The following is a 137027-nucleotide window of genomic DNA, read 5'->3' on the forward strand; positions in this document are numbered from 1 at the left end:
TGGGAGTCTTGAAAAACTGTGATTCAAGACGATGGTAAAACTAATATCCAGTAGATACTAATCCTATTTACAGTGAGTTTCCAGTTGATAACCCTTGAAGACCCATAAAGCAGAGGAGAAGATGAGATTAGCAGCTTTATGATTTGCACAAGTTTGTTTTTGCTGGCTATTGAAACCGGCCTCAGAACAGAAGTGCACGGTCCCACACGAGGAGGGAGAACATCTGCAGAAGGTTTATTCTTCACTTATTTCAAGTTGCTTAGTTTCAGTTTTTCTCCTCATATTTTTCATGTTGTTAAAACAAATGATAAAACAAATCTGAACGTCAAACGTAGTTTAAAAAGTTCCCTCAGCCGCGCACTGAGCAGTTATGACATTTAAATCGAGTTAAGCGTCCGGATATGAACACTGTGTGACTTTGAAATCTCTGCTCGTGGTCTGATCTCAACATGACGCGTACATTTTCAGACACTAAAACAAAACAAGGTGACAGAACCACGAGTCACATTAAAGAGAAAACAGCCTCGCTCAGCGACAGACAGCGACTTTAGATGTGGCTGTAAATCTGATGCTAGAGGAGGCACTTTGTTGTGGCACCGTTCACATGTGTGCCCAACACAGAAACACACTCACGGAACTTACCACATGTTGTACAGATCCATGAACAAGCAATTTCTGAATGTAAAATAATAAAACATTTAAAAATGTGTCAAACTTTAAAGTGAGAAACAAGCAACGTCAATTAGCATCTTCTGTAAATTGTTATCTAATGAACGCATTCACGAAAACCTTAAAAAATAAAATAGATGTAACAACGAGCGAGCAAATGAGATTAACATTTGGTCAGATGCTGATTTGACGACACTAATCTTCAAAGCTTTTGATGCTTCCCTTTAAAGTCTTCATTACATAAATCCTACAGTTTGAATTTGGACGTTAAGTGTAACTCAACTTGTTTTTGTAGTATTCTTTTTCTCTCACGTATCCTGTCACAGTTTTCACGAAGCAAACCATTCTCAGTTTTTGTCATCAACACCCACCGGTCTGATTCTGTGCAGGTATGAGTGTAAACCAGAACCTATTATTACTCAACTGTCATACAGATCCAGTTCGTAACCTTTCTTGCTCTTCAATCATCTGAAACCCACCCTCGTAGATTCATCACAGCTGCTGTGGCTCTGTGACCTCTTCCTGTTTCTGGGGGGGGGGGGGGGGGATGAAACTCGTCATCTCTGGATGTGACTGAGAAATCAAAGCTTTTCTGCTACTTGGTCATTTGTTCCGTCCTTTAAGTCGACTTCCAGCTCATACCGAGCAAAGCCGCTAACTGAATCCCCTCCTCTCTCTCCTCTCTCTCCTCTTCTACCTTCTCCTCACCTCCTGAGCGGGAAATCCAAAATGGCTTAAGGAGCGAGTGTGTCATTTTCAAACTGCCCGCTAACTCTGAACATCTGGCGCTACGGGGAGGAGGGCGACCCCGTCAATGGGAGCCCTTGTCTGCCCTGTCAGCACCACGAGAACACCCTGCCACAAGGTGAACAAGGAGGCGGGTGTGTGTGTGTGTGTGTGTGTGTGTGTGTGTGTGTGTGTGTGTGTATACTGATGCTGGAGAGATGTTTAACAGGCCTCGTTCAGACTCATGAATACTGTGTGTTTGTGGAGGAGCTACTGTAGTTAGATATTTGTCTTCATAGTAGCTGGAAAATAAACAGAGAATCATTCAGAAGAAATAAACAGCTCCTCAACCCTGAAGCCAACGTCTCTGGAAAGTGTCTTAAGTCCCTCCTGCTCCATGTTAGTAGATGGGATACAGATTGATTTTCAAAATGTGCTTCAACTTCTAGAGGAAACTTTCCTGAACCCTGAACAGTCAATGTAAAATCAGGCAAGAAAATCTGATCTGATCTGAGATGGGCTGAATGAAGAAACATTTATTTATTTAATTATTTATTGGTTTAATTGAAATTCCAAATGTTGATGCACGACAGAATCAGATCCAGGCCACTGGGAAACAGCATCATGCCATTTGTTCACCGTGTTTGTCCATTAACTTTGCACATGCCTTCCAAAGATAGAAGACATTGCAGGAAGTGACTGTGAACAATCCCACACTGAGCTGTCGCTGGTAGAGGAAGTGTTGTCTTGTCTCCGTCCTTCTGTCTGTCTGTCTGTCTGTCCGTCTGTCTGTCTGTCTGTCTGTCTGTCTGTCTGTCTGTCTTTCTGTCTGTCTTTCCACCTCTCCACCACCTCCTCTCTCACACATGCAGATACACTTCCCTGCATCTGCTTTTAAACCAAATGACGACTATTTTGGGGAAATAAAGTTTCAGTTTGACTGAAAGAATTTGCCTCCGTCCCTCCACAGTCTGGCAGCTCATCCTTGGAGGATCAGGAGGGCTGAAGCCGATCCCGGCCGACAGAGAAGAGAGAAATAATTTACCACCGAGCATTAAATCCATTGGAAGACATTCAAAACCAGCATTATCCTCTATCTTATTTTCGCCTCCCTGCTGATAAGTTTCTGTTCATGGTTTATCCACATGATAGAATAAATCGTTAAATGTATCATGTCAGGAGCTTTTCTCACAAGACGCATCTCTGAGGGGCGACATCCTGCCAACAGCGAAAGCCTGCGTCTGCCTCCGGGTTTGTAATCTGACTTCAATCCACAGCTTTCAGCACCTTCAGGGTGTACACTGTAAAAAACGAAAACTTGAAATTGCTCTGCTTGTTAAGATTGAACAAAGTGAACAAAGAGTATTTAAAAGCTTTGTAAACTTCAACTTCGAATGACTTGAGAAAGATCTATCTGTAAAGTTGCCCTAAAAACGGGGTCTCCAGTGTAATTCTGCAGGGGTTTTCTGGAAGACCGATCATTTCTTCAACAAAACATGGCGTCCGAAAGGTGAGCGTTTTGGCTGAATGAATTCTGATTCTGCACTGATCTAAGATCTGGGCACTTGTGGCTCAGGTGGAAGAGTGGGTCGTCCCCTAACCAGAGGGTTGGTGGTTCGATAACAGACTCCTCCAGTGCCGATGAGTCCTCGAAAAGAAAAAGTGATAGAAAAAGAGAATATAAAATAGCAAATAGAAAAGAGTGTGTGTGTGTTAATTTGCCAACTAACCCAAGCCCGCTGGGTTCTGACTGGTCACGTTTGCACAAATTTTTTTGAAATGATCTAAAGGCTCAGTTCGGGTTCGGTTACATTGGCTGGGCTATTTACTTGATTTTGACACTGCCTGTTCCTGCAACCAGGGCAAACATCTGGTTCAAGTTGGGTTTGTAAACACAGAATGTCGGGTTTGAGTTGAGCTCGGTTGGTTTGGACAAAGTGTGAATGGGTGAATGCAACTTGTACTGTGATCTAGAAAAGTGTCAAAAACACAACTGCTAATGGTGAGTTACAGATTTCACAGATTTTAAATCCACCGGTTAAATATTGCTTCAATCACCTGGATCCTGGGGAGCTGTGACATAGTAATTCTATGTATTTAAAATACAAAATATAACGTTTTTATAAGTATGAAAGACAAATGTTCAGTACTAAGAATAATTGTAGGTGAGTTGTTTTTCTTGGCCTCAAAATGTGAAAATGTTTTGCAGTGTAGCAGTTCATTCCCCCCCGCTCACATTGAAGCCTGCAGAGATTCAGATCTCTGAAACACCCGGGGCCTCGTCCTGTGACTGCACTTCACACCAAACTATAGATAATTATAGCGTGACAGCACATAAAACAATGAGTCTTGGCATCAGACGTGTGGGCGTTGAGCAGCTGAATCATTTAATTTCACTTGACATATGAGACGGTGGAGGAACGTTAGGCCCACCGGCGCTGTGGAAAGTCTCTGTGCTCATCACTGTGCCAGTAAAGACACCAGATTTACAAAAATCCTGATTAAATTCTGACTCTCACATCCTCCTCCTCCTCCTCCTCCTCCTCCTCCTCCTCCTCCTCCTCCTCTTCTTGGCGACTTCCTCCCACCTCTTTGTCGTGCATCTGCTGGTGGTGAACAGCCCTTGGATTTCCTCTCACTGCCCCTTCAAAAGCGACCTCTGATGTGTGGGTGGAGGAGACACAACTCTGTAAATATTTCCTCCAATCAAGGAGTCAAACTTCAGAGTTCGGCTTTAATCTCAGCGCATCAGTCACTAAGACACACTTCAAAGCACAGGATGAGGAAGATGAGTAGAGCGAGCGGGAGAGAGAGATTCTTCCACTCAGTGTTTATGGGAGGAGGGTTTCATGATTTCACTTCAGCCTTTCACAAATAAACAAATTACACCTTATATATAAAACACCAAATATTAAACATTTTAGTTTTCCCCCATGTCTGTACCTGTGAATTTAAATAAATGTATTGGTTTCTTACACACTCTTCAGATACAGTCTATTGTAGCACACCTTTTTCATAATCATGCTTTGGCTCCCATCATGCTTTAAGGGATGTAAACAGGAAGTGGCTTGTACAGGAAGTAGTTTACATAGGGTCATGTAGTAAACTGTGGGCTGCAGCTCAAGCCACCTTTTTTATCATTTTACAATGTTCTACAACAAGCTAAATAAAAAACAGAACAGACAACTGTCCCGGAGTCCCTGCGACGCTGAAGAAAAGTCTTTCTGTTTGTCAGGTTCCTATGAAGAGTCTCGGACACGCGTTCATCTGGGACGTTGACGTTAATGACGTCTCCTGATCGTGTCAGTGAATCCAAAATTCATTTCTGTGTGTTGAGGTTTGTGTGAGTTGAGACTTTGATGCCAATCGGAGCCATTCAAAGTTTTTAAAAGAGTTTGATCAACCTTCTCCCTTCGACAGACCCACATGTTTATTTTCTGTTTTAATTCATGAGGTTTGTTTACAATAAAATCGAATTATATCGTACAAATCTCCTTTGTGATCCCGAATTCAAGCCTTTGCCAATGTGTGATTTAGGACTGTGTGATTATTTCATCCTTTGTATTCATGTACTTTTATTTTATTCCACTGGAACATCTGCTCCACACATTCTTTGACCTCGCTGATTCAGAAAAAGAAACCAAGAGACATTCAACAACAGGAAGCAGCGACCCAGCTGCAGCAGTAACATCAGACTTCAGTTTCATACAGTTTCTGGTTCTCTCTGAGCCGTCACTCTTCCCACAGAAAGCCAAATGGAGCCGGGGGCCAGTCATTACCGTCCTCTCGGGGTAACGCTCCACTGGCTGCTCAGGTCTATTCTAGCTCGCTCGCTGAGCGGTGGGCGAGCGGCGGCTCTTAAAGTAGACCCCGGGTGACAAACACTCATATGGGATGTAATTCTTGCGGTGGTCTTCAAACCCCAATGAGGTGTGGGTGGAGCGCCGCTGACTACAAAAACCAAACCAGGATTTCCCGAGTGGTGCCAGGCCCCCACGGGGGAAGAGACGAGTCTGGACCAAAGCCGGGCTACATGCTGGCCCAGATGTGAATTCCTCAGGGGTTTGGTTTTGGGATTCGTCCCACATCCCGAGCTGCTGCTTTGCTTTGCAGGTCCAACTTTTCTGTGTGAAGCAGCAGGATGTAGGAAACAGGAGCCGAGTCTCCAGAGGTCCGTCCTCAGTGCAGATCATGTCCATGTTTGGAGGTGCACGGCTACCTGCACGCTCCTGTGGCTGCTGTCAGTCATTGTGGAGGTTCAGTCTGGACTCCATCACAGAGATACAGGCGAGGTTATTTATGTTCTGTTCGTGAAGCAGCTGAAGAATGCGAAGCTGTAGTAAAATCCACTGTTTTCCGTCCAGATTTCCCAACAGCCGTTTATCTTCATGTTATAATTACTACAGTGTTATCTCAGTTGTGCTAATACTTCCCTTACACGCATCAGGCTGCGTATTATTCATCAGAATCTCAGTGTCTCTGAGGTCTGTTACCATTCTGCGAGAAACAGCAGAGGCAGCATGAGTTACAGCTCACAGGGTGTGTACTCTGGCTGTGTTTAGATTCAGAAAATTAGGACCTGCTCTTTTCAAACCTTTTCTTTTTTTTGCACTCTCTCTCTTTACAGCCAGCGGTGGCTGAGATTCCTGACAGGCTATCATTTCCCCCCCGAGAAAATGAACCTATTTAAAAAATGCGGCAGCGCGGCCGTATCATTTTATTTTCTCTGGAAGTGACGCAGAGGCCTCTGTGTGCAGTGCGCTGAAATAACATGGATAAAGGAACGGTCTCAGAAGCCAGAGTATTACACAGATAGCATCTCTTCCTGTGTTAATTGAGCTCAAAGTACAATAAGAGGCGTTCGAGCTCCGGGAACTTTAAAACTCTCAGTGGCACTTTTTTGTGAGTTTGACGCTAAATATAATCGCGTCAAACTCACAAAAAAGTGCTAAGGGCACTGAACAAATCACTTATTGAATGTGCCAAAAAGTTAGAGTAAGAAAACGAAATTGAGCCAGAGAAAAACCACAGAGATATAATGGACGAAGCTTTAACACCAAGAGACAGTTACGATTTAAGACAAGAACAGAATCTGTGTACAATCAGCTCCTGAAAACTGAGATAAGTATACAAATACTGTAATGGTGTCTTTATAGATCTTTAAAATGTCGATCAGACAGCGGCTGGCGATCAAGATACTGTAGGAACTTTCCACTGGTTTCCTGCGTTTTACAGAATGTATTTTAAATAGTCACTTTGGCTCTAATATCTGATCTGCTCCACTATGAGCCCTCCAGACCCCTCAAATGATCAGACACAGGTTTAGTTTCTATTCCCGGAGTCAAAACTAAACCTGATGGAGCAGATTTCTGCTTCTTTTCACCACATGGAACAAACTATCTGTTCCAGCTCAGCTCTTTGAGATAAACATGTTCTTCTGTCTGCACTGTTATTTCAGCTTTTTTATGCTCTTTTTTTATTTTTTGTTTTTCAATCCAACGCATTGCATTTCTTTTATACTTAACCCTCATGTGTTTATGGTTTCATCTGCATTTGTTTGTTCGTTTGATAATTAGCAGGATTACGTTAAAACTACTGGACGGATCATAACGAAACTTGGTGGAAGGAAGTGGTAAATGTCGGTTGCAGATCAGGGGGCTCATCCAGGAGTTCACTTTCACTTTCTTTAACATTGTGAGAATTTGGGTTTTTCCACATTTTCCTTGATTTTTCAAAGAATAATTCATGCATCTTGATATAAAAAAAATCTGGTGTGTTCAGGGGCCTGATATTTATGAGTGTGTGAAATCTGGCGCAGATCCAGATCCTGCTGGGTCTTGGCGAAAGGTGCAGGCGCTCGACTGTGTGCCATCCTAGTTAGTGAGGAATGAGAAGGCAGAAGTGAAACTCTGAGACACAGAAATGTGTCTCTGCACGAAGGTATAATGAAACCTCGACTCCCGTTTCCACCACAACAGTAAACTTCAGTTTCATCTGTGGAAACACTTTGCACCAAAGCCCAGATTGCATTTTTTTTGCTGTAAATGAATCCCTGTGCTGTAACATGGGGCTCTGAGAGGTGGAGAGCTCCTGAGTTATTCATCAGGCTCCTGCTCCTCCATCCTCAACACACTCTCCACCTCAGCAGCAGGTTAAGAAACTTTTTCCAAACTCCAGGAGCAGGAGCAGCAGGAGGGCTTCAGACTGTGGAAAATCCAGGGGCAGAGTTTGAGGTTCAGTTACAGAGTGAAGAGAAAAGTTATAACTCAGAGTGTGCGAGGAACCAACTAAACCTCAAAGCTCCTGAGTGGTCTGTTGCTGAGTGTGTAGCTTTTTCCGTTTAGTGCTAATACCGTATTTGATCGGCTTAATTCCCTCGTTCCACGTGTTTATGTTCACAGAGAGAAATGAAATGCTGACGAGCCACTCGACTTTTTTTTACAACTTTGACAAGGTGTCAGCCATGTTTATGCTCTGATATGTATTAACGGGGGCATAACAACCTGTGGTCTGGAGTTCTGGGCGTCAAGCTGTGTTTATTGTTCCCGCTACACACTTGCATGCATCATTTCTCTCACGCACACATGCACACACACAAACTGCCCCTTTGCTTCCCGTGAATACTTGGAGAGTTTGTTGTAGTTTATTTTCTCCTCTGGCCGATGTCCTGGGCTGAACTCTCAGCAGTGGAGCTGTAATGCTCGTCAGGCCTCGCTGACCCTCCAGGCCCAACGTTACCCCCTGAACTGAACTTTACAACCAAACAGCTCCTTCGGTTCTATTTCTGGAAAATGAGGCAATGGTGATTCACCGTGTGCAACGAATGCTGCAAATACACATTTGGTGTTGACCAGGAACAGCAGGTCGATTCTAAGTGTGTGTACGTGAGAGTCAGCACCTCCAAGGTCACGGTTCTCCCCTGGAACACAGTGGATTGCTTTGTCCAGGTTGTGGGTGAGTTACTTCTCCAAGTATCCCAACATGACTGTGGGGAACATGGGCGGGTTGATGCGGCATCAGCATTAATGTAGGTATATCGCACCAGACTGGTGTGGTATGGAAGGTGCTGAGCCATGAGGGCAAGGCTTTAAATCCACAGTCTGACTCTCACCTGCGGGTCACCAGATCTGGAGAGTGGCTGAAAGAACGAGAATAATTATTTTTCTCTGCTGGGTGGCCGGACTCAGCCTCAGAGATAGGCAATGGAGTTCGGACATTCTGCGCTAGCATGGAGTACAACCACTGATCAGAACTAATCGTCAAAAGGGGACATTTGAGGTAGTTTGTCCATTTAATGTGGATGTTTACTGGACATATCCAACCAGGAGAAGACCTTTGGGTAGACCCAGAGCTCGCTATAGAGACTGCAAATCTGACCTGGGGGCGCCATTGGATCCGCCAGGAAGAAGGATGTCAGGAATGTTATATTTTTATCTAGCAACCTCTGTGACCCGATCTCGGACAAGTTGAAGACACTGGGTGGATCATCACATACTCTATTAAGTAGATCTTTATATCTAATTGACATCATAGAAATCAGAGGTCGAAATGTTTGCTTTGGAATCCATGAAGAGGAATGTTCAATGAGCATTCAATAGACTTACACACTGGAGGCATTTCCTGTTAATACCCGACCACCTCCTCTTGTTACAGTTTAATGCCGCCACTCGCTCAGATTGACTCCAGCAGACGTTTTCTCTCCGAGCGATGGCAGGGGAGTGCGTGATGTGAGAGAGGTTAACTGTCTGGGGGGGGGGGATCACTCAGTCTCGTCTTGGCTGCACTGTGGTCGGACGCTGCAGCTGCAGCCCTGGAATTTCATTCTCTCGGCGGAGGCGTTTATTATGTTTCACCCAGTGGAGCAGAAAATGAGATATACTTGTGAGTGAGCCTCAGCAAAGCAAGGCGAAAACCTTGTGAAGGCCAATCAGTTCTCTTCACAGATCTATCACACATGCAGTCCAGTTAAAAGGCTGAAAGTTAAACATCTGTACTATCTTGAAATAATTTTCTAACTCCAACATCTGGAGGGATCAACAGCTCTGAGAATATCTATTAATCGTGCAGCAGAGCATTAAGGCTTCTCCCCCCAGACAGCAGGTTGCTCATTTCACCAGTGATAAGCATCACACTATCCAGTGGCTGCGTAAACTCCGGGGACTTGAACAGGAAACTGATTTATGAAGTCTTGCCCGTTTTCTTTTTCTCTTCCAAGCGTGCAGCCTCAATGTAAACACCCTGACACGGCAAACGCTGATTACAAGTGAGGCAGATGGATTCCACTTGGAGGGAGTCATGTTTTTGCATTCCCCTGTCATGGGGGAGCTGACAAATGCAACGCAGGGCACACGCACGAATGCATGTGCACATCATAAACACAAATGCACACGCTCTCTGTGCAGCTTCACTCCTCCACATTCCGTGAATTTTCGATTTTGTCTGTGTCCTCGAGGGGGGGAGTTTCTGTCAAGCAGCAGTGTCTGTGGAAAGCATTGAGCGGAGATGGTCATGGTGGGTTTGTGTTTGTGCTGCATCAGCATAGATTTGAACCCCTGCAGCAATTTGGACGTTTCATGAACCACCCAGTTTCAAACCTGAGCCTTGATGGTAGGTCTCCACATTTGATATCCTCATAAATATATCATCTTTCTCTGCTGCCACCGTGCTGAGAACAAATGGTTCATGAACTCAGCAGTCGTACAACTTTGACTGACGGTTATCGGCTGCGCCTGAAGGAAGAGATAGCTTACAGTAGGAAGGGGCTTTGATATGAGTTGACTGTGCACAAAAAGATGAGATTTGTCTTGAACGTGTCAGCTCTTGTTCCTGCTCCTGACGTGAGGAGTAAATCATTAAGCTCTTTAGCTGCGGACTTGAAAGGTGTGAATGTCTGCACCGAGATTCAAGACAAGACAACAGATGGAGATTTTGAGAACTCCTGTGCATATGCAGCCAGGGGCCTGCATGCAAACAAATTTCCTGCAGTTCTTTTATTTCCGTCCAAAGACATGAAGGTCACACGGATCTGCAGGCCAAAGAAAGTTTTCTGAGAAGCAAGCAGGGAAGGACATCTGCCTCCCCCCCAAACCCTCGGGTCTGGAAGGCAGAACTTGTGACAAACCCGTTCTGGCACAAGCACAATCTGTTCATTCGCTTTTCACACCAGTTCTTGCGCCACCGAATGTGCAGCGGTGTCAAAGTGCTTGTTTTCCAGTGACAAGCAGCTCAGCTTGTTATCTCATGTGTCAGAGTGCGTTGACTGTCATGGCAGGGGTTTGTTCCGGCAGAGAGGTAAATGACCGGCAGGCCTCTGTGGGGACCACGGTCCAGATGGATGCCTCTAACCTGAAACTGTTGATTTAGTCAACCATGAGTCAACAGTTCCCAGCAGAGGGGGGACGGCAGGGTGGGGGGACAGAGGGGAGGAAGTGAAGTGGTGTCGAACGATTACATGGGGCTTAAGCTTCTGGGGTGGGGGCAAACAGGAAGCGGATGCCTGAGTGATTCAGTGAGGGATGTTTACTGACTTATGTGGATGTGAGCTGCTGTGGTGATTAGGTTGTTGGTGGGTGTTTGAGAGAATGAGAGAGATGAGATGTTGATGTGTGTGAGAGCATGAGAGCATGAGAGCATGAGAGCATGAGAGCTACTCTCTCTGCACTGATGATATTTGACAAATATGAAATTTGCAAGCTTCGGGGATGTCTCTAAAAGTTTATTGATTAATCTTTTGTCATTTACTTTTTGAGCTTACGCACAACGTCAGTTTCAAACAAGCTAGTTCAGTTAAATATTCAATTGATCACATCCAGAAATTCTAAAAATCAAATCAATACTTCAAATGAGTCAAAGGGTTTTCATATTATTACCACTTATGAACATATTGAACAAACTAATCAGGTACAGTACCTTGAAATCTTGCAGCAGTCGGATTGATCTGAACTACCCTGCATGCCAACTATTATTTTCAGATCTGTGTGCATGTGCATGTGCATGTGTGTGTATGTGTAACACACCTAAGTCAAAATTGCATTGATCATTTTCATCAAACATGGGGCACATTACTTTGGGAGTGTTTCTCCAGATGCTTCAGCTTTAGAGCTCATCTGTCAAAGGTCAATGGTCAAGGTCAACAAAATATGGTAATAAAAACATTTTCTAAGATGTGAGCAAAATATTAAATAAAAGAGGCCATGAAGCTTACATTGATTAGAAAGATATTCCCAATCATGCGATGTCCATGATTCCATGGTAGGAATTACATCATCATTACATGACAAAATTAAAAAGTTAACATTGAATAGATTTTTTTTATGGTGAATATTCCTTAAAGCAAGAACATGAATGGACTTCTGCAGACGCACCAGTCCGGCACGTTAACATTCTGCTCTGCGTCTCCTCTCCGGTGTCTCCCGGCCTGTCGGGTCCTGTCCTCAGAAAGTAAACCTGCTCTCTGACTTTCAGCTGCGTCGACTTCCAACCTGGCTCAGATCTACCGTCCCCATCAGCAGCTGTGTGCGCAACCGTGTTATTATCTCAATTACCCTCCACCAGCAGGCTCCTCCGGGCTCCACCTAAATGAGAGGGAGAAAAAAAAAATTGACAGCATCTAATGGCTCTAGTCTGCATCATTCAGACGCAAATCCAATGCTCATGTTGGACTTTGTTTGCAGTTTTTCTACCCATTTTTTTTATTTCCACTGAGCATGTGAGCCCTTTAAGCTGTGTGTGGCATCTTCATATTCAGAGCAGCTCAGCCAGTGTGTGACCCTTCGCTGTGGGAAAGGCATGAATGGAAACAGATTGTTTGTTGACATCTTATTGATCTCAGTTTCTATGTCATTATGTGCGGGCTTTTCAGAGCGCCGTGCACCAAGTGCTTGTGGTCTGCAGCATGGAGTTGGCCTGTCCTCAAAACTTCAGTCTGTTGTTTCATTTCAATGGACTCTCAGCCGTCGTGGATACAAGTGAGGGCTTGTATTTTTAGTCCAAGTCTGTGGGATAGTTCAAGCTGAATTCTGAAAAGGCTGTCCGTCATTGCTTGTGTGTTCATAGTGCATAGAAGGAGAGGAGGGGCTGTAGTTCTAAAGGGGATGACTGTGAGGCTGGGCATCCTCTGGGAACATTCTGGTTCCAGGATGTATATCATGGCCAGTAGGGGAACGGGCTGCTTCGATTTATTTGGCACATAATAGGCAGGATGAGCCCCTGGAGGGTGACTACCAGCTCGAGGGAGAGACTGGCAGGATGAATGAGGCTGGAAATATTGTCTGTATTCACAGCACCGCTTTCAAAAAACCCTCTGCCCGTCGCTTCCTCTCGTGATGAACTGATTGACCTTGTGTACATCAAATGAGGAAAAAAAAAGAACTCCTCCTCTCTTTCCGCAAAGAAAAAAGAATCAGTCATTAGGAGTCTGTTAGTTCTGCATCATCATGAGACCCACAGACGCTCACCAGAATAAAATCATGACACACTTTGAGGTCAGAGCCTTGAGGACATCGTTGCACTCAAACAAGGGACTTCTGAACAAAGCCAAACTATTATTTATTTTGTCAGCTTGTTAACTCAGAAATACTGTTCTGAGAAATGGCCTGAGGTTAGTAGCAAATACAAATAAGATGAATGGTCCCTGAAACCAACTTTATAACCATCCCTCAATCATAGAAGTTAGAGAAGCTGCAATAACAGAAGCTTCATACTTTGTAAAGATATTGTGATAAAATATAATATGATGGTATAGTGTATTGTGGCTGGGACTAGCGTCATTTTTGATGATTTTATTATTTTTAGGAGTATATTATATATTATATTGCAAAGAAGCTGTGTTTTTTATTGGTATATCCCCCCAATCCATTATATATACTGATTATCTTTATAGGGTTCCCTGGTCACTGGGTGTTTTGCAGGGTTGACCTATAGATTATATAGAACAACCATTCACAAGTATTATTCCTATTGCGTTTTATTACCTACCAAATAAGTAGATATGATGAAAACTGGCAGCATTTCAGTTATACTCAATCAAAAAGTAGAAGATGCCGAAAGTATGTATTTGATAATGATACACTGATATATGAGATTTAAATTTGCAAAATGCACGAATAAAAAATCCATTGTAACAAAGATCAAAGTCAGAAATATATCATAAAATCCCTCTTGACGCACGTTACAACCTTTTGATTTTTTGCTTAATTTGTGCTAATTTTAAGCAGATGTCTGACAAATGTGTCAACACTTCATCTATGATAAACTGGGGCTGCGTGTTGCACAGTCCAATCCAATGGTTTCACATTCAGAAACCATCTTAAGACCATTTAAGTGTCACTTTTCTACATCAAAAAATAATCATCAGATTATCCTTAAAAACATTGATTAAAACTCTTTTGAAACTCTTGTTTTTCTACATTTTCGATCCTCGTCTGCTGCCGACCAGAAACAGTTTATTATTCTAAACAGGCTGCAGTTGCAGGCGCGTAAGTCGGTCCAAATTGTTCATGTGTAAACCAAATTCATACCTCGGACAAGACCTGAGGCATCGACTCTGCCCTTTGGATTCTCCTCTCGAAAACACGTGTGGTGCTCAGCAGTGATCTTGTTCCTGGGCATCAGTGGGGATGGGAGGATGAGGACAGGAAGAAGGTGAAGATGAATTCAGTTTATTTGTTAATCGTTTATTCATGAATGCTACATACTGCGGAGATCACTTCATTATCTTGACAACAAACAGACACGAACATCGGCTTTTATCTCCACAATCTCTCTTGACATCTTCTTTGCGTTTTTAGCTTTTTAGACGTTTGTTTTCTTTTTGTTCTCTTTCTTTCGTAAAAGCTCCTTGCATGACGTGATGTCACATGAAGTTAATTAAAACTTGAAACCCTGAAGACCACCAAGAATCTGAGCTCTTGTCAATATCATTTCTTCGTCCCTGTTTTTCTTGCGTGATCAGTTGTTACACAGTTACGTTTGTCATCGTCAGTTTTGGGATTCAGGAGCTAGCAACAGGTCAAGGGAGAGGAGGCCGTGTTGAGGGTGGTGGTGGTGGTGGTGGTGGTATGTGGTTACACAAGGTTGGCTGAGACAAAAGAAGCCCAATACTCTGAATATGGCAGCCAAAAACACGACATTGTCCTTTGACAGTCAAACAGCTGCTCCCTGTTTCCCTCTTCTTGTCTCTCAATCTGTCTGTCTGGGTCTGTGTGTTCAGTGTGTCTGTGTGTGTGTATGTGTGTGTGTGTGTGTGTGTGTGTGTGTGTGTGTGTGTGTGTGTGTGTGCGTATGACAGACGAGCAGAACTAGCTCCAGCTTGCCCTGGGACAGATGCCTCTGTCAAACCATAATCACCGCTCTTGCTGTTTTTAGTGTCAGCCTCACATTTGATACTGTGTAAGTGTCGGTGGTCACGGTTGTGTGCCACATCATATTCTCTGCAGTTCTGTAGCAACAGCTGTAATCTTCAAAAATGTGCCGGCTGTAATTTTCCCGACTTGGCAGCTCAGCCTTTCATAGTAACGTCTAATTGAGCTACTAAGGGGTGTTGTGTAAGAAATGTACAGAAAACATGTAGTGTTGCAAAGGAAGTTCGAGTTTGACATCACTGCTCGTTCTTTTCATGGAGGATGTTCATCAGCCTTAAAAGCTGCTTTCAGACATGTCCTTCACTGGGGTTAATCTCCTGAAATCATCCAGAGGGTCCGTATGTGTCAAGTCAAAGGCTCCACACTTTCTCTAGAGTTTCTTCTGCCAGCCCCTGTGTACAAACCCTGGATATGTGAGTGGGTTGATGATGTTTCTAACAGGCAACTGAGGCAAAACCGGAAAAACAAAAAGATTACAAACATCTCTCTGCGGATTGTCGACCGTGGTGGTGGATCATGGTGGTGGTGGAACATGATGGTGGTGGATGTGGAACTTGATGGTGGATCGTGGTGGTGGTTCGCGGCTGAGTTTGGACTATGATTACAAGACTGCTTGATATACAATATGTCTAGTGGTAGTTTTTTGTTGTTGAAGTTCAGGGACAAATTGTGCTTTGTGAATATGGACTATACAAATAAAATTTGATCAGGATGAATAAGAGTAAACAAAGTGCGGACAGACAACAAGAGTCAATATATTTTACAAGATGACTCTGGAAACAAAAACACGTGGTCTCCACTGGACCACCCTGTTCTGCACACTACAGAGATACCTGGTTGAACACGTTTGAACAGAGAATCTCCTGCTGCTTTGTTCAAATGTGTGCAGACATTCTCCGGAGTTCAGGTCTAAAAACTGCTATAAAACCCAACTTGTATCTTACTGTCATACCTTTTCTTTGTTATTCACTGTGTAACATTTTTGGGGGATTTGATCTGCGAATGAAACCAAATCCTGAAGCTAACAGAGCCTGAACAGCTCCAGTGTTTCACTCTACCGTCTCCAAATACCGTAGAAAACCAGTGTTTTAGGATCCGAGCTTCACCAATCATGTGTCAGCAACTTTGCGAAGAAAAGCCATAAACACAGTGCAACATTGTTCCTGCTTATTTTGGGGGTGTATACTTAGAATCTTTAAAAGTTCCCTGTAAAACAAAGCCCATCATTATACCTCGTGTGTAAACACATGGGGATTTTTGGTTGTTGCTGGTAGCTGGGCTGCCGGCAGAAGAAGTACAGAAGTGGAAATGATTATGCATGATCTGGGCCTGCAGCTGACCAGATTTTCTTCTCCTCACTGGATGTGTCTGAGCTGCAGGCCAGCTGACAGTGAATCAATGTGGCTGGCTGTTAATAAACCTGTTGTTCGGGCACTGATCCGAGGTCCTGGAGGAATTCGCTGCGAGGCTTCACCACTGCATCCTCCACATCCAGCACTTCAAGGCTGTCGGAGGAAGCTGGCCAGTCACATAGTTTCCACGTCGTGCCGACTTGCATGTGCACAAAGAGCTATTCTTAAATATGCAAAGTACGACGGGTTCATGAAAGAGCTGCTTCAGTTGTGGCCTCGTGCACGGCCTTTGTAAAGTCTTACAGATGTGCACAGCTGTAGCAATAGCAGCATTGTTTGAATGGAATGACAATGCTCTTTTCCTCTTTCAAATCTTTAACTGCAAGGAGGTTAATTTTTCACCTCTTTTCTTTAGATTTTTTTTTAGCAGGATTACGTAAAAGCTTCTTCAAGGATTCCAATAACTAAGTGTAAGGGTGGAAAATGGGCCAAGAAATAACCCATGGAATTTTGTCATTGATCCGGAAACATTTAATAAGACTCTACAACCCCCCCTGTTATAATACTAAACATACAGCAAACAACACAGTTACACCACAGACGTAATTAAAGATGGACGACGGGTCTCAACCTCCTCCTTCTGTCCAGAAATGAAGCCTAAATATCCCGGACATCAATGCTGCCATCGTGTGCATTATGGATCGGGGAGCTTTGATGGCAAGCTCCCGCTGATGCTCGCCCAATTGTGCACCAGACAGCCTCCCCCAGTTTTAAACTTATATCTTACATGAAAGTTGTTTTCATGCAACTAACCTGCAACGTACATGCAATAGCAAAATGAGGAGACAGACATTTTCATCCCAAAAAGCCCTGCAACAATTATTTTAAAACAATGAAACCCACACACAGTTTCCTATTTCATGAGGAATGCACTCACCTCTTTAAATAAATGAAACTACTCTTTTGATACGAGTTAACAGCAGCTGCCTTGACTCCGGGATCATCGGTGCCATGAGCTGAGTGGGAGGATTGTGAGAACTGAAGCTGACTTGCTTGGATCCTCATGACATTTGGCAACTGAAACGCCATCTGAAGTTTGTGAGGAGAAAGACAGAGGCGCGGAGGAAGGGAAACTATGTGACTGAGGAGGCAGGGAGGACCACGCTGAGCTGCCAAGGTGTTGAGATGTTTATGTAATCTCCCTCCCCTCAAGTTCTCCTCAGCTTTAGCAATTCCTCCTGTTCCTCCTCCGCTCATTCCATCCCTGTCGCCCGCTCTGTGTGGAGTGACAGAGCGAGGGCCAGGGGCTAGGGTGAACACTGGGGCCTTATTGTAGCCCCGGTGGTGGTGGGACCCCTGCCCGCTCTGTGGAGGGACCTCCTCTGCACAACCCCAGACCATTTCCTGTCCCGGGCTTCCCGCCTTAATACCAAACAGACCTCTCCCTCAATCTCCTTTCTATTCAGGACCGCATGGGTGTGCCGGAAGTCAGGTATTACACCGTTTACTTGGCTTAGATAAACAGTATAATGCACTGTGCAATATTTTAAAGTTCAACACAAACATGTGAGAAACCATCTTCACGCTGATGTTGATCGTCTGGAGAACACGTAGTCAACAGTCATAGGATTCATATTGTGCTTTACAGGGTTTCTTTCCTTTAGTGTGTCATATCGTTTTCTGTGTAAAGATCTACAAAGATAAAAAGCCCAAAGTTCCTCTTCAGTCGCTTGTCCGATATTCAGCATCATTGTTTTGTCACGATGCCCATCATTTGGATAATACCCGACATTTCCTACATGCACCGGAAGTACTTGACCAATCAAAACAGAGTTGGTTGAGCTGGCCAATCAGAGCAGACTGAGCTGTATCAGGAGGGGGCCCTTAAAGAGACAGGAGCTAAAAACAAGCGTTTCAGACAGAGGCTGAAAAGAGGCGCTGCAGCAATGGACTTTTCTGAATATTAAACCTTTTCAATGAATTACTCCAAATAAAATTACCAATCTGAATATAAAACATTATATGTCTTTTTTTGACAGACTGCCTTTCAAAAGCTCCAACAAAAACTATTCAAAGTGTGAATTAACCAGAGAGTGAATGTTTCTCAGAGCAGAATTTAAAATGGTGACATTTTGCAGTGGAACCAATTAATTCAAATGAAAATACCACCAACCAGGGTCGTTCACCAGCCAGAAGGTCGGTGGTTTTATCCCTGGCTCCTCTGAAGTGTTGTTGGACAAGATACTGACAATTTAAGCAGTTAGCTCGCCAGCCAGAGTAAACCACCAACGACTCTTATGAGTCCTCCCTGTGTCACCAAGCTTCAAGTATTTTGCAAGTATGCGTTGATGAATTTCACTCCGCTCTAACCCTGATTTATTATGTATGTGCATGCGGAGGGAGTGGAAAGTCACAGCAGGGAGGACTTGTGATCACAAAACAATCCCTGTGCACAGGGGTTTGTTCCCTGTGCTGCGATCCCATCTGTGCCATAAAGAACCTCCTGCTGCCAGATGCCTCCACTGCACTTTTTTTATGGGAGGCTGGGGGTTAACGTGGCCGAAGACATGTGTTTTCATGTCATGCACTGCAAGGGTGGAGGGTGTGGACGTTACCTGAAGGTGCAGACGTAGACTACATCCATCGCCACGCTTGCCAGGGACATTTTAATGAGCAGTTTGTGGAAACCACAGAGTTTCTGCCTTCAGTTTAAACTTCTCTTCCTCTCTTTTGTCTTCACATGTTCTGTCCTTGTTTCTCACAGGGTTGCCCCCCCCCCCCCCCACCCGCCAATTATTTCACTGTCACTTGACGAGGGTTCTTTCAGGCTACATGTGTTTACAGTTTTGATATCTCCTCATGGTTTTCATCTGAGGAAGAATGATGCTAATTCTCGCAGGACGCCATCCCAGGATATTCATTTCATTTCATTCTTCAGAGAACAGATGACTCATCTGTCGGTGGAGTTTCTTCTTCTCTGTTTCGCTCTCTAGTTGCACAAGGAAGCCAAAGTTTTAATTATTATGCTTCCATGTTAATTATCAGATTACAAAAGTCACGTTGCCCTGTTAAGTGTTGGGGGTTTTCTGTAGTGGAAACAACTCGAGTGTCCCTGGTCTTTATTTTTCTTTGCTTTGCGGCGTGTTTTTAAATCAGCTAAATCAAGCCTTTCATCAGAGGGCTTCATTCACACGGCATCCCGAAGGTGCACGTCTACAACAAAGGCTCTGTGAGGCAGCCTTTGGAAAATGAGTGGGTGAGGCGACTCTCTCATGAAACGCTCTGCAAATATTAATCTAGGTTAAAGATGGTGGTTTAGCTTTTGTTCCCATGAGGCCCGTCGGGAGCATATCGCTTTGTCAACAGGTGCTATCGTATTTAAATCTCCTTAACCCCCCCTTCTGTCCCACACACACACACACAGACACACACACACACACACGCACACACACACACTGCTCGTTTCATCCTCTCCCACCTGCAGACAGACACTCCCTGGTTATCAGCCACATCTCCCTCCCCCATTTCCGCCTCCTCAACAGCTTATCATAATAAACTGTGTATTTACATTGAGCACCGCGATGGCAGCCTCAGGTTTTGTACGACGTGATCCAGGGCCTCCTCGACAGCCATAGGTGCCCTGTAATTAGCCTGCCCTTGATTCTCTCTTAGCCCCGTTTAAACCTCTTCTTCGCTCACTTGCCTTTTCTCTCCTCTTGTCTTTTCTCTCTCCTGCCCCTAACTCATCCGCCCTCCTCAGACCAAACTTGTGCTGGAGTGTAAATCAGCCCCGGGGACAGGTGGACATCTGCCAGCCATGAGGAGATCCAGGCAGGAATGTGATGGAGCTCAGAGAAACATTTAAATCCTGGCACTGACGAAGGGGACTGAGCTTTTCCCCCCAAAAAACCCTGTTCCATCCCCTACACCTCCTCCAACTCCTCCACCTCGATGGAGTTGACAGTTGCTGTTGATGCCTTCTGCTTTGCTTTTTTGTTTTGTTTGAATCCATGACTGTATCCATGATAGGATGAAGTTGGAATTTGAGGAAAAAAGCATGTGGGCGGACGTTTGATTTGGATTGATGTGCCTGAAAACCCTGTGGGTGCGATATGCAATGAAATTTCAACCGGAGTGAGTCTACGTGACATGAATTTCGTGGCTGCAGCTCAGGTTGGCGGGCGGGTTAATGAGTGAAATATGTGGGAATAAGAGCAAGATGTTCTTTCGAGCCCCAGCAGGGTGTAGCACAATAACAGCTCTGCTCGGATGGTGACCCTCTGGAAGAATAAAATGAACTCCTGATTTCATCGCCCTCAGCTTTTCTTCCCTTCTTTATCCCCATGAGGAGTCGCAGCAACCTTAATGAAAAGAGTCCTCATGCCTTTCGGAGCGTCTGGCTTTAATATAAATTTGGTCAAGACGACGCTCTGTGTCCATGACCACCGGGATGGCTCGCAGCTCTTACAGTTGAGGAAATGTGTTGCCAGTAAAACGGAATATGACCAAATATGAGATCAGTGCGTGTGTTGCCTCGGTCGTGCTGGTGATCGCTGATGTTATTGCATTGGAAAAGTTGTTTCTGCATGTGGCTCACAGCTATTACTCCTTCAATGTGGGAGTTGACTACATATTTACCATGTTCTATGTGGCCACTGTCACCATAACTCCCACTGTAGTTATGGAAGGAAGTTGACTCCTGTACTGACTCCTGGAGTTTGTGTTTATTGTGAGCATCAATATATGAATGAGACATTATTAACCAGAATGGCCCTGAGTAGAGCCCATACCTCCACTAATGCCCAACATTCCCCTTAAAGCCGATCAAGCGGCAACAAATTAAACTCATCTGTCCCATAAATATGACTGATTTTTCTCATCAAGATCAATGAATTTATCTCCTGGGAAATATGTGTAAAAAGTCCCAAAACATCCTATCTCATAAGGGTTAACGAATCAGGATCTGCCCCCTGATTTCTTGACTAGTTAAGTTCCAGAAAGTCAATACATCCCAAAATAGTCCGGCACCTGAACACCTGTGATTAGCTGTTTGCCGCAGTTTCCAGTCGGTAAGCTACAGATAATCAAAAAGCTTGCTGGCACAGGTTTCGCAGGTTAGAGCGGGTCAACGTGCTTCACAGCTGACAGGTGAGCTGAAAATAAAATCATGAAATACTGATTTCAGATTTCAACGGCATGAATAACAATGAAAAAGAATAAAGAAAAAAGTAAAAACACATTTTCACCAAGTGTGTTGAACTAGATGGACACAAAGTTGCCTCTTTGTTGTTGTTTTTCTCGTGACACTGGACTGTGCATGGAAAAACTTAGCTAATTTCCCTGGAGTTGCTTTCAGTCAGTTTCCTTAACAACAGAGGGAAAGCTCCCCCCCGCCCCCCCCCCACACACACACAAAGTAGACACAGTACACACACTCAGCCCCTACTTCCCTCCCTCCTCTCTTGCCCTTTTTAGGCTGTTCCTCTTTTTTTGCCCTCCTTCATCTGAAAAAGGGGGGATAGTATGACAGCTTTTCCTGCTTCATGTGGATTGGAGCCGGGAGGGAGAAAACTCGGTTACTCACTCCGTCTCCAACTTTGAGAGGAAGTTACCACCTCTTCCCCAGACGCTGCACACACACACACACACACACACACACACACACACACACACACACACACACACACACACACACACACACACACACACACACACACACACACACACACACACACACACACACACACACACACACACACACACACACACACACACACACACACACACACACACACACACACACACACACACACACTCCCCCCCCACACACACACACACTCTGTCTTCGGGACTTGACCACAGCAGCAACCGAGAATCAACAGAAACAGTCAGGACTGCTCGTGATGCCGTGTGTTTTTGAATGTGGAGGGAAAAGAAGGCTGAGATCTGCAGTTGCCTGAGGTTTTTTTCCCCGTTTGGACTGAACGGTTGTAGAAGGACGTGTTTTGTTTTTTCCTCAGCACTGACCGGTGAGTTTGACAGTTCATTATACAGTGTGGACAGTGACATATGGAAACATCAGAGCTTTTCTGTACAGCTGCTTTAACAACATCTGGAGTTTTCTGGAGCATAGACAGTCTGAAGTTTCACTGTGTTGCATCTTATGTGAATTAAAACTTGGCAGGCTTGTCTCGAGGGGCGTGTGATTGGGAAAAAAAACATGTGCTCTAAAGTTGGATATAACTGGTTTCCATCACAGCAACTCAACATAGTTTTTATAACAACACCTTTATAAAGCTGTTTTTCACATGATGCTGACTTTATTTTTATAAATTTGTTTGTTAAAATGAGCTAAATTAAATTTGTATCCCCATTTGTATGTTTTTGTTGGAATCAGCCCAGATCAGTGTCAATGCATCGCGGTGTAAATGTGTGTTTCCAGCAAGAGGAGCTGATGCTGCACTTAGAACCGAGGCTTTCCTGTGCAGCTGCACATTATTCACTAACCTTGTGCTGATGAATTAGTTGTCACCTTTCAACAATCAAAGCAAACATCCTGTTGCTCTTTGTATTTTTTGTTTGTGAGGTCAGAAAGCGCAGACGTCATATAATCAGAGAGGTGAGAGACAGAGGAGGTTGTGCACATGCTACATATGGCTCAGTTTCTTTCTGTTAAACACGTCCACTGAAACATTCATGCAACAACCGTTAACCAAATGCTTTGGCTCTGTCAGCTCCCTCCCATGGGTTGCACCTCTTATCGGGAGAAAGCGAGGTGAGGGTGGAGGCTGGTCTGGGCTCGGTTGCTCTCAGGGGTCTCCTTTTAATTTATCTGATCTGAATTAGCAGGCAGCACTTAAGCTGTGCCTCCTCCAGTCGATCAGATAACCCTCCATAGTGTGAATGCTTACTGCAGCTAAGTAACCCCCCTTCGGGGCGTCAAGGCTGGAAAGAGTTGACTCCTGCGTGACCTCTCCAGGCCAGCAGACCTTTTTTTTTTCTTCCCCAAAACCCCACTGACTCACTTATCAGTCGACCTGTCTTATCTGTCCCGGGGATGGTTGTTAACTTATTCTAAATGTGCCCGCGGGTCAGGGGTCAGACTCTGATTTGAAGAGCCTGTCTAAACTCCCAGGGCACCAATCGGTTTTCAGGGAGATACAGAAAGTTTCAGGCCACACACAGTCAGGATGACCCCACAGCATCACAGGAAACAAAGCTGGAAATGGGTTAAGGATAATCAATAATTCTTCTTTTTCATGTGTAGCACAGAAATAATCAACAAGACATATCCTCTTAAAGATGGAAACAGGGACATGTGATGCTTCCATGTTGGATCAAACTCTCGCAGACGATGTTTCATCTCATAACAATGTTTTCTTTGTTCCTGCCAAACCTGTATTGTTATCACCAAACAGTCCCAGTGGAGGTCCTGCTCTAGTCACCTGGGCGGAGTGGTTCCTTTAATTTTCTGTTGCTCATTTAGAGCAGAGCCTGGGGAGAGAATTATTCCACTAAAAATATGTTCGAATTGTGCAAATTGCATCAATAACAATAACAACAACATCGTAATTTGCAGTTGAGGGTTCAGTGATAAGCTCATAGTGTACATAAACATAGAGTAGATAATGGGTCTCTTATGTCCCAGTATAACTTGGACATGCAGATAGTTTGTTTCCAGGTGGGCAGGTCCTGTGTTGTAGCTCTGTGCAACAGTAAATGTCAAACATATGGTGAAGCTTCAACATGCATTAACTAAAATGAGTCATGATGCAGCTCTGCTTCATTTCCACTCTCTGTTCTCTGACTCTTCAGGGATAAACCTGAACATAACTTGACTTTAGTTTAACCCGGCCACTACATTTACTTCATTATTGTACTTTAGAACATACATTTTCATGGATTTATACTATTTACTCCTCTACAATGATTTACAATGATTTGCATGACATGGTCACATAGGTTGTTATTTGTATTTTTAGAAGTAAGCAACAATAAGATAGGAATTTGCCCACTGAGCCAATCAGAACGGGCAGGTAACATTAGACCCCGCCTCTTGAAGCATCACCAGCATCACTGTTGAAAAAACACAACTGAAGGCACATACTTTGTTCGTACTTTAACTGAAGTAAAACGTTTGAATACTTCCCCCACCTCTGCACAATTGTAGGGCACCAGTTGCACTCTTTCACACTCCAGCAGTTAGTGAAGCTCTTGTGTAAACCTCATCTTAATCGCCCTGTGATTTTAACTCTACTCTGTGCTTCCACAAATGTATATATAGCCATCAGAAACACACTGAGAAGAGGACTTTAATAAGGCTTGAAATGCATAAAGGATTTCATGGCTCATGTTTAAGAAATGACATGGGGTCATAAGTGTCGGCCCGATCAGCTGATCGTCAGCTGACGTCATTGAACACCAGCTATACACCCCTCAGCACAGTGGTCCATCCAAACTGAGAATTATTGCTGCTGCTGATTTGCTGTGGCTCCTGTTAACCACTAATTTCGCAAGTAATAGGTGATTTATTAGTTAAAATTGTATCGTTTTCTGTAGTAGTCTTGGTTTTTACACACCGTAAATTTGTGTCTCATTGACACCATGGCGGAAAATTTTTTTAAAACTCATCTTTGCTCCTTGCACTACCATGTAGCTGCTGGTTTTGATCAACGCCCTTTTCAAACGTTCATAAATACACAGTGGTAAGATGATCTTATGGGGGGAAATTATACTGTGGAACATGAAAAAATGAATCACTGCACATCTAACAGTGCTTCCCTTGTGTAACTTGTGGGTCAAAGCTGTTTAACATGCTTGTCCACTGGGGTTTGACTGAGCCTACACGGTGCAACCAACCTTTACTTTCACTGCACAAACACAGTTACTGTCACAAAATTTCCAACCCCACCCCTCCAAATCTCGCAGAGCTGCATCAATTGGACGGACCCAATCATGAGAAGGGCAAGCACGTGTTTTGTGTCACAGAGAAATCCGTAGGCTCCGTGTGATTGGTACAGTGTGTGGAGCCGGCCTGCTGCTGGACGGGGGCCAGGATCGATGAAACGAGTGAGATCATCGCTCTATTTCTGGAGCTCGGAGTTTGTGTTGAGCGAACTTTAGAGGAATGTTCATGTGAATCAACTCCAACATAAAGAAACATACACAGACAAGCAGCAGCTGTCATCATGGAGTCGCATACTGTGCACACATGCACAAATAAACCCTTTCAGCAAACACACACACACACACACACACACAGCGTGGGTTGCATGATGCTTCCTGCTTCCACGGACTTCGCCTGATTTGCTTGATTGCCACTGAGATAATCTCAGTAAGAAGATAGTACGTGGGATATCTACTCTTCATTTACATAGTAAAGCATTCGGGCTCTGACTCACATCAGGAACACATCTGGGTGCGTTTAACCACTTGGCCTAACCCCCCAGCTCACTCCCATACCTCCATTACCCTCCCATTACCTGCCATAGCCCCGCAAATATGTTCTTCACGGGACAAGCAGCGCACTGTGGTTCCCTTTTGATGACACAAGGATACTTTGGGATTTTTTCGGGCCAGGGCTGCAGTGACTCTGAAGGGACCTGGTGCCATGTTGGCTCTGCATCGATCTGATACTGATATCGGGTATTGACTCAAATTGCTGGATCTGTGACAAAGGGTCTATCTATGTGGCTGATCTATTCAATTCAAATCTATGTTGTTGTATTTTTGCATCAGCGTGCACATGCTATGTCATGTGTCAGTACATTTTGCCTGAAGGAGAGTTAGCGGCGCAGAGGGAGCTGAACACAAAGAGTCAGCAGGTTGGAGGTATTTATTGCAGCTTGCAGCTATACGGCTCCACACATGAAGCGTACAGATTATTAATTGAACACCGGTGCAGCGGTTTGCACTCCCAGCAGGAGGCTTCCCAGCATGAATCCCAGCTTGGCAAGAGTCTTTGGACTTTACGTGTTCTCCCTGTGCCTGTCTTGCGTTTTTCCTTGAAGTACTCTGACTTTCTTCCTGGGTCTTTTCGATCATGACGTAGCCTTCACTGATTTGTGGATAATCAATTACAAGAATTGATGTTCAGTTAAATTCTGCCTTTTACAATGATGCAACTGCTCACATGCGTATGAGGCAAGCTGTGGCTCATGTGGACAGAGATCATATTGGTTTGAAAATGCAGTTTTTAAACGAAAACATGGATATAGCTGTAGATGTAGATGTAGCCTTTAAATTGTCCGTAGGTAAGAATATGACTGTAAGTGGTGTCTCTGCATATTGACCATATGATCCACCTGCAGCAGTGGCAGTAGGTTTGAGTTTGTGGATCACAGTTCTTTCGTCCTGTATCATGATATTGTGTTTATTTCTCAGTTTCAGTCTTGTGTTCGGAATGCTATGACTCATGTCTGTTATAACTGGTCTCTTGTTGAAAAGTCTAATGTCTAACATCTATTAATCAGTGCCCAACACTGGCCGACTCTACGGTTTGATCCTCTTGGCAAAGGTTGTCGTCATCGAAAGAAAAGCCGCTGTTCATTGGCCCCATTTGGAATAAAGAGCACTTCAACACTTGAGAAAAACAAAGCTTTCTTTCACACAAAGCATATTCAAGAACGTTTTCACAAGATTGAATCATCTAACGGAGCAAACACCTCTCAAGTTGAATGGTGCACAAACAGCATGGGTTTATTTCCAGTAAAGTGGAAACTTGATAAAAGTTGGGCAAGTTCTGACTGAAGCTGTTTGTCCCATGCAGCTGAAATAGGTTTTCACCAGCAGGGGGTGTTAAAATCGTGTTGAGTCAATATGTAAAAGTCGGCAGTGTGTTTTCTCTGAAGTGCTTATCACTTACTTGCTCTGGAGCTTTTGAACGTAATTTGCATAGTTGTCATTTCATTGTAGAAATGTTAACTTTCAGTGAGTCAAACCCGTAGGATTTCTCATTCACTTTGGCTCAACAACTTAGGTTTAGAATTTGTTCTTGATCCTATAAACAGCCCTAACGACACTATCTGCACACAAGGACTTCTAACTTGTTTGTTCTGGAGCATCTGGCCGCATCTCACAGTCTTCATCAGCTGATGCTGTTTGAACATCTTTATTTCCACTACAAAACACGCTTCCAAGCCAAGACGCGTCTGTAGCCTTGTAATTGAGAGATATGAAGAGCGCGTCCAAACTTTGGCTCAAGCTCGGCACAAAAGCTGAGCTAAATCACACCAGAGATTTCTCACATTTACTTTACCCTCGCCTTCACACTGTGTTGTCATTTTTCTATGAATTTTGCATCCATTCGAGTGGGTACAGTAAAAACAAAAAGGCAGAAATTGAAGACTGGAAGCGAGATTTATACGACATGCAACAAAGACCTCCATCCAGAACCAAACCAGAGTCTTTGCTGCTCTACAGATTGTGTCCTAACCGCTAGTCCAACAAAATGCCATACAACACTCTTTGGTGGTATTCATTACACACAGGGAAATGTGGCTACGCTTTGTGCTAACTGTCGTGTGTTTTATTTTCTGTAGCCTGTTTATCTCTATTAAATGATTTACGATCTCCCCCTATAGAAGATGCGGAGACTTCTCCATCCTTTGATCGTAGCCTCTTTGATGTGGTGCATGAGGCACCGTCAGACCTCGCTTCTGCCATAGCTCCCAAAAACCCACATGGGGTTGTTTCTAAATATCCTAGTCCATTGTCCATTACTCTATACAGATATTATACTCACTAGAGGGCAAATCTCCACCAAGGCTTAACATTCATCTTAAATTCCATCAAGCTGCACCAAGTTTCAACCTCAGAGATAGTTCCATAAATGTGCCTGATTTCTCTCGTTAAGCTTCATAACTATTCTCTGGATATGACCCCTGATATATTGAAGCCTGCCAACAATTTTTGGGGGAAATCCATTTAGAAGTTTTTGTGTAGTCTTGCTCGTAAACAAACAAACACAAACCAACCGACAACTAGAAGTGCTCTCAGTAAAGCGCATATCTCCACCAAAGCTCAACCATCCCCTTATGAAACTACATTGAAATTAACAGAACTCTGGATTTTTATTCGGATCTGCACCAAATTGCTCATGAATCTCAGTCCCCTTGATTTCCAGATCCATGAATTCCATGAAATTAACGAAAGTGTAAAAGAAACGGGATCAACCTCAATTTCCCCGTCCTTGTAGCTTCCACATCCCTGTCCTGTCTCCAGATGCAACCAGCTTCCTCTCAATGGGAGACGCCGGCCGGCCTTGATGAGGGGGAAGCAGCACCGACAGTCGGCACAGCTTGAATCCCAAAGATGTCAAGAGGAACTGGGACGATACGCACTCTTACTTTCCCCCAGCAAACAAAATCTCCCTGTGGCTTCCACCAGAAATTACCTCCCCCCCCCGTGGAGCTTCATGAGCGCTTTCGCAGACTCACAGATCTCGGGCTGGACGGTGTTTCTGTTTACCGAGGGGAAAGTGGGGAGAGCTTGCAGATCCATTACGTCTTCGGACTTGGACACCGCTCTCGTGCTTGATTACAGGAGTGTGACAAACGGCCTGTGGAGAAATCCGGCCGATATTTTTGCGATACAGTTTCAAGATTCCTTGGCAGTTTGTAGGAAGCCGTTAACCTTCCATAGACGACCGAGGGGATTTATTCTGGATGGAGAGAATAGCCGAGCCAGGACTGAGCTCTGATTTCTGTATATTTTTTTAAGAGAACCACGCAGCGTTTCAGAATGTGCTCCACAAGCTGAAAATAAATGCATAAGTTCAATAGATTTCCCAGATTGGTTTGTGTGAAGCTGTGTATCATGAAGTCCAGACGGATACATTTGTTTCAGTAGCAGCCTCAAAGTCAAAACAGCAACTTATTTAATGAAGATAATTTAAGAGCACTATGTAAGATGCTTTCAATTATTTTGGTGGCTCATGATATCCGTTACTACAGCGAGGGCTGTGTGTGGACTCGAGGTTTAAAAACAATGAAATGGGATTGTGCTGGAGCCCGGTTATTTTCATTCTGTGGAGCTGCGTCGCAGGCGAACCACAGACAGACCCGTCCACTGTGCCAGCAATTGTGGCGGCCGCAGACAAAGTCAAGGTATTGGAAATATTTCTTCCCCCCCTGCGGATCGGCGTGTGTCGCAGACAATGAGGAAATAACACTGACTCGCTCCCCCCGTGTGATCTGACCTTTTCATCTTCCTCGTATGAATCAAATGTGGCTTGACGCTCTGAATGAACTCCTTTGATTCCGAGAGGAGTGTTGTGGTTGGACGGTTTATGAAACAAATATCTGGGGGACAAACTTTTACATGAGAGGTCTGCACATGTAAGGAGGCACCCGATAAATCTGCCAGTGGACGTCAATGTGCATCAGATTGCTCAGTCATTCTGTCGGGAACTTATCTCAAGACAATGGAGGTGATGCTGGAGGAAGGCTTCGACCTGGATGTTGTCCCCTGCGGAAAAGGGACAAACCCTGTGGGAAGGAAGAGCCATTGTGGTCATCTCCAAGTGAAGGGCTCCCAGAAATACCCCAGTGCATGACAGCTCAGAGGTTTTCTTCCACTCAGCTCCCTGCAACCAAACCAAAGCAAACAGTGCGAAGTTGGAAATAGTGTCTGACCTCCTCTCAGGCCACAACAGTGCAGCATCACTGTGTTTATGCTGGCTTCTGAGTAACAGCACATTCACTTTCTTTCAGAAATAGATCATTGCTGAGACTTTGGGGAAATTGCTGAGCTGGTTGCAACCTCTATTGTTACTGACGCCAAGCAGGTTATGTTTTTGCCTCGATCTGTTGGTTTGTTTGTTTGTGAGAAAGATTACGCAAAACGGATCTTCACGGAACTTGACTTTTTTTTGTATTGGTTTTCCCAGGGAATATATACAATTGGGATATGTGTTTGTGTGTGTGGAATTTGAAGTGACCTGATTTAAGGGGACTTTTGGGCTCTGCTGGGTGCCGTGATTATAAAGTCCAATAAGGTGATTATGTTTTCCCTCCTGTATGATTATTTATCAAGCAGCAGCATGTGAGGAGTCAAGATGGGTGAGTGTTTGACCTCATGGTTTGTGGACAGGACTGAGCTAATGATAAACTAGCGGGGACAAAAAAAAGGACTAAACATTAACATCACAGGAGCTCAGATGTGGCACAAGGACACGTGCTCACATTTCAACTGTCTGTGTTGTTAGTAGTTTGGTTTGGTTTAGGAGACCTTACACGAGAACTGCCGTTATTTTGATTCATAATATTAAGTTAGTTTTAGTTTATGATAACACTTAAGTTTGAGTAATAGATGGTAGGACAAAGTGACACCACAGATTTTTACATGATGATGAAAGTTTTCTTTTGGCTGAACACGGACATCTGCAATCCAAAAGCCAATTGGGTCAGCATGGAGAGAATGACTGAGAGTTGAGTCATGGATTGTACGGAGCTGGCGAGGAGAGGGTCTGTTAATAATTTCCTTCTCGGGGTGAAACAAAAAACACAACAAAACAACACGGCAGGATAATTAGTGTTTAGATGGGCTTTACACAGCTCTCCAGTCGACATTAAGCAGCAGTTACAGATGCCAGAGTCCTGATGAAGCTCAGGTTTGCTGCATTCCCGTGTGAGATGAGGCGGTTCACGTTCTGTACGTGGCCAATCGTTAGCTCTGACCTTGGCTCAGAGAGCGACTGTAGTCATCTGAGCCGCTCACTTTATTACCCTTGAGACAAAAACAAAACAGCTCATTGAAAGCCCATGTTCTTCAGCTCTGCTTGGATAATGATGAATAGATTCCATTAAGAGGAGAGGGGGGGGGGATTAGACTCTGTGGGAGGGAGGAGATGAACTTGCTCATAATTGAAAAGAAAAGGAAGGAAGCTCGACAGGAAGACACCGCGTAGGTCCATCCCTACGGTGGTGAGCAGAAACAAAAGGCCCATCGTCTCGCTCCCAGTGGGGACAGAGGGGGTGGCCTGGACAACGTGTTGCCATAGTGAGCGCCCTGTCACTTGGCCCCCCGAGCGCTGTCTCGGTCCGGCGCTGCACAGTGTACACAGGATCTGCCAAGAGTCAGCGAGATCAAAATCTGCCCTGAAAAAGCACAGAGGCTCTGCAAATCCAACTGCAGCTGGCGGAGGAGCTTTTTCCCTTAAACATCCCAAACCTCACAGCTTTGCATTTTTGAACAGACCTGGATGGGCCCAGCTATAGCACATAAAGCACCAACCCCCCAGCAGGTTATAGGGCTTTTATTGCCCTTTATAGAAAAGAGATTCAGGAGGCTTGGTAGATTGTTGTGGTTTGATTCGCAAGAAATGTGGAGGACTCTGCATTGCAGCCAAACATCGCACGGTTTAAAGTGAGCAGACTATTTTTCTAATATAAAATGAATTTAACGAAAAATATGCCTGCATAATGAAAAGCACCCTGTTCAGGCTGGGATGGCACAGAGCAGCTGCTCATATAACATCAGTCCAACAGCTGGCTCACTGCATGTGAGGCCTTTAAACCATTAAGATATATTATTAACTGTTTTTAGTGTCTAGCATAGACTGTAAATAAGATGGTTAAATAAATTACAACCTCCTGGAAAACACCAGAGTATGTTGCACTGTCACTGAAAGTTTTTGGTGATCACTGATTTGAGCAAGTGACTATGCCCAAGCCCGAAAGCAAGGATTCTGCTGATTACTTTTAATTCCAGGTTGATTATAAAGATTCTAGTTTGCTTTGCCTCTTTCAGACAGCTCTCACATTCCTGTGTCTCCTCAGCCTCTCTGCATTTTACAGTTGAACCTCTGCCTCTAGTCTCTTGCTGGACTGTGTATCCTGCAGCGGGCCTGTCGCTGTTTGCATTGCAGACACCTCAGTGAGTTTGGTCCTAATGAGGCCTGACGTCTGTATTTGTGTGGGTGACTCTCTCTCTTACTCTCTCTCTCTCTCTCTTTCTCTCCCTCCCTCTCTATGTGTGTGTGTGTCCCTCTTGTCTCAGGGTTGCCAAATGAACTGTTTAGCTTGAGGACCAAAGATCACGGGCCCTGATCCAACAGCGAGGACAGAGAGAGGAGCTTGATCATTTCCAACTTCTCGTTACAACATGAGCTGGGACTGAGCGTGTGCGCCAAAGTTTGATTTTTTCGGTAAGTTTGATTTTCTATCTGCGCCTCACTTTGTGTTTTACTTCTGCTTTCACAGGAGAGCATCTGCCGTGTTTAAAAGTTTGTTAGTGGAGCAACACGACATATGGTTTACACGTGTGGTTTTTTTATGCTGGAATTTTACTGAAGGCTGCATCAACAAATAAGCACAAAAGCTACATAAGTCAACGAGGTATTCCCATCAGGATGGAGCTCAGGCACAGGGATTAACAGTGGGCGTAATTTGGAGATAAATGCAAACACAAACATGTGGTTTGTGCAATTTGAGGACCTCCATATGATCCGTGTGAAGGCACAGTGACATGTGGTTCGACTTAAGAGAGCAGTGCACACAGGTTGGAATTGGACGGCTACGGAGCTCGACATCGTTTTCACATTTTTACCACAACACGAAGGGGAACATTAACAGGGAAGATTAAAGCCACCTTTATTTTTGATCTGGTCTCTCTGCTATCCCCTCACTTCTGTGCCTCGTGGTGCAACACCATGATGTCATCAAGCCGGGGAGGTGGAAATTGTTGACGAACTGGCAAAGTGGAGGAGAAAAGCCAGAGTCAGCAGGAAAGGGGTGAGCGTGGTGAAGGAGGTGAAGGTTACCAGAGGAAATACAGAGAGACCCAACAGTACAACATGAACCTGGAATTAAATACAGGCAAATCCAATAAATGTTTTGTTTCAGATGATACACAGACCCGCTTCTCCTGGAGAGAAAGGCTACCAAGTGAGGAGGTAGCATGAAGGTAACAGGATCCGGGTAATTGCGGAAAACAGACTTGAGCGGAGAATGAACATGAACTCTTGTATCTGCTGCAAAGCTTCAACGGGTTTCACTTAAATAAAGAACTTCCTCGGGAGTGTCAAGAGTCACTGCTATACACAGGAACAGCTAAAAACACACGATAGGGCTCCTCAGACTGACAGGAAGCCAGGAGGAGTGACATCTTAAATGTCAAGGACACCGTGTCCATAGACTGCAAGGAAGGCAGCAATATTGCACTGGCCGTTGTCCTCCGAGCTTTTAGAAAACTGATGGGCTGGGAAGAGTCCTTCGTGGGTACTTGGAAAAATGGCTCCTGACCTCCTTTATAGAGGGGCTTCAAGATGCTGGGAGAATGGAAGAGGCACAGCGCCATGTGCCAAATGCATTATGATGATCCCAGATGAAGCCAGTACTTAAGGAGGACACAGAGGAGCTTTTTTCGGACACTTGGAGGCCTCATCCCACCCACCCTGCTGCATATGAAGCGCTGCAGTGAGTGGGATTGACGTTTGAGCGCCGCGCTCAATGTAACACTGCAGGGTCACCTGACCTCAAGCATCTGGAAGAGCGTTAATCAGGTGTCTAGATGCATTAAAGCCAGATTTGACAGGGTGTGAAATGTGTGTCGTTTTACAGGTGTGAAGGAAACAACGTCAAGATCACCATGGATGTGAAGAAAAAAGAAATGGACCTGCTGAGCAACAGCATAGCAGCTTACGCACACATTAAAGGTAAGCTACAGCCCCAGACAAATCTGTTAGTGATGTATTACATTAAACTCTGTCTGATATTGTGTGTTTATGTCCCTTCCTTAGCAAACCCAGAGAGCTTCGGCCTTTACTTTGTGCTCGGAGTGTGTTTCGGCCTGGTGCTGACGCTCTGCCTCCTGGTCATCCGCATCTCCTGCAAGCCACGCACCAAAGTCGCCTCCTCCTCCTCCTCCACGCCGGAGAAAAAACAATTAAAAGGCATCAGCGGGGAGGATGAGGAGGAGGAGAGTGAGGATGAAGAAGACGAGGAAGGGGACGACGTCGAGGCACAAGTCCCTTTGCCCAGCACAGAAATCCCTGTGGGTAATCACAACAGCCAGTCGGACGGGACGCTGAGCGTGAACGTATTTACCTCAGCCGAAGAACTGGAGCGGGCGCAGCGGCTGGAGGAGAGGGAACGTATCATACGGGAGATCTGGAGGAACGGCCAACCTGATATCTTGGGGTCGGGGACAGGGACCATTGGACGAGTGCATTACTACTAAAAGGGCTGACAAGGGAGACGCAAGCTGCAAACTCTGTGGAGGAGTGGCACAGACCTTTGAGTTGGCCCAGTGTCCCTGAAGCCTGCACGACCGGAGAACTCATGTCAAGATACAAAAGGTCACACATCTGGAAACAGGATATACAACGATGTGCCACATTTTGATACAATTGGCTCGGACAGAGCTGAACTTTGAGATATTGCACTTCTTATTAAGCAAAGTTATTTTTAACAGACAACATGAACTTAAACCAAGAGATGTCTTTAATAACTGATTAGACCACACGGAAAAGAGGCCGAATGAATGTGGGACGCTTGAAGTATTAAACTGTTTGGCGCTTAAGCACAGTGATGCACACAACTAGGTTTATGTAGGCTAAGTGAAAAATAAGGACAATAAATGTACTGTATGTTGCAATGAAGATTATTTGTTTCGCAGTGTAAAGGAAAATAAAATATCATCGTTTGAACAAGCACATATCGATCAATTGTGGGGGTCAGATTATGAGTTAAAAACAATTAAAATTGGAGTCTTTAATTTATAAATGCATTTCATCTATGTCTTTGTTATCAGGGGTACTTCCACCACAGGAAATGACAGATTTAAAGTATTAAGCTGGGACAATTTACTGTTGTTTCTCTTCATAATGTCAGACAAATATACACCAGAGCTCTTCCTCTCCGTACCTTTGGGCCATGGATTTATAATCAAGTTTAAAAAAAAAAGGCCAAAAGTCTATTTTTTGTCAGTGTGGTTAATAAAAGGTTGTTTTTTTTGTCATTTTTTGTTTGTGCTCAATGTCTCTGTCTCTAAAGATTAAAGAAGAAAGAAGTTTTATAATAAAATTTCTAGAAACTCAACAACAGTCCTCCTGTCATATTAATGTGTGTCAGTCTCTGATGGAGTCAGAATTGTACGATGGCGTATCAGGCGCAGAATGAAGAAGAAAATAGCAGATTTCGAGATTAAAGTCAAAGTAATATAAGAATGAAGTTGTAATTTAATTAGGAAAAAAAACCTCATAATTTAATTTGAAAAGGGTCATAATAATTTGAGAAATAAAGTTTGAAATAACAAGCAAGGAGAGCTCGAGCTATCCAGAGTTCAACTCATTCTGGAGCCAAAACCTTGATTAGCAATCTCATTGTCTCTTGAGAAACCACAAAATCCCTTTGGATACAACAGATGTAAACAATGATGCACTCCACCACTACCAAATAATTCCTCCACCGCAGGAGAGGCATTTCCTCCAAGTCTGTGTCATTCTGTCTTTGGAACGGACTCATTTCTTGCTCAATCTTTTCAAAGTCCTGATACTTGTGATAATGTGGCGCTGTGTATTTGTTGAACCAATAACTTAGAATAGCCAAACATTTAGTTATCTATAGCCGATTTTCACCAGTCACAATTTGTTGACTTCATATTCATAATATTATGACATTTGGCTGTCAATATTACCATTTTATTCTTGTAATGTTGTGACTTTTTTCTTCAAATATTATGACTTTTAAGATTACCACTTTATTCACGTAACATTATGGCTTTTTTTCCTGTAAGATCACCACGTTTTTCTCGTAATATTAAGGAATCTTTCAAATTAATTTATGCTCGTTCTTCTTGTAAAGTTATGGCTTTTTGCTAGTAATTTAAGGCTTCTGATGTCTTAAAATGTCATCTCTGTACCGGATGGAACGCATGTGATTCGCCCCCTTTGAGAAAACGCGGCCAGTTGAGTCTGTCCTCACCTTCTCTCTCTCTCTCTCTCCTGCTGCTCCCATCGTTTCTCTCTTGTAGTTTAATCGAGACAAACTTCAACAATGTTGGTTTGATGAATTAAAAAAATCATCTTTGCGTCGCTTCGCTCGTCGGTGTCGCGGCTCCATTTTGGGCCGTCGTTCTCCAGGTGTCCTCAAACGCCTCCTCAAACCGGAAGTCAGAGTTTGAAGGGGCACCTGAGCAGCGGGGACCAGGACAGCATGCCACAGCTAAGTGCTAATTGTTCACCTGTGTAACATGGAGGATACGTCAACTCTACGTTATGTGCTCCACAGGGACTTATTAGCCACACTAGCAGTTGGTTGTTTCACCATTTTGGTTCAAACTCAAAGTCTGATATGTTGTTATTTCCATATCAGACTCACATGAACAACAAACTATTCATGTAAGTGGATAATGGTTGGTTTTATTAAACCTACATCTCTTTGTTCAGATAGTTGTCTACCTTCCCCATGATACAAATACATTATAATAATAATAATAATTATAATAATAATAATAATAATAATAATAATAATAGTACAAAAAGCCTAATGAATACAATAGACTGACCCTAGAACTAAGTCGGGCCCTTTTCCCATTCTGGTCTCTGGAGTTTAGCATTGTCGTAGAGAGTGAAATATCCTACGCACATTCATGGTGATTCAGATGATCCCAAACACTTCTGTGATACTTTGATTCTCCTTTTAGCACCAAGTTGCACGCTGCCATCTTATTGGATCTGAGTGAAATGTCTCGACATCTTTTGAGACATTAGACATTCATGTTCCCCGCAGGATGAATTGTAGTAACATTCGTTAAAACATTCTGGTGTCAGACCAAAAACTGGCCAAGCTAGTGTCAGTCCCGTCAGCCTCAGCTGTTGTGTTAAGTGCTAAATAACAAATGTTTGGAAATACACTAAACCAAGATGGTGACTGTTGTAAACACTGCAAAGCATCAGGATCAACATTGGCATTGTGAGCATAGAGTTGCTATTGCGGCTATAAACTATTGTTAGATTGTGTGTTTAAAGCTCTTGACCCTGCTGAGCTTTGGCATGCTGGAGTTTGCTGCTTGTACCTTTCTGCTCCAACCCCCGCTGGCTGAATCTGCTGACTGGCTTTATTTTCTTTCGGTGGTGTTCGGCTTGTGCAATGATTCTTTTAAGTAACACTTCATATGCATGTTTGAATATTATATGTGCTGGGCTCCATGGGTTTTGCGACGTCGTTTTATGTGTCTGATTCACCAATCCTCCTGATGTTGCACAGTGGCTTCAGGAATGTAAATGTGGCCGTGACCACAGCTCATTATTATGATTACTTACTTCTAATATTGGCTTCATACTAGTTATTCTCACATTTTTTTCATTTTACTTTAGTTATCTTGGAGAAATTCAGTTTGATTCCTACGTTTGTTACTATTTCTCTTTTATATCTGTCTTTCTTCCTTCAGTGGCTGCCTTGTTTTTCTTTATCCAAACGCTGATGCTGATCTCTGGCTGGTCACAACATTATTATTATTATTATTGCTGGATTATTTCTTGCTTGGAAATGCCTTGTTTAGTGGTGGCCAGACTAGTACCCGTCCCACAGAAAGAAGCTGCTCACCAAACAGCGCGTCCCCTTCGTTTGACTGCTGTGTCCTAGGATAGCCCACACATTGTAGATTCAACATAATAGTTGGTGTCAGGCGCTGCTTCTTATGTGGTTTTGGGGGGAGGCGGAAACTGCCTTTCTGACATCGGTGCATGCTCGCAGGGAGGGAAGAGGTCATTGCTTGTATGGCAAACATCAACTCTGTATTAGATTTGTTCCACTGCAATGACTGGAATATTTTTTCCCCTGCCAATAAAGACTTACAGAACATTGAGGAATGACCCGAATTGGACAAATGTTTATCCTGGACTTTATCAGAAGTCAATATTCAGCGGTTTGGTGATTTACGGAAAGTTAAGGAAGTATGAATTCTTGGCATCTCATTAAAGTGGTACTAAAGGGAGGTATCCTAAAAATACTCAACAGGATTTGGCATGTCGACATTCTTTCTGTTGGCCAACCTGGAGCTTGAATCTCTAGTCCATTCTTGTGGGCGACTGGTACGGCGTTACTTGGAGGAACGCCTCGGTTGGAGAGGAAAGCAAGCCAAGAACTTCTGGTATAGAGTCCTCCTCAAAGTTCACACTGTGCTGGAGGAGCAGACCGGGTTCAGGTTTGCCTTGGAGCCCGTTCTGTTTTCAGACAGAGCCCACACTGAAGTCTTCTCTGTTGAGGTCTTGGAAAACCCTCTCATGTGGTCGCAGGCTTCCAGAAGTCAGTGGCGCTGATGGTGTAGACTCTTTGAAGTAACTGTGTAATTATATTTGTTGAGAACCCTTGTGAACAGCATCCACCTCGAAATCACAAGACCAAAATATGTTTCACTAGAGCCCACCATCGACTATTTTCAGTAGACCTATGGTACTTATGACACAATACATCATTAAAATGAAGGGACCATCATCATGAAGGAAATCCAGTCAGGGTAAGCTATCAGTTCGGAGCCACACCACAGCGTGGGAAAGATGTCCACAAAGACAAGTATGATACAAACTGTAGGGCTGTCATTTGTGGTTCTTTGTGGCTAATTCCAGAAAACACCACTTCATAGATAATAATATAGCTACGTCCATGCTTTTTAACCTCCTTTAAATAGATAAATTATTAGTTTTTAAATGTCAAATGTAGAACATGAAGCACAGCATGTTATCCTAAAAAAAACTGTTAAAAGTGGTATACATGATTTCCTCTCGGTTAAAGGCTCCATATTAGATTTATATTTTTAACATGTGGAAGATGTATTACCGTTTTCCCTGAGGTCGTTCATATGATTTCTTTGACAGTGGTGAACTGTTCTTTCTCAGTTCAGCTCCTCCTTCACTATTTTCTAATTTTAACTCTGACCTCTGATCTCCAAAGCATTTTTCAACACTCCATTTTCAGTCGTCCCAGCAGTTCCCTCCTACTTATCTTAAATTTCTCCAATGTTAACAGTGAACTGTGTTGTCTATGACTGATAGCTCTACGTTTCTTCCAGGTTAGTCACACAAAGGGTGTATTATAATTAAGAAGAGTGTGAGTAGTGTAAGCGGCGTTCGTCATCACTGAGATTATTTAAGCTTTTTGGGGTCGTTGATTAAAAGAAATAAAATCTACACTTGTGTTTGCGTATCTTTACTGCAGGAAGATTGATTTTCATAAAAGTCAATAAGTCAGAAATTTACGACATATAATCTGACCCTTTGTCTGTTTATCTTCATGTATTTCACCCCTTGTCCAAAATGGAATGTGCCCTTGGTCGCCATTATTCAACACCATTTTTAAAAATAGTATGTTCCCATGGCAGTTTCAGGAGCATCGGGTCCCTGATGAGCTCCAGATGTTGTCCAGATGTGCTCCATAGTGGGCAACTCTACTCGGCTTAGACAGGAACACACCACCACTACTAACACCTTTCAGAGCCAAAACCAAATCTCTGTGCCAGATTCTGAAGACGGTGGGATCCAAATGTGGTTGAGTTAAATGTCTCTCTCCAAGAATGCTGCAAAGAATTCCTCTTTATTTTTAATATACACATGTTCACATTAATTGCAATGAGTCATTATTTCAGTGAGTCAGTTTTTCTGAGTTACATTGGAATTCCTTTCCACTTAACTGCAGAAAAGCATTGCACCACAAATGTCATATGAATCCTGCTGTTTTTTAAGATTGTCCGTTAACATCAGTCATGTTCCCCAAACCTAAATGTCAACATGACTATACCAAAGAATTAATTCAAATTTTAGTTTTCTAATGGGAATTTAATAGCACCAGTTTACGTCCATTAATCCAACATTCACTGAAAAGTTTTAATGGTTCTCTTTATGTAGAATAATTGACATATAGTGCCCCTCAGTGGATTTATGCAGCATTACATTCTTATATGGAAATTCACCTCCAGGTTTTTACCTTTGGTAATTCAGTTATAAACATTCAGATGACAAAGCTCCTCACTCAAAATTACTTTTTAGTTCTTTGAAAAAGACAAAACAATATTTTCTCCTATTTACAGCTGCATATATTACACATTCTAATGGGGAATCATGTAAAATGTGAAAAGTACAGTAAAACCTAGGAATGTGATAGAGGTGACAGTTGTAATAAAACAATATAAAACATTAATTTGCAACCAAGCATAACCCGCCTTACACCAATGTTTCTAATTTTCAACATTCAAATAACTTGAACAGTTCTGTATATAATTTAAAAGTCTTTTGGAGGATCAAGCTTGTCCGGTCCAGTCCAGGATCTTCCTCCTATGTCCAAATATACTTTCTAATGTAGCCCTGGTTTACAGGAAGAGCTCGCTCGTCTTCTTCCTCTCAGCTCCACGTCAGAAAACTGCTCAAATTGTTTTAATTATCAGTTCCAGGGCTTGTACGGAACAGTGTCAGACGGCCTGCCCAGTCACAGTGTGTGCAATTAATGCTTCATCTTCAAACTGTTGACTTCCTCCTGTTTAGAAAATACATTTTAAACAATTAAACATTTCAGTCATGAATTCTGTGTTCTGCCATATTTAGCAGGCAGGATGAATGCATGCAAAACTCAAGACATGCTTCACCAACCTGCAGCATCAGTTGTTTGCTTCTCTCTTTCCGCAGTTCTTCTTTCACTTCCTGCATGTCTTGCCTGATCAAAAGAGGCAGAGATGAAAACAGGAGTCTGCAGACACTCGTGTCTAAATAGGTCACCCACACTGTCAAATGAATAAATATCCATAGAAAGACTTTGGAAGTAATTAAGTTTGTAGTGGATCTTTAATACTATAAATGCCCTGCAGTTAAAAAAGACATTTGTTTAATTTTCTTAAAATGAATGCACTGTTAAGTGTCATTTCTAATATATGACTGTTTGACTTTAACAGTCCATGTCTCAGACTCAACAAACTATACACAATCTGCTATCATTCTGAGGAATGCAGTATTGTCTCAGAACTAGCTCGCCAAAATATTTGAAGCATCTTTGAGAACTGCGGCTGACATGATGAAAAAAAACATGTTCACATATAATTAATATCCAAATGTTTCCTAATGTGTGCGCTTATGGAAGTTGGGTTTTCAGAATACTTGACCCTGTCACATGTTGACTCTCCAATAAGAAGTCATGTGTCTACAGGGGCACATATGAGTCCATTTTTTCTGGAAGGTTTTGATTGGTAACTTCCTGTGTGTCCACAAACATCATAAATCCAACTGTAATGGTATAAATAATACCTTGAGGCTCGGGTTTCACATATGCCCACACTCCAGAAGAGTGTTCACTTACTCGTGTCGTGTCTGCAGCAGCTCCAGAGCCACTCTCAGCTCTCTGATCTCGGCATCCAGGCTTTCCACGGTTGGCTTTTCTATATCGGACACAGATTTTCGGTCCACGACTACTTTGGGTGGTGCTGGTCGAGCAGGAGTCGGTGTCTTAGGGCGAGGCTCAGGCTTTGCAGGTGATGGCAAGAGATTTTCCGTACCCTGCATTAAATATTTGGAAGATGTTGCACAGATCAAGGAACTTGAATAATGATCATACTTTCTGAACCAGTGTTAAAGAATAAAATAAGATACAAACACTTGTACTGCAGTGCACTCAGAAATCAGACCATCACACACCTTTTGCAGGCCGGGTAATTTCTCTGGTTGGAACTTTGTTGGCAGCAGTTCTGAATCTGTCTGGTCAGTGGCACCCTGAGTCTGTGGAAGACAATACAAAGCAACTTTAATGACATCCATTCCAAACTATGCCAGTTCAGTTTTATACCACTTTAACTATCCCTTGGGTATTAAAGTACAAACCATAAAAGGATTCTTAAATGTTCCTCCGAACGACTCTTGATAGCCTGGAAATCAGGCCCGAACTTGTTGCCATCATTATAAAATTGGAATGTAGGCAGCTCATGAGAACCTGGGGTGTGTCTATCGCCAGTGCCTTTTCTCTTGCTCAAACAAATCTCTTGGTTGTGTTGCAGGCTGATCTACAAAAAGGGCGAATGCAGAATTTCTTATCTCTTCCTTTTTTACGATAACCTTGGTCGTATGGCTGTTGAACCCTCGTGCAAAAGGGGCGAGTCAAGGAAATGAGTCTAGTCTAGAACACATTTACAACCTTTGACATAGTTTGGAAAACACATTCTGTTGTGCTAGAAATAACCTGACGAGGAAACTTTGCTCCATGTGGAAAATGAAATGTGCCAAAAAAAAAATTCTGGACCTTTTCAAAGAAATCACATGTTGTGCATTTACCAAGAAAGCTGGCAGAAGATGAAGCAGAGAGAGGCCTCATTATTGCTTTATTAATCTCAGGCTGCAAAGGTCAACAGTTTGTTTGCACATTAGCAACATGTAGTGATCGATAAATGATGTCACTAAACTGGACGTACTTGCATGTGGGTGACCTGGCCCGTCGGTGGTCTCCTCTGAGGGGGCTTGGCTCTGTTTGCCGTTGGGTGGCTAAGCTTATCGGTCTCCACATCCAGTCCTTCAAACTGGTTGGTTTCTTTCTCCTCTGCTGGTTTTGGTGAAGGAGGAGCCACATGGCCATTTGTTCTACTGAAAGGAAGAGTAAAATGTTTTTAGCTTTAAATACCAACCTTTGAGAGATGTTCTACTCCTGTATGCAGACTGTGGTTCACATTTTCAAGTAAGAAAAAACTACTTAAGTGAGCTTTGTAAACTCTGATGGGTTGAGGTGCAAAACATGGCACCTAAAGTATTGAAGTCTTTATGCCTCATTTTCTCTTTATGTTTCACATTCAGAGCACACACACACCACACACACACACACAACTAAATTTAACCTTTACATGCTGGGTTTTAACTGATGTTTGGCATGTCAATAATTAGCCCGGAAGAGTGAGTTTATATAACATTTAGAAGGATTTTTAAAGGAACTGGAAACGCTCCTAAACATATTTGCTTGGAAACAATTTTCAGTAAAGGTTGTTCTTCATTGGCAGCCCCCTCATGACAGGGCCATTTTTGTTTTCTCAGTTGTGTGTTTTTGTGTGTGTGTTTTGCTCAGGAAACAGGAAATAGGCTGCTCTCGTCTGTTTAGGCCCGAATCTGACTCATCCTAGAGTTTCCACTGAGCCATTAAAAGGTCGGGCATCCTGGCATTCTTCTTTAAGGACACCATGGCAACTGGTGGCGGCGACCAAAACCTTGAACATCTAAAGGCTCCAGTGGCCGGTGCCAGACCAAAGAGGAGAAAGTGTTCCTGACATTTTCCAAAAGGCTCTTAGCTTTGGAAAGGTTGCAGATGAATCACTATTCATGTCACTGAATTGGAGCAGGACGTAATTACCCAGGAAGCTCTAGGTGGTTATGTGTGCAGATTAGTAATGCAGGAGAACATCGGAATAGTTTGACAGCACTCACTTGGGTGAAACCTTGGCGGGTTTGTCTTTGACTGGAGGTGGACTGGGCTTGTTGAACGATGGCAACTTGACTTTGGTCGGAGGATTGCTTCTCAGGTCCTTGGTCTCTGGTTTATCATCTGTGAAGCAACGTCATCAAATGATTCCCCAACTGTATTTTCATATTGAAGATGTCCCAGTAATTTTATAATAAGAAGTCATTGGCGTTTCTACCGTTTGTCTTCACTGGACCAACTTTCTCCATCGCTGAAACCTTCCCTGGAAACAAAAACAGCAGTGAATTACCTCAAGGCAAAAACAGTTGCATTTAGTATTCACCTCACACACAATGGAGCAGTGACCGGGATTTCGTCAGACAGATATTGTCCCTTTGAGTCCATCAGCCATCTGGAAAGCGTTTCTTTAAGTCTGCACTTTCATGTTCCTCTCAGTCTGCCGGACATTTCCCTGCTGCCCTTGCTTGTCGTCAGGTTGAATACAGAGCAGGTTGTTGCTATTAAAGAACATGCGCGCTCAGCAAATTTGTCTTTGATAATTAACGTTAGCTGTCGCATCTCATGGAGGTGGGGCTTCTCCTGAGCTGAGTGGACACAGGGACACCCCCTTTTTCCATTCAGCATACGTTGACTTCGCCACCCCTTTAACTGTATTATAGGTTTCCTTGATGTTATTTGCTAATGGTCCTTTGATGAAATTGTAATCTAGTTTAAGAGCATTTGCCAAGGGAAGCCAAGATCACTGCAGCAGAGTAGGGCAGCTGTATCCAGTACATCTGTAGTAACAGTTTCCTGAGGGGCTCAACAAATTCACCAGGGACCGGCACTCACAATAACAAAGCAAATGAGACAGTTTGCTTTGGAGACTAAGAGAACAGATGCTTAAATTATGAAGCCTCGTTGAACTGAGACATCCCTGTCTGCCATGCAGGTCAAGTACTCGGTCACAGATATGGTTGAGGAACACGTCTACAGTCCTGCTAAATAAATAAAAATCTAAGAAGTGAAACTGCTCGAATGCAGCGTCCTGAAGAAAACAAGTCACAGGACTCTGGGAGCAATAACGGACCAAAGGAGAACATGAGACGCCTACCTTGACTGTTCAGAGCACGTGTAACATTCCCTCTCAACAAACAGCCCACACAGCACTAGTAGCTCAAGTGTTGCTTCTTGTGTTGGTTGTGAAAATCTCTGCGACAGAGCTCTCCTCCTCCGCTGCCCCCCCCCCCCCACTACACCTCCACCCCCTTGTTTCCTCCAAGACTCTTTAACTGTGCCACATTACCAGACTAACCATCCCCCTGTTTCACTATAGACTGAGACTTCCTGTGAGAATTAGTGAATTAGTGATACTGTGTGGAAAACAAATGCTGTAAGGAGCAATTATTATATATATAATATATAATACAGTTATTACAGGTGGCAGCTCTGGTTTGGGCCATAGCACCATTTTTTTATGCTTGTTTAACCACAAATGTTTTCATGAGTTAGCATTTTATATTTTCAGTCAAGAGACATTTTTGTTGTTGTTTTTTGTACAAAAGTTTGCTTAATTTGCAAAACTGTCGGCGCACCTCAGCTGAAGCTCGAACCGTAGCCCACATCCTGTTTTGTGCAGGCGGCACGTGTAATTTCTACCTATTCTTGTTTCATAAGCTGTTAATGTGCAGTCAGTATTTTTTAAGATTCTGAACTAAAAACAATATATTTATTCAAAGTTGGTAATAAAAGTATTTAGGCCAAATTGTTTTTCTGATGTTCTGTGGATCCTGGTGTAAAATTATGTTTTCAAATTGTGTGTTGATTCAGTAAGCACACAAGAAAATAAATAGGATAATTAACCAAATGTCTGTAACACAGACATTGATCAGGTGACCAATTTTATACCACGTGCCAAAAAGTGCTCAGCCAGTAATGCTGCCAATATCTCCAACTACTAAAATAACAGGACATCCCTGTCAGAACACTGGCAGAACTGCACCACAACCAAAAATCATGAGCCAGCACCTTTAAAACATGAGATCTCACCCAGCATATGTTCCCGAGCTGCTGTATTTCATCAATCACACCGTCCTCTTACCTGTGAGTTTCTTGCTGATGCTGCGTGCAGGAGGTTGACTTGTGGTCCCAGGCTAGAGGAGCAGAAATGGAAAAACTCAACAGGCTGGCGAGTTTGCTCCCTTGTGCATTGAAGGCATCGCTATACGCTCTCTTTCCACTGCAGGAATTTTCAGTGAGTAATTCCAAAACAGAGGATATTTAAAAGAAGCCTGAGTCACTGTGAACTGGCTGGACGGTAAAAACAAGTAGCTGAAGTCAGCTGTCTGTAAGCTGAAGATAAACACACATTAGCTACTTTGCAGTACTAAGACTTAAAAATAAAAATAATTAAAGAGAAGTGTAGCTCAAATCATTTTATAAATAGCAGCAAACTGCCTCAGTGTGACACCTCTGAACACATCGAAGGTCCAATTTCAAATGGTGCCTGATTCACTCACTTTCAGACTGTCCATTGGCGGTATCACCATGACGAAGTTATCAGGGAAGAGGCCATGGCGTCCGTTTATCTCTCCCTCCCACCAGCCTTCATCTTCTGTTTCCTTCAAATGGAGATTAAAGGGTCACATTAGAAACTCAAACAAACCACTGTCCTCTGGGACGTGAAATGTCTGCACAAGAGGTTAGCACACGGTCAGGCGAAACATGGCTGCCTTGTTATCAACTTGAGATGTTTCTTTTTCGTGACGCCTAGCTATTCCGGACACCAGATTTGTGTCACTTAAACATGTCTTGTGCACACAATTTCTCTGGAGGCGACACAACTGGTTAAGCCGGACTGAAAATGACATAACACACCGGCAGCTGCCTTTGTAAGAAAAGAAGTCGCACCTGGAGGCGGCTGTCAAGAGCATGACATCAAGAGAAAGAACATGACAGGTCAGAAAATATCAACCAAATGTGCTTGAACCTTCCTCAGCAGCACGACAATGTCTCCCTTTTTCATATCCAACTCATCCTCTGCAACGGCCTTGTAGTCAAACATGGCTTGGCAGCACTCAACCACTGAGGAGACACAGTAGAAGAGATAACACGTTAAGTAACCTCAAGAAACTTTCGGCATTGTTTTTGTGTGATGTGAAAAGACGACTTCACCGATGATGACTAATCTTATCAGCCTTACCATCACATGACTAACAAATAGATGAAGTTGCAAGAGGTCCTGATGAACTGGAGATAAAGGTTTTAAACGCCTGATCGTTGAAGGATACTTGAATCTTCTCTGCAGTGATTAATCAAGACTGGTTACGTGTACTTGAAGTATTTACTCCACCCATTACCATTCAGCTAAAAGTGTGGAAAATACCATGAGTATCATGTTGACAGTGTCAGGAAATAAATAAACCTGTTTGGTTGCCTCTAATTAGAAAATTAGAAACCATTTCTAATGTGAGAACATCTCCGGGGTGTTTGGGTTAGTATAGATCATAACTCTTCTATAAGACTGATCTAATCTGAATTTGAGTAGTTTTCACTTTAGAAAAAATCTACATTTACCTTGTTTCCCTTTCCTCCTCAGACTTGCTTTTTGAGTTATCTTAATTGGGAGAAAAACAAAATTAAGTAGAAGGGAATTGGTCTTGTGTGTCTTTCTGGACAGTTATTTCTGCGGTACGTACCTCTTTAGTGAACACTGCATCTGTGAGTTTGGGTCTTGACTTCCCCTCAATGTGCTTGGATTCTTCAAAAGGAGTAGAGATAATTATGAATTAAGCAGTTTCTTTAATGGTTAGATTAAATGTTAAAGCTTTACATACCTTTAGGGGAAACAAAGATTTCTTTGACAAAATTTGAAGGAAATGCTCCCACTTTGCCGTTCTTTAGCCCCATCCACCATCCATCTTCAATCTGTCATGTAGAACATATCAGAGGGAAATGGAAAGAAGATACATGAGAGAAAATAGTATTAAAGACAAAATAAGCATTGTTTGTTATACAGAACACTGTCATCCTGTTTACAGTCCAGAGATTACAATCAAGTTGTTAGATCTCTGATTACTTGAACAAGTAAACTTCTAGTTTGTCTGAGAAAATGTTGTGAGCTTGGTGGATAAAGACAAAGAGAGTGTTGTACTCAAACTTATTTGTAAAACGTTCGTTATTTACTCAGGGAAGCCTGGCTGTGAAAACAACAACACCCCAATTTTCATATAATAGTCAGGATTTGGCCATTGAGCAGCTTCAGGAAGCATCAAGAAAAATTCCTTTGCTCCGGGTGAATCCACAGGCTGCTGCTGTGACACTGTTTGGTTCCATGAGTTCAAATATGAAAGTATCAGCAGCGATAAGCGACTCTACCTCTTTTATGATCTCAATAGTCTCGCCAACAACCAGCTCCAGCTCATCTTCATTGACGGCGCTGTAGGCAAACACCGCCTCGCATTTCCTCGTCTGTTTTATCTTCTTTGCTGAAAACACAAAGAAACACCAGCCCCATCAATAGACACAAGTAAAGTTCATAATCCTCCGGTAATGCTGATGGAGAAAATCAAAGCACTCAGTGTTTATTGACACTTTTATCATGTCTAATTCCTCAAAGGCCCTGTGTTGGTCCTGATACCCTCTATTTTCACACATTATAATTAGGCTTTGTGTGGCGAGGATGTGGTTAACAAACAGTTACAGTCTGCTTACTTGCTATATATACTGCATGAACCACACTGGCCCCAATGTTAAACGCTTGTGATTTTAGACCAGTTAAAACAGAAAAAAACCCGACCTTGTTTGAATAACATTGTCGGATATTTTCACCGTCTATTTTTAGGTGTCGTTAAAGCTGAGATAAGGAGGCTGTGTAGCATTAAATGTAACTGTTGTTATCTCTGAATCTTATCATGTTTAAAACGATTGATAAAACATGCATTTATGTTCATTTGTTAAATTCAACTTATTTGAAATGCTTTTGTATTTGTGTCATGGTTTGATTTATTGTATTTATTATTAAACTGCAAAATATCTAGCCTTGATTACTTTTACTTGTCGGAAGAGTTAGATAAATGAGTTAGAAAAAGATTTTCTCCCCAATATCAGCCTGCAAATAAACAATATTACTCAGGCTAGAATTAACACATCTCTCAATAAAATGATGAGGTTAACAGAGAGGGTAACACCATTGTGAATCAATAGTATTTGTTTTTTGTAACAGATATCAGGCGACAAGCCCTTCACCTTTTCTGGTCAAAGTGTGTGCATAGCTACTTTCTGCTTTGTAAGCTGATAACAGTGAAGAAAAATAAAGAGTGCTTAGAATTAAGACTTAGCAATCTTACTTCTAAGGCTTCGTGGTTCCCTCTTGCTGTCACCCATCAAATAGATTGGCACCTCCTGTAACGAAAAACCAAAACAAGGCATATTGTAACATGTGGATAGACACAGACACACAAAGACACCTTGTACAGTTACAGTACAATGGTGTTTTAACCTACCTTGACAAAGTTAGCAGGGAAGATGCCCCGCTTTCCTCGCAGCTCCCCCTCCAGCCATCCCTCCTCGCCGGCCTTGGTGACGTTCTTGACCACATCCCCTGCCCTCATTGTGATCTCGTCTCCCATGGTGCCCTCGAAGTCTATCAGCACCAGCACCTCTACAGTAGAGCAGGAAATGGGGCAGAAAATTAGATACATTGCACAAAGGCTGGCTACTTGCGTCCCAAGTTGATGTGGCCTGACATTTCCAAAGCAATGGAAGCTCGCCAAGGGATACAGGCTTCGAGTGAAAGTGGATTATTGCAGATAAAACGTAAATGTATTCTTTTGTGGGTAATCATTCTTTCTATAAGTAGACGTATGTATCTTCCATTCCATTATTCTTCTGCAGTATAGTGAACTTTAAAGAACAAAAAGACCCCGACAGAGCAGTTAACAAAAAGGCTAACAAGTGCTGACATGAAAAGATCCCTGGATGGAGACAATATTTGTTTATAGTAATTAACATTTCTCAGCAAACACACATGCATGCAATCAATCTATGTCAAGCTGCTATTCAGTGGTATTCATACACTTCTACTTTATTCTTATTTATATGTCAAATCAAAGTAGTTTTAATCAATTCAACAGCATTTTCAAAACACGCAGATTAACCTCAATGTTGCTGTTTTCTGTGTTTTATCCTCTAATTCCAACAAACTGTGAAGCTAAGTCAAACGCTTAGAAAGAAATTCCACATGCACAAGAAAACACTAAATTGCAGACTCACCCATGGTATATTCCGTTTGTTCTTCCTCTAATCTGAAAACGTAATTCCTTCACAAAGCAGCTGTAAATTCTTGAAGTCGAAGGAGAGCTGAAGAGTCTAGTTGTGTTGTCTCACCCCGAGAGATACGACAGCCAAGGCCCTTCTTCCTACTTGTCAAACATTAACATTGAGCAACTTTTCCTGAGGCTAGTCATGGCAAGTCAACAGCAAGGAGTAGGAAGGGTCACACAGCCGAGAGAGAGAGAGAGACGCACAGAGAGAGAGAGAGAGAAAGAGGGAGGGAGGGAGGGAGAGACTAAGACAGATAAACAGGTAAGACAGGTTCGTAAGTGGGACTCAAATAGGAGTATGAATATATTTCCTCTGCAGTAGCAAAACAATAAAAGAACACAAACGTCAGCATTCACAAACAGAACAATGACACTTAACACAATCCAGGTCTTTTGTACTCTTTCATTTACTCTTCTCACTTTGGCTTGAGAAAGCTACAGATTCAATATAACTCTACGTTTTAGTACCTTATTTATGTTTATTGGAGGGAGTTTGTTTGAGTGTGCCTCTTCTGTTGTCTGTATGTGCTGCCCTTAAGGTGAAGTGGCTGGCAATTTATAGAAAGCAGAAACCGCCTTATGCAACACTGGATTTCACAAGCCTAAAGAGAGACATTTCCTGTCCATTAAATTTTAATTTGCTCCCTTTCTTTGGTGTGTTTTTCTTATTTTCCATTATAAATAATAAAATAAATAGAGGCTGTGGTTGTTACAGCTCACACCCTGTCCGTACTAAAGTTACAGTACAATGTGTTGGTCACCAGATATGGAGATCGACTGTGCTCACGTACTTCCTCATTTTCCTCTGATGAATATTGACATATTTGTCACGTCATTCATGCTTTCAGTAGAGTGATGAATAGACCCTTTGTCTTCTATGGATTTTGTCCTGCACTGTATTTCCAGTTTATGGTTAAACTAGTTATTATATAATCAGTAGTTTTTCTCCTTTTCCGTCCGTGGGTTTGACCTGTCAAGAGGCCAATGTAAGATATAATAAAAACGTCATTACAACATTGCAGAGTGCACTTCAATGCACTCTGCAATCGATTTAATGCTAGTAAAGGTTTGGACACTGCCCACGTGAAGCCTTTATGGACAGGAGAATATCTGATGAGTCTGTACTTTTGAATCCAGAAATGTGTAAGAGAGTGGACGTCTCTGTTCAGGGTGGACATGCATGTGACTTTTGATTTGATGACCTGGGTCTGGAGTGATCGTCAGGCATCGACAAAAACAACCTTGATTGTGGAAAACAGTCTGACTCATTATTATTATGACTCCGCATGAAGGAAGTAATCTTGGCTGCCTGTTTGATATAGCAGTAATAAATCCAGGCTGAGTCACTGTACTCATGACCTGGTTTCTCCACCAAGGAGGTTGTCGCCGATGTTATCATGTTTAGGTGACTAATGTCTGTGAGTGTCTGCGATTTGGTGCAGTTTAGTAGTTTTCTACCCATGGGCATTAATAAAGCTGCTTCCAACTTCTTATGATCTTTTCCACACAACATTAAGTCAAGAAAAATTCTCATAACATCTGTAATGTGGCTCGTAAGAGAACAACAAAAAACACACCGAGGCAAGGAATCAAAGAAATCAGTGTCTCTTTAATTTACAATCTCTGAGAAAAAAGATGACAACAATACCTAATTAAAAAGAGCATTATTTCCGAGGCAGACAAGTTTTAAACAAGTGAACAAGAATTTCTATCTGACGGCCTGTGTTGTACAAATAAGACCACAGCACCCATGGTAAGGCACAAGTTGTGCAATTCAATTTTATTGGCTAATGAGTGGACATGATTGCCATGTAAACTGCTCCGTATTTGTCTTACAAACTATTCGCTGAATTCTAGATCTGTTCTATTGTACCACTGTCATTTTTGCACACAATTTACACAACTGGGTAAAGAAGAAAAGTTTGCAATAAGCCAACAAAAATCACATAAAAATCTATTCCAATAACAACACATTCTCCTTGACATTATTAAATCACAATCCTGTGTAGCAAGTTCCAAAAACAGCAAATAATGTCTCTGGAGGAAAACTTAAATCAATATAAATATTGTGAACTGATTAGTGGTACTGATGATCAAGCGCACAGTCACTGTAAAGGGTAGAAATCTCAGATAGCAGAAATGTTTAATGATAAATGTGTAGTACAGTAGACCTGTCGGATGTAGCATGATGAAAGACTATAGAGCTAAACCTTTGACCCGGTACAGTTTGGTCCCACCGTCAAATCGGGTCGTCTGTCGAGTGCTGAGTCAGCTTAACAGTGAATTTTTTGTTGTTAACATAAACTACAGTGTATTTATTGCTGTCATTGTAATCCACACAAGATACCACTCAAAACAACATGCCTGCTTTTTTTTCAACACAAATCTTTAGTGAATTGAATTAGATAGCAATGCATTTACTGGAAGGAACTAGTCAATGTATTTCTACAATGCATTAATCTTGTAATCTACTCAAGATAACATTTCTTAATTTTCACCAATATGTGGCACAAGTTGATATGATCTACATTGCATTGATTATCAAGCTGATGCACAGAAAATATCGGTTTTATAAAAAGAAAGGTACATGTAGTACTAAGCAATTTTCATGAGAAACAGCATTTCACCCTTCAAACAGTGCTACTTCTAGTTACAAGCTGTATTTAATGTAGGGAAAGGTTGTGTCCAAGTGAAGAACATATCCTACGATAGGACCTTAAAACATTTGAATCTGTGGTAGATAAAATGACTGTCAGATCCTGCAAGAACACAGAAGACTGTTAACATTTTCAGCAGACTGCTTCAAGGCTCAATTATTATCTCCATCTATATCTCCACCATTATGGTCCTGCCCAGTTTCTTCTCCCTGAGGACCACCTTTCCCTCCATTGACCTGGAGCTTGTCATGGGCCCATCTGGGGTTATTGGTGCTGGAACCGCCGGTTGCATTGCGGATAATGAAACGTGCCCTTCCACGAGAGAAGCTTCCTCGCCCTCGCCCTTGATTGTCCATCCACTTGCAGTCCGTCTCCTCATCTCTGTCGTCGTGCTGTGACGAACAAACAAAACGGATGGAGGGGTGTCAAGCTAAGGACAAACCTGAGCTACATCTGACTAAATTACACCATGTGCTTAATAGGAGGCATGGATAGGTAGGAGATTGATCCTACCAGATAGTATTGTTTGCTTTTAGGTGTGTACTCTGGTTCCCAGCCTTCAGTTTTTTGTTGTGCTACCATGTTTATGGCATTACTATGTGAAGTGTTCCCTTGACTAGTGCCTCTGTTCCAGCCCCTTCCCCGAATTCGTACTTGCTGTAATAAGAGAAAAAAGAAAAGGAACTGAAATTAAGCAAAACCTTTGAGGGCACAAACTGTGAAAGTCTAATGTACAGTGTACAGTGACACAACTATTCCTCGAAACTATGATCTTTCAAGAGTTGATCTCTTTAAAACATCGTCTAAACTCACAAATCCATGTGGCCTTCCTCTTTCGGACCCCGGTAACTCCCCTTGGCCCAGCTGGGCTCTATTAAAGCCTTCATCTTTGGGATCAGACTCGTTAAGGGGCAAATCTCCTTTGTGTTGGGATTTTCTTGATGAGGAAGACGAGGACGAACGTGATCGAGAGCGCTTCTTCTTACTTTTCCTAAAATCAGAGAGGGTAGATGCAATGTCCTTCATGTCCAACTGTTTATTGTACAATGTATTTAACCCCGGAAAAATTGTGTTGGGCAATTGCACATACCCTGATCTCTTGGGGCATTTGGAGAACTTTTCCACAGATCTCTCTCGGCTAGAATTTGGGGAATCTCCCAAATCTCGTCCCCGATCTTGATTATTATCTCTCTCATGGGTGGAAAATATTTTACGGCGCTCAATATCCAAACGAAGGTCCATTGGGTCACCCTTTAATTTTCCCCCACCATCCTGAGCAAATCAAAACAGAACACATCGTAGTCCACAGACTTTGGATTAGCACAAGGATGCTATCAGTCTGCTCTCGGCCAAGTTGGCTTTTAAACTAAATGATGTCAATGGAAAATAGGGATAGACCCGGGATACAGCCAGTTCCCATGAATAAAACTCAGGAATGTTTGCATGTTTTAGTAAGACTAAGAAGCTATTCTCTTAAGTATTTGGAGAACAGTTTTCTTCCTTAAAGATGGCTGTTTAAATATGGTGGGATGCTGCGAAACCAATCTTATATGCTGTGGGAAATAGTTGGTGTACATGCACTTTACAGGTTTTTGGCTATACATGCAAAGCCACCAGTATTGAATGGTGAAGAACAAGAAGATACTGTTTTCTATGATCAAGTTTACTGAATGAAAATCTTAGTTATGCTTCATGTTACAAGAGGTTGACCATGCATGTCCATGTGCATCTAAACAGAAACACTCTGAAGGTCTACTCAAAAGTTTTAGCATGTAAGTACACTTTGAAGCACATAGTACTTTTTGAAGGATAATTCTGTTCCTGATGAAATACTTACGAAGATAATTGTTTAGAGTCCTCTGAACAGCTTTGGCACAGTGGCTTCCATTTTTGACCTTATTTGATTCGTAAGCCTTGGTCAGGCTTGTGCCCACAGTATAACCAATTCACCATGTGTGAAGGCGATATAACAAACAACCAAGTCAAAGTGCCTTGTTTTGCATTTTGCATTTCTTAGACTTTGAGCCTCTTCCTTCAAGCAAAGCCACAGGCTTTAAGAGAGTGCAGTCTAAAGGCATCTGGCTCGCTCACTCTTTCTTGCTGTTGTTTGTTTTTTCCAACATACTTCATACTGCAAATTGTTCAGTCACCTTGTAAGTGCCATCGTCTGAGCTTTTCATCGCCTCAAACAGTTGAGAGTGTTTCTTAAAAGCACTTGTAGAAACATCAATTCTTCTGTGAGAGAGAAACACAGTGAAAACAACCAAATTAAATGAACGTAGTATCAGGTACAGAGTACAGGTGCCACAACAACAACAAACCGTGAGTTGCATAGAGCTGTGAAGCCAACACCAAAGGAAAAGAAACACACTGGTGAGGAAATAAAACCGTCTCCACCAAGCACAAGAACAAATAAGTGAAGGTAGTTTGTGGATTTTCAGGTAGCAAAGGTGAGAGAAATACCTGAAAGCTGTTAAAAGAGGTGGTGAAGCCACAGCACACTGAAGGTGAGAGGGTCACTCAAGAGGCGACTCTACCTGTGTATCTCTGGGCTTTTTCTTGGCTTCGTCATTTCCTTTTCGGCGGCTCGTCTGTGGTACATGGTGAACCGATCGTTAAGAGTCATACCAGACGATGGAAAGTGCTGCGCTGTAAAGGTAAACGTCATAAAGAACAGCCATGATTACATTTTGATTTATTTATAAGATCGTTAATGATTAGGTTGGATATGGATTAATTGTGATGAAGTACCCTGATTTGTCATTTTAAAATTCAAAGCATTAACCAAAAGCAGACATACCTGATGGTCTCTGTCTCCATTAACAGTTTGCAAATGTTTTTACATTTACTCCACATTTCCCTCCCCTATGGTTCTTTTTTATATCTCTCTCAATACAATGCCGCTTTTTCAAAATTCAATTGTGATGTTGCTTTTCACAGATTTGAACATTCAAACTCAGTTTAGATGAATGTACATTGTGAATAATACTCATGACTAGAGACAGAGGGGCCTCACCTTTAATGTGGTGAACGATGGTGACTATGTGCTGAGCAAACAGCTCAGAGGGACTCCTGGACACCTGAGCAGCCTGAACGTGCTGAAAGATTGAGCGAAACTCCTGATCCTTCTTTGAGGCCTGCACGAGATCCTGAGACAACAGTCGCTCCTCAGCTAACATGTCTGAAGAGCTGAAAGTGACAAAAAGTGAAGTGTTTTGTCTGCGGCACAAAATAGGTGTTGGATTGGATAAAACAACCTTTTATTCTGACATAATCTTTTGATTGTTTTCAACTCACTGTTGAAAGACTGAATATAGGACAAGAAACTATAGTAAGTTGCTCACCTTAGCAGACCCTCTCCAGGAAAATCCATTTTGATATTACATTTCGCTTCCTGTTTTCTTGAGGACACGAAAGACGAGTCCTCTCCCCTGACCATGAACATCTCCCTGTCAGAGTTCCTCCTGGGCGGAAGTGTAGGAGATGTTACAGAGGGAGATTTAGCCATCTTTCTGGCTTTACAATTCATGTCTGGGGACAGTTCGTCAAGTTTCCCTGCCAAATCCCTCTTGGCGAGGGCGGCTGCAAAGGCCGAGGCCTTATCTTGCTTTCGACTAAGATATATCTCCTCTGCCATGGCGTCGAGCTCACTGTTAGCCACCTGTGAATAGGTCACGTTCTTCCATTTGCCAAAGCACTCTTCAAACAGCTCTCGGGCTGATGGACGGACCTGACTATTCAGCTTAGGGGACTCATCCCCATTGTTCCAGTCTTTTTGGAGTGGCTTTGAATGAGGCTTGATAACCATCTCCTCCTCTTCCTCCCCATCAGCAGACAGAAAGGGAGAACTTTTCAGGAAGCTGTTCAGGGACAACACTTTCCCATCCCCTTTGTACTTCCTTGACACAGAGTCAGTGTTAATGGCTGGTGCTTTGCCATTTACTGTCCCCTGATCCATATCCACATCATTCGTCTCTGCGTTCTTGCCGTTTTCCAAAGAAGATGCAGCTTTCTTATTTTGCTCCTCGAGAAACCTAAACAATGACAAAGAGATGAAGAGCTGCATCCAAAAACTATTTAGAGAGACAACTAAATAAATTAGATTAGCAGCTTAAGACAGCACTGAAAAAGTCATGTCTGATAAAGTTACATGCATAGTGAATTAAAAACTATGTTTGTGAAGACAACTAAAGTTTCTTTCAAATCTGTCCAAATCCCTGAAAATATTTTTTGACTGTTAATACAATCTAAACTTGACCACCCAAAACGAGAGATTTGTGTGATCAAAAAAGGCTTGTGAAAGCAATAAACTATAACTCCCAACATGGTATTTGTATATCTGCAAAGCTTGCATGGTTTTCTAAAACAATGTCAGAAGTGATCTTAGAGAAGAAAAGTAAAATCAGCCTTACTTTCTGAAAGCAACGGAGATTGCAGATTTATCTCCATCCAGGTATTCCTCAGTGGAGAAGAAGTCAAAGCTGGAAAGCATTGGATTCAGACCTTCATGTGAGCTTTTTTTAGCAGAGGATGAACTACACACCGTCTGCCACGAGGGGGCACCATTTCTGTTGTCATTTGTGTTCTTAGAGGTGGCAGACTGGTTTGTCGTTTGGCTGCTCTGACCAGCATTAACAGCAGAACTAGTCAGAGGACAGGCTTTCTTTGGACTGCTGCTGCAGTCTGTCAGGCCCTGCCAGCTCCCCTCAGTTCTCTCACTGCCTGCACCTTCTTTGGCATCTCCTGCCAACGCCCTGATAAGCTCCACCGGACCCCCATCCTCCCCTCCTCCCTTCTGGACATCCTTTGAGGCCGAGGTCTCCTCTTTCACATCTTTGGAGTTCTGATTAGCCAGCAGCAAGGCTGGCCTGCATTTGGGAGAGGATGAGTGCGAGGAGGAAGACGAATGCTGAGAAAGTCTGGATAAAGGCGAGGAGGATCGGTCAGAGCGGTGAGAGTGGCCATGAGTGGGGCTCTCTGGGCGTTTCTGGAAATTGTGTGATCGCCCTCGCCCTCGAGAATAGTTTTGCTGCTGTTGTTGGTTTTGAGGGTGCTGCTTGTAGTTCTTCCAGTTTGGGCGGAAGTTGTTGTTGTTGTTGTAGCCGCCGCCGCCACCCCTACCACCGCGCTGGAAGCGACCACGTGGGAAGTACCCTCGCCCTCTGCCCCTGAAATTGTACGGCCTCCGGAAGCCGCGGTGGTAGCCCCGGAACTCCCGGTTGTTCTGGTATTCTCTTGGGTATTTCTTGTCTCGGTTATAAGATGGAGAACGAGATCTTGACCTTGACCGTGACCGAGACCTTGAGCTATGAAATAAAGGAGACAAAGAAAAAACGCTTAACTAATTTCAGTAAGGATATAACAGTTGGTTCTGGACTCAAAACAGAAACCTCCACAGCACTGAATGTAATACGATACACCACTATAATACACTTTTCAAAAAAACAGCCTAAAGTAATCAGTTACATTATATATGTATTAACTAGATTCACTGCTGTTAGACAATACAGTACAACTTCAAAACAGGGATGAATATTTAAATAAGCATCAGTTTGTACATGATTGAACCTGGTCTGTATATAAAAGCTTTGGTTTTTGCTAAAGTAAACATAGAATGATCTGAGTAATAAAATAAATCATAACATGGCTGAACCAAAAAAAAAAGACAAATGTTTGTGTGGGAAAATAACGTTTATAAAGACAAACTATACTATTGCACTTTTACTACACCACTATAAACCAGGCTCTTCAGTCTTTTTGAGCGAACACTGAATATGCAACCACTGGCCACATGGCTTCACATACTTTACCAGTCCAAAGTTTTAGAGCACCCCCATTATTTCCATCCAGTCGTGTGATTAACCTTAAATGGTTCAAAGGAAAGCAGTCGCCCACACATTTCCTGTAACTATGGAAGTAAATGAAGCCTTGAAAGAAAATGTAAACAATTTCTACACGTGCCCCAGATTTTGTCGATTTCTTCAAAACCTGCTGTACAAAGACAGTGTTGGAACAAACTACTCCCTGTGGTGCATAATCTGCATAAAATGATTTTGATGGTTGCTTCAGAACACGGACGAGATGGAATTCTCTCCGGAGCTGGTTTGGCTGTGAACTGAACAGAAGTTCCTGTTACCTACAAGTGCAACACCTTTGTGTGAACTTCTGCAAAAATGTTAGAACAAACTTTTCAAACAATGGTCCATTGTAGAGGGAGCATCACACCTGATTTCAGCTGCTGAATGAGTCAAAAATGTAGATACACTTTAGGATTTAAGATTCTATAATTCAATAAAAATGTATATGCTTGAAGTACATCAAGCTGTCACGCAGTATAAACGTTACGACTGAAAAAAAAAACTGACAAGTGTATGGAAAAAGAAACATACGGTCCAAAAATCTGAAACCAATTTCCCCATTCATGAAACTTTCCCAAACCACGAAAGGAATGATGAACAGAATACATATGGCTGCTTTGTCCAGCAACCACAGACCACTTTGAATTGGTAAAACACGCTGCATGTTAGTATAGAACATGTGGGCCTCCATGCTGAGAGAAACTCCCAGAGGAGCAGTGCTGAGCGAGGCTGCAGGTTCAGACTGGTCCACATGATGTCTCTGCTGAGCTGCTCATGGAAAAGAAAGCTTTGTGTCCTATTCAAGGCGAAACGTGGTCCCCACAGTGTAACTCCGACACAGTGTAACTCCGACACAGTGGGTTCTCTACTTTACATTAGTGATATCATCAGACAAACTTCTATGTTTAAACTTAAACACATTTCAACATCTACAATTGTACACTGCCTTCACTGACATCAGCCTGTTTCATTCTCTCCATACAACTCTGTCTTCAGCAACTTTTTCAGGAACTGTCAATAAACAAAAAAGTAACTGCTCTGTCAATGACAACTCAATACAATATGAGTACTTGCTGAAGCTTAAATGCCAAAATATACGTGCAAAGCTAACAAATCATCGCACAACTACATCCTAAACACAGAGAGCAACGCAGCCACACTTCATGCAAACACACAATAAAGCCTCAAACGAAAGGTTGGATAAAGCACAGCACTCACCTAGTGCGTTTTTTCATTGGAATACAGAATGATTAAAGAAGGCAGCGCACTGAGCAGCACTGCACACTCACAGCGCGAGCTACAGACACTGCAGCTCCTCTGGCCAGCTCTGGTAAAGCGGGGAGTCACATGCACCAAATGAGAAGGGGGAAAAAAAAATCAGCTTGAATCCTTTTGACTCTATGTTTGCCAGTGAGAAGAGATGTTCGACCAGTTCAGGGAGGATTCATAAAAAAAAGAATTGGACACTTTACAAGTCTGACTAAGCCACCGTAAATACTCATTTAGAGATTTACTTTTGTTATGCCGAATATAAAACTCCTGAGTGATGTGTTTTTCTGAACTCTTATTTTAAGTGTGATAAATCAATGGGGAAAGCACACACTGAGCTGAAGCAATGAAGTGTTAATTATATAGGGATGTTGACAGGGACAAAATGTTTCTCTCTTTTTAATTGTCAGACCTGTCAACACTGGACCTTTGGCCAAGAAAAATGTTGGAAATTGAATTATTTCTCTTCTCTAATGTTTATATGTCAATCAGTATTTATATAAAATGTATGCAATTGTGTGAATCTATGCTATAACAGTTCAACAGACATGTGACAGTGTGGATTCATTAGAAGCCTTCCATGTCTCTTCTCTATATCAATTTTAATAGGAGCTGTGGAGCTGCCAGGAAATGAGCTGCCCTGCCCTTTTACTGCCATGCCACTGCCATTCTGCCTGAAGCAGCAGAAGCATCAGAGCCTACAGATCAACAGTCAGTGAGTGTTTTTTTTATGTTTTTCTTAAGCAAACCGCAAATGCTGCTGATAGGCTTGATTAAATATCCCAAGTGTCACTGAGGTCAAGTGTTTATGCAAATGTTTTCTGAGGCAGTGCAAGCAACCTTTATTATTCAATAATATTCACTCAAACATCAATTAATTCACCAATGGGAGCTGAAATCTTTCTCAAACAACAATTTCCTCTGGATACAGAAGCTGAACCCAGATTTTTGGGTCAGACCCAAATCCATTAATAAATAAACTGCAGCAGCTTTCATATGAGAACCAAACTCTTAAAGTCCAGAACAAGACCAGGTTTTAGAGATGAAAAACAATGAATATTTGACATATTCCCACTGTCCAAAAAATAAACTGCAAGGAAATATGTATTTTTTTATTCTCAAAAGCAATGTGCCATCCTTCATTTAAGACCAATTAAATGCATTAGATAGAATTTGAATGGGAAAGATGCAAGCTGCAAGAAATAAAATCAATGTTGATGTCAAGCAGCTCTTCGTCAGCTGCACTGGCTGCTACTGTCTCATTTGTTCAGAACCAACTTTGTGGAATCTTAACAGTTACACTCGGCTGCAGACGAAGGCTCAGGACTGAGCTTTTCAAAGGACAATCAAGAAAAACAAAGACATACTGACAACAGATTTTACAGAGAGGAGGGTGGTTCATCGAATGGACTCTACCTGTAACGATGCTTCCTGGACCGGGACCTGGAGCAACTTCTGGAGCGGGAGGTGGAGCGGGATCTTGATCGGGACTTTGAGCGGCTCCGAGACCTCGAGGCAGATTTTATGGATCTGGACATCGTAGCAGCCAGTCCACCTCAAACTGTCACAAAAAAGAGTTGTATGTCCGAGTTAGGATTCAGGAAAAAAGATGGATTCAAACAGTAGTCCGTAAAAAAAAGAAAAAAAAGAAGAAGGCTACTCGGTCACCTTCTCAAGACACCGGCTGCACAAAATGAGTATTAATCATCTGTGTGAACAGCTGAATCAGCAATAAGCATTGAAAGCCAAACGAGTCAAAAATGCGTGAAAGAAAATATCCAGAAGAGATTAGCCATCCGAGATGCGCTGACTTCAAAGTCTGTCAGTCAAGAAGCCGAGCAGCTGTGATAAAGGAAGAAGGAAATCTGTGACAGTGTAGGGCATCCAAACAGAACCTGTTTTATTTAGTCACTGATCATTTGCATAGAGGGCAGTCTTCCGTCAGTCATCTGACTTCTCAACTGTCGAGTCAACTGTTTCCTTGAGTCAGTGCAGGAGACACCATAGCTGATTGTCCTGCACAGTAAATTAAAATCTATACAATAAGCCTTGCAGAAAATTTTGTCCTTTTAAGTTCCAGGCTTCACATGAAGACGAGACAAATCTAGCTTTAAGTCATATTTTTTAATGGAATTCAGGTTCTTGACATTATTACCCATATATATCTATATATCTATATAAATATGTGTGTAAAGCATTTGAACAAGAGGAAGTGAAAGATATGAACAGATAAATCTGTGTTCAGCATTTTCTTGAGGAAGTAATAAAATACCAGTTGACATTATAAAAATAATACTTGTTACTGTTGAACTCAACTCAACCTCTCCCCCCCCTCCCCCCTACTGTTGATTTAGATAATAAAAAATAGTTAATTTCCTCTAAAGCTGCCTCAGCATATTACATTGGCTTGTTTTTTAAGATCTGCTGTGAATCGGCTCCCAGAGATGCTCACCTCTGACTGTTTGCTCAGTGCACACATGCCTCCACTTCGTGACTCCTCCGAGGCTTCACTAGTACACTCCAATTTATCTCAACAGTAAGAGCATCTTATTCCTTCCAACATCTTTGTTTGTGACATGTGCACCTCGGAGACCAGTAAATGCCTGGGATCAAATCATTGATCTTTCATTATTGGAGTCGTCCTCTGGGACATTGGAAGGAGGAAATTGCCGACTGCACATGACAGGGATTTCAAAACTGGTGCACGCCATCACACGGAGGTCTCAGTGTGTATCCTCGCTACTATTTTGGAGAGGATTGAAATGGATCCATCTTCCACCACCTCCTCCCCATGCTCTGTGAACTTCCCACTCTCCTCATTTCTGGCAGCTTGTTGTTTTTGGCTTTCAGTGAATCATTTCCTGAAGGTCCAACCTCAACAGACCGCCAATACAGCTTACTGTGCAAATTTGGAAGTGTGGCATTCAGATGTGCCCCCTTTCCAGCATGTGGTGGCATGTGATTTAAAAGTCAAACGTTTTGACAGCTTGCCACTCTAAAAATATTAATATACTGCAAGAAGAAGTTGACATGGGAACTTGTGAGGAAATGTTTAACTGGTGTTATTCAGAATCTGTTGTAAAAGCTGTATGAAAATGTTAAAAGCCAACACATCTGTGTTTCAGACTCTTTCATATGGCTGAAAATAGTTTTCTGTGAAACTGTATACAAAAGGGCTTCCCCAACTAATGACACCGTTGATTTATGACTTCTGTATTCACTGCACACCCTAATTCGTAGCAATGTGCAGTATATCTACATGAAGGTGGAGCATTTGCCTCAGCCTCCAGCGCTCAGTATGGAAATGAGTCGGTAGATTTGAACAGTGGGATCCGTTTCGATAGCCTCGCTCTGAACGCTTGAGTCGATAGATAACCAGCTGCAGCTGTCGCTCCTCCACTCTGTGTGGTCGGCAGCATAATCACTGAGATTTCAGTCTTTCAGAAAGACTGTGGCAAGCTGGGCCTTTAATCACCTGCTACTAGAGCAGGGCAAGGGGACGCAGTTAGTGACACACATGCACACGATCGCAAAAACTCATCAGACTATACTGGTCAGGACTTTATGTTACACTTTATCACCTTTATCTGAGTCTAAACCTGAAAAAAAACAAAAAAAAAACACCACCCACTACCATCATTAAAGTGTCAACCAACACCAAAACATGTTTCCTATTTCAAAGTCTAACTTCCACCTTCAGTATTTCCCTCTCAGGGTTTTGATACTAACTGATTGTGCTATTGATGATATTTTTCCTGGTAGAGCCCGACTGATATGGATTTTTGAGGGGCCGATATTCAGGAGAAGAAAATGTCTGAGACCAATATATCAGAATATATATGTAAGAAAACAGCAATGATCTTTACTAGCTTCTGAATGGACATCCTTGCTAGCCTTTTAGAAAAATTCCGGAACAACAGGCAGGTCTTTAACAAAGCAGGATAGGAAACAGTTGGTGTAAAGAGCTGGAACAACAGGGATTGGTGACAGGAGAACTACTAATAGATGGAGTAGCACTAGTGACACAATTCAATTGATAAAAGTCCCCACATGGATACAAGTTCAATACAATGAATGCGCTCTTGATTTTCAGTTCACTGGCGGGTAGGCAGCAGCAGCTGTATAATCCCCATCAGCTGTTTATTTCATGTAACACCAAAAGCAGCTCAGATCAACAATGGCCCAGCAACTTGATACATAGCTCTTGATGTGTATGAGCAGAAACGCTTATGTCAATCAACTGCTCTATCATTAAGACTGGGATGCCGCAGTGGCAGCTGGAATCACATTTGCTATCTATATGTGCCCCTGCAGACGCCCCGCTTGGCCATTTCAGAAAAGCCACAGCAACTGTCACTGGCACAATCTTTTGGTTATTGAAATGTAGCGAGACACTTCACACACGGAGGCGGTTAATGGGAAGCAAAGTCCTGTGGCTTGCTCGTACGAGATAAAACCCACAGCTTCCTCATTTTTATATTGAATATAACCAAATTAAACTTCTGAATATCCTGCTTCATTCACTCATTTGGTCTTGGACTTGTTTCTTTTGAGCGAGCTACCGTCACTGATGATCTCATGCAGAGATTTCACTCCACATTGCTGTTTGCCATTTGGCTGCGATGACGGATGAGAGAACCATGCTCGGCTTTGAGCTTGACCTCAATTTCCACGACAACAGGATCCCAGTAGCATCTAACTGGCTAACCATTGCTAACTGAGTCAATTCAATACCACTGTATTATCAGCAGGGTAATCATGTAATTCTATTAGAAAATCTAGAACAGCAACATATAGAAGATAAAAACTAGAGCTTGACGGATATGGATGTTTGGGGTCCGATGCCGTTACCAATATTAGAGAATATAAAAGTTACAGACATATGATACATCAGCTCATATAAATATTTTAAAAGTTCTCTGTAATTCCTAAGATGATGTTATCAAACTTTAATGTCAAAGAAATATAAGTGAGGCTTGATATTTCACAACTAACTCAAACTTTTAAATATATGGAAACATAAATGCCGATGTAAATATGTTTGTGAAAGGCTCGTATCAGTGGTTTTTACTGGTTTAATCTGGTAATCAGTAAAAACTGCCCCTGCCTGGTGTCTACTGTGAACATGAGGCCACTTTTGCGTGTAAAAAATGTCTCAAAGCAGAGTCGCACTGAGACATCCTCCCACTGTCATGCTTCTCAGCTGTCTGTCATCGCCACTTTTGTCGAGACCGGTTGTGTACGAGTTGGAACTAAACAGATTAAGGTCCTCCCTATTTTGGTCCGCTGACAAATTTCGATTTATAAATTCTATATTTTCAATCTGTCTATGCGGTTGATGTTTGGGTCTTCTGCTGCGCTGCAGGATCTCATCAGCATAAAGCTGGACACACAGTCGGTGTCTTTGTTGGGGGTATTATGAGTGACAGGTTGTGTAAGCCCCAGCTAAGTGCCCACATGGTATCAATAAAGTTGCAAACAGTCTTGTTTCCCACTGCAGCACTGTGACATCGAAACAAGGAAAGTTCAAGTGATCAGTACATGGTCACAAACAAAGTGGCACAGGCAGGTCTGTGTTCCCAGTACGTGCCAGCTTGTTTTTTTTTCTGTGTGGCTACACCTTTTCCTTGTGTGTACTTTTCGTGTGGCTGGTGTTTGTTAAAGAGGATTGACCTCAACCCAGATCCTGTAGGCCAGCAGGACATTGGATGATAAGGTTCTCAAACGTTTTTCTGTTTTTTGGGGATAACAAGACCCCAGAAATAGATTCACATTGGTCCACAAAACCAACTAGATACACATTCACAGGAATGTCATGTCTAGGAGATTATACTTGTTGCTATATAAGACTTGTTTGGCTTAATTTGGTATTGTAGCTGTTTACAGTAGGCGGAGGGACAATTTACTAAAACTTGCAATCACAGCAGCAATTCTGCTAACCACCAAGAACAACAGCTCCACTGCAGCTGGGGAAATTAAACAACTGGTTTTCCTGAGGTCTCCTTGAAACCTCCATAGGTCCAAGGATCCACCAAAAAAATATTTTCAACGTATATTTAAAAAAATAATAATACTTGGAAGATATTTCTTCAGAGCTTCCAGTAAATTACTCAGTGGCGTTAAAATGAAAGCATGATACAACCAGGGGGTCGTGTCCTGGAGGGGCTGGACGCTCTCTGGCTCCTGGTGCGCAGCAAATGCGTACTGATGCACCGATCAAGTCAAGAAATAACAAATCTGCCCACATCACATCAGAATATATCATACCCATATTTTCTCTAACAGCTGATGTTGTCTCCAATTATATTTATGTCAGTGACTTTTTTCTTTCGCCATGGATCATCCCCGAGCTGCGCAACTTCCCCTTAACTCTCACTTTCCACTCTGCCGGCAATGGAAATACATTATTTCACAAACGCGTACATTCCTTGTCGCCCACAGGACGAAACGGAAAATGAAAGAATGAAACCAGTGAGCTCACCGCTGTGCGCTGTCGTTCGGTGTCTCCGCGTCACATTCAGCCACCGCCGCGTAATTCTACAGGAACGACTTAAAGATCTCCGGTCTTCAGTGTGTCTGGGCTCCTCAACTCGTTTCAATGGTGTGTGTCTGTCTGTGTGCGTGTGTGTCTATGTGTGCGTGTGTGTGTCTGCTGTAGTCTGCGGTGTTCAGGGAGAGGGGGGTGTGACTGCTCGGTGCCACTCAGAGGGTCATGTTTCTTTCCGCCTTCACCTCGGACTCTAAACACGCTCTGGTGTGCGTCACACTTCAGTTGACACTTTATTATAATAGGCATTATGTAATATGACAGGTCTGCTGCCCCATAATAACACATTTTTGTTATAGAAGACCAGAAAACTCACTGTGGTCAGTGTGTTCCTCCAGGGAGCTGCTCTAGTTTGTGTGTGTGTGTGGGTCACTCTCACTCGTGCATTTATATTTATTAATAAGTTATAATATTTTTTAGAAAATGTGTTAATACTTTTTTTTTTATGTCAATTCAGTTTATTGATCGTACTGATGGTGTTGTACTGAACTTTGTTTCTTCCCCTCCCCCCTCTGGTGCGTTTTAATATGTAGGACAAAAACATTTAGATTAACATTAACATATATTGTTTTAAGTGACCCAAATGCTTTAATGTGACACCAGCAATAAATATATAATGGGTTTTATTCAGCCCCAACACTGTGGAAATATGAAGGACTTTACAGCAGAGCGGTTGGATGAATGATTAAAGGTGTAATAAAGTGATCACATAGACAACTTATACATATAATGTTAATTCTGAATGCAAAACACCAATGAAATCCATTTCACTGCACAGGCCTAAGTACATGTTATCAAATAACTTCAAAACGATAGAGTGCAACCTCTGAAAAACTGTCTATTCAACTCTCAATACTTTACAAGTTACAAGTCATCTGTGTCATTTGATAGTGTGTGAATAAGTAAAGTACTTTTTTATATTGAAAATACTATGGGTGGATTACTCATGATATCTTATTATGTTAATCTTATAAATCACCAAGGATTATGCGACTGCAGTGGCCCACTTGCAAATTTGTGCACTTCATAAATAGTCCATTTAATACGTGTTTAGGTAAAATTACACTTTACACTTTAACCTGATCAGAGAGATCATATGTTGTCGAATGATTGATTCTGTTTGACCTCATCTGTGTAAAAGTATCCTGTAAAATATGCAATTACAGTATTAAATGTATTGTTTAACAGTGTTTTGTATATTATCAATCTTTTATTTATTGAATTTCTTAAGTGTTCTCATACTGGTGCCATAAGTTCTTTTGAATCCAAATCCCATTTAAGTACTTTCACCGGTGTGGCACAGCCCTGAGATCTCTTATCTGTTTGACGTAGCTCGTTTCCAAATCAATAGGTTCTCTCTTTATAACAGTTCAGGGGAAAGAGTTCATGTGGCTGATACTTTTTATTTCCCTCCCACTGGAATGTCTCCCATAAAAGAGCTATTATTGTGATTATATCCTCAGTTCACAGTAGCCAAGAGAAGTTTGTATAGAGAAACTTTTCTTTCACATTCCCCCTCGGAAGAAAATTACTGTCAATTGTTGTAATAACAGAAATAAAACATCGTAATGTGTTTGTAGACATACATCAAACTTGACATCGATGATATAACTTTTGAATAATGTCTGTCAGCTTCCCACACGTGGCTGACTCCCTGTCCCACTCTAATTCAAAATGAAGACATGATCTAGGATTTCAGCCTTTTGTTACTTTATAAGAGACTTGAATCTTTTTACAAGGTGATAATATCCTTAAAAGCTCCTTTTGTCCGACCTGTACAGCTGCTGCTTGGCAGGAGGATCCTTCTGTCTGTAAAACATGGTGGTAGTGATGGAGAGGGGTTGAACAGTTTATAATATACAGTATTGATCCTGTTTTATCTCAATGAAGCTAAGCACTATCTATATAAAATGATTCACTGTGCAATATTCATATCATTAAGGTTATTTATCATAGTAAGATGGATTGATATCCTATATACTCTACTGCTCCTTTATGCTCTCCACACCCTTGTTACCTCCACTTGTGTTTGCTTATACCTTTTCAACTTTATTTTTCATACATCTTTTACTTATTTTGATGTTTCAATTATATAGTACCATTTGTATATTTTCTTTTGTAAATCCTCATAAGAGGCACAATTTGATTTAAGGAGGAGCATTTTTCATTGTGATAGGATAAGTTGTTTCTTCTTTTCAAATGAATATCGTAGGCTGAGGCATTTATGTAAATTGGGCTCCTCTTTTTTGGTGCTATAGTTCTTACATATTTTGACTGTTGTGATATTGAAAATATTATTTTGTGAATAATATGCATATGATCATTTCATGTAAATCAATCCAGTTCCTCCTCAATCCTTTCAATCTCTTCCTGTCATGATGCAGTAACTGTCTGATTCACACTGTGTAAGTATTATCTCTTTTGGCAGGATTAATAATTGTAAGTATGTACTTAGCAAATCTTGTTAATGGGGAAAGTATTTTATAGTATTTCGAGCATAATGAATTAGCCAAAAATTTGATAAAACACAAAGTAAACAATGTTAAAAATTAAATTGACAAATAGTAAAGTTAGTATTATCAAACTTTACACTTTAACCATTATCATGTTTACATTTAGCTATAAAATACATCCTACTGCTCCCTATCGGTCAAGTCTTAATGATGTCGGGGGTCAGCTGCAACAATGTCTATTTGCATTGAAGTACTTTGATTTGCCTGTGACCACATGTGCGCATTTCCTTGGAATAATTCAAAATAGAAATGAACACGGTAGAGTAAAAGACTTGAAAGTAAATTAAAGGGTGATTAGACAGGAAGAGGTTTGTTTGGATATTTGTAAGTTCATATCGTCAGAGCAAAGAGAACTCTGCACTTTACTCTGCAAAACACCAGTGCCAGCAGAAGATTAACTGTGCTCACGCTGAAAAGGCCATGAAATGAAAAGCCAATAAGTTAGCAATACGCCGCAGCAAATCAGACGGGGCAGCTCATGTTTCTTTTTGAGTAAATATATATTACAGTATAAATGTGCATGTTGTGCAATGTGCATTTTGATGTATCAAACACCTTGGAACTGCACCAGTAACACAGATCGACCCAGTCTAGAAAATGTCTGCTCGGTAATGAAGAAAACAATTATACATTTTGAAGAGAGTTCAAGCTGTTCTGCGATTGGAAATTCTGTTATTTCATGTGTTTTATAATGTTATGCAGTTTTATGTGGAACTGTATATGTTTGTGCAATGTACAAGCATTTATGTTTAGGCATCAAACAACTCTACTTGGAACCCAATAGCCCAGGAAAAGAAACTTAACCACATGTCATGACTATAGATGTAATTCCCAGTCGCTGGCGTGAGAGTTGCCCACTGAGTCGACAGCGCTTTGTTCTCCTGCTGTTCACCCTGAACGACCCGGAGCGTCTTTACAAATCCCCTCATTTCTTCTATACAAACATGATTTCTCTGAGACAAGTTTGTATGAGTTGACATCGGCTCTGACCACATATTGTGTCTCATTTTTTTCCAAATTTATAATACCAAACATTTCTAAAATGGATTCTCAAACTCTCCACTTCTTGCCTCAACCAGAAATGCTTTAAATTAGTCTTTTCAATAACGATTTATTTACAGCTTATAATACTTGTTTTTTTTAAACGTGATGACAGTTTGCCATGCGGCCCCTTTCCCATCCATCTCCCTCAGCAGCTCTCACCCGATCTGCATCGTAGTGCCACTGTCCACACACCCGCCAGGTTATTTTGGGGGCAATCCCTCTCACACCACTTTCTCCCTCTGTGCCGGGATAAAAGGCCTCATGCTCCTCCTCCTTTATATCCTGCCCACCTGTTGGAGCTGTCCATCTCCGCGCTGACATGCCTGGACACACAAGAGTTTCAACTTTGCCTCTTAAAAGCTCCCTAGGGGCGATGGACTTAGATCCTGAGCGACACTTACTGCTGCAGAGATTAGCCGTAAGAAATCAGTCAATTTCACAGGACGTTTCACAGAAAATGAACCTTTTAAAGAGCGTAAGTGGAGGACTCTTCCCAATATCAATATCCCACTGAGTTGGTTTAGCCTTTTGTGGGTTTATGAAGCAACTATACAAATAATCATATTTTATTATATATAATGAAAGTATATTTTAATCTCCTCTGTAGTTTTACCAGAAACACACAAACCGGTTGTTTAGGCCTTTTCTCACCAGTGTTTTTGCATAATGTTGGTTTGATATGCCCATCTGGTTGTAGTTGCCTCTCGTCAGGAGCCAAACTCTTCTTAATAACGCAGTTAGTGACTGGTTCCTTGTGTAATTCATCTTTAGGGCACTGTAGGAAAACAGTGCATTGTTTCAAAATAAAGCTTCAATTGTTCTAAAGATTGAAACCAGTCTCGTTCAAATAGAAGATCACTGCTCATGAATGCACATGGTGAGATACAGAATGACTCAGAACCGAGCCTCTGTGAAGTCTCACATCAGTTCCAAGGTCAGTTATCAACTCAGTCTGTACGATATATAACGCTGGCACATGTTGGTTGTTCCGCCGAACGAGAAGCACCCATATTTGATCTGTGGTAATTCTTACAGCTTTTCCACCGTGCCCTGAAATTCAAAGGTCAGTTCTTATAAGAAAAAGAAAGAGGTCTGCTTTAAAGGGTAAAATCCTCCATGAGACTCTGACGGAGACAAAGTGGAGACTGTGTGTTTGGGTAATTTACTGTCATGGTTCTCGATCCCATGACTCATCACCCCACATTGTGTCTGAGCCTCAGAATTGTCTCTTCCAACCAGGAGGAGTGCACATGTATATAATGTTCACACATGTGAAGTATCTTCGTTTGTGAAGATATGAACAATGTTTTCAGTGAGGTGATTGCTGCCTCTTCCTGACCAGTTTGGGGGTCTCATTTTACTCTTTTGTTAACTGGTTGGACTCCTCATCCAATGGAAATTGCATTTAAGGCCCACTTAGAATTTATTGATTTGAGGAAATTATTAAAATCACCAATATTTATCAGAAAATAGTTACTTAAGATTTTTGTCCAGACTTAAGTGGTGGAAGAAATATTCAGTTTATTTGCTCAATTAAAATGACCGGTATAGAAAATTAGTCTGCATTCAAAATTCTACTTAATATATCAAAAGCGTTAGTTTTCAAAGTCACATTTGGGGTTTTATGCGCAGGTAATTTCAGATCCAGCTTTCCAACCCTATAAATGATCGTTTTGGCATGAAAGTGAAAAGACACTTGCTATGTCCCCGTCCATCCGCACTGTCCTTCAGTGTCACCTCAGCCGTTATCCGACACCCGTCCAACACAACACGGACGTCACCCTCGTCCTCTTTGTCGTCAACACATCTAACTCAGCTGGGTCTGGGTCCAGGGCCTCTAATCTCCATCTACATGTTTCAATCCAAACCTTGTGCGTGAGACCCTGAGCTCCGTGTTCAGGGGGTTTAATATGAGCTTTGATTATACACAAGAGTCTGATGTGATTAGTAGACAAATAAAGGCTGCCAAGAATTCGTAACACTGCCGCACAGATTGTCAAGTGTGCAGTTGTTTGAAACCAAAGACATGTCCCTGGTGTCTCCCTCAGATGTTCAAGGTAACATACTGAATTTATTTTGACCTTCTTCTTCAGAGACGAGATTGCAATGGTTCGTGAAGAACACATCTGAAAAAGAACTTTACATGTACCTTGTCTTCTTACACTGCCAAGATTGATTCAGTTAAAACTTTGGCTTTAGCAACTTTTATACTTCCCCTGAGAGGAAATATTCAGAATACATTGCAATAAAATATAACTGGATAAAATAAAATTAGCCCCTTTCTGGATCACAAAAATAAAACATTATGACCTTCATAAAAGCATCATTTATGTGAGGGTAAGACATTGGATTTATAAAATTGTGCTTTTTATCGTGTCTAATCAAGAAGGTTTATTCTGTCATCTTGTACACTTGCCTGTGAAGGTACTGCTTAGTTATTAGGTCTTGCAGAGGTCAACCCACTGTTTTAAAAAGTATTTTTTAAATGTTACTGGCTGAGTATCCCTTCTCTTCCAATAGTACTTTCTTGGAAAGTAAGGGAACTTGTTGTCCACTTATTGTATTGTTTTGTCTCTAGCTCCTTGTTTAATGTTGTCAAATTGGAGATATTTCTGTTTCTCCTTTGGCGTAAACATGAAACTATAAGGTCTTAAAAGAGCTATGACTCTAAATACTGTAAATAGAGAAAAAATATCTTACTCATAACATCCCATGCCACAACCCATTGACTCACCACAGTGCAAAAGGATGTTACTATTGTTATCCTTATACTTTAAAATTGAAAAAAACAGAGAGAGTAAAACAAACTTCTTTGATGCTGCTGAAAAACAGTCAAATGTGATATTGTTAGTCTGACTGGAAAACCAAGTTAAGTTAGCAATTAGGCTTCTGTCTTTTATCATGAGATCATGGTCAGGTATTTGATTTCAAAATAAACCGAAACATGAACTTGCAAAATCTGTTTTGGGAAAGAAAAGAGAGTCTCTCCTGCATCAAGAGCACATGTCAGGCACAGGATCCAAAGACATCGACTCCTCTCAGAGGGATTTGTTTTACACGTGTTTTACTCTACAGACTAATTTAATATATTGTGCATAATTTAAGCTTCATGACTGGCATCATTACGATGTATTTTATTTGTGCCGTTAACACATCAGCCGCAGGATTAAGTGAAATACCTTGGGATTTCTTCAGCTCATTGATTTACCCATCACATTTAAGTACCTCTCCTGAATCTGTTGTTCATGTCCAATAAACCTTCAACAACTTTCTCTCTCTTTGTTTCAAGAGATAGTTACTTAGACTTTTGAAACCAAAACCCTTTTGGTTTGGATCAGATCCAACCAGAACATTATCTCCAGTGATTCCAATGGTCCTGCTGTTTCAGTTCAGAATAGATCGGACTGTCCACTCGCTGGTCTCTAGTGATCGCTTTTCCCAGCAGGGCTTCTTCTTTCTACTAAGTCTCGTTCCTAAGCCCCCTGGTAGACTCTATGCCAGCAGGCCAGACCTAAATAGCCTACCCATATGATGGAGCACAGCAGTCTCATTAAAGAAGAACTCTCTGTGTGCACACACGGCGCAGCAGCTGGTTCAGTTGGAGTTACAGCTAGGGGCGGTCAGCGGCAAGTGGGGAATTGTAAGTGGGGGTCTCCAAGGTTTCCATGTATGAGGTTTTGATGAATCAGTACATGTGGGGACCTGGAAAATGTTGTGCTTAAAGTCTGAACCAAATGTATGACTGGTATGAACGGCAGAGCAGTGTTAGAGGGGCTGTCGAGAGGCGCTATTCTTCCGTCTAATGCGATTCCATTTATGATTGCTTCATTTCTAACTCCGCTCAGCAGGAAAGGAAAGCAGGTGGTACGGCAATGCAAACAGCCAGCGAGGGCTAGTGAATGAGCAGAAAGCGGACTAAGTAGGGGTCTAAGGGCACATGACACCTCTTGTGGCATCCATCTAAATACTTTGCAGACTGAGGAACTGGATCCTGATCGTTGATTGCCTTCTGTTGCTTTACAGCTTCTCAAGTTTGATATTCTATCAGCCTGGTGCTATGAGCCGTGCTGTCTGGGTTAGAGAGGCGTATTATGCCCTAGGTGTAGGAGGTGACTATGGCAACATGTTGGCAGCCCTGTGAACATTTCGCCACAGAGATACTATGAAGCAGATGTTGCGGTGGGATTCAGCCCTTTCAGCAGCTGACACATTGATTTTCCATCCTCGCTGGGCTGAGATGAGACATTCTGCAATTCACAACCTGCTTTACAGCTTCAGACGATTTTAATTAAACGTTAGTTCAAAAAGACGAAGTGTCCTCTTCAAAACGGCCATCTTCCTTTACTGTTGGCAAGGCACGTGACATAGATCTGCAAAACAACTTGAGCTGCAACGGCAGAGTTGCTCAGATGGGGAGTTAGCGGTGTCTCAGCATCACTTGGATATGTTTGTGTATGTCAAAATACATATGGGAGTTCATGCTCGAGGAAAAACAGTTAAGGTTCCATCACAGCTGCACCTTCTCAGGCCCAAAGGAGGCGTCCCTTGGGGCAGCAAGATGCCCAGAGTATAGTCTTTATGATGGAGAGCAGCTGAGGCTGCCACTCTCTACTGGCTCTTCCCCATGGAGGGCATTTTGTGATCTGTTACATCAATAAAAAACATTAGACGCTCACTTCTCCCTAGCTGCAGTTAGCGGGGCTGTTTATGCGTGAGGTGAAATGATCCGCCTTCGCATTTGGATTTTCGGAATGGAGAGATGCTACACAGGTGCCTTCTCGTGCCGGGCACCCTCTATCTGCGGTCTCCCATGGATAAAATTAGTGCCTGTGCAAATCCGCCCAACCTTTGGTGCCCCATCGCCATGAGCTGTCACTCAGTATCACAGGCTGTCAACGGTTTCACTTACAGTTAGTGTTCCAGTGAATTGTTGGTAACCGGAGAATATAACCAGGAGACAGGCAGCATTGAATGGGGCTAAAGATTCCCCCATAAAGCGTGTATATGGCGCGCCGACACCGGAGAGGCCGATCCGACTTTTCCCTTTACCTTATTTTCCCTTTGTGGTGACTAGTAAGTTAGATTTCATTTTCTTCTACTATAAAAAGACTTCCATGTAGTAAAGAAGTGAAAACTTATGTGGGCGATTATGCAACAATATTGAAGATCAAATAGGCATACTTTTACTACTTAATTACTACAACTTCAGCTATAGTAGTAATCGTAGTAGTAATAGTAGTAGTTTATTTGCAGTTTCTGACATTTCTTGTGATAGGGATATTGTCTTTATAAGAGTAAAATAGATACGAGCTGGTTGACATCATGTAAATTATATTTATTTGTTGATCTTTTGCCGGCAGTATTTAGGGGGCTACATTTTTAAAGGTCATCTCCTCGGCTGAAACATAATCATAGCAATGAATGGATGGCGGGGGGGGGGGGGGGGGGGGGGGGGTTACAGCCAGACCCTTGAGGCCACTTTTGCATCTTGGTATTGAGCTGGGACACCACAGTTCGGCTGAATCACAGCTCGGACTGCTGCCCACAGCCCACATGAGATGACGTGATTTCTCATGAGGATCTGTAAATATGGTTCCGAATGTGAACATTGTTTTATAATTAAGGTCTGTAAAATCTGATCATAGAGTGGAACATATGCTTAAAGGCAGTGATTTGAGAGTCTGTCTTTCCCTCAGTTATTGTTCACTATATAAAACAATTCTTCTGTGTTTATAGTTCCTCTGCACATGGTAAAGACTTCAGCAGATCATGTAAGTTAGAGCTGGAGAACCTTCTCTGTTTTGAACATTACTCAATACCACTCAGTGTTAGAGAGAACCAGAACTCTTGAAGTGAATTAAACTGAATCTATGGTTCGGTAAATGAAGGCAGATGCGTACTACAGAGTTTTATATCGACTTGCAGCAGCACCAGTGGATCAGTGGGAACAGCATCAGCTTGATGAAAGTAAAAAACCCTCACAAAGAAATAAACACATAAAATTCCAAACAGTTAAATAAAGAGTTCAGCTGCATTTAACTGTCTCCTAAAAAGGAAATCAGGAAATGGAGGGGAAACAGCAGAATGCTTTTGGAAGACCACAACGAGGCAGCTTTGGTAAAAAATAAAAAACACCCGACAACATAACAAGTGTAGCGACAGAAAAAGATCATTATGGCTCATATCTCCTCTTTTCTAACATGGCTTCAAACCAAACATTTTACCATGTGCACATAAAGTCACGAGTCCAAAGAAATGGTCAAACTATACCTGACAAGGCACAACTGACGAACACTTGTCATTGGCCTCTGAATATAACACAGCCAGTGGTTACGTCTAGGACATCAATATAAATATCAGTATTTTCATGATGTCATGATTTGGCTGCTACAAGAAGTCTTTAAATAACTCAACCAATAGGTAATTTGTTATAGACGAGACTGAGCTGCTAATCCATGTGAATGTGTGTTTATATATTAATGGAACATTCTCCTCAGTTACAAAAAGAACATTTTTACCAACCTCAATCAGTATCTGTTCATGCTGACAGTGAGTTATTGTACATTTTGCTGTTAATTTGTGTAGGTGATATGAAAAAAGGCTTTTAAAGTGTCTTCAGAATGTCCTCAGTAGTTCAGTGAAAACAATTTGCAAAGTGTTCTTTGGATTATTTAGAGTAATCCTATCAGGACTATATAGGCATGACAGCAGATGTCTCAGAATATGGGTATATAAATCCAAAATTACAGTATCTGTGTAACCAATGGGAGAGCATACTTTTTTGTAATTTGCTCGACCAACCCACTAATCCCTCTGATTTCCCTGAGACGCTCAACTTCAACATTTCACTGAAGAACATCACAAATCAGAGGCTCTTTCTGCACAGTTTGTACAGCTCAAACTTTTTCCACTCTCATTAATAGTCTTTAGTTTTGCTTTTCCATTTACCTTGGCTGCAGTAAAGTTGCAAGTGGCTTCTCATTATGGGCAGACTGTGACCTGGAGGCAGAACTGACGTTAGTGTCAGCAGTTTAGGTTTAGGTTAAGGTTGAGCTTAGGCTTAGGTTTTGGTTAGGTGGAGGGTTTTACAAGTGTAGTCACTATGGTTAAGGTTAGAATAGGTCTCCAGGAAATCAATGTAAGTCAATGAAATGTCCTTAGAAGTAATGGAGACTGGACTGTGTGTGTGTGTGTGTGTGTTGTGCATATAGATGTGTACGTGTGTACATCTATAGACTCATGCAATGTTTTTTATGTTTCTATGTGTACTGTAAGTATTTGTGTGTGTGTTTATATACACGTATGCAAAAGTCCTGTTCTCCTTTACACATCCGTCACAGAGAGTCACACAGTCATAGTCAGATGCTCCCAGAACCGCAGGCCTTGAGCGTTTCCTGCAGACCAGCCCCGACGAGAGCAGTAAAACTCGTAATGTCAGAGTCATGTCAACAGAAGCTGGTGAAGGAGCGGAAAATCTTACTTATTCACGTCTTTGCTCGGCCAGTTTCTTCTGCTCGTCGAGCTGAGGCCTCGACGGGACGCTGAGTGATTTTCAGTGCGCCACAACCACAGAGATGTTGGTTTCACCTGACGGGATTCATTGACTGTGTCACCTTGAGGCCGCATGCACACACTGCTCCAGCAGCATCACATTAAATCCAACAGTCCACTTCTTTGCTCTAGTGTGGACTAATTATGTGAAACTACATCTCGGTTGATTGTAAAATCCTGCTGGACAAGGCAAGTGATTCCGTTACGTTCAACACATCAGCTAACTGTGAATGGAAACTGACACAAGCAAACAAAAACCAATGATCTACAGAGAATCCATTTAGTCAGCAAGGAAAACAAAATGTGGTCTGAATCAGCCGCTTGGAAGAGGAACTCGGTAAAGCTCCAGCTTTTGACTTTTTGGAATAATAGCTGAATAAGACAGAAAGCAGCGACTTTAATTAATTTCACATGGCTGAGTTTAATGGAGGGAGAACTGGCAGAGTGTGTTCATGGCTGAGTGGGTATCTGTAGTGAATCTTCTAGACCATTTGAGACCCTGATGAGCCTGGAGCCACATCCTCTCTAACTCCGTTTGCAAGCGTCAAAGGATCCAACCTGTGCTGGCTGGGTCTTACATGACTGGACAGGAATTCAGAGGTCATGTGGCAGATGAGAAAAATTGTCTTGGTTTAGAAATACAATGTCAACAATCGCTGTTCGCAACCAGCAGCCGAGGGACGACTCTAAGTACCAGTAGTGATACCAGTGAAGAAATACATAAGAGGAGACTTGTAATTGTTTTTCTCTGAGTTAAAGCCCCAGAGGAGTGTCACTGTGCACAGGACCAACACTATAATGAGGTGTGAGGTCTGTGGGGAAATCAACGCCTCTGCAAACCTGTCACTAAACTCTCACAAACAGACACACACACACACACACACACAGACACAAGCTACAGACAAATACTCCAGCATGTTCTTTTGAATGTTTTACCCAATGTTTTATCGTGCAGTTTGAGAAATATTTAAAAAACAATTATTTATGTGGACAATGCTCTTTTCATCAGTATTGTAAGATTAAATCATTGTGAATTATTTTATTTTAGAGACAAATTGTTTTGCTAAACTTACATTTGCTGAAAACACAGGAGAGCTCTGTGCTTATGTTGGGCTGATCTGACATCACATATCACTTTGCTGTAGCTCAATTCTCTTGAGGATCCAAGAATATGATCATTTCAGAGGGGCAGTTATCTATTGATTTATTAATATGGATGAATAACTTAAAATTTGTGGAAAACATTCGAACGCAGAGCAGATAAACACGTCAGCTCACACGGTCCTCGCTCTTCACATATTCACACCCAGAGTGACCGTGACAATGAAACACGTCCGTTAACCTAATAAACTGCACTGGTGAAAGCTCATTGAAAGTGAAAGCAGGCAGCGCATCTGAGAGAGACACACACAGAGAGAGAATCACAATGCTGGTGATTGGTTCTCTTACTTTTCCTGGAGGAGCTCCCGTCCGCGGAGATGTGCCAGGATGCCATCTGGGTTTGATTCGCTCTCACACTATGTTACCTAACTGGAAGTAATTGTTTCTCAGAGACCTACAGACTTCACTCCCAGTGCATACAAACGACAAAGAGGCTATTGATTTGCATCAGATGTTGCATAAATGATTCCTTGGAAATATACACTTCTCATTCATGTGCTGCAGTTAATAGTTTACAGACTAATTAACACCTAATTCGTCAGGTAATAAAGGAACGATAGAGGACCAGTGTGCTGCCAGGTTTTATAATAGGTGTCCCTCTTTATCACAACTCAATCTATTTAATGTTTATTTTGGATGTTGAAACTCAATCCATGGATTGCCTGGAAATAACCCTATTAGAATTTTTGGAGAAATGTCCCTGCAGGCAGTGTTGTACAGTTGTTTGTTAATTTCCAATAAGTTTGCTGTTTCCCAAAGGTTTTGTTATTCCATATTGGACGCAGAGCTCATTAAAATGACCAGAGTACATCCGTCTGGATGCAGAAGGTCAGTTCGTTTGTGGGAGAACTGATTCATGCCGATTACTGACCTTTCTGAATCTGTGGAGCAGCCAATCAGATTTCATTCATCCATTATGTTTAGTAACCGTTCATCTTGATGGAAAATGTCTGACGGAAAGGAGAGCACACAAAGAGGAAGGAAGAGAAGGACACAACACAATCATGCCACTGTGACTCTACAGTACTGAGCAGCAGAATATCTGCAAATATAATAGAATTATATGATTATGACTGGAAGTCAAAATCAGCTGATGGAGTTAATATAGGGTAAAATGTCTTTATGAACACACTGAGTTCTCTCAGTAGCCGCAGCAGGTCAGTTAATGGCAGTATTGAATGACAGCTGATTTGATTTTGTGTTTCCCAGGCTTTCCGTGTTCCCTAACGTTCCCTTGAACAAGGAAAAACAATTTAAAATGTGGTTGTGAAACAGCAGAGAGCATGTGGACGTTCTGGTTCTACATTTCTTAGCTTAGACACAAGTCAATGCAACGTCTAGATCACCTAGTATGTAAGGTAGGGATGAAATGGGTTCACTGTAACATTCCTGACGATTAGCTTTACTTTTAAAATGTTTAATTTGAATCATCATTAAGAACGTGTTTGATTACGGTGCTTTGAAAATCCTTTTTTCCGGCCGAAGTGTGGTCACATTGAGGTTTTATAAGAGTTGTGATGGAAACTTGCTCATCACTGTTTGCTGAGCGTGCAGAATGACAAACTCTGTGAAGGAAGTAATGTTAAGAATGCAAAGCAGGTTCACTTTCAGCTCGATGAATGAGGAAGGGACATAGGAAATGTCACAGTTTGTGTATCTTGCTTATCGCTCGTCAGTGATCTAACCTGAAGCTTTCAGTGTGTCATGCGTGTGTGTGTGTGGCTGCTGAATCTATTGCTTCATGTAAAAGATAATGCGTCACATAGTTTACTTATAACCTATGTTCTTTTAAACTGCTTGTTAAAATATTCCAGCAGGAGAAACCCTCTTCCACGAGAGCGTGAATGGTATATACGTAATAGCCTATTTAATATAATATAAAGCTTAAATAAATCATATGAAATGGTTATAGCATATTTCTCTGATGTAAAGACTGTGATGAACCAGCCACCTGTTGGTTTTTCTCATGTGGTTATGTTTGTTTTATCGTCTCTGAACTGTTTGTTTGAGTTCAAGCTCATTTCTCTCAGTGAGGAATTTGAGCGGACAGCCGCCCGGGTGGTGGAGGATTTAAAAACAGGAGTGACAGAAGAACGGCAGCGTCCAGAGGGTCAAAGTGGAATCACTTGAATGAAATTATTAGCCTGCTCTTACTCCGCTGAAGGGAAAGTTTTTCCAGTCCATTCCACTTCCGGAAAAGAAACTACTCCACAAGGAAAAAATGAGGCTCCATCAGCTCCAACCCAAACAGTTTTTATTTCTTGTCTTGCACCTCTATAGCTTTATGTTGAAACGTATACATACATTGGCTTCAGATGCTGTTGTGGAGGAGGATGGAAAGGATTTTTCTATCTTCATTTAATTTCATTTGGACATTTCATTGATTGCAAGAAGAAAGAAGAAGAAAGAAAAAAAGAAGCAGTGATCTCATTTCATACCCATTGAAACTGGTGCCAGGGAAAAATGGTTTGGTTTGAATGGAGCCACTGTTCTACTGCCCTGTCTCTGCAGGGCTCAGGGATGCTGGATCCAGAGCTACTTTTGTGGCTTTTGGTTCGGCTCCAAGATTCGGCTAAGCAGTATTTCCCCTTCCCCCCCCTCCCCACCCCTCCCTGTCTGATCTGTGCTGCAGACACGTGCACAGTCTGTACATACACTGGTTTTTACACATAATGCAAAGATCAGCCGCGGTGTCACACATGTTCCACCGGCCTCTTGCTCGTCTTGACACACGCAACATCCCCGAGCTCACCAAAACATTTATCACACAGAGGGGCCGTCACAGTTTCCTCTCTGCTTCAGCTGAGAGGTGTGACAGTGGAGGGGGAGAGGGGGAGAGGGGGAGAGGGAGCAAACTGTCCGTCACTATGACATGCAAGGCTGTGTGGCTCGGAAAGCTTTCGGCTTTCAGGAATAGCAATGGTGACATACTACACCTTGGAGAACTCACAGGACTCTCTGCAATGGTTCCTCTCATAAACAGCCTAATGCTCCAGTTCAGTGGCAGGCCACAAACTCTACCTGCTGTTAAGCTGCCACGCCCATTTGCCTTTTTCCTGTTTCTCTCAGTAAATTAAGTTTTCATGCAGTGTTTCTAAAGCAAAAATTATGAGAGCTCAGCTTTTTCTTATATTGCTTAACAGTGTTTGTGAAATTGCCTTTGAACGTGAGCAGCCAAAACATGCGGTGACCATCTGCCTAAGATTCAACAGACTTTTAAACTATCTTGAAAGATCTGTTGTGATGTGATTCTGGTCTTTCTCCAGCTCTTCTTCACATTTCCCTCGGTACCAATGAAAGGGGAGATGTTGCACAAGTTGGACGTCTTCTCTGCGTCTGAACGACCAACTGCACGGCCGGCCGTGGAGAAATGGACTTTTTACGATCGGTGTGTGTGAAGATGCTTGGCTTTGCAGGGAAATCCTCTAATAAGGATCCTCTGCGCTGGCCTTCCAGATCCAGAACTGGTCTCATCCAGTTTTTTTTTCATGCTTCCTCAGTTCCCACAGCCTATTGAGTCTGTCTTTTACAGAAAGTTGATTTAGTGCCTTTTTCACACCAGATGAAGAACACATGGCGAGGACTTTGGGTCGTGGTGTTCCTCTGTCCGTTTGTTTGCTTTATTCAAAAAGGGAAAACCAGAACAGCTCTTGTTCCTGCAAAATGTGGAATTGACTTCATCATTCAGAGAATAAATAAACATCAGTAGAGTGATTTGAACGGCTTCCTGATAAAGCTGCCGAAAAATGTTGTGTCATGAACATGACACAGCACTTTTACCTTTGATAACTAATGCCATGTGGGTGTGTCACTTCGTATTGTTGAGCTTAACTTAAATAAAATGAAATATTCTTCACATCAGCACATTTCAATCTTTTCTCTGAACCAAAGCTAAAAAAACATTACAAGCTTGTGGAACCTATAATCAGCCTCCTCTTCCCCTGTAAGTCATTTGCTGTTATATTTCTCTGAACCAGATTCACATGGGAACTGGGCTTCTCTTCCGTGACTACAATTTGTGTTATTCATCCAAAACATATTGACACTCCATCTTGCTTCCTTCAATTTTTTCAACACAACAGAAAAATGTGATATTCACACACGACTTGAGTGATACCCGGTGCTATCAACTACATGAGAACACGGATGCAGCCTGTGGCAACGTCTCCAAGTGCCAGTCCTTGGCTCACTGCAGCCGGTCTTGGCTGCCACTATTGCTTTCGGATCTCAGTAACGCGAGTTCCTAAATTCAATCAAGTCCAAAAAAGTTTTTTAAGTAACCAGGAACAGCTTATGCTCCGCTGTGCCAACCTCAAGGCTTTATTGGTGCCAACCATCGCCAGCTATTTCCTTCTTTGGCAATAATCGGAGGGAGCTTGATCGTACGCAGGACTCTTTAAAACCCATGCAGTCTGGAGCCACTTGAAGTGATCAGGCAGGACCAGTGTGATACGAGTTCACTACGGTAATATGAAGTCTGAGGGCTCAAACCCTGATGAAGCACAAGAGGTGGATTTCTGTTGACCTTGGGTCAGCTGCCATGTTGCTGAACAAACAACTTCTTAATGAGAATCTGCGAGCAGGGGGCGGAGGGCGTCGACAGAGGCAGAGGGTAATATAGATACCCCCCCCCCCCCCCCCCCGTCAGAAGCTTGCTGTGAGACTACTTCAAACACAAAATGAGAGTGCAGACAATTTTTGTTCTGTGTTGGAGATGGTGGGAACTGATCTTGTGACCCCCGAGAAGGAGCATGAGGGAGGTGGTTGTTCTGCAGGCAGCGGCTGTTTGTTTTTAATTAGTGCTGCTCCGAGAAGTTTGAAGAGAAGAGGTTTCACTGAGAAGAGGCTTTGTCCCGACGCTCCACCGTGCAGTTTCTAAATCATAATCAAGTGTTTCACCGTCTTTACCGGTGGCCCGAGTGAAGAGTGCATGCAGCTGGGATATGAAAGGAACATATTTCAGGCATGTTCTCTTCATCAGCACCATGTGATCATAGTAACTCAAACAGTATATCGTGTACGTCTGTGACCCTGTTTGGCTTCGAGTTGTTTGGGACCATAACAGTTTTGATATTGTTCACTTCAAAGGTGTTTCCTGGTTCGGGCTTCAAACAGAATATCTGATATGGATTTCCTCCTTCATTCCTTTTCTAAACCCACAAACATTTGTGATGTCCCGCACGGCACCGGGAAGGAAGGCTGTGTTGCATTTGGTTTAAATTGAATTACAGCTGCAGTCCATCTTGATGTCATTAAAAGGGTTTACATCTAAGATTCATTCACACAATACAACCGTCCCGACCGTTGTAAGACTATTGGTCAGACACCACCAGTCGTCTTATTAGCTCAGAGATAGATTTACAGAGAAAAGGCCGAGCCACGTCACACCCACCGAACCAGCGACCCAGACAGCTGACACTGCTGCTGGCAGGTTGCTCTTCTCTCACATGTGAGGAGGAAGCAGTAAGAAACTGAAAAACGGGATGAGCACAATGATTCACCGAGCGGGGACTTTCCACTGAGCGTGAGAAGCAGCTGCGTCGGATCTCCCCTGATGTGAAAATGGAAATGTTCAGTTAATCAGTTAAACTTCTAATATTCACAGAATAATGGAAGAAAGAGTGAAAAATGTGTGGTTAGTTTTTCAGCATCGATATTGTGATGTTTATTATAGCCTGGTGCGTGTTGAGTATATCAAAGCTGTCGTGCTACCAGTCAGTAGCTGCAGAGGACTCACATCTGCTCACTGCAACACATCTGCTCACTGCTTCCTGTGCTTTACAAAGAGCTTACTATGAATAATACAGAGAAATATCAATAATCTCCCTGATGCCTCTGAGCCCCGTGGTGTTTCCCTCTGGAGCACTTCATCAAGCAAATATCACAGGTGCAACTCTGCTCACTTTCCAATTGATCCTTCAGAATCTGTCAGTTCTGCATTTAAAGCTGATTTCAAACGGAGATTATCAGGAGGAGCTGTCGGCCAGAATTCAAATGTCCGCGTCAGTTGTAATCTCTGGAGACGTGAGCCAAGAAAACTGATATTTCAGTGTGGAAAAAAATGTGCTATTAACGTAGAAGATGCCAGCAAAGATTTTGAAAGACGATGAGACTCGAGAGCTTTTAGACGACAAGGGCCAACAATGGTGTTGATGTGGTACAAACAAAAAACACTGTATTTCTGCAGCGGTATGAATATGTTATGTACTGTCTCTTGCACGCTCAACCCAGATAGCATCCACCTCGGCCCTCATCCAGACATTTCCTGTTGTGAGCACGTCTGACTCAGATAATCTCCTGACCCATCTGTGAAAGTCAAAGTCCGGAGAAACTCTGAAAACGGCTTTCGTTTAATTTAATTTTGTTTTATACGCATTTTGATCTCCTATCCTCTGCATTTTAGTAGATGTCGGTGATAAACTGTTGATGAGCAAGTGTTCATATTTATGAAAAGTTTCCCATGAAGATGCAAAATTATGGAAAGAAATCTCTGGAATCTGTTTTTTAAACGGTGTTTTTTAAAAGTGAATTATAGTTTAATTATAGTTAAAATACATCATACTGATAGACACAATCCCTTCTTAGTCACGCTTACTGCTTCTGCAAATGGCCCTCACTATTTGTGTATCCCTGCGAGAGCAACAACACAACACACTGCTTCACAGCCAAGAGTCACACCACGTCGACAGAACATCACAGGGGAAGAGAGATGCTCGGAAAGAATTTGGTTGAATCAGGTCATCGGCCAGAGCTTTGCTCAAGAGCATTGAAAACTCAAATGCAGGTGTTAGTGTTTTTTTTCCCTCTCAGCATCATTGAATGCTCACTTGGTGTTTGGTGGCAGTTTATGTAAATGAGTTTTAATTTTCAGTCTCTTTTTCAGTAATGGGTCCGTCACCTTGTCTACTTTGGTCCCACTGTGGTGTGAAACAGAGAGGTGCCAATGTTCTTTTTAAACTCTCATTCCTCTGCTTGAATGCTTTCACTCTGACAGCGTTGACAAGTCAGGGCCACTGTCGTCGGGAGGGACGGTGGTTTCAGCCCCCGTCTCTCTCTCTCTCTCTCTCTCTCTCTCTCTCTCTCTCTCTCTCTCTCTCTCTCTCTCTCTCTCTCTCTCCCTCTCTCCCTCTCTCTGCTCTCCAGGGACCCAGACGGCTGTTCTCATGTGTCATGCATACACACTCGCCTGCTCCCTCCTTCACTTACGCACACATAAACACACACACACATTCTCTCAAGTTTTCACACATGCAAACGTCAGGATCAGCACGTACACACATCAATCCAAATGCTAACAAAGGTAATGCAGACACAAATGAAACATCACACCCTTGCACCTTTATAAACGCCTTGACAATAATTGAATGCGGCCTTATAATTGAAGTTGTTCCAAGTAGTTCCGGCCTTATAATAGAACAATAAAAAATGTATTGCCTTCGAAACATGAACTAAATTTGACTGAAACTTGCTAAAGAGTCAACTCACTGTGGTCAAACTCTGGTTTATGTTTATGGACGTCGTAACTTCTGCATAGCAGGTAATGTGAGAAAATCTGGTCCATTCAAAAGCTACTGGGAATCTGAGCAAATCATAACTTTCACAATGGAAAGAAAATGATTCATGCGATGTGGTGTTGATGTTCCGAGTGTTGAACGACCCGACATGTCAGGTTCTACCTCACGGAGACACAGGACACTGGAGGTGGCGCCGGTCCAGTAGCGAGGGGGAATCATCTATAGGGGTCCTGCCTCAGTGAGCCAACACTAACACAGGCGGACATCAGGGAGGATCCCCTTTCCTCTTTACACATATTTGGCTTCTTCAGTTTCTCCTCATGAGTCTCCCCTTTGGACTTTTCCCTCCAAATGGAACATGAAGCAAACCGAGGGATCCAAAGGGCTCTTACTTAAGCTGGCAGCGAGTGTGCAACAGGGATTAATTCTCCATTATCCCCTCCAACCGAAAATAACCGAGCTTGCAACCAGGCAAAATTGAAGCTGCCGTGTGCTGATTGGAGATGATGCTGTAAAACTGTCATCTCCGAGATGAAGAGACAACACATCTTTGAAATCAAACCTGTGTCGCTGTCTAAATGTGAAACCTCGGGGGGGCAGTTTGTTATGCTGCTTTTTCAAAACCAGCCACCGCAACGCTATGAATTGGCGATGGTCCACACACTCGTCCACAACATTGGTCCCAACTAAAGCGTCTCCATGACAATTGGATTGCTTGCCTGGAAACTTTGTTCCCACGTTCGCGGTTCCCAGAGGATGAACCCCTCTGACTCTGGTAACCTGCTCATGATGCAGCTAGCACCATGCAGAGGGATTTTTTGTTTTTTAGTGAATCTCCAACATGGAACGGCACAAAATGTGTACAGAGATTCATGGTTCCTACACAATGTGTTCTAGTAACCTTGGTGATAGCCCGATTCTTCTTCTCCCGTCATCATGAGTCGGACTGATAGTCATAACATTTGATATGGAAGTTCATGTTCTCAGGTAGAAACAACTCTTAAATAACGTGATGCGCTAACCTTTCGTTTAGCATCATCTTCAGGTCCAAAAAGTATTTTTACAGTTTCTAATTCGGTCAACCTGGTCCATAACATTTGTACCATCCACGCAGACAGTCGGTCCTCATAGGTTCAGCTGCAGTTGTGGGATGCAATTCAGTTCTCTCTCACAGGAGACCTGGTCTCTCACTCTTCAGACTGTGAACCTGTCACTTGGAATCTGTTGCATGTGAAAGTGCTCATGCACCCCCGGTTATCCACTGCCATAGATGTAATTAAATGTTAGGGAAATGCTGTAAATACATATAATACTGAGCTTCTTTTCCAAAATGAATTATTTAAAAATACTTTACATCTTTAACAACTTAGGAATCAAGACTTTTTTGTCTGCTGCTGCATTTTATAAAGTCAGATTGTTGCTCATGTTAAATCTGTCTTGTTGTATTTTATATTTTTATTTTATAATCTCTTAATTCAATCCTACCTGAATCTCCAATCCCCTGTTTCTGTTATAGGGGATTATAGAGTGAGATGAAATGATTTCAAACACAGCCTTTGTGTTTAATGCTGATTAATAAATGATAAACAGATGAAAAGATGAACCTGGTTAATATTATACCTGAGAGCATAAAATTAAGTGAGTTCATTTCATCAGAGAGTTCTTTTGAAGGTGCAGATCTAGTGCAATAACGACAACATCGTCAGCAACACAGTTATTCAGGCCGACATTCCGTTATCAGCGATTAACAAAAGAATCTCAATATTAGTCAACCACCAAGCAGATGCTCCCATAAAGTAAATGCCTACTCCGATAAATCTGTTCCCACTTACGCAGAGCCTGCTTCACAGCTCACAGGGAATATTTCATTCCCTCATCTCACTGTGATCCGTGCAGAGTGACCAAGTGAGGCCAGCCTCTTTAAACACGGGTAGCAGACATCGCTGACCTTTCATCGGGTCACAAGAAGGATTCAAAGACCCGGCTGACCGAACAGGGCTCGTCCTTCTGACCTCCAGCAATTAGACTAATCCCAGAGACAAGGACACTGAGACAAAGGTTAAAAAAAACAGAGGCGCTCGTTGCATTTTGGAGAGATTTATGACAAACAATAAACGCGACATGAAGGGATTAGAGTAAAGGATTACTTGTAATGTTAATAACAATATTTACCTGCTACATCCAAGATGTAACATGAATTAGCCTGTCGTGTAATAATCGTGAAGGTGTGAACCTCTTTTCTTCCCTAACACACCCAAAACCAACTGTGACTTTAAAACCGGTATTTATCCCTTATGCCCTTGGTGGAATAAAAAAAAGGTAAATTAGTTCAAGTTAAAACCAACGAGTGAAGATTTGATGTGATGTCGTTCTCATCTCTTAGTTACACACCGAGTCAGACCAGCACTGTGTGGTGTGTTTCTGCCAAGCTGGAAACTGGTCTGCTGCTAGTTGGTAAAGTTTCCGTTCACTTACCTCCTCTGCCAACGAGGTGATGGTTTCACCCCTGTCACTAAAACTACTGGACAGATTACCACACAACTTGGTGGAAGCATGTGGTGTTTGTCAAAAAGAACTCTTTGCATTTTTAGTGCGGATCGGAATCAGGGATCCAGGATTTTTCTTTATTGTTTCCTTATTTAACATTGCGACAGAGGGAGTTTTTCATTTTTTACGTGCAGCTTGATTGAATTTAAAGGGACTGTTGGGGCTTGTGTTCAGTTCTGTTTCTTTTTCTCCCACGAGTAAATCAATATATTGCATAATCAAGATTGTGCAAAAACTACAGGACCAATGACTCTTTGTGGATGTGGTATCTGTCGGGGAAGAAGCCATTACATTTTGGTGAGGATATGTGTGCTGTTTGGTGCACACACAGTGGTGTTTGATTGAACCTGAGAGGACTGTTCGGGGGGGGAGGGGAGTATGCACTCCACTGTGTGTCATTCAAGTTGACAAGGTTTTAAACGATGCACCGATACACAATCCACATTTGATGCTAGGCCCCTTTTAATACTCCTGATCTGGTGGAACATCATACACTCAGGAGGGACCTCATCAAAGAGCGTCCATGTCCGTCAGGCTGTGACAATGATCCAGCAGCTGTCCATTTAGACTCTGCTGCTCCCCGTCCCTGGTGACCCCCCCCCCCCCCCCCCCCCACCGACAGGGTGTGAGGTCTCGGGTTCTCGGAGCAACGTCAGACAGCAGCTTTCTGGTATCAGGGGCCCTGCAGGGGTCTGATGGGGGGGTCACTCCAAATCTTACCATCTCCCATCGGACTAGCTGAGACGTTGCCCAGCTCTGACAGGGATCAAGAAACAGGCCGGGTGTGAGTGCCGGCCGCGCCGTGGCCTCTCACCAACGTGCCGCCATCGGAGAGCAGCTGTCTGAATGGAGCCTGTTGCCGGGCAGATAAAGACGGTTCCGTGTGAGAGGGCGTGTGAGCATCAACACTGACCAGAGGTTGGGTTCGCAGGCTTTGATGGTTGCGGCGAACGCATAGCTGCACCAGTGGTGGTCTTATCTGGAGTGGGACTCAGTGGTGTGACCCGACGCTGACCCCCCCCCCCCCCCCCCCTACCCCCTATGTCTCGTGTAAAATGGAGGTTGAGCTGGCACCATCGGCCACTCCTGAGATATTTGCAGGATTCCTCACAGTCCTCGCGTACGGAGATTTATGACTGAAACGGTGATAAATCTGGAGCGTGTGCCCCGATGGCGGCCGGCGGGAGGCGAGCGGAACAAAGGTGTGACGGCGTGCTGGTGAAATGACTCACACATGACAGGAAGCGGGTCATTTCTTTTGTTTTAAAGATGAACCTTAACATGAAGTTGGTCCTCCTCACCCGGTGGAGACCAAAATAAGTGGAGTCATGGGTAGTGACACCTCCAGCTCACCCATGTGGAGATAATGCACCCATCAATCAAAGAGGCACAGGGAGGAGGAGGAACCAGATCTTTTACTTTAACTGGCAGATCCTTTTATTGGGACATTGGGTGTTAGGATCACGCTTCATAGTTACTGTTATTTTATTTATTTGCTCATTCATTCTTTAGGAATTCAAGCAGATACTTGGTTCCTCTCAGCCTGTGAGTGTGGCGTGGCCTCGCTGACATCTCCCTAAAAATAGTGCCCACTAATCCTCGAGTCCTCTGAGAGGTACTCCACATTACCAGGGACTGACTCGCAGATCAAGTGCGTCCAAAACTATAAGAGACTAAGAGATTAAGGCTTTTAAATACATATCTGCAACCGTATTGTTCTTGCTGATGTTTAGATTTAGATGGGAGCATCTCTGCTGACACACCGTTGTGTCAGAGTGAAGAGCAGGCGTGACTCCAGAGGCAGCAGAGGAGCGTGTTGTCTCGGGCCTCCGTGCTGCGGTGCTGCACCCTCTGGTGGGATTGATGAACACAGCTTGTAGCAGCAGCAGCCGCTCGTGTTGACAACTGCAGCAGCAACATGTTGAACCAGTGAGATCGTGTGTGTGTCGAACTCGACTCGGCAGGGGAGGTGTGCCGCCAGGGGCCGATTGAAACTGAGCTGTGAGAGATGATGTCTTTGTTCAAATCTGAAGCCTCGTTGTTTCACACGTCAAAGATTAAAAAGAAGTTAGCGCAGCTGGAGCTAGAATCTAATTGTGGTGCTTAAGTAAAGTTCAAGTTTTCCAGCGTTTGGCAGATTGAGGGGAAATTTATACCAACAAGCATTCAAACCTCCGCCAAGGCCCAACTGGTGCATTTAAATTCGCTGGATCCAGATTTTTGTTTGGATCTGCATCATTACACAAACTCATAAATATCAGTCCCCAGATCAGATTGTCGTCATCAAGTCCCGTGAATTATTCTCTGAGAAATAAACAAAAATGTTGAAAAATCTTCTATCCCACATTCCCTAAAGAAATTGAAATAAATTCATGTTAGCTGTTTAGTTGTTTAGTCGTTATCCTGCTAACTAACTCAAATAAACACATCAAGGAAAACAGTCTCCTCCGTGTGGGTAATAATAGAATTTAAAAATACTCTATAATCTTATCTTGCCTTATCTCAGTCTGGTTATCCACGTCCAGAGACACTTTGAGTCTCCTTCACCATGGATCCTCGACTCCTCCTTCTTTTCCATCTCGGGGGCTTCTGTTTCATTTTAATTAAATCGTTTCCCTTCTTTTCAAGGACCGTTATAGCACAGTTGCATTGCTGAGGGCTTTCCACTGCACGGTGATCAAATCTGACGCACCCCACTGGGAGGGACGAGGCTCGATTTAACCCACCTCCCCTCGGTCCACTGGGCTCCTCTTCAGTTCCTTATCACAGGCGGCTATAAGTCATTTAAAGCACATAAGTTCTACACGATGATGAGTGTGGCATGTTTTAGTGGAAGGGGACATAAATCGTGTTGGTAATTCATTTCAGCTGCAGATGGCTTATAACCGTGTGCCAGGCCTCCCTCTCGCCACCAGAATACACTGAGGGGGGGCTGGGGGGGCATCAGATACTGGCAGGCTGCCCCTGTTGGGATTCTGTAAAAGGAGACCCAAAGTGAAATGGACAGCTGAGCCAACACGCATGACTTGAACATCAACTGCAGGGCCTGCCCTCTGGTACCATCTCTAAATCTGTTTTCCTGTGGTTGGCGTGCTCTCCCTTCCTCAGAGGGTATTTCCCCCTTTAATAATCAGAATTCTAATGTGCCTCAGGAGAAAACCAGTACAAATCATTCCCAAACTATAAAAGTAATAACAAATGCTGATCTGCTGATTCATGATTCAGATGATCATTTTTGACAGTGAGATTCAACTTGTACAGAACATCTGTATTTTTTTATTTTTCTCGTCACACAAACGTTAATGTTCTCAGTGAAACATTACCAGGGTCTCAACAAGTACAGTTCACACCTTTTAAGACATTTTTAATTAATCAAATTTAAAACCTATAGTTGTCAAGGATGACGGATTTGAAGCAGTCCAAGAATTACTTTCATTTCCCCATTTTTGAAGAGAAGCCTCGTTGAGACCATCCCTCAGAATGCCACGTTATAAGACAGAATAGTGTGTCCATTGTCTTTACACCTAATTCTATAGCTTAACAGAAATAAATGAAGATTAACATAACTTAGACCTACAACGTATTTAAGACTGTCCACATAATATATTGACGTAGCCCGGCAAATTGCATCTACTCATAGATATCAGTCGCCTCTGTGTGTTTTTTTTTAAATCAAGAGCCATAAAATAATCCTGGGAAATCTGTAAAATTGTAAAAAATTGGTTTATATCGCAATGTTAAAGAAAGTGATATTTAATTGGTTCTTCTGTTGGGTAAGTGCCGTGGAGATTGGTTCAGTAGTTTCTATGTAATCTTACTGACAAACAACAACCAACCAACACATAATAGGACAGGGGTGAAAACATAACTTCCATGGCGGAGGTAATAATCCCTGAATGCACTGAATCCATATATAATCGGGACAAACAGACGAGACCACAGACTGGACAGCTTGTCTTTAATAAGACTTAAGATACTCCCACTGACCTTGTAACACACATCAAAATATATTTGTAGCATTTACACGCGCCAGCATTTGAAATACACACGAGTCCACGACATCTCAATGCAAATGAGAGAAATGAGTCATGCCTGCACATGTGAAATACTGTTAAATAATGCAGTAAATCCCTGTTTTCAGGGATCTCACCTCGGATCACTTGTGATTTCTTAATTGTAAATGTTGCACAGTCATTACATCCAATCTGCATACAATCAATCTGAACATGAAGGCGTATGTTTACACGCAGTAAGAAGCCGTTGCATGTGAGCTAACATTTCAAATCTCTCCAGAATTCTCAGTTTAACTTAACAACCAGGATGTCGACTACCTGGGTTTTTACTGAAGCGTACTCCGAGCAGAGCAAGCGACTCCCTTTCATTCTGAAATCCACAAACTCTTTCCTCCTTTGTCTGACAACACCAAAGTTAATTTACATTATTCACAAAAATGTACCCCCTCTTTTCATATTCCTCTCTCAGTTAAATAGCTAAAGACCAAAGAAATCAAATGCTTCTTTTTTTTTTCAGCTTCTCATAATAATTACTCAGCTGTACTGTAGTGTACAAAAGATGACACTGTGGAGTAATAAGGTGCCTGGAGTCGGTGCCACAAAGATCTTTACAAATGTGAACACTGCTGCACCCGAGTTGCAACCTGCACCGTCTCCTCTCCTTGTCTCCTCCGTCCTCTGATGCTTGGTCATCATCTTCTGTGGCCACTTCATCTTCAGAGACGTGTTCGCTCTCCCGAGCTGAGAAGAAGGTTGTTGATTGGCACAGGTCACAGGGGGGCTCCCGCAACCCACGCCAGCAATGGCAGGGCTGCGAAAGGTCAGTGGCTTAGGGTGACGAGCCCTTCAACACTGGAACATGTCACAGGACCTCTGTGAGGGAGGCACAGAGTAGAAGGATCAGAAAGCAGCGCCGCGGCCAGTGAGGATTAATCCAAAGTTGCAAGCTGGCACAATTTAAAGCCAAATCCTGGTCGTTAACCTGAGGAGTGACGTGGACTGTGACCTTCTGACCCTGTGACCATGCTAAATGCAAAAGGATGTTGAACATGTTGCAGGAGGCATGAGCCCATAAATCTTTTCATGACTAGTTTACATGGGGGGGTAACGACCAGACCTTGAGCTCCTTTATCAAAATCAAATAGTCTAGAGTATTCATATTCTCAATCATGAACGTCTTGTCAGGTCAGAGTCGTGTTAAGTGTCATGAATTTTCAAGAGTGAAATAAGAGCTGTTATGCAACAGAAAAGAGAAACCTAACAGAAGGAAGATGTGAGGAAGGTTCACAAAGGTGACTGCCCTCCATTTACTTTCCATGATCTTTATGACTGCTGACTTGTTCTCTGTGAACAGGTGAACGTCAAGATTTAAAAGGAAGTGAATCGTAGGCTGCTGCTGACGGTGTCTCTGGTTGAGTGAGGAGTGATACGGCCCTTAATTGCTTCGGGTCTTGTTTCTAGCCCCTGCCAGGGAAGCACTTGTGGATAGAGTCTCCTCGTCGCCTCAGCCATTCTAGGAATTCCTAACTGGGTTCAGGTCCAAGAGAGCGAGGCTGCTGAGTAAAAGCTGTCATCGGCATAAAGATCTGCGCCTATCTTCACGCTTCCCTGCACTATGTCTTCCATATTGCATCTCCACCCTCTTTGTTTGTGTTGTGCTGGGTTCCTCTGTGCCACACCATCCTCCCCTCAGGAAGGACTCACTGTGACACGTTGAAGTATAAGTTCAGTGTGCCTCGGGCCAATGACCACAGCCCTAACTGTGGTACCTTGTGCTGCAGACTTTATTGGGTAATGTGAACCTGGCCAAGTTTAAAACCAGCTCGGAGGAAATAATCATACAAGCTTGTTGCCAGTGAACCTTGGTTCTGTCGGCAGCTACTTTTTATTTAAGCAGTTCCTTTCAATCAAAATGAATCTAATGAGGATATTTTTTGTAACTTAACTTATCTCTGATTACATTTTTTCTTTTACAGGCAAGTGAACATGGGTTTGTAATAGCCAAAGCTAAACCCCTCTCTAAGCTACACTGTCTGGCTTTTTACTTTGTACAACTTTTAATAACAATATTATGAAAGATGATTTGAAGTTTATTTTATCAATGATAGTTAAGTCATTGCATTTATTGTCTGAGGGACCATTATTAGCTCAGGTAGAAGCTAATGCTGCTTTAGTTCATCAAAAACGTTGCTGCCAAAGCATTAGCTTTTAACTGCTTATAGCAAGCGATAAAGCCACATGTTGTGAACTTTAAGATTCAGATTCACAGTCAAGTTTTTTCAAGGAAACTTTTGCCACAACATTGGTGAGAAAATCAATCACAATTAGCTTAGCGTAGCATTAGCGTAGAGACAAAAAGCTAGCCTACTTGGAGATAGAAAAAAATCGTACCCGCTTCCTAAATGAACAAACTAACACACTTGACCTTGTTTTGTTTGATCTGTACTAACTGGCAAAGCTAAGCTTATCGTATTCTTCACTTCTTCTTGATCATTTTAGCATATTAAAGGTCTCAAGTCTTGAACAATGTGTAGTTTTATATTATAGCCACTCTTGTGTATCGTATGGCCGAACTTTACCTGCAACATGCTGCGGCTTCATGGGGCCGGCCATCTTCATGAACGACTCCTCATTTTCAAACGTGAGAATCGGCTCAGTGGCCATGCTGTTCTGGGAACTGTCCCGCGCTCCGTTGGTGGTGTTGCCGTGGTTGGCGAGGTGGAGGATATCCTCAAAGTGGGAGGTGTCTCCTTTAGTGGAGAGGCCGTTCTCATGTCTCATAGACTGGAGCCCGTTGACCACTTGGACTGAAGGGCTGCTGGTGAGAGGGGACACAGAGCACAGCGTGGTTGTAGTTATGATGCTTCAGAATGACTCATACAACCGATGAGTCACTCCACTGCTGTCCAAGTACAGAAGTCCTTCAAAATCTACCCCAAGAGGTCTCAAATACAAAGAATAAACATTTCCAATAACATCCTTCTCCCAGTATTACAATGGTTTACTGTGGGCCTGGATCCTGTGGCTACTTGTATTTTCCGTTGAGGTTTACAACAATGTGAAAACCACCTAGACTTGATTAGGAGTCAGCTCCCGGCTTGGCTTTCTGGCACACGAGTTTCATACCGTTCACGGTGGTCCTGGATTCACATGCCCACAGATAAACTGTCACTTTGATCTAAAAGGAGTAAAAGTTGTACCTTTCGTTGACATTAGTTTGTCCATTTTCTGTCTTGTTATTGGGGACAATGACCTCTGGCTTTGGCTGGTAGTCAGCAACTAGAGAAAAAAATAAAAAACAGCCATTGATTCACTGCAAACCAAACAAACACCAACATGATCACAAACATTCAACTCCCCCCATCCTATCGGCATGCTCAAACACCACAAATGATTAACCTTGGACTTTGTTCAAGCTAATGTTAACTTTCAGGACAGGGATGCTAAATTGTCCTGGGACAACCTTTCTGTGTAGAGCAGATCCCCCCTGACTCAGCTCCACTGAGGCTATGACTGTGGTTCAGACAGAGCCCCACACCCCTGAGCAGAATGGAGGCGTGCCTGCCAGGCCTCCAACCACATCAGTGACTCGCTAATGTCTTCCACCATTCACCAGTTTATCTCGCAGACCACAATGAGCGCCCTCATCTTACTCATGGACTGTACGTGACGTGGCAGCTTAGTGGAGGACGGTGCTCAAGTTATTTACTTGGAACATGAATTGTTCCACAAGTTGTAGGGAGAGGAGATATGGGTTAAGTATATTTTATCATCTGTGTTGAAAGTAAATGTTTGTTAACTTCTGGAGACCGGGAGCCCACTCTTCCTCTCTGCTCCCTCAGTCCCAAGCAAGAACACATGGGCCCCATTGTGCAAAGAAGAACTTAAAGTGCAGCTGTGCAGGATATGAGGCAGAGATCTCATTTATTAACCCATGTAGGCCATGTGCGACTCTGACTCACAAGGGAACTAAAGCACAACAAATAACCCGGGAGTTTGTGGAAGAGGTAAAAATTAAAGAAAGATGCAGAGGAGAGGGAGAGCAGGTATGTGTTTCCAGCTGTCGCTCTAAAGGTGGGATAAGAATGAGTTCATGTGCAAAAACAGATTAAACGTTCAGACACAACCTTAAACGTAATATGTCTCTAATTTGGATTTTGTTAATTGGAGCATAACGAGTTAGAAATCCACTGTAATGGAGGATAAATGAAGCAACTATTGTTAATAATGGCTTCAGATTAAGGGCTTACCTTTGCTGCTCTCTGCTTCTTTTCCGTTGACATGTGCAAGTGGCGAGGACTTTGTTTCTTTCTGTAAAAGACCGAGTGATAATTTCAATAATTTTTTTTTTAATTTAACTGATAAATGTTAAAGCTCGTTTTGATCAAACTGAACATCAACTGTACCTTCTCGCCTGCATCCGTCTTGCGGGTCCTTTTCATGATCTCATCCAGACGCTGAGAAAAGAGGAGAAGATGGATGAGTCTGTGTTTGTAGATTTTCGCTGATGATTAGTGACACCAACACAGTAATGGTTGTGTGTAGCTAAAAGTAAAGTTGAGTTTTCATCAAGTCAGATATGCAAGTTGTCAGTGAAGTATCGACAACAAAATGTCTTTGTTTAAAGGTGCGCCCACACCCCTTGATGGACTGCTTTGGTCTAAACATTTAAACTTGGTTCCTTACTTCTCTTCAGCAGTGTAATATTATAGTTTATATAATATGATTTTTGTTATGACTTGACCTAGTCGATTCGTGTGCATTATGCAAATGTTGGTCTTTGTGATGTCACATGACACAGCAATTCTGTGGAACTATCAGCCCGATTACTGACAACATGTTTGCATAACTTTTACATGCACAACAAACCCATAACACACTGAAGGAAAGAAAAACTGAAAAAGCATCATATTGTCTCCTTTAAATGAATAAACTGAGTCGAACTGTGTCAATGATGACGAAGCAGCACTCTGTGTGTTCAGCTGCATCGACAGCGTAGGACGAGTGAACAGTGAATAGAAGGGGATGGATGGTCAGACTGAGCTGAACTCACACACTGGGCCGCTGTGCGAGGCGTATTTGTATGCTCTGAGGGAGGTTTGATACGAGATGCGACCTTCATCTGAGGACACAGCGAGTCGGACACAGCTCGGCCATTACTGCAGCTGCCCCTCATTAAATGAGAAGCATATGTAAGTTCCAAGGTTTTTCGTGGACGGCTCAAGTTGTCATCACTGCTTTGGCATCTAGCTTGGCTGCAAAACATCTGGACCTGACGATCCTGTCTAATAAGTTGCCCCTCAGGATACTTTTAACCAACTAGAACAATACTCTCAAAAGAGGTGATAAGAAGAATGGGCCAGTCTGTTTTGGTAGAATACAGTAGCAGTGTATAGTACAGGGTGACTAAGCAGTGAGAACATGCTGTTCCTGTTGGCTAAATCCAGGATGAAGCCAGGCTTCTTTTCCCTGAGCCAGGCCTGGCATGTCCAGATAAGAGCCTTTCACACAGAAGTTAGGGATGAGGAAACAAAGAAAGCTAACACACACACACACACACACACACACACACACACAGGCTTGAGTTAACTGTAGATATGGGTGGGATAATTGAGTAGAAGGCAGTGGTCACATAAAGTGCCTCAGCAGCAGCAGCAGCCCACGCGCACGTATGAGCACACGTGTGGAAAGATGTGCAGAAGTTCACATAGAGATGGCCGTCACAGAAAGCCCCCTATTATTAGTGTTTATATTTAGCTATGCGCTCACAACACTCTAAGCCATCTGAAATCGTGGCATGCAGACAGCTGATCCAGGATAAACCAAAAACATCATTCATCTTGGTTTCAAGGACTCATTGGGAAAGACGAGCCACAGAATAGAATACCTCCACTGCGGAGCACTCGCTGTACAATGACAGCAGAACTAATTTGTGTTGCTGTGGGATGTGTGCAGTTCAGAGCAGTGTGGTACTATAAATTAAAGTATTTAGTGAGTTTTTCCACTAAATATTATAAATTAGGATTTTTCTTCTCCTGCCCAAAAGGAACCTTGTTTCTTGTCTATTAAGAAAGGAAATTTCTATTTCCATTATTTTATTGGTGACTTTAAAACCCAGTTGAAAGGACAGATGTCCTTCCCTACCTTTTTCCTCTCCAGCCTCTCCTGCTCCTCCTTCTGGAAGTGTTTCTCCCTCTCCAGACGCTGCTTCTCCGCCTCCTCCCGGGCTTTAGCCTCAGCCTCCTCTTTCTGAAATAGACACAGGCGAGAATCCAACCACAACTTTAATGCTGGCAGAAGGAGGTTGGGGGAAAACTTCAGCCAAAAGAACATGCCTTTTACGTAACAAGGGTGTGGCTGCTCCCTTAGCAATTGTTGTTTACAGCCACAAAGGGGATATATTCCTATAGCTTTGTGCCAAAAATATCTATTTTCAACATTTACAGCTTCTAGAGGCCCAGTCACAGAGAAATACTTGGGCCTTTGCATGATTACATTTGATCATGTTTAACCACAAACGCCATTTCTGTGAACGACCACAAGGGGGTGACAAAGCATAAGGGCTGAACGCTGGACATTTACCGAGATAATAACGAGTGATTCATTTATACATATGCAGTTTATTTAGAAAACTGAAATGTAAAAATAACCATTCAGTCTGGTTTGGATTGATATTTGTCATCAGTGGAATAAAAAAATAAAAACTTGACTTTGTTTTTGTAAGAGCCTGTTATCACATGAGGTCTGCATGAGGTGAACAGCTGAGCCCAGACAGTAAACAAGTGTCACTGAAAAACACCACAATCTGGTTGTTGACTAAAGATAGTGGAGAGTGTCGGTTTGTGGTGTGACGGGCAGAGAGCCTGGGATTGATGTAAGGATGCAGTGTGGTTGTGTGTCTGCGTGTGTGTGTGTGTGTCTGTGTGTCTGTGTGTGTACTTCATCATACCTGTTTCTGCAGGCGCAGGTTCTCCTCCTGCTCGGCCTGGGCTCTCTCCCCGGCCTCCTTCTCATCCTGCAGCCGCTGGACTTCGTCTCTCTTCCGCTGCTCCTCTGCCATGGAGCGCGCCTCCTCCTCCCTGAGTTGGCTCTCCTCCGCCTCCCTGGCTATTCGCTCGTCTCTCAGGACCCTGGAGACATCACAGACAAAGTTGAGAATAAGCATTTCAAACCAAAAACAAGTGGTAAACCTTCTCAGTGTGGTGAACAAATTTAAAATGATTCCATTGATGGGACATTTCCTCTTTAGTTTACACTCAAGCCCAAGCAGTGGGAACCAAACTTTTAAAGGGAATGGAAACAATTGGAAGTATGAGAGCCAACAAGTTATCACATCAATAGCCAAGCTGTAAATAGTGACTTGCTGTTGTTAGAATCAGCCAACAGACTTTTAAAAGTTATTTACATAGTCACAGACGGAGCTGAGTGAAGTTATATTCAGACATTAATGTTCTGCGATGATGCATGAAGACTTCCTGATTGTTTTTACTAAATAAACTCTAAAGTAGGGCTGTGCATTTGAACAATATCAATGGTTATTACAAAACCGCAGCATTCATCATTATCTGAGAGTTTAAAACCTCAGGAGCAAAAGTACTAACAGTGATAATTATCAACTGATGATCCAGCCCTAAAGGAAATATCTTTGTTGTGTATGCACCAATAACCATTTCACATTGGCATCACATAAATGAATAATCAGTTTGTCTGAGGGGAATGTTGCAAATGGACATTATAATACAGAAAAGAAAAAGGAGCTTTGGGAAAACAGCCTGGGAATAACTTCCACTGAGCTGTGAGTGTGTAAAAGATTCCCATCATGTCTTGGAAAGTCAAAAAATGAAATGCAGACGGACTGAGCAGCTCTGGCCTGTTCTGACCCGCTCTGTGTTTTGAAGTATAATAAAAACCCTCTGACCTTTCCTTCGCCTCCTGTTCGCGCCGCTCCAGCTCCTCCCTGTCCCTCTGCTCTCGGGCTTGCCGGCGTCTCTCCGCCAGGATGCGTGCCGCCTCCTCAGGGTCGTTGGTGCCCGCCATGGGCTTGCCTGAAGGACAGGGCGTGGGTGACGCTGCGGAGGCAGAGGAGGCCGAGTGGCTCGGCTCAGGTGAGGCTCTGGCTGGGACTGGCGTGCTCGATGAGTGGGGTGAGGGAGCAGCTGAGGATACTACGATGTGAGGAACCACAGGGGAACCTAAGTATGATGAGGGGAGAGATAATATACATTAGGCAATGCAACTATTTGTGTCTCTCTACCAGTAAGGACTTTTAAAGTGGTACTTTTCTAAAAGAGGTTTCAATCGACCTTCATAAGTACCACATTCAAACGCAGCCTTTTCCATTCACATGCACCTTGAAACTGTCTGTCCACGGCAAAATGTAAACAGCCATAGCTTGAGCCTAAGAACTTGGTAATGACATAATTAAGGGTGATTAGTGCAGCCTGCTAGTGTCGTGTGAGCAGAGCGTGGAGCTGTGTGTGGCTCCGTCAACACGCTCTCTTTGTTTTCATGCCTAATTAAGCCTGATGCTAATCTGTGCCTAATGCTCCTCGAAGAGGAAATACAGATTTTCCAGAGGCTCCATTTTCCATTAGATCCTGTCTTCTCTGACAGGAAAACACCGAGCCAGACAACAAAATTATATAAATACGGTACCACTCAGCCACAGAGGGAAGCTCCCCCAAATCCAGATGTTGTGTATCTCATGGTGGTGCGAAAAGGACATGTAGTCAAACTGGTAACCAAATCCAGATGTTCCATTATTAAGTAGTATACTTCATTAAACAAAGTATCTAAACACAGGTTTAATCAGGGGATGGATATGGCTCGGTTGTTATCATATGACCTTAAAATCCAATCTAAATAAAGTAATGAGAGGAGGTCAACATGGTGACACATGACTCAGCTGCACGAAACTAACAGACAAACTACAGCTGTTTTCAGACACGAAGTCTGGAAAATGTCTGGAAAATTGGGTCCCAGACATTTTCCAGAGTTTTCCTTCACTTGTGAAGAACGCAGCACGAGATGTTCCAGGTCAGATGTGTGCACAACCAAAGACCAGGATGAGGGGGGGGCCCTTGAGTCGAGCATGTAGTAGTCAGGACATTTCGTACAAACTCAACTGCAGAAATCACATTGTTTTTCATTCTACTATGAACTGTGAACGACTTGATGGTTGACTAATGATCATTACTTTCTTATGTACTCACTCCTTCTCTCATCGGGGGTGGAGGGCCTGCGAGGCTCCCTCACTCTCTCCAGCGGGACAGGGGAGGAGGTCCGGTGTTCTATCCTGGCAGGGGTCCTGGCTCTTTTGGGCCGGGCCTTGGGAGTCGAAGGGCTTCCCCGTGTTGATGGAGGCTTGGGGGAGGCAGCGGGGCTGGGGGAGGCCGTTCTGCCCTTGGGCGTGGCTGGGGATGCCGGCCGCTGTCGTGATAATGGACTGGGACTGACAGACAGGGAAACGCAAAGGGGTAAATATAAAACCTGATTGTAACTCATGTTTATGTTTGTTTAAAATGCCATGTGTCCTGACGAAACCTGTTTTTCAGCAAACAGGTTCGCACCGGACAAAGCACTCAAACATTGCATCATCCTGTAAAGTGCATTATCGGTCAGCATCCCATGCAACACTTGGAGGGGAAATCCATTACGCTCAAGTAGGATTTCTTTTTTCCTCCAAGCCTCTGGTGCCGACAGCTCTGCCGCCTTTTAGTTGAGTCAAAGAACTATATTTCCTTTTCTCTGTGCGTCATCCTGTCTTTCATGTCATGTAATTTATTCCTGGGGCCTTGGGGATTAGAGCGGAAATGACCTTGTGTGTTGTGATCTTTCAATCAATGCTCAAACAGTGCATGAAATACACACACACATGCACGTGGTCGCTCTGTTTGACTCCATCGCTGACCAGAAGTGAGCTGAGGGTCAAGGGGATATAAGGTCACTCTTGTTTACAACAGTTTTAGAGCAGTGACTGTGTCCGTTATTTTTTTTAAATATAAATTAAGTGTCCATGAATCCGAAGTTACATCTTCAGATCTTTTTTTAGCACACACAAAGACAAAAACAAATTCAATTTTCTAATTTAACTTGTTAACTCTCCTGTGATTAATCTACAGTCGTGATGAAGATGTTGATTTATTCATAAATTGACTGAGAGCAAATTATTTTAACAATAACTTTAACACAAAAATATTTCTTTAATTGGTGGATATTATTCTAAAATTAATACTTATTTGGTAGTAAATATATAAAAAGTAAAGACAGAAAATATATGTTCTAGTTGTTATATTATGAAAGAATTCAAAATAAATAAAACAATGGATCTAAATGTATTTTCATGTAGAAAAAGTGTGAAATTAGAAATTAAGACACTTTTTTATTTATACCTTGGATCAGGTCTGTGTCTCATGCTCGGTAGAGACTGTCTCTTCTTCAGCACCTTCTCCTTAGTCAGCGCAATTTTCTCCTTCTCGTTCTCCCGTTCTTTGTCTCTCTTTTCTTTCTTGTTCTTATCCATCTGTACGACAAAAAGATTAAACACACAAATTCAATTGGTTTCAATACATTTAGAAATTAATAATGAATCATAATAAAAACAAAGACAATATTCTATATAGATTGTTTTATTTAAACAGGAAAAGAACAGAAATCAAAGTCTTGACTGAGATCATGTTTAGCTTTTTTCAGTAGCAGACACTTAGTAAAAATAGAATGTTCTGATTTAGTTATCATGGGTCTCTGGATACAGTCATATTCTGTTTCTAGCGCTGCTGTAACTTTATGAAGGCTGTGACTGCACTTGGCTGTGAGTGGAGAACATGTTAGATATGTTTCCCAGTTAATCAGGCAGACGCACCGGTGTGGAGCTCCGTCTGCGTTGGCGCTGGGTGATGTCCGGTGTGCTGGACGTGACCCTCCAGCGGTCGGAGCAGCGGTGGTGGGGCTGGTGGGCGCACAGGGTGAGGGGGCTGGCTGAGTACGAACGGGGGCAGAGAGGAGATTCTGAAGGGGAAGATGTTGTGAGGTTAAACCGTATTTTAACGTAGGCTCTGTGAGGAATCAGAAATCCAATCAATGCTAATGCCTTTTTTGTTTGTCAACTTACGACCATCTTTGCCGTTGCTGAGGACACTGGCGGCGCTGCGGCTCCTGGCGATGAAAGACAGCGTCGGCGTCATCAGCCGGTCGACTATACTGCTCTCCCATGGACTCAGAGCAGGGCTGCGGGCTGCAGGAGGGACAAAAACTAATTAATGTCAGTTTCAATTAACCTGAAAGATACGGCTTAAATGGATGTGCTTAGGTGAACCCGGAGCTGTTAGTACATCAGCTCCACACCGTCGACAAACCTGAAGTATTGAAGTGACTTGAGAGGAGCTTTGAAATCTTCAATCCATTAATACCATAACATAGCACCAAAATAAAAATCAAAACCTTTTTCACCAGGAAGGAAATTAAAAGAGACAGTTTGTCAAGTTAAGCCTGAAATGTAGCATGTGTCTAGAACCCCTACACACCTGATCTGAGACACCAAATCCCAGTAAGACACCTCTGGGCGGCACAAAGAGATTATGAGAGGGTGAAAATGAGCCCAGTAGATGTGTCTGTATAACCTTGAGCTGCACGGGTACCACCCAAGAGAGAGGGCGATTTATTTGAAAAGCTGGTCTAGACAGCGAGTCAGTTATTTATAACCACAGCCTCCAGCACAGGAGCAGAGAGGACGACGAGTAAAGACTCATCAGTATTTATTCAGGAGAGACTTTTTTCTTCTCTGGCTGTATGGTGCTGCAACACGGGGACGACGTTGCACCGGATCATCCCGTGGTTAAGCAGCGGAGACAGAGGTGTGTGTGAGACGGGGGATGGGGGGGTGACAGGAGGAATAAAGCTGCTACCCATCTTTTTTCCAGCACCACAGAGAAACAGGACCTGCTCTGGGGCGTTTTCAGAATACATTATCTCTGGGAAAACGCTGACTCACTGATTCACTTTCTAACTTTACTTTTTTCAAAACTCTACAGTTTCTCCAGCTCTGCAGGAGAACACAGAGACCTGGTTAAAGTTAGACCTACAAAAAGAGAACAGCTGCTTAAATCTGGAGCATGAAGACAGGTTGATTCAAGAGATGTTCAGATACCATTTTTCCATTCCTGTCACCGGTTCTGATTATCAGAACCTGTGAGTCAGGTGACACCGATCACATGCCAGTTCATTTACAAACTTACCCTGTAATAACTCTGTATGGTCATTGTTGTATGGCCTGGTTTAGTCATTACAGTTTTATCTGGGTGAAACTAATATTTTAAGAGTGGTATCTGATCTGTGAATATACTTGCATACTCACAGACGCACGACTGAGGCATTTCTGGCGCTGGTCTCAGTATCGGAACATCTCCAGTCAATTTATATTCATATAACCACACCCACCACAGTTTCGATCAATCCATACACAATTTAAGACATAGAAAAGATTCAGCATCCAGCATATTGGGATGAAAATGAAACACAGAAGGATCAGTTTGTGCAAACACACCAGGAATGAAATGACCATCATCTCACAATGAACCAACCAAAGGATAGTAACAGACAGTAAAACACAATATGAACACAGTACATAACCCATAACCCATATTCACCTATGAGCATGCAGAGCATGTCAAACGTGCCGAGCCCCGACCCAAATTATAGACCCAAACAAAAAAAAAGGGTGATGGAAATGGATCAGCCATCAACCATCAAGCACAGGACAGGGACTGAAATCAGAAAGGAGTAACTGAAAGGACAATGACGGACGGGGCCGGAGGTGTCGGCAGTGGCAGGATGATGGACACATTTAACGAGTGGAGGGAGGAGGGGGGCATTCCAGATGTTGTCTTACTTCTGCCGGGGGAGTTCCAGAGCGTGGCGGAGGACTTGGACAGTCGCTTGTTTATAACAGAGTCCACGTGTTTGGGTAGGTTGACCGTTGACAAAGAGCATCTGCCTATAGGAAGCCAAAAGAGCGCCACACAGATGTTCACACAGGTCACATGATTGAGAGGAAGAGGAGGACCTTCTGTGGCGGCACGCTTCATGCTCAAATGATGCCTCCACAAACACACACCCACTCATTGTATAGGCAGGAACACTCGTGTATTTGAAATATGGGCAACCCCCATTAAAGCAAATTCTTCCACTGCTTCCAAGCACATACACGCACAAAGCACATCTGTTCAACCAGCCTTCAGGTGTATAGGCAGGCATCTGTGTTTTATAATTCATAAAACATATGTTACCATGTCATTTACATGAATGAGACTTCTGCCAAGATTTAAATACAATGTCAATGAAAGAAATATCGTTTTGGTGCCTAAAACTAAAGCCTGACCGAAAGAATAAACAATGTAGAGGATATGTGCATTTATGTGTTTAATTTCACAGTTAAAGAGTCTTTTTTTTCTAATTCAAGCTCTAAATATGTGTGTTTTTATTTTATTATTTTATTTAGAATAAATGTATGATTAAACCTCTAAATTATCAAGCCTCAATTGCATTTCTTTGAAACAGAGGTTTGACATCTTAGGGAATCATTGCCAAAAAAATTGGATAAATATATATCTGTATTTTTTAAATATCCCTATTATCAGTATGGGCTCCCAAAATACTCCAACATCTCTTACTAGAAACTGTGTCCCTATTATTCTTTATAATTTACAAAGCACATGTAAACACTGTACATTGGCACCACTTCTTCACGATGAAATCCTCGGTCAGTGAAGTCTTTGGATTATTCAGAGAACAAGTTGCTAGTAAATATTTTACATCTTCCAAGCCAGTGAGCAGCACACTACGTTCAGTTCAACTCTACAGAGGTAAATGAGGTTGTTTTTGTGGTAGGGGTGAAACAATCATTTTAAGGGTCATGCCTACGTGACAACAATTCAAATCATCAAAAGTATGTTAAATATTCTGAGGAATAAACCTTCACAAACCACCTTTTCAAGCCACTACACTTGCCCCATGGAAACAAAACAGGTGATGGAGCAGCTGCTGGGAAACATGTTCTCATTTCAAGGCTGATGACATTAACCGTTATTTCAGAAAAGAGCAAAAACTTGCATCAATTCCCAGTTCCACATCCCTTTTATACACTGCGATCAAATGAGCGTTCTCTTTCCCTGGATGTCGTCAGACAGGATGTGAGTCAGAGAGCATCACAGGAATGAAGGTGTTAAATACACACAAGACATGAAACACGCTCTAAGACTCCTATAGCATCTCCCCTAAAATAACAACTGTCGGCCGTTCCACTGCAGCCTCTTCACGCTGCCGTGGTCTGACAGACGGCTGGCGAGAGAGGAAGGAGCGGAGAGATTGATTGGAGTGTCAATAATTCCCCTGGCATATGGCAGAGGCGATTACATGACGTAAGATGGAACAAGAGTCTCTTCAGATTTTGGACCTTGAGTCAAGAAGGATGGAACAAAGCATCTATCTATGCTCAGTCGATCAAGCTGCACTGTTAACACATCGTTTCTGCAGCATTACCTCATATCTGCATCAGACTGGTCTCATCAGCTGTGAGGACATTTATCAGTTCAAATGAATCTTTATTGGCCAACACTTGGCTGCTGGTGGACAGAGCCCTGCTTACTGCAGCTGTCGTTATAAAGCAGCTCAGTGCATTTGTGCAATCAATTCAGTCTGGTCCTGATAAGAGGCTAATGACTCTGGATGTTTAAGAGGTGAGCAGCAGTCTGCAGGGACGGAGCTGCAGCAGCTAACACATCGGCGGACATGTTGTGGTGAGGTTGGTGCAAAGGCAGTAGATTCAAATATAACAAAGGAAAACCTCCACGTGTACACAGATCTGCCTGAGAAGCTCTTATAAGGCCGTGCTTCTGGCAGCGTTACAGGCCAAACCCAGCAGTGAGCATTAAATACTGCACACAAAACATGGATATCTACTTTTCCGTTAGGTTTAAGAGACACACAACAAAATGGATTTTAGTCTAAATCCCCACAAACTAGCGTTAAGGGTGAACTGCTTTAGCCCCACCCAAGGGCAGAGGCTTTGTGTGTGTGTCTGGGTTGGACTCACCTTCTTTCTGGCTGGAGTTCTGGCTGAGCGCACCGGCCCATGACCATCTCTGCTGGCGGATTTCTGCCCACGTCTTCTTGGTCGACCTGTTGATGGCTGCCTCGTAGCGTTCCTGGAGAGGAGCCGGGGACAGATATCATGTTGTCAAACTGTCAAATGCTTTAAAGGCAATGTGAAGGACACAGAACATTATTCAGCAGAAAAAACTTTATTTGCATCTGAATCTGCTTAGATATTCCAGTGCAGGGGGGTATTCATATTTATCCTTTCTTGCATTTATAATTGTCACCTCTTACAACTACTACAGCATCATCTATTGAAGCGATTATTTAACAAACATACTTTGTTCTTCTCCTGTTTCAGCTTTTGTCTCTCCTCCAGGGCAGATCGCCGTCTCTCCGTCTTGATCCGCTGCTCCTCGAGCTTCCTGCGGCGCTCCTCCAGCTGCTGCTCCCTCAGCTGCCGGGCCTTCTCCTCTTTCTCCAGCCACTGGGACTTTTTGGCAGCTGGGATGGGAGAGACGACACGGTCAGGAGAGCAGGATTTTACCGAACGGGATAAAAGACGCCCTGAGCAAGTCCCCTTTCCTTTCTGAATAGGTAATAATACTCATCCTCTTTAAAAAGGTATTTTATTGAAAAGGTCAGTTTGGTCGTGAAAGAGCAGTGCGATATCTGAAAACACACTTTTGTCACGATAAATATTCAGAGAGTGAATCCCCTCTGAAGTTTAGTGTCGCCCTTCACCTCCATGCCTTTTTTGTGTTGGGAAAATAAATTCGATTCCTTGACTTCTCCACAAAGTAGAGCATAATGCGACATTAGATACAGTACTTCTGAGGTGACACTTTTACTCCACACTAATCGCATCAAGCCTGCGCGTCAGCTTCAATAAAGCACACACACTTTGATATGGAAATGGACTCCTTGTGCCTGAGCCATTCAAAGAGGGCTGTAAAGAAGCGTTTAGCAGCTGTTTGTTCACAACTCGCCGTATTTCTTTAAACTACAAAGTAAAAACTCCATGAAGGATCGGCCTCTGCAAAGGGGAGAGATTGTGTTCTCTAAGGCAACTGGTTGTGGATTTCAGATTCCGGTGATGGAGCGTTGCAGTGACGCTGGGAGATGGCGGGGGGGATTTATTGGGAGCCGCACAGTTCGGCTTTTATCCGGGATGGAAACAAAAAGCTGGGTGATACCGAGGTGCCGGCTGCCAGCACCTTGCGGCAGAGAAAAGATCTGCTGCAGTGCGTCTCTGCGCTCCTCACAATCCGATGACCTCGATTTGAGAGACGCCACATGTTTACCTCCCTGTGGTACAAAGCTTTATGGGAACTGTATGTGACGTGCGGTGGAAACGGCTTCTCGACTCACCCACTGTGCAGCATTTAAAGCTTGCTAAGAGAGACCACGTTTTTCAATCTACAGGGAAAACCCCCGATCGCACATTTTGAGTAACAAGCCTGCATCTCTTCAAATCAGGTGTGTGGACATTTGCTAAATGAATATTTGAATTGGACTCATTATTTTGTCGTATTTTTCCAGAGTAAAGCTGTAGAGTTACACCATGACACAAAGAGTCCGTAACCGCCCACAAATGCAACGTTAAAGGGGCCTGCTCATGATTAATGTAATTTATTTTCTCAGAGTGCAATAAATCTTCAGTCATTTAAGAATCGATTTCATGATAAACAAATATCTTACGTTGGAGTGGCTTTAAGATACATTCCACAACTCCCTCCTGACTGTGATCAGTGCTGACACGTACCATCGGGACCCAAGATCATTAAATAATCATGAAGGCGTGTGTTGTAATGCTGGTGTCTGAAGTATTTATACCACGAGGCAGGAGAGTAGCTGCTGTGCAGTCGCAGCCGATTCGCTGATGCAACTCTCCCAAAGCTTGGTTTAAAAATAAGGATCCAACGAGACACAGGAGAGAAAATGTGGGGATTTTCTAATCCTGACACTACAGCCGAGGCCTGATAAGCCGAGTCTTCCTGACCACGATCTCTGTTAAGCTGATATCGTAAACACAAGCTTTGCCAGCGTCTTATCTTTTATCCAAGTCTGAATGACGGTATTAAACCGGAGCCGTACCATCTGGCGCGCCCTTGTGATCGCCCAATTAGTGTAGACCGCAAGTGTGTCAAACGCATCTTACTGCTGTGGAACACACAGGCGGATCAGACAACACAGTGTTACAGTGTATATGCAAAGTGTATAATAGAAAAACTGGTTCAAAAGAGTCCTGTGTCACATGAGGACATTTATTAATACCATGAATTCCTTCTGTTTTGATGGGAAATGTCCAAATGTGATAAATATAATTATCAGTGTTAAACAAATCAGTTAATTCTACGTTTCACTACGTCAGTTTCCCTGTTTTCCCTGAACTCCAAGGTAAAGAAAAGAAAGATTTATCTGATTGTTAAGTTTTGACTGAGAATCTTTGTCCACGTGTATCTAGATAAAAACCTACGAGAGGAGAAGTTTCTGCTTAACATCCAAACAAGTAAACACTCACTGATACATTTTCCTTCTCCTGGTTCAGAACATTTTGAACTGTGTGATTTCCTTTTGGCAACACAAGATTTGTTTAGGTTTCAATTTCTCGACCAGGATGAATTTGGCTGCAAGCGTCTCTGCAGCCTCAGATTTCTGCAGTGAGACGATAATCACGGTGCTTTTATGACATGTGGCTCAAACGTGTCATCTTCAAAAACAGGATCCAAAGAGTTCAGTGGTGTTTGCAGCTGGATCATGAGGATGAGGTTCAAACTCAGGTCATGCTACATCTTCTATTGATTAGCAATTAATAACATTGATTTACACATAGATGATTAGTTACGTGATCACTCTATAGCTACATGAGGTCAATGAAAACATTGATTATGATATTATAAGAGGAAAAGCGTACAATTAGTTGAAATAAAAAATTATTTACACCAAGGAAAATCATGAGGATTAAATCAATGAAACACTAGGGCTGGGTCATGTGACCAAAACTCTTTCATATTTATAATATTTATTTAATGATAAATCTCTCAATCAAGTTTAAAAATATATATTTAGTGCTTTTTGTCTTCTTATAGCTTATATATATTTTAAATTTGTTAGATTTTCTTCTTTATCAGGGGCCAAAATGTGAGAGTTGAGGTCAGAGCATGTTAATACATGTTTCTCTGTATTTTTCCAGTGGTAAGCAAAAAACATTGGATCCATTTATCATTATTTCTGTATGTATGTTTTTTCTGTGTATTGCCCAGCTCTAGTTTAAACTACTGAACGTCTAAAGGTTGACGCATCCACATGAAACAGAATGATCAAAAACATCACCACCACCACCACCATCACGACCACCACCACGTGCACGTGCCTGAGTGGCTTACCTTGTAACTTGCTGAGCTCTTCTGCAGGAGGAGGAAGAGGTGAGAGAGAAGACAGAGGCAACTGTCAATCATGCAAAGCAGTGCACGCCCGGCACAGAGCCGGGTGCTAATGTGACAGCCACGTGTTAAAAAAACCAAAGAGCTGTAACTTCATCAAACACATGAAGACAGCTTTGTCAGTTGATATGAAGACAGAGGGGAACTTTCCTGTCCATCAAACTGATGGGTTTCATTTAGAGCCTGACCGATACATCAGTTGGCTGATATGAGGCTTGCACAGAATATATGAATTATATTCTTAATTAAAGTTTGCAATATCTTGTGTTTCTTTTGTTTATAAATGTTTTGGGTTAAATGGTAGAATATCAAATTTTCTTGATTCAAGGTTTGATACCAGCATCTTAGGATGTGATAAACCATCACTCTCCATTATGTGTATCGGCCACAAGTTGATATTGGTCGGGCTCTAGATTTTTAGATTGCAGAAGAAGGCTTGGTGCTTCGGTGACTCATCGCTGTTAAAGGGGAAACATCTCAAAAGGAGTCATGTTGTATTTTTCATTACGGCCACAAAAGGTTGAGGTTTTGTGAGCGTAAGGAAAATTTCGAATTCAAATTATATATTTTAGTGCAGACGTGAGGATAAATAATAAGTCAAACAACAAACAATAAAGCAAAGGTTTTAACAAGAGTGTTTCAGCAAAGATGCAGGAAATAAATGCCCCATGTTTCAGTTCTACAGTGTAGAACTGAAACATGTGTACATGCAGCCTACAGCCCAGGAGCAACACAAGCTGAGGGACACTAAACAACCTCGTTCACCCCAACACTAGGGGGCACTGTCTTCTTGTGTAAAAGGGCATTTTGTCTCACGACCCCTTGTTTACACTTACCCAGATATTTGGCCTTTTCCTCTCTCCGCTCCTTGGCCAACTTCTGTCTCTCATCTGCCTTTATGATGTCTGCAGGCGAGAATTGACCAGGGATCAATAAATATAATGTTTATCAGCGGTTCTAAACAAAAACATGTAAATATCAAATGACCAGTTGGACCAACACAATCTAGACATATTTCAGTAAACAGCTGCTTTCAGGCGTTAAAATGTTCAGAGAATGCAGATACCCAGGTCCCTGCTAAAATGTGAACATGTGACATGGGAGAAAAAATTGACGTGCGTCGATGACGGACCCAAAACAAAAAGAATACAAATATCTCAGAATGTAAAAAGGTGCCATGATGTCAACTTGAAAAGACAAAGATAAGAGTGTCTTGGAGATAAGAGCCGAGGCCAAGATCTGTTGTAAACAATAACACAGCAGAGTTTAAGACCTGCCTCGTGCACACTCTTGAGGCGCCACCCCTTCACCTGAATGACAAATATTCCTGTGAACTGTGTCTGACCTGGACAATTTCCTGCTGCGTTCTTCACATGTGACCAATCTTGACTGAAAACATCTTATAAAAACTTCTGGACTTGTTCCAAACTGAGTGAGATTCACAACATAGATCTACGTAAATAAACAACATTTTATTACTACTTAATAAAAAGAGTACATTATCACTAAGAGCTTCCTTAGATCCTAATCCTGCAAATTAACTTTTATCCATCAGGATTTGTGACAGATATTTGTTTCTGAATAAAACCTGCGTCTGCCCTGTGACAAACACATGACTAAGTGTTTACATAATTCCTGCCAAGTCGGTGCATCAAAGGCATTTAACTGTTAAACCACACGGAAGTGCAAACCACGTGACAATGACCAGACACTAGCAGCAGCTAGATTTCAACACCGATGCTCGACACATGGCTGAAACTGATGTGTTGCTGAAACTACTCAGTATTTTCTAGATTTTTCTAGAAGAACAAAGCAAAGAAAAAAATCAACAGGCAAGCTAATCTCCAAATAAAAGCTGCAGCATGTTGCAGGTCCACTAAATCTCCTGTGTCATCTGGGTGTGGGTGCATGTTTGACTGTGGTACGTAATAACTACAGGGGAGGACATACATTTTCTTGTCCTGTGACATCTCTGATGCTCGTTCAACAATCCCTACACATACCTCACTGAGACGGAAGAGAAGAGCAATGCAAACAAACACTGGACTAAACCATTTCAAGAATTCAAACTGCGTCTTTCTGAAAAAACTCACTTTTGTTCAGAATGTCCCAAAGACAAATATTTAAAACCAACGAAAAACCAGTGATTTAATTAATCAAGGAGTTAATGTGTGACCTCAAATATATTGATTAATCAAGAAGAGCATAGGAAAAATCATCATCTTTGCCTCTATATTTACAACACAAAGATGACTGCAGCAAATTAATTGATGTTTCTCAGTTCTTACTAATAATAGCCCAGCAGCAATAACAGCTGATTTAATGATGCTGAGCACGATGATGCTGCAGCCTCACACCATGGGAGGTTTTCTCCACATTTATAAATTTCTGGTGCATCATCCAAACAAATGAGCTTAAATGTTTACTAATCAAAACAGCTACCATGTGAAGTCATATACTCATATGCACATTTTTACCACAGATAACTGGGAAACACAGACTCTGACTCCACTCTTCATCTTTCTAGAGCCTTCACGCTTCATCATCAGCCTCAATCTTCACCGACCAGATGTTCACCATCAAACACAAAGGAACTTATCCTTCAGCATCATCTAATGGGGGGAGGTGTGATTCATAAGCATGACAACAATCTGCGGCCTCCCCCTGAGAACAAACTCTGACCCACTTTGAATATTTGCAGGACCCAGGAAAGCCCAAGTGCACGTTGTGGGTCAATGTGATGCTGCTGCTGTTTGCGTGAACAACCTTGTTATTCATTACGTCATGTGCACAAATGTGGTTCTGAGACACAAACAGAAAATACACACACACACACTGGTATTCTTTTAAAATGTCAGCTCTATTATTTTCTTCGCCTCTAAATTGTTGTTCTATCCTGTGCAGGGTAGCGACTTGCAGCCCTCATTTAATGGACAAATAAGAACGAACAAAAAGGAAGAAAGAATAGATAGTCAGTAATAACAATGTAAGAATCCTTGACACTAGCTGCCTGATGAGCTTCAACTGAAACAATCACTGACAGAGATGTGACAAAAAACAAGTGAACAGACCATGACCAGAAAGGAACTACAAGCCTCGACCTTTCATTTGACTAATGAAAAAGCCACAGAGAGTTTTTCCTCTTCGCACCCACCTCTGAGGTGCAAACACAAATAATGAGCTTAACGGAACAAGCGGAAAAGGAACCTGGAGAACAAAGGGGAAGTATGGGTCATTTTTGGTATCAGGAGAGTTAGGGCTCAACCACATGTTTATCCAAGTTAACCAAGACTTTGGCAAATAAACAAAGAACTGCTTGTTTTCATATGACTGATGTGGCAAAGGAAGTATAACACAAATCAGAACTGGCTGCGTTGTTGTAGTTTTGTGAGCAGTTTGGAGGGTTTATCCTCCTCACCTCATGCTTCAGGAATAAAGACCATGACCACAGTGAATGGATTAATGGATAGGGAATAAAGAGGCTTATTCTCCAAAGACCCTCAAACGTGCTCCTTAGACTCTGCAAAATGCTGTTAGCCGGTGGCTGCGGGGAGTTCAAGCAGAGGCAGTGTGGACGCAGCTATGGTGCAAGTACCAGGCCGAGCTAAACGCCTTCTTGGCAACCGGTAGTCTTCCTCAGGTTCCCTCTGCCCACCCTTCATTAGGGACCAGTGCATGGCAGTGATAAGCATTGGCTATCCACTTACCAACAAAGCTCATTTGTCCACGAGTTGTTTTTCTTGACTAATTTAATTCTGCCTGAAATCTTCAGACCCAAAGCTGCCGACTTCTCACATCAGCAGCTTCTGTTCCAGCACTTACAACCTGCAGCAGCTCTATTGGATTTAGCTTCATGTCTGAAAGCGTGTGGTGGCTGTAACTCCGATACTAAAGCATTACCTTCCCTCAGGAGAGCTGCCCCGACTCCAGCAAAGTGCAGATGTACATAATGGCACCATTATTGGAACACAGAGCCAAAGAACAGGTCAAGTTCAGCCTCGAGAGCAGGTTTTTCAAACAACTGAGCTCGAAACAGGTTACACAGTTTTCTTTTTTATATTTTTAAGCCTCAGCAGCAGGGTGGCACACTGAAAATCCTGTGTCTCATTCTCGTGAATGTCTCAGGAACACATTGTGGAAATGTATTTTAATATTGGCACAATTTTCCTCTTGGATTCAAGAGTAAACTGATTCGATTTTAGACGTAAAATCATATTTAAACATCACATTTTCACCATAAAAAGATAAGATACACTTTTAAGTTCAAGCTCAAGTTTTCACTACATGAGGCTGCACAGATATGTTAACCTTCCTGGTTGAGGAAAACAAACAGTAAGGCAGTAATTATTTCCCTTTACCTTGTTTAGACCTGGGTGCAGGTGATGCTGGTGATCTGGGCGTGATGTCAGATTTTCTGGGGGTACTCAGCCTTCGGTCTACATCCTTCTTAGCTGGAGACTCCATCCTCTTGGGGTTGTCTGAGGTCGGGGGGCTGCTCTCCCCCTCTGGGTCAGGCCTTGTGGGGTTTGTGTCAAGATCGGAGTAGGGAGCTGGTTGAAGAGACAGACAGAATAAAAACAAGTTGAGAAAATGACACTGTTAAAAAGGCAACAGGCATAGATGGAACTCAACCAGTCGGACTTCATTCCTGTCAGTGCCGGGCCAATGAGGTAGTTTTGTGGATGACATAAACTTCCGCAGAGAGCTGTACTGCAGCGAGAGGGGTGGAGTCTGTGTGTCTGACAACTAGACTATTTTCTATGAGAAATGACAACATAATGAAACAGAACGAAACCAACCTATATAAGCCCCTCTGTTTCAGCACAAGGCCTCTTTCAGTTGTTGAGCAACATTTACAGCTGAAAAGATTACACCATTTGCTCAGAAGCACAAGATAACAGGCCTTTAGCCTTCTCTTCTAATTCTATGTCTAATACCATTTCTACTCTGCGGTTGATTTATCGAGTCACCGGCCGGAGTGGATGGCCAGACGCCCAGGCAGAGCAAAACAGTAATTGGCTTTTTGGCTTTCTGATGATTCTGTTCAGGTGAAATGAATTGCTTAGTAAAACCGAATCACGTTTACCAGAAAAGTTGTCAAACTTTATTTTGATGAAGAAACCTCAGTTTAGGTTCTTCTGTACTTTCTGAGTTTTTTGTTTGAATAATAGCCGGGTGGGTTTGGACCGCAGCTTCACTCGCAGCACCATGACTCATGTTTGGCAGGCTGCTTGAACTTGAAGCTCCTACTCTCCTTCCATTAGATTGCCGAGGCTTTGACGGCCGGACAAAGACCCTCACGGGAGGGACATTCGGCTTTGTCCGCTCAGCATCGCACCGCCGTGCTCCCGGTCGAACCATGTTGGAGCACAGTATCTTTCTGCATAGTCTCTGAAGGTAAACACTGGGGCAACATGCTGTAAATTATTCAGTCTTTGGCTTAAAAACAACACAGACGGTGGGGGGGCTGTCACATCGAGACAGTGAGCGTACTAAAGATTTACTATTCAAATGCTGGGCTATTCAGCAGTTTCCAAAAGACGAGTACCAATAAGGAGCGAAACCAATGCTGTGCAACTTCAAAGATCCTAGAGTTGAGTTCATAACTTTACAATCTGCTTCTTCTTCAGCCAGAAACGTTTCCACAAAGTGCCGTCAAACTTTTCTTTAATCAATTCCTTGTGAGTACAAGCCAAATATCTGCATGAATGAATATCAGCTTTTCACTAATGCAATGCACAAAGATACAGTCTCAGGCCTTATAAGAAAGATTGAGTCCATGTCCCCCATCTGGGGAGAAGGAAGCATCTACTGACGACCTTGAGTTGGACAAAGCCCGATGGGTAAAGAGAGAGAGAGAGAGAGGAAGAATAGCGGCGCGAGTCTATGAAAGAGTTCAGCTGGGAGACAAGACATTGTGTTTCCCTTGTCAAAGCATGCCACTATTAAATAAGCATTCCTCGGGCAGCGATGTGCTCCGACAGAGAGGGGCCATTGTTGTGGTCTCTGCTTGGCAACGGGACGGCAGCCAAAACACTGCAATGACAGCGAGAGGGGAGCGGTAGTGAGATGGAGTGAAAGAGGAGGAGGAATACACTCCTCCGCTCTACTGGTTGTCAGTGCAGTTTTAGGACAAAATGTATCATTTGTGGAAAGACATATGAAAGAAGAACCCAGATATGTATAAAGGGAAGAAATAAGAGAAAGGAAAAATAGCTTCACACCGAAGGAAAGGTAATCCAGACGGCAACACTGGTCCTAATGTTTGTGACTGACTTCATTTAAACCCAAATAAATCTAGGGCCTCTTCTCTTACTTAATTGAGTGAAAACCCATAAAATGAGGATTTAGTGTCACGTAACATCGTTATTATCAAACAATTCCCTACAACAGTTTGAGGTAAAATGATGCTACACAACCTCATCATCATCATCATTGTGACTACGCACATTTTCTCACAGATCCCTTTGGGCAGATATGACAGTTAGGGGTGTTGTGTTGCTTGCAACCCGGGGAGCACTTTCCCATTCACCTGAGAACTGGAGCTATTAACAACTGGCCGACTGACGAGAGAGCGGGAGAGACTGCGATCCACACTGTCAAAGATGGAGATGGAGAGAATGAGAATGAAACGTACTCCGGATCGTAGGTGGCCCTCACAATGAATACCAATGAAACGTGACGCTCTCTGGGGGAGATGGGATGGGAGCTGAGGGAGAGGAGGACCGCTGCTGCGTAGCGAGGGACTGAAACAAGGGCTGATTGATTGAGGGAGCGACTGAGCGAGCTGCCAGACAACCGGGAGGGTACGATACACAACGTCTTCGAGCTAATGCGAAAGGAACACTATGAACTGTGGCTGCAACTAACAGTTATTTCCTTTGGTGTTTAATCTGCTGAAATCATTTAGTTGAGAAAGCCTGTAATCTAGAAGTCGTAACTTGTCAGAACAATAAATGTTCAATAAATGACTGAAACATTATTTGATTTAAATGGTCTGTTCTTGTTTAATTGAATAAAATAATCAACTGCTCATTTGAGAAAGGGTTGGATCTTTTAATGAATGCATCCCTGCTGTGTTTCCATCACGCACACTACCTCGTGCATGTGTGCAACAGTGCGAACAATGACACACTCATCCCTTCTGACAGTATTCTGCTGATTAACAGACACTAATAATAACTTGCAAAGTAGCATTGTAATATCTCAGCGAAGGCCGTGAAGGAGAAGAGGAATGAAAGTTAGCAAATATGAATAAAGGTAATGCCAGCTTTCTTTAAATGTCTCCTTAAAGTAAATGCATTCAGAAGGACAGGCCACAAGAACACAACCATGTTATTGGGTGAGGAATAAAACAATATCAATAATTATCGATATCAGCAAAAGGATTATAACAAAGTTCAATATATATCAATATAATGTTTACAGTGAGGAGGTATAACACATGATTGATCTACATCAGATTTATAAAATGTTTTGTTTATATCAAGTGTTTGTCGTTCTCTGCCCATAAAGACAAGTTTAAAACTATAATCTTCCCTCAGGAGCAAAACTCTGTCTTTAAACTTAAAGTAAATAATAATTTCACACTTATCATGATAATTATCAATATCAACTGTTGTGAAATTCAACATATCAGGTCCAAAGCACACAAACGAGGCATTTTGCTGTTGAATACTTAACAAAAATGTAACTTTGTTTTCAAGAAACTTCCACAGAGCAACTTTAACATTTAAAAGGTCTGGTAAGTTGAATCTTTCCAGTCAATCGGGGACGTGTGCTTGTCCTAACCTGACACGCTGATGATATTTGGATGACTGTGACCCAAGCAAACAAGATTGTGACATACACATGTCGGGCTTTAAAGAGTAAGCTTAAGTAATATTTGCACAGATGACCTGATGCAATGACAAAATCTGTTCATCAATACATGAACTCTGGGATTGGGCTAATCAAATGATCCTGTTTTTAACATAACTCATGTTCTCATGTGGTGCATTCATGTGTGAAATTGTTGCATAATCGGGAATATGAGTCAAATTTTATGTTGTTATTCCCACAGTACAACACAGGGGGTTGCTTGTGTCACCTGAGTAACCGCCTCTTCAATAATAACACTCCAGCTTCCTAAAGGATCTGCCCCCAGGGGACAGCTACAGCCAAAATCCATTAGACCACCCTCCGATGACATCCCCTGCATTATTCATATTCATAAATCAATGCACATCAACTTCCTTTAGAGAGGCTGGAGTTTCCATCGAGACCAAACATGGAAATTCACTTTGATGCCTCTTATTATTGGAAGGACAGAGACAGTGGGTCAGCAGTTCACAAGCTTGACAACAGTCTGTCCTCAGCGTTCCTGGAGACCTTTATGTCTTGTATGGTTGTTTCCCATGAAAGATTAAAGATATTTTGTTTTGCCAGTGTCAGACTCTCCCTGGTTTAAAGCTGGAATGGACCTTTTGTAAAGGAATCTCACCTTTACAAAACAGTGGACTGATAACCTGGTTAATTGATATGAGCCTTTCACTATCAATGTTGTTGTTTACTTAAATGTGCCTATATGAAAATGCTAATTACACAAACACTTAATAGCTATTTATAATCAAGTTAAGTTTTAATCTATAAAATCAAAAGCTTCAATCACATTTTTTGTTGTAATGATTTGATAACGACATCTTAGGAATTATTACCAATTTTTTTTCAATATATATCAGCTGATTTATTGGTTTAACAATAGAGATTTCAAGCCAAGCTTTTATTTTGAAGTTGTCAAATAATCCAAAAGCCTCTTAGTGAAGCCGTGTTACTATGACTGCATTAACATATTATTAGAATCATCTCTTTCTAAGGTGGTAGACAGTATAAATCATTCTTAAGAGCATCTTCAAGTTACTGTCCTGCTGTGATTGCTTTTGTTTAACCTCCATTTCAAATGAGTATTCAACAGCTATGAGATCCTGCAAAGTGGGTCAGAGGAGGTTCAGGAATCGGCAGCACTGTAACCCTGCACCACAGCTCAGTTGCCCCCCCATCACATCTCCCTATGGGGGCCTCTATAGCTGCAGATGTGGAACAAAGCCCCGTGCACTGAAACCGTTTACATGCAAACTTAACACAATGGGAGAAGCTTTCTAAGTCAGCAGAAAGGGCAAAGGAACCCCTGCAGAAGTTGGTGGGTAATGCATGCATGCACAAGCACAGTGTGGGAGCAGAACGGCAGGTTGAGAAACAGCAGGTGAGGAGCTGCCGTCTCCTTGTTGGAGGCAGGTCTGATTGGTCGAAAATGCATTCGCAACTCCAAATGTTGGTTTGGGAAAATGTGAGGCAGCCTCTGAGAAGCCCTGTGGTACATTCAGTCCCAGAGCACAATTACAGAGGAATTCACTGCCTTACAGTTTAGCTTATGACATTGGGGAGTACGGTTAAAAACTGGGACAACTGCTAATTCCGTCACAGAAAATGGGATTTAGAAGAAAGGCTATTTCAAAGCGTAATATTTCATTGGAGCAGGTTATAAATACACGGAGCCGAGGCCGCTGCTTTGTTTGTCGCATCACCTCCAAACCTGCAGGGCAAGGGAGCCCTTCTGGTTTTATTATTTTAATAACTGAGTAGGACTATTAATGTCAAAGTACAATAACAATTAGAGGAAGAACATGTTTGGGGAATAATACAGAAGCAGAGGTGAGAGGATATGTCCTTGCAACTGCATGGACCCACATTGTAATGGGAGTCGGTTCGTATCAACACAGCTATATGAGCTATACGATCTGACAGGCAACTGTTCTAAGAAAAGCAACTTGGCTATTTTTCTACCTGTTCATCAGAGACCTATGAATCAGGGTAAGAAAAACCCTGTGTCCTCTGAAACAGAGAAAAACACATGACTCACTGTATGACAGAATCAGCAAACTATGACAGCACATTGATAAGACACTGTTTGCTCTTTGACAGCTCAGGGAGGGATACTTTCGGTCGAGAGAATCTGTAAGAAGGAAGAGACAAAAACAAGCCGACATAACGGATGTTAAAAAAATATGTGGGAGTGATGGTTCGTTTTGAAATGATCTTGGTGTCAAGATCAGCTGGTCAGATGTGAGGAATTCAGTGTAGAGCTGCTGCTAGTTCCCAGTGCAACACCCAGAGCGCGGAGTGAAAATATAGGGCATGACATGGAATATTTATGAAGCCGAGAACTGTGCTCTTAAAACAACCCTGACTGCCTTCTGCAAAACAGATAGGAAAATATGTTACCACACAATCAGACCACCAGCAAATTAACTAAAGGCTTATAACACAATAGTGGCACCATTTAAATATAACTAATCTTTTTTTTTTAAACATAGTAAACAGTGTGTAAATCTACTTCATTCTCCGAGAAAAATGTAAATGAGGCAAACATAGTGCAGAGGAAACGGAATTGAGTGTGAAATCAAAAGAGTGGAACGGAGGAAAGGGCGGCAACGAGGAAAAAAGGAAAAGGAGAACTCTGGAAACAGCCAGAGAATGGACCTGCATCTCATTTGGACCATGGTACTAATGAACTACCTCATCGCTTACCCCCCTAACCCGGAGCCCCTTCACACTGTTGTGTCCCTACTGCAGCGAATAGGGTGATGTAAGAGGGCAACAGGGGGCCCAGACACACAGGAAGCACAGTGTAAACAACAAGCAGCGCCTCCACGCCAGACCGGGCCCTGCATGTGTGTGTGTGTGTGTGTTTAGAGAGCAAAGTTTTCATCACAGTCGCTTTCAGCTGAGAGCTACAATTTCAACAGGAACTGAGAAAAATATCATTAACTGATGTAAACTGCACTTAAAAAAAACGGCACAAAAGATTCTTCAGCATCTCAGCAGAGTGGTTTTAAATTACTGACTGCAGTTTTTTATTATGTCTAAAAAGAAATTGATTGGTTCGTTAAAACCAACAGAGAAATTTGAGAAGGAGAGTTATCTCATGTTCTTGCTTGTTTGGCTCGTCAACGTTAGTAACTGAAGGGATGTTTTCAATATCAAATCTCAAATTTATCAACCACTTCTTGATAAATCCATACATTTTTAATCCCAGGGGTAACGCAGACATACCAGAACAGCTAGTTCTGTTAGACCAACACTCCAAAACCCAAAGTTCATCTATTTATTAACACAAAGGCATCAATGTCTCATGATAGAGCGGCTGAAACTGGGATTTTCACTAATATCAAAGTTTTTAATTGACTATTCAAGTTATTGCCTGACTGTTTCAGCTCGTACACAAAACCAAATTGGTCAAAGAGATCTGATGCAGACTGATAGCCACGCTACGATTGCTGTCTGCTGGATACCACCCAACCAGGACAGAAGACACTTCAAAAGACAACATTCCTTCACGGCATGTCAAGTGACTGAGGCATACTACTGTCTCTGTCAGTGGCTGGAGCAGATTTCATCCCATCACCTGGCCCAGGCTGAGGATAATGCCTGCAGTTTAGTTGCTGCCGTCTCCCGCACTATGAGCCAAAGCCCCCACGCTGAAAACAAGCTCAGCCTGTCTGAATTAGCAGCAGCTCCCCTGGGGACCCTGCATTCGCCACCAACATGCTACCATATAAACAAATAAGTGACCTAGACCGCTTGACAAGCTGGTGGGCGAGAGTGTCGAGAACCTCCAAACTCGAGGGAACTCGACGTGACATTAGAGGATTTGGTTGAATTTCTGTCTGGGCGGCACAATCTGCCATTCAGAGCTGGAAGCAGTGTATTGGCATGCCAGCCAGTTGCTCCTGGCAACCTGTTTTCAGTGTTTCCCATTTGGGGGTTGGGAAGTAACAGCATGATCTAATTCTAATTTGTATCAATGGGCGAGTGGGGGTGTTGTGGATGAGTTTTCTTCAGAATGGGATGTAAGCTATTTGTACTGGTTTTTGAAGAGTTTGGCATTTTGTAATTAAAGTTGGCAATGACCACAATTTAATTTAAATCTAATTCAATCAGGCAAAGATCTTTCTGACAAGACGATAAATTGCTTCACTGAGACTTCAAAAAATATATAACTGATGACTGGCTACACCCTTTTCTTTAGGAGGGGAATCTATCAATATTCTGCCCCCCGAAATATGACCATTAGAAAGTACATTAAATGGGTTCTAATGGCCTGTGGTCAACCAGTTAAACACTTGCAAAGCTTTTCTGCCTCTGCAACGTTGCCTTTATGAATTTTTCATATGAATCTGTGTGGCAGTCTATTTGTCTGTGTGAGTTCTGGTGGTAACTCACAGAACCACCACTTGTTACCTGGTTCTAAAATGAATATTTTCGTGAACATTACCTAAAGCTAAAAGTCATGCGTAAACAATAATCTTGTGACTGTTACAACATACAATTACAACTAACAGTTATCATTTGCTGGATTTTTTGTCTCTCCACTCAAAAAACCAGTCCTGCTCTATCCAGTCATGGGTTTCATAAACAGGTAACTACACGGAGGCACCTACTCCCTAGTTGTGAATCCTGTCATTTGTAAGAAATCAGGCAAAAGAACTTATAGAAATCTGCCAACAATAACTCCAGATAACATATGATACATCTGCCAGGGAATATTCAGGGTGAGTGTATTGTAGAAGAAATGTGTCCTTTAGCTGAACAGGAAGTGGCCTAATATCAGCAGATAGGTCCAGTGACTGGAACTGTCAGAAGAACAGAGAGCAGTCACACGTCTGGGGATATTTTCAGCCTTGATGGAGGAGGCACTGGCAGGAACAAGTGACACAGTCCAAATCTAGACTTCCCTCCCCTTGTCCTTCGACTGTCCCAGGAAGAAGGGCAGTAACGCTGACTGATAATAGATTAAAGCAACAGCACTGCAGCACTGCACCTTCTTTACATATTGTCCCCGTCAAGACAGAGAGACAAAAAGGGGGTTAGGTAAATCAGACGCAGACTTCAAGTAGCGTGTCTGTTTTTAACGAGGCTCTTGTGGGGAGTTAGTTGTGAGAGTGTTATGCTTCTTTGGCATTCTGCTCGGCTGCTGCAGCATCTAAAACCACATGTAGGCCTATATTCTATCCTTTTGTTCTGTGTCTTAGACTGTCTTAAGTACGTGGTGGTTTTAAAGCAGAGCAGAATTGTCTTCAGTCAAATATGATATACTTGCCTTGCCTTTCTTTGAGCCAATAATTTGAACAAACTGCATATTCGTCAATCTGGTTTCATCCTGCTTTGGTTATAATTTTGTTTTATCTTGGAACCAATCTCCCTGAATGTCTCTGTGGGTTGGAAACCGTAGAACCTGGAGAAAACTCAAACAGGCCCAAGGGGAACATGCAAAAGTGCAATGACACCACTTCACAATCAAGCCATCTCTTTTACTAAATAACTTTCCCTTGTGTAATAACACACACTTCTTTCACCAAATACTTGGGACTCTGTTATCATCTTATTCTCCTGCAGCTGATAGCAAATTACAGGTGGTCCTTAAAACAAGACCCAACTCTCTGAACGATCAACCGTATTATATTTCAAAGCCAAAAATCCAAAAAGATCCAAAAGAGATAAAGATGGGTTATGATTCATTCCTTCAAGTCAATCTTCAAACACATTGTCAGTAAGTGCTCGGGGCAGTATCTAAAGTATCTTTTGAGTATCTTAAAACTGTAGCCCCCAGACATTTCTCTAAGTGTGGCTAATAACTTCTCACACTCATCATCAGCACAACAGCCTTATAACACAAAAGCTTGAATCAATTATTTGTCATATAATTAGCATTTAAGGGACATTAGCTGGTGAGACCACAGGAACGTTCTCTGGGGTATTTGAGCCACCAGGTGGGTTAAACAGGTAAATGGGTGATTCAAGAGCAGACAAGTTAACAACTTTAATATTAATTAATTAGTAGTTGTAGAGATTCTTCTTGGAAATAAGACATATCTCTATTTCACTTTCAGGAAGGACACACCAGGGCATACAAATACAAACATGAACTGAGGCAGCCTGCACGTATTGACCACTTTTTAGTAGCTATTACCCGGTAGAGACGGAGAGCTTGCACACTTTGAGTGCTGGTTAATGGGAAGGCTTTCTACATCATTTGCCTCTCCAGCGCACTGGGATTGAGATTCACCTCTACTACTGGCCTGTGAGAGGTCGATGTCTGGGCGGTGTGATTTACACCATCTGGGTGCTACAGAGCGGGCTGGCGGTGACGTGATGCCTCCTCTATGTGGATCGTTCTTGATAAGGCAAAAGTTTTTTTAAATAATTTTTTTTCACAGTTTTCACATTGCTTCTTGTGTTGCCTTCCTCTTGTCTCATTCAGTGTTGTCATTGCACGTTTATTCCCCTTTGTGGACTATCCTAAACTAACAGGACAGATGGGCTATTGTACATAGACATGGACATGGCCATAGTAAAGGTTGCACATGTACGGGTTGTCAATTAAATGCACCAGAGAAGCTACTTCAGCATTGAACCCACTCCTTGAGTATTTGGACAGTGACAACATTTTTGGCTATCTACTCCGTTATATTGGATTTAGAAATGAAACAATGACTCTGCAGTTCAACGGCCAACTTTCAGCTTAAGCTTAAGAGTGAACAGTGAAGGAATTGTAGCCCAAACATTAAAAAAAAACAATTGAGCTCTGACACCGTTCAAACCAAATAGTGAAAACCTCAACTGGATTATTAAAACCTCAGTGTTATTATTTTAAATCCAGTGGAGCACAGAAAAGCCGAAGCAGCTGAAAATGTGTCACAGTCTAAAAACTGCATCGTAGTTTCAAAAGCAGAGCTCAGCGCCACAGTGCTGGCACGACTTCAGTCAGATCTTTGTGACTCAGATGTTACTGTTCACTTCTCGTCTCTCTCAGAACTTCATTGGAACAGGGCTGAGCGAGAGCTTTGAACATATCAGAACATGTGGGAGCCAGAGCGCCCCCAGTTTCTAGCTTTAGAGGAATAATCAATGCATCTACAGACCAAAAGAAAAGTTATATAACAAATGTGCAGAGTTCGCTAATTTAATTATTTTTGCCACAAATGCAGTTTGTCATTTATTCTAAAATGTAGAGATTATAATGGATTGAAAAAGCCATTGGATGCAGTGGCACCACTCAGTAACAATCAAATAAGATTAATAAGCAGCAAAATAATAAAACAAATACCATGTTGTGCCATTATTTTCTTTGACTTGTAAATTCTGACTCTTTTCCAGTCCAGATAACAGCAGATTACAGATCTATTGCTTCAAATAGACAGTATAAAGCCAGACTGATTCATTTATAGTTATTTATATTACATTTATGGTTGGACTGCAAAATATCAAGCCTCAAATACATTTCTTTGACATAAGAGTTTGAGGACGCCATCTTAAGAATCAACGAATGATATGTTGGTATTAGAATAACTTTACTGCACAACATGGGGGCCGGCATCAGCCCATTAAAATCCATATGTCAGCTCTAAAATAATATCTGTACGTGTTAGTGTTACAGTAGAATGCACATTTACTGCATGACCACAAATACAACCATGAAGGCAAATTAATCTCTTTATATTCACAAATATTCAGTCAGATGTTTTTGTTTTCCTACATGACAGAGGATGATGATGCTGCATTTCAAAGTGGTTTTCACATGTGGACGACCCGTCATACACGTCTCCCGCAGGACACGACAACATGTCATCGTGACACACACGTCACCACCACACACTGTTCACAATTAATAACAAAGCAAAAAGCTTCTCTCTCCTCTGTAATTCAGTCAGGCTCCATTATCAGCCTGCGGAGCTCACTGTGCTCACGGGATCCCGGCCGATGCCAGTTTACAAAGATGCTGTAGCGTCTCTCTCCAAAAACGGGACATGGTTGCACGTATTCCACCGATTACATAACAGCTCCTGCGGCTGAAGATGTGTTAAGCGACTGATCCTGGTCACTACAGGCTCGACAGCTAAAAGCCGCTGCATTAAATTTGCATTATGTCTGATTAAAACCTTTAAGCATCCCCTCTTGGACACGGTGCAACTCCAGTAAGCATTCCTAGTGAGGCTAGAAAAGGCTAATCACAAGGGGAGCAAAGTAAAGTGTCTATTCATCTCAGCTGGTCACAGCTTATCTGTTCAGGTAGGGAAATTAAAGGTGACGGCCGAACAGAGCCGAGTGTCAGAGAGTGTCGCAGAGCGCGGAGAGGAGAAAGCCTGAATAGAGAAAAGAGGGATTAGGAGATCTTCTCCAGAAGTCCTGGCAGCAGGTTTTCACAATAATTGGCCAGGCCCTCGGCAGCTCTGGTGCAAAGGCAAAGGAGTTCACAGGCAAGACAGATCAAGTGAGTCCTCTTTAGTGGCAGGATTCCAACAAAAGAAGAAAGAACATACGTCCGGGAGGATTTTTGTGTTTGCAAACTACCATTAATCTGATTGAGGTCCTTCCTGGTATCATAAAAGGTTTGCATCTTCCTCATGATCAATGTTATAACAAGATTTTCAGTGTGATCCTGATGTGCTCCAGACGTGAAAAACACGATCACAGAGTCTTTGAAATTAGTCACAAGGAGTGTTGGAGCAAGTTGCTTATTAGAGAAATCTTGAGAAGCAACTTCTGATCATTTTAAATGAGCATGATAAGCACATCATCATGAGTCTGGCTGACGCATCACAAACAAAGGCCTGGTGTATGATGGGAGCTTCTCCCGGCTACATATAGAGTATGTTATTCTGAACATGGCTGATTTACAGACCCTCCACTCTGATTCCCACGATCAGGGTGGAGCACGAATCTCCTCCTGCTTGATGCAGGGCCAGAAAAAACGAGTCGACGTCCGTCTGCAGCCCCCTGTCAGCAGGAAGGAAGTTTGCTGTTGTCAGAGGGAGGTCACATTGTGAAGTCCCCCGTCTGTTTCCAGAAACAGGCAACATGTCAATACACAAGCCTCTGGCATGGAGCCTCACAGAACCTCCTTCATTCCCCAATAGCAGGAATCCAACATGCTACATGTTAATGCACATGTAAACCTGTAGACCAGACTCCTCTTCCACTTTGTTCTTGAACTGATCTTTTCACATCTTCCTCTGGAGTTTGTTGATGCGGCATCCAACAAACCAAGCCATGACCTGCACCTGATCGACACCTATTCAACTGGAATTGGGGAAAACCAGCATCCTGTGGTGGAAGAGGGGAGGTGAGCGGGATGCCAGACCCCCTGCGGCTGCATCATGTAGAGCTAAACATAACATAAGGAGGGGGATGGGATGGCACTAGTGAGATTACCTCATCTAACGCGAATTGTGTTAGTGCTATTATATCACTCTGTGGGGCCAGACCTGACAGCGCCACCAGGGGGAGGACGATCAAACCGGGAGTGTGCGTTTATCACGAAATCACGTTTTCATTCTCACGCATGTAGCAGGTTCGAATCTGCCCTGGGGGGGGCTGAGGCTTGAAAACCAAAGTTGAGGGATTTGCTCCTGGTGGACTGCAGACAATCCACCTGATTCACCTGCAGTGCAACGCTTGACTGTGAAGTTCACACCAGCTCAGGTCTCCTAGAAGGTGTGGGAATGAAACCAGCAACGCGTGCTATTCTGCTTATAAAATCAAAGACCCGTCCAGCTCTACCTGGTCCAGTGGAAACTTACATGTGGCTCCTGGCAGCGCTGGTCCCTCCATGTCTCCGGCGGCAGCCTCGCTTTCCTCTCTTTTGTTCATTCCAACATGCGGCTCGCTGCTGCGCTTCCTCTCATTCCCCGGGCTGGATGTACGTGTGGGGGGGAGGAGGAAAAAAGTTGCTCCAGTCCGGCTGCGCCCGACGTCCTGACCGCACCGCACCGCACCGGGCAGGGCAGGGGGAATAAAAGCACAAAACCGGGTCCGACGAGGAGGGAGACGGGCAGCGAGGCGGTGGCGGGTCCCGTGATGAGGAGCGGACGGAGGAGCAGAGGAGCAGGGACGTGTCGGAGGAGTTTTAAATGGAGGAAACAGGTCGAGGATCAAAGAGACAAGTTTCCACCTCTCCCCACAGCTGATGCTCTGCGCGTGCGAGAGCCTCCCTCGCGAGCCTGCAGACCGGACCGTACCACTCACACAACCTGAGGGGGGTCGGTGTTAAGCTTTGGGCTACCTAAATAAAGATTTAACATTATCGAAGACAAGTTAAAAGTAGCTTTGGGTTATAATACATTAGAATTGTTATTTGGTGGGGTGAGAGTAACTTTACACGAAAATATGTATAACTTTGAAATATACAAGGTTATTGGACCACCCCCTAGCAATCTACAGTGCTCATAGACGGTTCCCACCTTGTACTACAAACTTATTATCATGTTATTATTTCCTACAGTGATTTTTTTGTTTATCTGCTCAAACCACCACTTTCTTCAAAACATATTTAAAAAATAATTGTTGTTCAAGAACTATTTCTGACCAAATGTTTTGAGATTCAAACTGCTTTTTATTTTTTCCCTTCAATTCAATATTATTAACGTGTAAAGCGCCTTTTAACTGTGATTATAACTGTGCTATATAAATCCACCTTTTAATTTTAAACAAAATACAAGATTTCATATCTTATTTAGTTGAGGGAAAAGATATTATTTGGTATTCAGATTTCCTTGGATGTCTTAGTATTTTAAATAATCATAAAGGTTAAGTTTCTGAAGCTGTAATTTTCTTCTATGGAACTTAAATACAGAGAACAGATAAGTATAGCTTCCAGACTGTGTTCCCGAAGTAGATATTTACTGAAAAATACATTTCTGTGTCTCTTTCGACAAACCAGGGTCAGCCCTCTGCTCCAACTGAGACTGAACCATAATATCTCTGGTTAATTAGCTGTAAATAGTAGATTGCACGTGCATGTAATTCCAGTATAGAAACATCACTATTCCTGTCAGCATGCTTTTTGTTTTGGATGATGGATGTTTGACATCTATCTCCATCCAAGAGGTAATAAAGTCATACACTTAATTATTAAAGAAAATCAGACACAACCTGGACCAGTTCAAAACATGTTACCAAAAATTGGCTCTTTGTTACGTCACAGCTTTGAAACTCCAGAGTGTCTTCTCATCTGCCACCTGTGGATCCCTCAGAGCATCTGCCGAGGTGGGGGCTGGGCCAGGGGCCGACCGGCACGCTTGAGAGGGAACTCCCCATCAAAAGGACCCCAGTGGGGCTCTTTTGTGCAGCTGTTGAGTCGTGGTCACCCCAAACCCCCAAGAGCCACCTGTCACTGCAACTGGAAAGTGGGGGGATGCTGAAGGAGGTGCTGAAGGAGGTGGGGGGTTGGGTGTGTGCTGAAGTATGTCAGCGTGCAGGGTTTGATTCTGCAGAATTAAAACCTTTTGGAGTGACAGATGAACAAAGTCCACTTGGGCCTGTGATCAGATTCCTCCTCACTGTCCTTGATTAGTTCACACCAGGACTAAGATAACAGGTTTTTATCATAGATCCCAGTCATCTGAAGTCATTGACGCCTGTTGATTTGAGAATGATCTGTAATTGAATCACAGATAAGTATAGGAAACTATCAAGAGTTTCCACTCGTTTCAGGTCAAGGAAATATTGGAGGAGAACAGGAAATGGCTTTGAATGGTAATGAAAGCTTAATGGCTTCAGCCAAAATCCCCCAAAATAAAAGTAATTTCTTTGTTTTACATAAACTTTGCATTTGATTCCCTTATAAAGTTACCAGGATAACTTTGAGCCTTTATGAAACTATTTCAAATGATAGAATGACCTCAGTTTAGACAACATCTGTGCATAATACCAGAGAAATGAATGAAATGAATCTAAATATTTTGGATGAATAAATAAATGTTTACGATTGTGTACTAAGTATAAACATCCAAGAATTATTTGTTTGTGCTGTTCTCTTATTCCTCCATTCATGAAACATGGATCCACCCATTTCCCATCAAACAAACAAATTCATTATATTTTTAATAATTTAATCATTATGCTTTGTGTTATTCAGCGAGAAAAACAATAATAAACAATTCATTTTGGAAGTAATAAAGTAGCTTTTATAGCTTCCTGTTATGGATTTTTAGCAGAAAATATATATACGCAGAGTAAATACAATGACTCACAGGTCATACAAATGTGCTCTGTACTCGTCACGTACTCCATGGATCCACGTTTTTGGATCTTTTGTGCAGCCTCTTCATCCGAGTATTGAAACCCTCAGATCCTTTCATCCTTTCAATCTCATTTCTTTACCGAGCTCTTGAGCCTTGAGCACATACTCGCAAGTGAACACCTGTGCACACAAAACACTAGTTTCTGCAGAAAAGAGAATCGACAGGATGTACTATAATATTATGTTATTGAGCTCGTTAAAGTTTTGTGAAGAAATAGTGTGAATAGACTTATTTTGTTACGCTGTTAATTACACTGACCTCAGAAAGTGGATGAGGCACAAACAAATCAGATGAAAGAAAAATGTGAAGATGATTCATTTATTTTATTTCCCAGAAGCCACATTGATCAACACAGGATCATCTGGCCATTATTACATTTATGAACTAATAATATTGAATAGATTTATCTTAATTCATAATAGATATGACTTTGTAAAACCAAACTTAAAACAGACTACCCTTGTTATTTATACGGGGTTTTCACATTAGACAGAATATCAGCTGCTTTGGTCGACAGTCTAGGAAAAAATTAAAGTGCCATTGATAAAAGCATACCTCTAAGTCAGGGGGCATTTGTCCATTTATCACACATCACTGTACCATGCTGTGCTAATGAGCCGTTAAATGTTAAGATGGATGCAAACAGGAGAAATTAGTAGAGTTGGCCTCCACCAGATGTTTTTAAATGTTGCATATCATGAAAGTCTGAAGGTCTGACAGACACACAGAAATGCAGTCTGATGCCTTTAAATTTTTTTTTGCCCTCACATCATCGGCAGGCTTTGAACCTGCATCTCCTCCATAAGCAAACCACTCATGACCCTCTACTGCACACAGGGAGTAGAGGAACCCTCCTCGTCCATCCACCGCTGAGTGCTCAAGATAGGACTTGATTTTGAGCTGCAGCTGAACCCCCCAATTAACACACACGCACACACACACACACACACACACACACACACACACACACACACACACACACACACACACACACACACACACCACACACACACACACACACAAACACATACACACACACACAGATTTCGTTAAAGTGCCACTAATCAACGTAAGAAGTTCAAGCACTGAAATGGAGCAGTTAACAGTGAACACTAATAAGACCATTCACAAAATGTGTTGCTATGAAGAGACATTGATGCATTAGTAAACAAACAAGAGTAACTATTATCGAGACAATGAAACTGGCTGAGTTGAGATCAAGTAAAATCAACTCAACTGATACTGCAGAAGAAAAGAGACCTGCAGGTGAGGCTTGATCTTCTCTCTGAGTACTGGGTTGTTTGAGCAGGAACTAACAGAGTACAGTTCCACAGGAAGAACCAAAAGACTCAGGTGATCAGGTAGGGACTGAAGACTGGAAGAAATTTTATTTGATTAAAAAGAAATGTGCTCACTGGGAGTTTCAACTTGGCGTCCAAACTGCAACCACTTCAATAGGAATAATCCAAGTCAGAGTAAAATCATATCTGTCTGGTCCATATTTTTGCAATCAATCTAATATTTGTCCTGAGAAATAAAACGCTCAGAACTGCAAAAAAAAAAAACAATCTCAAACTGGCAATACACATGAGTCCAGGAACACCAAAGTCAAATAACACTGTCATCATTGCACCAAGCAAGAGTCTGGGGATCACCAGTATCAGCTGGCGTTATCTCGGGGGAGCATGAATGTTTAAGCAAAATCTCCTGACAAATGGTTGTCTCGGGATTTTATTACGGAGAACTGCAAACAACAATACTTGCACTACACAAACGTATGGGGATCACCTAGTTAAACTGGGTTCAGCCTCTGGGGACTATGAAGGTTTGTGCAGAAATTCATGAAAATCCATCTAATGGTTGTAAAGTTATTTCAGCCACACTGCTACTGTAAGAAAGCATAATTGTTCATTTTTTAATTTACTCAAACACAAGTACAAATGCAACCAAATTACTATGACACCAGTGGGTCTAAGTTTAAATACTTTACTTCCTATAAGACCAATGAAGAACCAAAACAGTTTCTATCGCACACACTCTCTGTTCCGAGGAACATGGTCAGCACCACCGACAGCGAGTCTAGAGGTCAGGTCCAGTGAAAGGCAGGGGTAAACCCTCAGCCTCGTAATGAAACAACAATAGCAGGAATGTCCCCAATGTCCCCAGAGGACGTGGACCCTGCCTGTGTTATAGACTTCTCCACACACTATCTCTGCCTCTAGCAAACGGCTGGACTCCAAGCAGCAGGGGCGGGGTAGCATACGGGGAGGGTGGAGCTGAGGCTAACTTACTGTGATGGATTTAGTGCAGGAGTATGTTTGTTTGCACTTGTTAAATCTGTCGGAGCTAAAGACGTTCAGCGGAGGCGGTTCTAAGATTTCAGCGATATCCTCACCAGAGTTGAGGTTGTCGGTTCAGTCCCAGAAAGTGACACTATTTTTTGCTACACCACCGCCTCGACTCATTATGGTGAGACGTCAGCGCCACGTGAAGGGGGCCCGCAGATTCAATAATTTACGGCCGTGTTGTCTTTTGTTTCCTGTAGCGTGATTGAATCAGACACTACATCACATGTCACACTGGGGAAAAAAGAGTGTGTGTGAGCGCAAGGGAGAGAGGTAGACGGAGAGATAGAGTGTGGGAGAGTTGCCAGTTGCTTTGTGTTTCTCTCTGGGGTGCTGGGAAATAAAAAACAAAAAAAGAGCCCTGTTTGGTTTGAATCATCTGAGTTTAGTCTGCCTGTCATTGCGGACTGGGGTTTTCAACAGGGCTGGGAGGTCCTGCTGTATCAGAAGGTTCACAACCAAGAGTCCTGTAATTTGCATGTTTTAGATACAGTGTGTTTGAACCTGCAGGCGATGCCTCAGTGTGACCGAGGGAGGCTAAGACCTGGAAAACATCCTCCATCTTTCTTTTGTTAACAGGAGGGCAATGTAATGCAAATTTGTAGATCCCATTAAGTCGACGCATTCTTCTAGTGACCCAAACTACACCAACCACTGCATCAGTATGACCGAGCAGAAAATGTGATGAAACCCTATGTTCTACTTCTTTGCATCACCCAACGACCAAACACAGGACAAGATGAAACTCAGCTTTAGATTATATGTGACACTGATGTTTCTTTGCCTCTGTGCTCATTTGCATGTCTTGTGAGGTCGCAGATGTTGAAATAAATTTACAGAAAGGTCGACCACAACAAACAGAAAACATAAAAAACTGAATAACAACTCTAGTGACGAGTTCTACAGTGAAGTTAAAACAAGAAACTAGACTCTACATCTACTTTTTAAGATTGCATGGATTTTCCTTGTCCATATTTTTTACATATTGCAGCTGATAGAATCTTGAAACCTCTTACCAAACCACAGATCCAGAATTTAGTTTGGATCTGCATGAAATTACACACTCTCACTGGCAAATTAACCAATATGCCTGATTTTTTCAAGCTTCAGGTGAATTTCCTGTTGAAAAATGCCCAATCTCAAAATGTTAAAGCCAGTGTATTTTTCCTTCGCTATTCCCTCGTTCATTTCACTTCCTTCCTCCAAGATCTTTGATGATCCGTCTTGTCCTTTTTCCATAATCCTACTAACTATAACATAAAACGTAATCTCATTGGTGGATGTAACACCAGGGTCTGAAGTCGACCAGTAAACAACAGCATCAGTCTTTATTCATGGAATTGTCAGGTCTATTTTTAACTTCTATCACTTCAGACCGTTCCCCACATGGATGCACAATAAAGACGGCAGCTAACACGGGCCGCCGCTGCTAATAAACACCTCATGCACGGCTCCTCCCTCGAAGGTTCTTCCCGGCCTCCTCACAAACAGGTGGAATCACCATGGGCTCATTGCACTTCGTCCACGTGGAATGTGATTCCGCAGCAGTATGTCTCAAACAGCCCGGAGCCTGGCAGACCATGACGTAACGCCTCAAAACGTGCCATCAGTCAGGAGCAGGGCCAAAACACGTGGAGTTGGCTCCTCTCTCCGCTCGACCCCCGGGGCCCCTATCTATTCTCCTTTTCCTCATCTCCCTCCCTCCCTGCCTCTCTGCCTCTCTCTCTCTCGCTCTCTCTCTCTCTCTCTCTTCCACCCCCAGCCCCTCCACCGACATTCTGCTCCACCGCACTCCCTGTTTGTGAGTGCATGAATCGCTCCATTACAGCATACCCAACTTCCAGCCCACTACCAATCCCACAACTGCTTCAATAATACAACCCCCCCACTCCTTGTGCTTTCATTTCCATGACAACCAACAATGACACAGAGAGAGAGAGGGCGAGAGAGAGCGAGAGAGAGAGAGAGAGGGGGGCAAGGGGGTTTAGCAGTGCCGTGAATGAGAGGGCGGGAGTGCTTTTCCTTTGACCCCTGGCTCCATTTGTAAGGAGGGAAACCTTCACAACAGCTTGAGCTTCCGTGAGGTTAAACTGACCAATCAAGAGAACGCAAGCAGCAACATGTCGCGCAGTCATCACACAAGGTGCAAACAGGCACGTTAACCTAATGTGGTGGTTTTCCTTCTCAGAAGAAGTTTATCAAGGAAAAAGAGACGATAAAAGAAGCAGAGAACGTAGGAGACTAACTAGAGGAAGTGCAAGGATGTAATGAAGCAGCTAAAGGTTGTGTCATCGTGAAAAGACATCCACAATGACAATGATGACATGCAGATGTTTGGTGTCTTATTGCATGTTTAAATTCGGTTGAATTGCACACTCTCATAGTAAGGTCTCATCGATGCTATAAGTTTTAAGGTCACTACACTTTGATTGAAATCAGTGATTGAGGTTTGTACAGTACGAATGAGAGAGCGACACCAACACAACAGAGGTAAACAGGTCGAGCCACAGGGAAGATTTGTGACACACATGTAAACACAAATGCTCTTACACATGTGTAAGTATGCAATCATGCACACACACACAAACACACACACACACACACACACACACACACACACACACACACACACACACACACACACACACACACACACACACACACACACACACACACACACACACACACACACACACACACATATATAAAATTAATCTTTTAATTCAACTCCCTGGATTACAGCCAGGATTAATTCCTTAACCCGCCCCCCCAGAACTGGTGGGGGAATACTGCTGTAACTATTGTAGTTGTGACTCTTTTATGTGTCAGTGTCATGTCTGTTGTTGTGGGCGATCCTTTCTCAAAACGTGGAACAGAGGAGATAACGTGACGATACTGACGTCCTGCTTCATAGGTTGTAAGATTATTCTCTTCTTCTCTTGAGGTTCCAAAACAAAACCAAAGCTCCAGAGGATTAATCCTGCAGCAGCAATTGATAATTGACAAGGCCCAAGAGTCCCCTTGTGAATACACATTCATTTATTGATTAAATGTATTTGGATATGCACCAAATTGCACACACTCATAAATATCCGTCCCCTTAACATCCCTGATCAATATCCATGAATTATCTTTATGAGAATAAACTAAAACTTGAAAAATGCTGCATCATAGGCAAAAGGGCAGTGAATGGCAACCACTGAATCTAACAATATACAGATATGTCTGAAGCATGTGTGAGATAAATCCTTCTATTTATATACGGGTGAAAATATCAACACAGTAAATTGCTTCGACACCCGGGGGAGTGGCAGCAATGCACAAAATGTTCTCCTAACTTGTCACGTGATCATGTTTCACACTCACACTGGATCTGTGCATGCATGTAGTGAATGTGTGCGTAAGTAGTTAGAGTTAATTTTATCTCGTAAAACAAATGATGAATTGGTTTCTAACCAGCACTCAAAGCGATGGTGCACTCAAGGGTTTAATCTGCAGAGTGCAGGAGAAAGTCTGAGCTGCAACACCACTGCTCTATTTATAAATCAGTACCTACAGGGGATTG

At 42.6% G+C, this 137027-nt stretch overlaps 4 protein-coding genes across 14 annotated transcripts; 1 reads left to right on the forward strand and 3 right to left on the reverse strand.

The window, feature by feature from the left end:
* Positions 1-21894: 21894 nt before the first annotated feature.
* eva1ba (eva-1 homolog Ba (C. elegans)) lies at positions 21895-35068 on the forward strand. Of its 2 annotated transcripts, XM_062398896.1 has the most exons (5): positions 21895-22137; positions 31888-31984; positions 32108-32255; positions 33670-33764; positions 33849-35068. In XM_062398896.1, exons 4-5 carry the CDS (start codon positions 33698-33700, stop codon positions 34286-34288), a joined length of 507 nt encoding a protein of 168 aa, XP_062254880.1. In that variant the 5' UTR covers positions 21895-22137; positions 31888-31984; positions 32108-32255; positions 33670-33697; the 3' UTR covers positions 34289-35068. The 2 variants fall into 2 exon arrangements, with proteins under 2 accessions (XP_062254880.1, XP_062254879.1); XM_062398895.1 differs by lacking the exon at positions 31888-31984.
* A 4553-nt stretch (positions 35069-39621) lies between these two features.
* Positions 39622-49918, reverse strand: sh3d21 (SH3 domain containing 21). Of its 2 annotated transcripts, none has more exons than XM_062399806.1 (17): positions 49738-49918; positions 48969-49126; positions 48813-48867; positions 47842-47951; positions 47301-47391; positions 47163-47224; positions 47041-47080; positions 46454-46548; positions 45984-46085; positions 45566-45617; positions 43703-43747; positions 43491-43608; positions 42494-42659; positions 41727-41807; positions 41392-41588; positions 40692-40755; positions 39622-40578 (listed from the first exon to the last, which is right to left on the reverse strand). In XM_062399806.1, exons 1-17 carry the CDS (start codon positions 49739-49741, stop codon positions 40546-40548), a joined length of 1473 nt encoding a protein of 490 aa, XP_062255790.1. In that variant the 5' UTR covers positions 49742-49918; the 3' UTR covers positions 39622-40545. The 2 variants fall into 2 exon arrangements, with proteins under 2 accessions (XP_062255790.1, XP_062255789.1); XM_062399805.1 differs by having other exon boundaries at positions 42494-42662; positions 49738-49915.
* A 1458-nt stretch (positions 49919-51376) lies between these two features.
* Positions 51377-66233, reverse strand: thrap3a (thyroid hormone receptor associated protein 3a). 5 transcript variants are annotated; one of them, XM_062398808.1, is made up of 11 exons: positions 66053-66229; positions 60988-61132; positions 56857-57750; positions 55789-56478; positions 55461-55633; positions 54982-55093; positions 54595-54679; positions 53535-53716; positions 53258-53435; positions 52958-53101; positions 51377-52836 (listed from the first exon to the last, which is right to left on the reverse strand). In XM_062398808.1, exons 2-11 carry the CDS (start codon positions 61107-61109, stop codon positions 52597-52599), a joined length of 2820 nt encoding a protein of 939 aa, XP_062254792.1. In that variant the 5' UTR covers positions 61110-61132; positions 66053-66229; the 3' UTR covers positions 51377-52596. The 5 variants fall into 5 exon arrangements, with proteins under 5 accessions (XP_062254792.1, XP_062254795.1, XP_062254794.1 ...); XM_062398811.1 differs by lacking the exon at positions 52958-53101 and having other exon boundaries at positions 66053-66231; XM_062398810.1 differs by lacking the exons at positions 60988-61132; positions 66053-66229 and adding an exon at positions 59521-59632.
* Positions 66234-92389: 26156 nt separating this feature from the next.
* On the reverse strand, positions 92390-129012 carry map7d1a (MAP7 domain containing 1a). Of its 5 annotated transcripts, none has more exons than XM_062398440.1 (19): positions 128616-129012; positions 115356-115547; positions 111834-111902; positions 110941-110961; positions 107892-108055; positions 107550-107661; positions 105348-105452; positions 103572-103694; positions 103323-103468; positions 102853-102983; positions 101674-101912; positions 100380-100653; positions 99411-99591; positions 98606-98710; positions 96868-96918; positions 96712-96772; positions 95662-95740; positions 95041-95276; positions 92390-93334 (listed from the first exon to the last, which is right to left on the reverse strand). In XM_062398440.1, the coding sequence occupies exons 1-19, from the start codon at positions 128683-128685 to the stop codon at positions 93324-93326; spliced, it is 2370 nt and encodes a 789-aa protein (XP_062254424.1). In that variant the 5' UTR covers positions 128686-129012; the 3' UTR covers positions 92390-93323. The 5 variants fall into 5 exon arrangements, with proteins under 5 accessions (XP_062254424.1, XP_062254423.1, XP_062254425.1 ...); XM_062398439.1 differs by having other exon boundaries at positions 95041-95279; XM_062398441.1 differs by lacking the exon at positions 110941-110961 and having other exon boundaries at positions 95041-95279.
* Positions 129013-137027: the final 8015 nt, after the last annotated feature.

Source organism: Platichthys flesus, chromosome 11 (genome assembly GCF_949316205.1).
Source record: "Platichthys flesus chromosome 11, fPlaFle2.1, whole genome shotgun sequence".
Taxonomy (NCBI): Eukaryota; Metazoa; Chordata; class Actinopteri; order Pleuronectiformes; family Pleuronectidae; genus Platichthys; species Platichthys flesus.

Coding starts and splice junctions, on each gene's coding strand:
- eva1ba (XM_062398896.1), top strand. CDS start 33,698: ATGGATGTGAAGAAAAAAGAAATGGACCTGCTGAGCAACAGCATAGCA. Junction 33,765..33,848: donor AGCTTACGCACACATTAAAG/GTAAGCTACAGC, acceptor TCCCTTCCTTAG/CAAACCCAGAGAGCTTCGGC.
- sh3d21 (XM_062399805.1), bottom strand. Junction 48,868..48,968: donor TCCCTGCTAACTTTGTCAAG/GTAGGTTAAAAC, acceptor TTTTCGTTACAG/GAGGTGCCAATCTATTTGAT. Junction 42,663..43,490: donor CCCGCCAAGGTTTCACCCAA/GTGAGTGCTGTC, acceptor TCTTCCTTTCAG/TAGAACAAATGGCCATGTGG.
- thrap3a (XM_062398808.1), bottom strand. CDS start 61,109: ATGTCCAGATCCATAAAATCTGCCTCGAGGTCTCGGAGCCGCTCAAAG. Junction 57,751..60,987: donor TCCAGGAAGCATCGTTACAG/GTAGAGTCCATT, acceptor TTTATTTCATAG/CTCAAGGTCTCGGTCACGGT. Junction 53,436..53,534: donor AAATGCCCCAAGAGATCAGG/GTATGTGCAATT, acceptor CTCTGATTTTAG/GAAAAGTAAGAAGAAGCGCT.
- map7d1a (XM_062398439.1), bottom strand. CDS start 128,685: ATGAACAAAAGAGAGGAAAGCGAGGCTGCCGCCGGAGACATGGAGGGA. Junction 110,962..111,833: donor GGAAAAGGCCAAATATCTGG/GTAAGTGTAAAC, acceptor CTCCTCCTGCAG/AAGAGCTCAGCAAGTTACAA. Junction 103,695..105,347: donor CTGGAACTCCCCCGGCAGAA/GTAAGACAACAT, acceptor TCCCTCCTGCAG/CCCGCAGCCCTGCTCTGAGT.